Source organism: Scomber japonicus, chromosome 17, assembly GCF_027409825.1.
Source record: "Scomber japonicus isolate fScoJap1 chromosome 17, fScoJap1.pri, whole genome shotgun sequence".
NCBI lineage: Eukaryota > Metazoa > Chordata > Actinopteri > Scombriformes > Scombridae > Scomber > Scomber japonicus.
In genome coordinates, this window is record NC_070594.1 from 15,037,497 (window position 1) to 15,159,392 (window position 121,896).

Genomic DNA, 121,896 nt, shown 5'->3' on the forward strand with positions numbered 1-121,896 from the left:
TGTTGTTACTGATGCGTTACATCAACTAACAGGACAAGATACGATTCAATTCACTCAAATTTTAATCGGAGTAGACATTGTTCCTACTTTATCTGCAGTGGTCAACTTAAAATACCTCTCAATTTAACCAGATGTTTTCATACAGAAAGTCCTGTACAGAGTTACATAACTGTAATTATCATTACTGAAAAAAGGAATTCAAAAAGGTGATTTAGATCCTGATAAAAAACTTCTTAGAGAAAAAAAACAATGAATGACAGTTTATGTCAGGTCAACTGTCTCTGTCACGTTTGTATCCTGTAACTGAAGGAGTGTTAAACTAAGTCCGAATCCTGTTGACCATTCCTTGAACCTCTTCCTGACTAAATCAGAGGCCATGGACGAGGTGGACATCCTGTAAAAAAAGAAAAACATACATATACACAACATACACACAGATGTGTGGAGATGCTTTCCAGTGACCAGCTCAATTTTCTGAATTCTACACATATGTTTACCCGAAGTTGTCATTTCTCAGTTATTCTGCTGTAGCTTCCTTAACCCTTAACACACAAGTCTGAACTTTGACTTTTAGAAGGACAAGAGCTTTGTTTAGAGACCAGGAAACATCCGATATATACCGCCTTTTAACCAAGAATGAATTTAACTGAACTGCTAACAACAATGTTATTTATTTCACACTTTAAGGTTTTGTGTCCAGCAGTTTGACCCCTAGGTGAACAATACTTGTATGTTCATAGATTTAGAACGTATGTTTGAATTAGTTCTCAGTTCTCAAAACAACACCCATGACCTTTTTTTCCTTGTTCACATGAACTTAAATCAGAAGTATCAGCTACGTAACAACTGGTATGAAGATATCTCTGAGACAGAAACAATATTTTACATTCTTGTTATACAGTTTGTTAATACAACATATTGCACTATTGTGATCTGATATTTCCTGTATGGGTTGTGTTTTCCATATGACAGACATAGCAGTTAACTTTCACAGCATTGTTCTGTGAGACATTTAGAAAAAATGACAGCTTTGATTGATTTCTTCTTGATTCTTTGACAAGTCACGGCACACAGAGGACATCCTACAGTACATTCTTACAAAGCAACTTTTCATACATCAAGTGCTGTGACTGGACTGCACAGGCCAAATAAAGTCATTTTTGTGTTCTATAATAGTCTTAAACACTCTTATCTTCCAGTTATGCCAGATTTGGTTATTTCCGCCTGTATTTCACGTGTGTTGAAGTACATGTGCACGATGTGTGTGGAAGTACATGTGCACGGAGTACAGGAACCGTCTTCATCATTCACTGTTATGTAATAGTTGTCAAAATGAGGAATTCTCTGATACATTATCAAAGAACATTATGTTTTTCAGGGAGAGCCGGCACCAGACTGATGCAACTAGAGACGGCGGATCTCATATCGTCAGGCGTGGACAGGCATCACTGTTATTCTTATTGACTGTTATTGAATACAGTACAGTACACTTAGTTTCTTGTAACACTAATTATTACAATATTACGTTTTTAGTTATTTTGAGGACCGTGTGGGGCCTCCCTCCTTGTTCACACACTATTGAGCCTTGTTGTGACAAAATGGGGGCTCGTCCACACAATTTTCATATTTGGCAAGTTTTTATCATCTTATTTGTATTCTGATGCCAATTAGTTTGTACTAGTACTTTTTTGTCACTTCTCTCTTACATTAGCCTGTAATAAAATGTTTGGGGGTTTTGTTTTTAAAGGATAAATTGAATTAGTCTCAGGTTCATCTATGTATAACTTTAGTTCAGTCTGTCTTTAAGCTGCAAATCATCTAGTTTTGGGAAGTCTATTAACCAAGTTTTTTGGATTATTGTTTGTGACTGAGGCCACTTCATTAAGAACTGAGTCAGTCTGTAATTCTGTGTAAGATATTTGCACTTATTTATAATTCCTATATGAGATGTTATATTATAACTTAATTCATGTTTCACCGTTTTACATGCTAGTGATGCAAAAATATGGAATAAACTTAACCCTGAAGTTATTTTTCAATATTAATTGTTGCCATTTTCATTCATTTAATTTATTCAAATGTTTTTTCTCTGTGCAACACATTATAGTTTTTCCTGTTCTCTTGAATGAGATTTCAATTCTTGGATACAGATTCACCTCTGAATTATCATCAATTCCTGCTGCACATGTGGTGTAACTCCTTTTATTGAGACATTTATAGTCTGATATATGCACATAATTTGGTTTGTGGTCTGTTTGTTTTACAACCTAACATTTTTCCTGCAGGCAGGGTTGTTGTCCTGGGGAGCCAAAACACTCAATAAAAAACAGTGGGAACACAGACTGTACCTCTTGATAAATGAGTGTCTGTTATCTGAACTGGTCAAGTGCCAGGATGAGGAGAGGATGTGAAGAAGGAGGCGATGAATTTTGTTTGTTATACATTTTTCCTCTTTAACAGACAGACAGGATGTATTCTAAAAAAACACAAGGCTTAAATATATAAACACGCTGGTAATAAAAGCACAGCATAGACATGAATGACAGCACTTTTGAAAATGATCAAATCAATATGCCGATAAAAAAGGACCAAATTAACTTTAACTTGTTTTCCTAACCAGCTTATTCTTTGATTTTACCTTCCATATTTAGCCTCTAAATATAAAACTGTGGATTTCCTGTTTGATCCATCAATCTACAAACATCACAAATACAGATGCACAACCACAAATTATGATAGGACATAATAAATGTCAATTAACTGTGTGAATGTAATAAACAGAAAGAATAGAAACAGCACACCACTCCACTTATCCCAACATGTCTCTGCTGCCACCCAGTGGACACTCAGTTAATATAAATTCTTGTATGTTTAAAAGAGAATATATTGCTGCAGTTGTACTTTTGGAGGGACATATTGGAATTTCTTAAATGACATTGAATGTTTTTTTTTAATCATGTATTTATGGGAAAACGAATGAAGTCTGGTCATTCTGGAAACTTTTTGGTAAATTACCAAGTAAACCACCTAAAATTCTGGCAACTACCTTAAGTTTTAGCACTCTGCTATATTTCTATAAATATATGTTGCCAAGCAAAATACCAAGCTGAGGCCAAGCCATAGAGGTGGTAGTTAAGGATTGATTTTAGACACACACTTCAATGTTACGGAACACACAGACTACATTTTAAAAAGGTAATGCAAATATTGTTTCTCTTAGGGGGAAAAAACTACCTTCAGCAACAAGAAACACCTTTAAGAAATCTTTTATTCCATCCTCTGTCATCTTACTAAACAAAAGACCTTTTATTAGATTTCAGTGACTGTTCTCATGATGTTTATTTAAGATAAGTACTCACAGTCACTTAAACACTTTATTATAACAAAATACTTTTTTAAACTTTGAACCTTCAAATACATTAAGAATCACTACCTCATTCCAATGCCATGTTCAAGTTAAATGGGACAACTGGTAAGATAAAATGGACAGCAAACAATTATGCCTCAACTGAAGATCAACTTTATGTTAAAAAAAAAGAAAGTTAAATCCATTCATCAGTTCAGTAGGTTAGCTTCAACAGTGGACACACCTTATAAAAAATGTAAGAGATATTTACTTAAGACACTAAAACCCCCTAGAAAAAAAACGATAGCGAATAATTACATTAAATTATATATTACTGTATTACTAACTATTGATGCTTACCAATACTATTGAAAAATATGACAAAAATATTATAGTATTGCTATTGTTTCCAAGAGTCAAACCATTTAAACCTGACTTCATGCACATAGTCAAGGTCATCATTAAGATCATCGCAGATAACCTGAGTTGTGTAAATAAAAGAATTGAAGTGTGCGTGTATGTGAGATTGTTTTATAATCACCTTTTTATTGAGGCTTTCATTACTTGTGGGTTACAAGTCAAGAGGAAGAGATTTTATGGTTAAGCTAGTCACAGAAATTCCCCAACACTTCCTTCTTGCATCAAGGACAACAAATAGACTGAGAATGAAAATAAAAGTTTATTTATTGATTTCCTTCTTTTTATACAGTGGGAAATGATTTATGTAGCAAAAATGAGTCTACTGCTGTTCATTTTGTACTGCACATACTTTGTTAGGAAGTTAAAAATAAACCAAATAAAGACTGCAAATTAATGTTCACAGATTCATTTTCAGTACAAAAGTAGAGATAATTTTGAAACATTCTGTAGGTTAGGCAGCTTTATTGTTAGACATTAAGACATTATTATCAGGTAAAAAAAGAGAAAAGTGCTTTTTGTCTATATAGTGTAAAAATACATTAATCACAAAGTTCATTTCCTTCATATAATATATTTAGCGAACGTTGATCTGTACAGAACAGATGCTGCACTGTCTGAAAATGTGGTATTGCTTTGAATATAATTTAGCCCAGTTTACCCACAACATTCAAATAATGTAACATGTCATGTCTTGTAGCAGTTTCATTCAAAGTGCCTCAACTAGAACAGATTAAGTGCTTTACCTGGAACTAACAGATACAAACAAAGCCAAAACTACAACTCCTACTACTAAACAAAGTTGTCAGGCGAACATTGAGATGTGGTCAGATCTGCAAACACTACATGGATAGTGAATAATGTTTTGTTGGGTGGTGACAATGATGTCTGGTTTTACATCACAATTGTTTTCATGCTCTACAAACAAACGTAAAGCGTAGTGTTAACATCCTGGCAGACTGCATCCTCATCACAAATAAAGTCAATATTTTACTACAAGATGACACGAATCTCTCAAACGAACTTTAACTTCATATTAAGCACAAATAAATACAGAATAAGTTGATTCTTGCATCAACCGAAGGATATTTTGCTCAAAATTAGGGCCAAAATCTCTCTCTTGGTGCTGTAAAATAATCCTCCATAGATTACAGTGTGTGATTATATGATTAATAATCAGACAAACCAAACATTGTTGATGATAAAGCAGTGACATTCAGAGGTGTAAGTAAGTAATCCTACTTCAGAGCTAAGTGCTTTTAAGACTTCAATTTCACCATACGTGTCTTCTAAAAAACTTCATGGATAAGTACAGACAAAGAGCATTTTTTGTCATGATGTGTTAAGCGTCTTGATGAATATCATCTACTGATCCTCTGAGAGCACTAAACTCCATTTAGTCATAATATAATTCGTCTCCCATGCTGTTTCCACCCCTCTCTGTGCCTCCTCCTCCTCCCCAGATGTTTGTCTGACCAACACATTTTCCAACCTCAACTCACCCTTCATCGCCTTCACCTCCTTCTCCTCCTCACCTCCCATCAAGTCCTCTTTTCCTCTCTCTTTCTCCCAACCTTCCTCCCTGTTGGACACCACCTCTGGCAAAACTAGTTTCCTAGTTTCAGGATCCCAGTTAATACAATTAGTTCCTTCCTCCTCCTCCTGTGCTGAAGCCTGTCTCAAAATGCCATAGTCATCTGGCAAGAAATTTGATTGGTGGGTGTAGGAACAAGGAGTGGGTTTGATGTTTTGAGAGGTACAAAGAAGGGATACGTTCTCACTCCCACTTCCTTGCCCCACACCTTCATCTATTTTCCTGTCTGTTCTTCCTTCCATCCCTCCCTCCCACTTTGTTGATAGGTTAAAAGGGATTTGGAAGAGGCCAGTTTGTGGGTTTTTGTTCACATGCAAACCTGAATGCTCTCTATCCTCCCCCTCTCTGTCCACCTCTTCATTGCTTGCATGAAAAGGCCATAACAATGCCTGAGTTTGGGTCAGGATGACTGGATTTATCTGAGACCATGCATGCCCCTGCACAAGTGTGCTCATATCTGTCTGTGTGTGTGTCTGTGGGTGTGTGTGTGTGTGGGTTGACACCTGTGGGAACTTTGTCTGAGAAGCGTAAACTCCAGCAGGACGATCATCCTCAATCTTACACTGTTTCTTCTCATAAGTGTCTCTCGCTACACATTTGTGACATTCATCTCTCAGATTATTCCCATCTTTTTGTCCATCATGCCTCCAGTCTCCTCCTTCCCCTTCTCCTCCATCAGTGGTCTGAGGAGCTATGCCAACACCTCCGTATTCAATAGACAAATCATCCAAGAGTTCCTCAGGCTCTGGAGGTGTTTCAGACCTCTGGGGGGCATACATTGGTGGAAGACCTGCATTATGTAACTGCCCCTTATTGAAGTACGAAGACTTCAATAGGGAGATGTCGATGCCTGCTGGTAGCTCATATTTGATGACCTTGATGATGTTGGGATTCTCAGGGGGGAAGGTCAGAGGGGGGGAATGAAATGAAGGTGGGTCCTGGAGGGTGAAGGGAGAGGGTATGTGGTATGAAAATATTGATCATTAGCTTTTGAAACAGATTTAATAGAGTAAATGGCTGAGATAAAATGCAAAAAAAAAAAACACCCTCAATAATAATTTATTTAACACATATAATTACACAAAAAAATTAAATGAGTATGCCTTGTATCTTATGTTTTGTGTATGTGAATGTATCTGTGTTTCATTTTTATTTATATTATCATTCATCTTGATAGTAAGAGATTGTAAGCAAAACCAGACAATGGAAAGCATGAAATAAAAAAAAAAAAAAGAACAATAACTAAATAACAACCCCCTGAGTAACCATGTTGCTTTAGGATTTTACTTGTATACTGTCCTACTAATCTTTACATACATACCAGGTTCACTTTTATGAAGCTTGTCATAGTATTATCCTATTAGACTGTGCAATACTGGTGCAATATTATTATTTGGGGTTTTCTTTATTGATGTCATTGGTTTTACTTGGGTTTTGTTTGTCTTGTTTTGTATAAATTATGTAAGGTATGTATGTATGTATGTATGTATGTAAGTAAGTATGTTTGGGAAACAAATATTTTTTGATGCAGTAACCCCAGAACCCAAGAGGAATTTCCCTAAGGTGACAATAATGTTAATCTTATCTCTTTTCTTGTGTTACTGACAGTACAAAGTGCATCATATTTCCCAAGTTTTGTCAAGAGCAAAGCGAAGAGCGTCAGAGCAAATCCCGTTGTCATTCATTTTGAGGAACAAAAAATATGTTTTGCCAGTGTGTGTGTGTGTGTGTGTGTGTGTGTGTGTGTGTCTTTGCATTACCAAGGTAAATGGGCTCTTCTGTCCTTTCCCCGTCAGGTAATGAAAGAGAACGTAGCCAACCACCAAAAGCATACACATGCACACAGAAGACACAATAATACCCACAACCACCCTCTGCAGCTGGCCAATCATAGGATCTGGAGGGAGACAGGAGATGGAGTGTCACGCAGACACATACATGCAAGATGTATGTTTACAAATACACAAATACTGTATAGTGCACAAAATGATGCAGTTTTAACATATCATATTAGTGCTCCAAATCAACTTCTGAATATTGTTATGTTTTGACCTGAGGTGAAAGAACAGGTTAAATGCTTGAACCCCCTGGGCTTATGAGGCCATACCAGAAACCATTGTGTAATGTCTGCATTGCATTGTAATTAAAATACAAACAGACTAATTGTATTGATTGACCCAGTAACCTAATTCATTCACAAACAATACCTCTCTGGCACAAACACTCTCAGTAAGTAAATTCCTAAGTCTCTGTATCATGTTCAGCCACATTCTTTTCATTCTGTCACATAGGAAGAAAAACGCCAAGAAAAACAATGTGGTTGTACCTTGAGGTGTGGTTATGCAATGCCACGCAGAGGATTGGCACTGAACAGGCATGGAGAGGAACCTTGTCTTTGCAGAGAAGCAGTACTCTGTATCGTAGTCCATGAAACAATGTTTGTACAGACTGGAGAACACTGAGAAATGGTGCTGTAAACACACATGGAAACAGGGTAGACCATAATAAGTCAAACTGTCACAAGTTTATAAGGGAGCTTCAGGTGTATACCCTATCTGTGGCAGGAGGGTGGGACAAGCCATATATTTCCACTCACCATTTGGTGACGACGTGTATTGTGGATGGAGAGGTTGTAGCTCATCTGGGGGTAGAGTGTTGCCATGGAAACCTCTGGGGTTTGGTTGTTGGGCAGGTATCTCATTGGTCCCTTCAGAGTTATGATGGCGCTGTTGTCCTCAATTTCCACAGAGAAGAGCGGGGGCCCAAAACTAGCTATAGGGATAGACAAAAATGTTTTTTTGGTTGATTTTTAAAACAAATTTAAGTAAAAATGCAAATAAGTTGACAAAATGAATCATTAATCAAACCAAAAGAGTGGTGTACATCACTTAAGGACATCTCAACTGTCTGTCTTTGGTCCTGTCTTCCTGTGTGTCTCCAGCTCACATTTTTGGACAGAATGTCACTTTAACTTACTGTCTGACTTTGGATCAAATCTCCGTGTTGTAACCCATTTGGACGATATTCTTCTCCCCACAGTACGAACTCTAGCATGGTACCCCTGCTCCAGATCCCACATCTCACTGGTCAGATCACACCAGTGCCGCACTATTTCTGTACAGTGTTGCACAGCCCTCCAGTGTACCCGTCTTCCTCTGCTGCCTTCAACGCTGTCCCCATAGCTGAAAAAGACAGCGTAAACACACATAGATTAAAGGATGACACAGTGGAAGATGTAATCTCAAAAAACCTGTTGTTCAATTCCCCAAGAAACCTAAGGTTGAGGAGATGTAGTTTCAGTAGTCTTTTGTCTGTTTTGTCAGTTGTCCTATCTCATTTTTGTGCTACTTTTTAAATTCCTTTGAGACTAGTGACCTACAGTATGTAAATACATGAATTTCAACATTAACCAGGTAAAGTCTAAAGTAGCTACAATATGAAAAATGAACCAATAAGGAAATAACTTCACTTATTTGCAACTTCAAATTAATAACTTTGTCTCTGGGGACAATTCTGTTAAATTCAATATTCATTCATGTTTCATTTTAACTCTAAAATCTTTGCTTACATGGCATACTGCACAGTGAAGAGTGTGTCATCTGGTGTTCCATTTCCTGGGAACCACTGCAGCAAGTTTCTCAGATTCACCGAAGAGAAGGTGACATTGATGGGGCTGGGAGGAGATGGAGAGACTGAAAAAAAGTTGGAAAGGTTGAGCTTGTAAAAGGTAGTTGTGAAGGAATCTTCCGAGTTATTAACTAACTTAGTCATTAGCTATTCATTTCTTCACTACTTATACTTGCCATGCCTGTCATCAAGTTTCGATTTCTGGTTGTGCAATGCAAGATTACCTTTGTAGTTCAGGCAGCTAGGTGGCCGACCCTTGAACTTCCTCTAACATTCACCATAAAGTTACTTGCTAATGTCTCACATGTAAGCTGAAAGCTTTTGCTGTTGTCCACTGTTTTTCAGCCAAATCAACAATGTCAGGGATTTTAAACTATTATTATGCATTACAACTATTTTTTGTTCATAAAAAATATGTTCACTTGTGGAAAAGCCTCAAATACATCAGACAATGATTGAACTTGAACTGCTGCATGGGCTTATTGACAGGCCACTGAATTTGAACATGAAATAGAGCTCCACACATTCCTCATGTTCATGGCTCATTACAGGCCAATAAACAATTTCAGACTCATACCTTAAAAAAACTGTGACACACTGACACACATAAGCAATATCGCGAGCTAAGTAAGAAATCTAGACAATATGTTTAGTAACAATTTGGATACTGCTTCTAACACAGGTTGTAATGATGAAGCAGGTTGTATTATAAATAGAGCTACAACCATATGGACTAGCATTAGTTGATTCATTGATTTTGGTTTTGAGTCTTTTTCCCCCCAATACAATTTCTCTAATTCCATCTTCTCAAACGTGAAGTTTCTGGTGTCTTAGGTCGTCTATGGTAGTAAACGGAATATCTTTGGGTTGCAGACTGTTGTGAACAAAACCAAAGATATTTCAAGATGCCACTATGGACCAAATAACAAATAGACTTATCAAGTTAATAACGGTCAGATTAATCAATAATTCAAATAATTGTTGGTTGCAGCCCTAATTATAGGCCCACTTTATTTGGAGTCCCATCATAAAGCTAACAAGGCAAACAGAGATCCAGTGAGATTCCATATTGATTACATGAATCTGCAGCACATTGCACTTGCTATTTCTTTTTATTCCCTCTATTTCTACCACACAAATACACGAAAACACAAACAGTGTCAACAGGGCATTAAAACTAAGCCTAGTGTGTGCCTTGAAGTCACGTGAATACGCCTATAAAAAGATAAATAAAAATAAGAAAAACAGCAATTAAACTCTTAATGTTAGTTAAATGCAACCATACCTGTACAGCACAGAGCCTGAAGAATCAGAAAAATTAAAACTGCAGACATCTCTGCATGGAGGGATCATGTTTTCCCGAGAAAGACAAACATGTTCAACCTCTGACCGCTACTCAGCTCTTCCACTCCAGCCGTATGACTATCACACGACACAGCGCTGATGTGATTCCCCACACGAATAAAAAAATCACACACGAAAACACATGCTTCAAGGAGCAAATTAAAAGGTGGAGATTAAATGTATGAGTGACAGCCAGGCGGTAAACTCGCTATGATTGATAATAAAAGCAAAAGGAGCACTATGAGACAGGTTTCCGTGAAGGAGGAAGGAATGTGACCTCACCTGTTTGTGAACATTACAGGTGCCTCCACGTTTGTGTGCGTGTGTGCGTGTGTGTGTGCGTGTGTGTGCGGGGAGGGGGAACAACCATGGGAACAACACACACAAAGAGCAACAATACATAGTGTAGCCTTGTGGTAGCCTATTATTAAGCAGGGGAAGTTTTAGTAAACGTGGCGCTACTGTAGCTACCACCGTGTAGAAATACATATAGGCTACTTTACAACCTGAAAGTTTGAGCTTTACAATTGCAGCATATCTTGAAGTGTATTACATTTTATGTAGCTACGTAAAATCTTAATCTGCAACAGCTGCCTGCTAAGTGCAGTAAAAGTTCAATAATTTTGAAATAATAATAATTCTGAAATGTTAGTGGTGTGATATAGGTATAAAGTTGGAAATGCTCAAATTAAGAACAAATAAATAGAAATTTGATGGCTAGATGGTAGCCTAAATGTACCCATTTTCTCTTTTTAACGTTTTAAATTAACATAAGATTAGCTAATTTGCAATTGAGACATGAGACCTGGAGGAACATCAACGTTGCCTTGTGTTAATTTTGGGACCTGTTTCAAGAGGCAGGTGTACTGAGTTATCTGGAAAACATTGCTGAGTAAAACCTGGAACAGTGGGCTTGCATCAACAGCCCGTCTCCCACAATTGTCAGGTTCAGAGTTATACAAAGAAGTCACTTATTTACCACATCTTAATATACAAAAATACAATAGGCCTATAACACACGACAACACTAATTGGAAAACAACCCAGCGAGAACCAGTGATTCCATTACTGCCCTCCAGTGACATCTGGTGGACATTATGCTCCACTGTCATTGTGCCCAGTTCATTAGACTAACGTTACGTACTGCAGACTTTTGAATGTGATTTTAAAAAGACATGTCGATTGTAAGCAGTATTTCAGATATTTGTGAAAGTAATCAATCGTATCTTATTATATATCATATTTACAGAGACATAAGCAGGGTTGGGAATGTTGCTTTAGAAATGTAGGTTACAGATTAGGCTACCACTTTACCTATTTAAAATGTAATAAGCAATGTAACTATTTCAGTTGCTTAATCAAAATAATGCATCATATTACATTTGATTCATTTTTTATTACTTATCTAATTTTATAACGAATGTTTTCGTGTATTATTAATAAAAAAATATTGTTTTCAAAGAATTAAAAACAGCAATATGTATTCAGTAACATGTTAAATATCAACAAATGAGGTAAAAACCCTCCTAGTGAGCAAAATCTTAGAGGTCTAACGTCAGATGTAACACCCTCAGCAGCTGTAATTTAATTACATGTAACTAGTTACTCCCCAACACTAGACATATTTTACAGAGACTTAAGTGCTAAACGCTATGAGGCCAAACTGAAGCGGAACCTTTGCAGCTGTTTCCTCTGATGTGTCTCCGGACTGTTTTTGCGGTTGCGCGTCTTTCATTCCGGTGTGTGTTAGCATGTAGCTTGTTGGTAGCATCATCTTTGCTCATTGAAAGCAGTAACCCGGTGGATTAATGTGATGATTAGATGAAAACATTGGCACCTTTTGTTGCTGCAGACATGGCGCTTTCGATGGAGACGCAGCTCCAAAGCATCTTTGAGGATGTTGTGGTAACTGGCATCTTTATTTACTTGTTTTAAAGCTAGCATTAGTTAGCATTTCATACAACATTAGTTTCAGTTACGTTAATGTTTACTCAATGATGCTGCTGTGGTTTTATAAACGAGTAATTAATCAACATAACATGGAAAATGTTTGTCTCAAAATGCAGTTAACGCTATGTTATTCTGCTGCTTTAAAATATGTCAACATGTGTTTCATTAATAACGCTGCACTGTACTGTACACTGAAACTATTGACAGCAGCGCTTAGATACAAATGAGGCTGATAAGTCACTCCTGTTTTAATAGTATACGTGCACACCTGCATGGTGTCTACAAGTCCTTGAAGTTTACTAACGGGATAGTACTTAATCATACTGTTTTACTGTTTAATGTTCTGCATATTCACAAATGCTCAGTGGTTAAATCATCTTAACAGGAAGAGTTGATTTGAGCTCATTCATGATATCTTTGCAAAGTGTAAATGAAACCTTCTGAAGTATCCCAGACTCTTTAATCTCTACCTGGTGCCAATTCTCACAGAAGAAAATGCAATTGTTATTATTATTATTAGAAAAAAGGTGTTTTGCTTTTAAATAAATAACAGAAGAAATGTGAGAGGTTTGAGGATCCCCACATAACTTTTCTCAATTTATTTTCTCTCCCCTCTCATCACTTTCTCAGAAAACTGAGATGATAGAAGAGGCCTTTGCTGGGTAAGAGTTATATTGTTATATTGTTAGAAGCACATTTTACCTTGTTGAAATCAACTTAAAATGAATTTGTGATACGTCTGTAATTCATTTTCATTTCATAACAGAAAGACCAATTAAATGCCAAAATGTATAAAAACATGAAGCATTTTATTTTCTTTGCATGGCTAAAAATCAGAAAAGGTACGAGCTAAAAAATAACATCTGTGTTGTGTTTTTAGGATGTTTATGGACACTCCCGAGGATGAGAGGACAAAACTGATCAGTTGTCTTGGAGCCTTTAGACAATATTGGGGGACACTACCACAGGTACACACACACACACACACACACACACACACACACACAGTGACGAATGTTTGTCTGGACTTAATAACCTCCCCGTCTGTCTTCAGGAGTCCCATGAACAGTGTGTGCAGTGGATCGTGCGGTTCATACACAGCCAGCACAGTCCCAAAAGAATCTCCTTTCTGTACGACTGTCTTGCAATGGCTGTGGAGACCAGTCTGTTGCCGCCCAGGTACACAAACACACACACACTCGCTGTGCACAGAGAGTCACAAAAGATTTCTTGCGGTTTTGTTTTTTTGTTTTTTCCCTTAGTATCACTGCCAGCTCTTGCCAAAAGATTCGAGGCAATTAGAGTAGAGGAATAATGCTGATGGTTGTTGTATGTAAACGATTCACTCACCACGGCATCTAAGCACCAATCATTAAAATGTATCTGTAATTAAATCTGTGTCGGCTGTGACATAAAATAAGTGTTTACTGTGTGTGCATTTCTCTACTCGTTATCTGTTATCTGCCTGTTAATTGTCCTAATTATGCCTCTAATGGATCTGCCTGTGTCTAGGATGGTGTGTGTTGCTCTGATTAGCTCAGACAATTTGGAGTGGGAGAGGACTCAGTTGTGGGCCTTAACTTTCAAACTGATTCGGAAGATCATCGGAGGGGTGGACTACAAGGTCTTTGATTGCATTTTTTTTCTTTAGACTCTCTCTTTTTCTCATTAGGAATCACAAAATTTGGTAATGCGTCATTTTTGTGTGAGATGTGTGAGAGTTCCACCACCACACCTGTTTTCATCTAAAGTGTTTTCCTGTGTGTGTTTCAGGGTGTTCGAGACCTGTTGAAAGCCGTACTGGATAAAATTCAGACCATTCCTACCACTGTCAGCTCAGCTATAGTTCAACAGCTGCTGGCTGCCAGAGAGGTGTCAACCTTTTTCATCTTTGATGCTAGACACACACAATTATGCTGTTTCCATCTTAGCAAATTGAATTAGTTTTAAATTGAGTATTTTTCCCTGGTACCTTGTTTCAATTATTTTCTGTATGTTCTCCAGGTAGTAGAATATATCCTGGACAGAAATGCCTGCCTGCTGCCAGCTTATTTTGCCATCACAGAAATCAGAAAACTATATCCAGAAGGACAACTGTCACACTGGGTGAGTGTGTATTTCTTGTGGGTGTATGTTTGCAGCTATCTCAGTGTGTATCTAACATTCTGTCTCTCTTATTGTGTCTTCTATCCATCCTCTTTTTTTTGCCTTCCTCTCTCTCGCTCTCTCTTGTTTGTAGCTTTTGGGCAGTTTGATATCAGACTTTGTGGACAGCTTTAGACCCACAGCCAGAATCAACTCCATCTGTGGTAAGAGCCGTGAACACACATTGAAAGCTCACAAAACATTGACTGAAAGATATCAAGTTTTTCCTCGATCGTTTCTCTTTTCACTTTAATAAACTCTGAACATGTCTTGTGGTATTAAAAATAATCTAGTTTAAAGAGGGAGATGGACAGTTGTGATCATTCATACATACATAATGAAACTGATGTACTGTATTTGTTGCATGAATGTGTGTGTGTGTGCTCAGGCCGGTGCAGCCTTTTACCAGTTGTGAATAACAGCGGGGCCATCTGTAACTCATGGAAATTAGACCCTACTACCCTCCGCTTCCCTCTGAGAGGCATGCTGCCATTTGACAAGGTAAAGCTAATGTACTTAAACACTACACACGCTTATGTACACACACATATACACACAAATGCAATAATTATGTGTATTTTTTCGTGTCCAGGACCTGTTTGAGCCACAGACGGGTTTGCTGCGCTATGTGTTAGAACAGCCGTACTCGAGAGAGATGGTCTGCAACATGTTAGGACTCAACAAGCAGGTAAGTCAACGTCTTCTCATCCTGCTTCTTTGCTTCTTTTACAGGGCCCCCCTCCTCCCCTCACTCCTCCAATCCCTTTCACACCCCCCGTACCCCTGTTATTTCAGATTTTTTACTCCTGTTCTCCACTTATTTCTCTTCCTCATCCTTTTAATCCCCCCCCTCCCTGCTCTCAGTTCTTTCTTGTGTCTTTCCTTGTCTTCTTCCCCTACCCACTTCCTCTTCCTTTGAAAACCCTCTCCTCCCTTGTTGCCCTGATAACTAAGCCATATGAGACCATATGTAAAGCAAGCCAATGCTATGAGCTTGACCCATAATGCACCAGTAGTAGTTTGCCCTGTTGGGTTCACGCAGTTTCAACTCAGCCCAGCTCCTCGAGTGCAGCCATCAACACTGACTGTTGCTCAAAGAAAGCAATAATCTGCACTGGTCGGAGCTCTGATTTTGATTTTCTTCATATTTTGAATAAAAATAAATGTCACATTATCCAGTTTGCATGTTTGAATCGGCTGAGTTGATGCTAACTGTGCTGAACGGACAGTGAACAACCTAGCTCCTTAGTCACCACTTTCTGTTTCTGTCTGTCTCTCTTTTTTTCCCCCTCTCTCTGTTTCTTTCTCCTTCTTTCTTTGTTTCTCTTTCTTTCTTCTCTCTTTCTCTTGTCCTCTGGTTGTGTGTTGTGTTTGTCTGTCTCTCTGACATGCGCTCTCTAGACTCTGAACATTGCCCAGGTATGTCGTTGTTCCTCTTCCCGGTCCTCCTGACCTACCAACTAACCAGCCCACTGGACGCTTAGCTTTTTAGGCACGCTGATGATGATGATGATGATGATCATGCCGTCACCGTCCTAGAAAAGGGGGAAGCTGGAGTAAAAAAAAAAAAGAAAGCTTGAAATGGAGTAAAGGGAAATGCCACAGAGCTTGAGATGGTCACAGCAGGGCTTTATAGAGATACACTGAGTAGAGAGACAGATATGTTCAAATAAAGGGGATGAATGGCAGGCAGCTGCAGGAAAATCATTGGGCAGACAGGCTGTTGAGTGTAGTTGATGAAGTCATTTATCACAGATGATATTTTTCAGATACATTTGTACTCTACTTTGTTCCCCAAGGTGGGCGTAATCATCTCCCCTCGTCTCATTATGTGCAATGTAATGTACTAATTAAAGCCAATATTATCTGCTACCATCTTTGCGTTTAAGGAAATCATTTGTGTAGTTTTCAGGCCCTATCCTAACTATGAAATTGATTCTCATTATGTTTTTACAACATTGGTTTTGCTGATTATGTTATAGTTTAATCCCATCAGCTCTTTATTTACATTTATTTGCCTTGCTGTATCCCTAATGCCAAATATCCGCACATTTTTTTTATTATCTAGGATTAATTCTACCTTGTTGTACCTCACAAGTGTCAGCCAAGCCAATTAACACTGATCAAACACTTTCATTCGATTCTCAGCACTGCAGTTTTTATTATAAGAAAACGTGTTGTAGTTCCAGCTGAGTATCGGATATGAAGTATCTCGAGCTTTAAACCCTGCTGTTGACATTTCAAGTCCTGCTGCACTGCATGTGTGGATGTAGTTTGGTCCGTGCCTGTTGTTAGCGAGGTCCTCTTGTGTCTGACCTTTTTATGCTGCTGCTTTCTGTTGTGCTGACCTGGGCAAAACTATGCTATTTTATATTTATGATAAAAAGTGAAGCAGTATTCTTTATTATTAATCAGTTGCCTTTCATTTCAAGTGATTACTAGGTGTCAAAAAACTCATCAGACTGCTGTAAACAACAAAATCTTAAGTATAGTATAGTAGCAGGAAATAGTGTTGCAATGATTAGTTGATCAGCAGAAACTTAACTGTCAGTTTTTTATATATTATTCTCAGATTCTACCTTCTCAGATATGAATATTTTCTGTGAGGACATCATCTTAGGCTGTGAGAGACAGTGATCAACATTTTTCATAATTTTCTGACATTTTATAAACCAAATGATTAATCAAGAAAATGTTTGAGAGATTCATCAGTAGTGAATATATTCGTTAGTTGCAGCCTCGGCAGGAAGATGTAAATTTATCAGAGTGTTTTTAGGTAGGAACAAAATAGGCTAGTCAAGTTTCAGTTTTTTAACTCGCATTAAATATGTGTTCACTGTCACGTCTTCTACTCGAAACTAGCTTTTGATGCTTTGATGCTGCGATGCTTTAGTGACCCTGGTTCCTGTGCAACTTGTGCCCTCCACTCAATTAACTGCATTTGCACAGTTTATTATTTGCTTTGCTAACTTCACTTTGCATCTGTTTATAAATCTACTCTCCAGAGGGTACCACTTGTCCCTCCTGTTTAGAAATGGAGTGATATATTCATTGTTGCTTGACGAGCAGGATATGAATTTAAACGGCAGCTTCAGAAGTAGAAGACATGACAAAATGTTTCTCAGGCTCTTATCCCCACTTCTAATTTAAGTGTATCATCAGAGTTTTGCCCGGGTCGGCCAGTTGAGTGATTCTGATTGGCTGCCTGTTTGGATGTGTGACCTTTGACCTGTGTTGCGTTATGTTCATTGATTGATGATGTGCAATAAACAAAGGCCAAGATGTGTTTGAGGCTTTTTGTTGGTTTGTTTCAGTTTGTTCCTCAGTTTTACATTTTGGATAGATGTTATTGAGCTGCAGCTCTTAATGAACTGTGAGCTGAACCTGCTGTGACTGAAAATATGAGAGAGACTTGATTTGATTAAATACAAAAAATCTTCTTATGCTGACGATTAAGTGATTAATATGACTAGACCCTATATTGAAAACTATCCTGATGATAGAGATGACATGATTGCTAATTAAATGTGCTTAATTTCCAGTCTAATAACCACAGCTATTTCCTCAAAAAGTCTAATTTAGGCAACGATCATGGTGGACAAACAGTCATGTTGTTCTGAGCTCCCAGAATAATCGTGTTACACAACTTAGCTCGGAGAAAATGATGGCAAAAAAGCAGTTCAAGCCATGACTGACTGACATTTCTGCATACAAGTAGTATGACTCATGATAGAGCTTTTTTTTTTTTATTCTTTCAACAGCTGAGATTTGAAATTAATATAAAAAATTCAAAATATAAACATGCATTAGTTTGTGGTTGATGACTGAGTTGCTGAGTATTGCCATCTGAAAAGGCATTAGCTCTACCTTGAGTAAATATATTGATAATATATTTCTCTGTAATCAACAGTCAGTGGCAGGTAGATGACACACTAAACTGCAGTTGGTTTGGTTGTCAGTAGTCTTGTTTGTTGGTGTGTGAGTTTGGATCATGGACCAGCCACAGGGTGTGCTTTTACTGTCCGTAATACAGGGGGTTTGTGAATGTGACTCGGTAAGCAATGAGGACATTTCTTTGTAGACAGAAGATGTGCTTGTGCTTTCTCCTTTTTCTCTTTTCTTTTTCTCCGTCTTTCTCTTGCCCTCTCGCTCTCTCTGTGTGAGCATGGGTGTGCGTGTGTGTGTGTATGTGTGTGTGTGTTTGGGAGCAGGGGAAGAGAAGTTGTACCATAGACTAGTCAGCCTCACAGCTCCTCTTCTTCCTCCCAGTCACACCACTTCCCCAACCCCCCCCCTACCTTGGACCCTGTTAGCATGCATGCCTACTTGTGTTGGTCTGTTTGGTTGGGTTTGGTGTTCAGTGCTATGCTGTGCTGCTCTGCACCCATGTTGTGCTGCTCTGTGTTGTGCTGTGCTCGTTGACTCCTTGCTGTGTTGTGGCCCCGATGTGTGGAAAGGGTTCAATTAAGTGCTGCAGTGGTAGCCAATGCAGAGATCCTCGCTCCTTCTGCCCTGTCACTAGCTGGTAAAATAAAGTTTCACACCCTGGGTTATTACAAAAATATTTTCAATTTCTAATCTTACATTTTTAATGTTGAACAAATTTGAAGACTAGAGCATGAAATTATAATTATGGTGATGTGCGAATAGGTGTCAAAAGATACAATGAAAGTTTTTAATGAAACCCAAAAAGTGAGGTTTGTAGATAATGCTCCAATCCATGAACATTAAACTCTTATATTGCCTAAAGTTAGGATTCACGCTTTTAATTTGGCAGAAACTGCAGTAAACCAGTCACTGATTGGGGCTGTAAGATCCCATTAACCAGCCTCCTTTTCTCCCCCTCTTATCATTCTCCCTCTCATCCATTTTTCTTCCTTCCTTCTCTCTCTTTTTCATCAAGCCCCTTTTTTTACATATGGAGCTCTCAACCTTACAGAGTTCAGATACACCAGTCAGGTTGTAGAGTTCACACATGATGTAATTCTCCTATACATTGTTCCTGCATATAAACAGGTAATGCATGAATAAAAATACTGCTCTGCTCAGTTTCATCTCTGCATGGTAACATAGTTGAAAGTGCAGAGGGAATTAATTGCATAACTAATTATATTGTATACATTTACAATTTCATAATGTCCATGTTCACAAATTGTTTTTTCCTCCCGGTTTAATTTGAATTAATCAGCTCACATCATGTGCTTAATGCTCTTGTATGTCATAACAACAAACAAGGAAATTAACTTTTTCTTATAAATCCAGGAAAACTGTGGCATGCTTCACGCCTCCCCAGGAGATTTTTATCGCTTTTATTCTCATTGGCATTGTGGCAAAAATTTATGAAACTCTTACAAAGCTCTGAATTGGCAGATTTTCTAAGCTTTTAACTCGAGTTGAAGTTACAAACTCGATATATTACCAGAACATTAAGGGCTAAAGATCAGTGTGGGAATTGTTGACAGAGGCAGGAAGGAGACGTCCTGCATACAAGCCAAGGGAACATTTTCTATTAAGTCAATTTCAACCGATTGTTGGAAAAACTATTAACATAAAACTTTGTGTGTTCATTAATGATGATGATCCTTCTCTCCTTCTCTCCCTCCCTCTGTCTTTTCTCGTCTCCCCTCCTTTCCCTCTGTCTTTTCCTTCCCTCCTTTTCTGTCTCAATCCGTCTCTCTCTGTCGGACGACCCCGTCCACCCCCCCTTTAATTTTTTCTATTTCACTTCCTCTTTCTCCTGCCCGCTATTTTCTTCTATCCTTTAACATTTCCCTCCTCCCCTACCAGCATAAACAGCGCTGCCCCGTGCTAGAGGAGCAGCTGGTGGACCTGGTGGTGTATGCCATGGAGCGCTCTGAGACTGAGGAACACTTTGATGCAGACATTGGAGGAACTAGCCAGTTGCTGTGGCAGCACCTCTCCTCCCAGCTCATCTTCTTTGTGTTGTTTCAGTTTGCAAGCTTCCCACACATGGTGCTGTCGTTGCATCAAAAGGTAAGAGGAAAGCGATAAGAGGTTTGAGGGAGAGCTAACAATCCCACTAATGGATGTGATGGAGATCAAAAACACAAGAGAATATGTATCCACTGGCTACGCTACTTGACAAGATGATCTGTTGATGCCTTTTCCCTGCTAAAACATAAATTAAATGTAATTCAAACACAGCAACTAAAAGGAAAAACATGATCTCTGTGAAACAAACCACATGCATATCAAACAGCTAGAACAATAAATCAGGTGAAATTAGTTTATTACAGAAATATTGTACCGGTGTAAATGTCAGTTGATAACTAGAAAATAATTGCAGCACTGAAATGCCATACTAGATCTGAGGTCATTTAGAAACAGTGCAGCCATTACTTAGTTTGACAGGTTGATTTTTCAACTGTAAAAGGAGTGATAGTAACATATAGTTGGAAACTGGAGCTTAAAAGTAACTTTGGAAGATGCACATTTCATTTTACTGTTAGACTGCTGAAGTCTTACATTAGCATTTGCTGAACTTTGGAATACAGTTTTACTTTGAATTCTGTCCCTGTCACTTACTGAAAATGGAAGTTGCGTAACCCTCACATACTGTTCATATTCTGACTCACAGTTAGTCTCTACACCAATTCACATTCATCATTTTCCCATCAGTCATTAGTAAAAAAGACATTCACAATCACTATTTTATGGTCCAGGAGAATATTTTGTAGAATATGATGAACACAACAACATGATGACAAATTTAAAAGGGACAAAAATTTGCATATATAAAAAATCAGCTGCATACACACACACAAAAAAACCCCATTTTATTTCCATTTTGTATATTCGGGGGCCACATTAGGAAAAGTCAGACTAAAAGAAATGTGTGTAGGGTGTTTTTACAGCTCTCAAATGTAAAAATGTCACCCCAAACAGTATGTACGCATTAAAAGAGGTCTTCTTTTGGACCTATATATGAACAGGAAAAATAATTGCAGCATGTAAAAAGTCTGTCAAAGTATGTATGAGCATCTAAGTTGAAAAAATGAGTACCTACCTTTTTAATGTGAACTATCAGCAACAGGAAATGTTTGGAAATGTTCTCAGTACAGCTCAGATTTGGCTGCAGGAGAATAAACAGTGAAGTTGATCTCAATGAGATAACAAAAGGTAACGCTAGATTACATACAAGTATCATTCATGTGTAGGTAGGGAATTCACTTCCACTACAAGAATGTCGGATTCCACCACTAACAGTTAAAACTACCATACGGAGAGAAAATATGATGTGTGATTGAGTTTTTCTCTCTCTTTCTAGCTCGCAGGTAGAGGTCTTATTAAAGGGAGAGACCACTTGATGTGGGTCCTGCTGCAGTTCATCTCAGGGAGCATTCAGAAGAACGCCTTAGCCGACTTCCTGCCTGTCATGAAGCTCTTTGACCTGCTGTACCCAGAAAAAGAGGTACATTATTTTGTTGTACTCAAAATATTTGTTGTTTTTTTGTTTTTTTTAAATCAATGGTGGTAGTATCTCTATAGTTTCAGTTTATTTTTTATTTGTTTTATTTTATGCTGTTTTGTCTTTCATTACATTTTTCCTACACTAATTAAAATTGGGCTTCTTTCACCAGTTGCAGTATTAGTAGTTGGATTATTGGGTCGGTGGCGGTCAGTTAAATCAGATTTATCTGTGTTTTCTCTTCCACTTCAGTGCATTCCAGTTCCTGACATTAACAAGCCCCAGTCCACTCATTCCTTTGCCATGACATGCATTTGGATCCACCTGAACCGCAAAGCTCAGAACGACAACTCTAAACTACAAATACCCATACCGCACTCTCTGAAACTACACCACGAGTACGTATCTGAAATACGTATTCACTTCATTAAACTCCATAAAACAAAAATTCTGTAACTGGTTAGTAGTGGAAAAAACTCAAGCTAACCATATAACTCCTGCTTTCCTTCATTTTGTCTCTCAGGTTTCTCCAGCAGTCGTTGCGCAACAAGACCCTGGGCATGTCTGACTATAAGATCGCCCTGCTGTGTAATGCCTACAGCACCAACTCTGAGTGCTTCACACTGCCGATGGGCGTCCTGGTAGAGACCATCTACGGAAACGGATCTATGAGGATCAACCTGCCTGGCACCAACTGTATGGCATCAGGATCTGTGACCCCGCTGCCTATGAACCTGCTTGATTCTCTCACTGTACATGCGAAAATGAGGTGAGAGGAACAGATGGATAGATGGAAAATAAAAATCTGAAGGATATACAATGTATTAGACATAGAGAGGGAAACATATCATTTCTTAAATCAAGTTTCTTTGTCTTCTTTTGCTTCTTTCTGTCTGTTCAGTTTGATCCACAGCATCGCCACGCGGGTGATAAAGCTGGCACATGCTAAATCCAGCATCGCCCTGGCCCCTGCGCTGGTCGAAACATACAGCAGACTGTTGGTCTATATGGAGATCGAGTCCTTGGGCATCAAAGGATTCATCAGTGAGTCACAGAAACATTCACTGAAAATATCTGCTGTGTTGAGAAGCAGTTAGAGTCAGATGCAAAAAGAATTGAGATAATTATGTTCCTTAAGAGGATGATAGTTGAGTATCAAGCAGTGTGAGGAGGAAGAAAGCAGGGAAAAGATTTGATAGGCTAACGGACACAAAATAGATACAGAGACATTTTTAACAAGCCATCAAAGCTTCTGCAACAAAAAAGTTAAACAACAAATGGATTATTTTTGAAAAGCTTTACTAATAATCATTTTAATTGATTTAGCATCTTGTAAATGTAAATTGAATTCCCATTGTACTGTGGACATGTATTAATGTGCATATTTTAAACTTATGAATTAACTTAGAGGTCATTATTTCTGTGACATTTAAGACGCAGCAAGTTAATCGCAGCTAATTATTAATTAAAAATATTCTTAATCTTGGACATTATTACCAAAAATAAAGAAATGCCTATTATAACTCTTTCAGCATGTCCTGGCCCAATTTGTATTCAGTCACTGCTCGTCCTCTGGGTTGCATTTTGAGCAGGCGAGCTCACAACATTCGTGTTTAACATTCATTTTTCTTCTTTGGGTCAGCGGACACATGCTGAATAATGTGAACGCTCTCTCTCTCTCTCTCTGTTCAGGCCAGTTGTTGCCCAACGTGTTTAAGTCTCACGCTTGGGGAATCCTTCACACTTTACTGGAGATGTTCAGCTACAGGATGCATCACATCCAGCCGCACTACAGAGTCCAGCTCCTGAGTCATCTGCACAGTCTAGCTGCAGTGCCCCAGACCAACCAGAACCAGCTGCATCTGTGGTAAAGTGGACACATACACACTCACATATATCCCAGTCTGATCAACAGTACAAAATTCAAAATACATTGAGTTTCCTGTCATGAGAGACACATAAAAGTATCCAATCCTCACATTTGACAACTTTTGCTGGTTGCTGAAATTCCAGTAACACATTATAAACTTTTCTTCGTGTCTTTTTTTGTCCCTTTTTCAGTGTCGAGAGCACAGCTTTGCGACTGATCACAGCGTTGGGTAGTTCGGAGGTGCAGCCTCAGTTCACCCGCTTCCTCAACGACCCAAAGACAGTTCTGTCAGCCGAGTCTGAAGAGCTGAACCGAGCCCTGATCCTCACCCTGGCCAGAGCCACACATGTCACCGGTAAATTGATTTATTTCTCTTTTTTCTGATCTCTGTCTGTTCCAGTTTTCCATATTCTCTTAAATGTATTAGAAGTTGCTATGCTCACGTGTTTTGTCGGTGTGTGAAGATTTCTTCACAGGGTCTGACTCCATCCACGGAACTTGGTGTAAAGACATTCTCCAGACCATCATGGCTTTCACACCTCATAACTGGGCTTCACACACTCTGTCCTGCTTCCCTGCACCACTTCAGGTACACAAACACTCACTTTTGTATGGAAAAAAATGAAATGAATTTTATTCTTGCTCAACCCTCATTTTTCCCACCTCTCTCCCTCTGTTCCTTAGGCGTTCTTCAAACAGAACAATGTTCCTCAGGAGTCCCGTTTCAACCTGAAGAAGAACGTGGAAGAAGAGTACAGGAAGTGGAAGTCCATGGCCAATGAGAACGACATCATTACCCACTTCTCCATGCAGGGCTCACCCCCTCTCTTCCTCTGCCTGCTGTGGAAGATGCTGCTGGAGACAGACCACATCAACCAGATAGGCTTCAGGTAACTTAGAACCATCAGATACACATAATACATTTATTACACATATATAATTACAATAAATAACATTTAAAAGTAACAAGGATGTTTTGAAACAGATGAACAGAATATTCTTGTGCTGTACTGAAAAAAAATCTCCAATTGATTGAAATGAATTACAGATGTTTGTTTAATTTTTCCACATGTTGTGCTCAGTATCTCAGACACCACCGTCTCTGTTTTATGAAGCATGTGGTAATTACCACTCATATTGAGGCTTTTAAAATTACACTAATTGGCCCAGGTGGGGGTTCGGGGCATCTGCTGCTAATTGATGAACTCAGCATAGACTGATTATGCCTCCCCTCAGGGTCTTGGAACGCATCGGGGCTCGCGCGCTGGTGGCTCACGTGCGCACATTTGCCGACTTCCTCGTGTACGAGTTCTCAACTTCAGCAGGCGGACAGCAGCTCAACAAGTGCATTGAAATACTCAACGACATGGTCTGGAAATACAACATCGTCACCCTGGACAGACTTATCCTGTGTCTGGTGAGGACAGATACACATACAGAGATATATACGGTTATTTAGTTTATAACTTCTCCTGTAATTATGACTGTGTGGCATGCTGCTCCTCTCTCCGACCTCCAGGCGATGCGTAGCCATGAAGGCAATGAGGCACAGGTTTGTTACTTCATAATCCAACTGCTGCTGCTGAAGCCCAACGACTTCAGGAACCGAGTTAACGATTTTGTCAAGGAGAACGCTCCTGAGCACTGGCTGCAGAGTGACTGGCACAACAAGCACATGAGCTACCACAAGGTACATGCTTAACACAAACACACACGTGGTGTTTTGTTGTCTTCAGATGTTAAAAAGTTAAAACTTACATATTTTATTTCATCTGCATTTAGATATGTATAGCTGGTAAGAGTAGTGTCAATCTATTTATTTTTAAGGGACACACCACTGGTTTGGAGATATTAAATCTATGTTATTATGTTCAATAAAATAAGTATTTGTCATTCCCCTCCCAGAAATACCCAGAGAAGCTGTACTTTGAGGGTCTCGCAGATCAGGTCAACCCTCCCATGCAGCTCCAGCATCAGTACCTGCCCATTTACTTTGGCAATGTGTGTCTGCGCTTCCTGCCTGTCTTTGACATCGTCATCCACCGCTTCCTGGAGCTTCTTCCTGTCTCCAAGTCGCTGGAAACACTGCTGGATCATCTTGGAGGCCTTTACAAGTTCCATGGTGAGTAACATCTAAAAATGTAAGGAATACAGACAGGAATACTGCATGTTTGTAAAGAGGGGAGTAATGGCCATCTCCAGGGGAAGTGAATGCAGTTCATAAGCCATCATTTGGTATTTACTGTTGTGTTTGTGTGCAGACCGCCCAGTGACCTACCTCTACAACACCCTTCACTACTATGAGCGACACCTGAGAGACAGAACCAACCTGAAGAGAAAGTTGGTGCATGCCATCATGTCTTCATTGAAGGTAGGCAGATTGAGATGAAGGAAGAAAGGAAAAAACACAAATTATTGACCAGAACCTCACAAAATGTATGTTTTCTTTTTTTAAGTGGCAGCAGTTCGTGGTTTGAAGTGGATTTATTTTTCTTTATTTAACAGGACAACAGAACCCCTGGTTGGTGCCTCAGTGAAACATATCTGAAGTTTGGCATGAACCCCAGAGAGGACAACGTGTGGATCCCTGACGACACCTACTACTGCAAGCTGATTGGACGTCTGGTGGACAATATCCTTTTATTTATCTTTCTATCTTAGTAGATGGATCCATCACTGCTCTCTAACTGACTCTCCAAATGGCAAGTAAAGAGTCATGGACTGTGCTCCTACTACATGTCTCCCCCAGTGCCTCTTAGCTTTAAAGACCGATGTTAAATACTTAACCATCTGCAGTTAATTTAATCCCGGTTAATTTATTGCAGCCAATATATCTCCGACAGTAGAGAAGATGGAATCTGTTCTAGTGGCTCATCGATTGACAGACATACAGAATATAAGCATCTAATTAAAACGAGAATACATCCTTCATTTCCTCGTGCAGTGATACTCGTACATGCTCCTTAACTCTCTCTCACCCATGGCGGGAAAATCACCCGGCCCGTTCCCCAACTGTGATTGGAGGTTCAACGAGTTTCCCAATCCTGCAGCCCACGCCCTGCATGTCACCTGCGTGGAGCTGATGGCTTTGGCTGTGCCAGGAAAAGATGTGGGCAACGCTCTGCTCAATGTTGTGTTAAAGAGGTACGCCAGAAAAACCACAGTGTATCATCTTCATAGAGATTCATGCTCTGATTTTTTTTTTTAGGATGAGTTCCAGTGAAACTAAGCTTTTTGTAATGATACGGATTATTTTGAGCATTTCGGTCGTGGTGATGTGTGTGTGTGTGTTTTACCTCTTAGCCAACCTCTTGTTCCCAGAGAGAATATCACCGCCTGGATGAATGCCATTGGACTTGTGATCACCGCACTGCCTGTAAGAGAAATGCCACACACTCACAAAAGATCATCCCAGTCCTTCACTTTCACTTCACATCATCTTTGACTATGTGAGTTTTGCTCAGTGTGGTCAACTCCGCTCTTATCTCCCAGGAACCCTACTGGATTGTTCTCCACGACCGCATCGTGTCTGTGATCAGCTCTCCGGCGCTGACGTCAGAGACAGAGTGGGCCGGCTATCCATTCGCCTTGCTGGACTTCACAGCCTGCCACCAGAGCTACAGCGAAATGAACTGCAGTTATGTGTTAGCATTAGCGCACGCTGTCTGGCATCACTCATCCATCGGACAGCTGTCTCTGATTCCAAAGTGAGGAGGCCTCTCTCATTCTCTGTCTTTGTACTCTCTTCTTCTTCATATATGTGAATAGTCCAGCCACATTTATCAAACTGTGTGTGTGTGTGTTGTGTGTGTGTGTGTGTGTGTGTGTAGATTCCTGTCAGAGACACTGAAGCCCATCGTCCAGACAGAGTTCCAGTTGCTCTATGTGTATCACCTGGTCGGGCCGTTCCTGCAGCGCTTCCAGCAGGAGAGGACACGATGCATGTTGGAGGTATACATAAGTTTGACTTATATTATTAGATGTGATTTCAATCATATTAAAATATTTTGTCATTTTTTTCCCCGGTGGTTTTTAAATACATATTTTATTCCTGTTTGCGTGTATTTCAGATTGGCGTAGCCTTCTACGAGATGCTGCAGGCGGTGGACCAACACTGCCAACATCTTAGCTACATGGACCCAATCTGTGACTTCCTCTACCACATCAAATACATGTACACTGGAGACAGTGTGAAGGAGCAGGTGTGTGTGTGTGTGTGTGTGTGTGTGTGTGTGTGTGTGTGTGTGTGTGTGTGTGTGTGTGTGTGTGTGTTTCTAAAAAAAGATTAATCAACTTGAAAGCAAATAACCAGTTTTATTGCTTTTATAGGTTGTCATTTATAGCTTCAGCCTTAGCTAATAGTAAACAGTCATAAAGGTAATAATAGGAGACAACAACAAAAAGGCAACGCATCTGATTAAAAATGTTAAATGGAGAGACCTTCATCACCCAAACGTCACATTAGGATGCATATGTGAACTCGCTGCTCTCCAGGGGACAGTTTTTGTTTCTATTTTCCATATTTAGTTTAAATCTGTCACCTTCTGTGCAGCAGGTCGACCCACCGCCGGTGTCCAGACATGACACCAGAGTTAATTAGAGGGGATGAAACTAACTGCACTTTGTGCTCAAGGCCAAGATGAGTGTAAATTAAAAGGAATTTAATTCATTTTATGGACAAAGCTGCTACTAGCCTCAGAGAACGACACTTTACCCAAGTTGAATGTTGTGTTGTTTTTTGTGTGCTGTGATTCACAACAAGTGGTGATAAAATGAATATAATATGTGCTGAACTGGTAATTACACTGTATGCTAATTCAATTTTATGAGTCACCTCAAACAGAATAATTTAGTTTTTCCTTTTTCCAGTCTCCTCTTCCTACCTTACTGCTTTCATGATTGCCAATATATGATTCCTCTATCTAACCAATCCATCCACCTGGCTGTACATTTATTTTTCTTTCCCTTCATCTTTCTTTCTCTCTCCAGGTGGAGAAAATCATCATGACTTTGCGTCCAGCCATGAAGCTGCGTCTGCGCTTCATCACGCACAGCAGCAAGGTAGAGACTTCGTCATCTGCTGCTGCTGCTGCCGCCGCCGCCGCCTCGGCCTCTGCAGCTGCCTCCTCCAACACCCCTCAGCCCTCTTCTTCCTCCTCTTCACTCTCGTCCTCCGCTGCCGCTGCCTCACCCTCCTCCACACAGCACACACACACACCTATGTAGGTAAACGCAAACAAACAGGTGTAGTTATGACAGTGGACACATACAGCCCAGACCTACTTTGTGAAACATTTTTGTCATTAGCTTTTTTTTCTTGATTTGGATTTTGCTCGAAATATAAATGTTGAGTCTACTTTCACAAACAAGAACCCTGCAGAGCCAATTGTGTTCCCTGAGCTCGAGTATTGTTGCATATAAATGTCCTTGTTCCAGAATCTCAACACACAAAAAAAAACAAATCCAGGCTGATTTTGTTGTATTTTGATTATCAAAATGAATTTCTTCAACCTGACTCAGAGGTACAGATGTATTTGCAAAGTATCCTTACATAATGAATTAACAGGACCGGTATCTAAATCAACTATTTAAGCAGCTCTGTCAGCAGTCAGATTAACTCTTAAGAATGGTCACCATAATGTAGCTTTTTTGTTAGTATCTTGACATTTTTATTTTCTGTTTGTAGTCAATTTTTTATATTGTACATTATTATTATTACTTCATTAAAAAAAGATTTTGGTATTCTGGGTTCAGCTTTTTTTATTTATGGTTCTTTCTGCCACATGTTAGTCTGTCTTTGTGAAGTCTTTGAAGTACAAGTAAGCAACATAAAACTATAGAAAATAAGGCAGAGTCTAATGTTTAATAATTGTGTGTGTGGTTTCACAATTTGTCCCAGCACCACAGTGGCTCTGTCTGGTCAGCTAACTCACATAAATCATTATATACATTATCCTGACACCAGCAGGGGGAGTCCAACATTCATGGTTGCCTTCAGTTAGATGTATCCATTCAATTTGGTGGAAATCCCAGCGTTGAGCCCAGAACATTTGGCAGATTTGGGGTAATATTGCCCCACAGTCAGTATGCAGACTTTCTAAAACATGTTGCTCTGTTACAACTTTTCCTAATTGCTAAAACAAATTTCTTAAAAGTATGCTCCATTTCCACAAACTCTAAACACAAATGCATCACTTCACACTCATCCTCACAAACATCCAAATCGGAACCAAACTCTCCACTCAAAACCATGTAATCTCACATCTGAACCAAATTTTGCCTTCGGGCATCACAACAAAAGCCATAAACTCCACAAACAGAACAGTCATTACACACTGTGGTGAGATCAATTCAAAATACTACTGTAAAAACTCTGTTACTGCAATCAATAATGGCGCTTATGTTTTTCCCCAGTGTTTAATTCCTCAATGTGCTGTGGTAAATTAAGCTGAAATTGAATGAAAAGGTAAATGTAATATAAAAATATGCAACTGATTGAAGCATACAATACAGTAAAATAATCTCCATGTATTTAATAATATGGCACAATGGGGGGAAAAAAATCACATTTATTCTGTCTCAGGTCTTTGTGCATCCAAAACTAGTGAACTGACCCTTTTATTTTTATTAAGGTTCTGATTGGTGTGTAAACAGTTTTGACCCTCAGTGTTTCCATGTGGAGAACTGTGTGTTAATTGGGTTCCAGCTGTGATGACTTGAGTTAATGCTATTGAATGCTGGTTCTTTCTAAATGAGCACGAGTGAAAACAGGAGTATAGTGTTTTTATAGCTTTAGGAAATGAGTCTGTTTTTTGTTTTTTTTGTAGATAGCATCATATGATTTGGGATGTTTGGTTAATAGGCTCAGCTATCTAGAAAAACTGTGAGATGTCTAAGAAAACTTGAATTCGCCCCCAGTGAAAAATACTTCCGTTTTTGTTTTTTTGCTTCTTTTTCCTTCAGTTGGATGTTTCAGCTTCACTGTGCAGAAGGATTTATATGCAGAGTTTGACACTAGAGTCAGTTTTCACATTCATATGCTGAAAGTGGAAAGCTGCTCTGTGCTCATCTTAGATGTGAGTTTACAGAGAGTATGCAGCTTACCCAAATGCAATGGGAAAACTTGAAGCCTCTATTGCACATAAATTGAGAATGGACTTTACTGTAAAGTAGGAGACATCTTTTATGCAGCAGTTAAAACTTTTGAAATTAAACATAATTGCATATTCATAGATTCTGTATTTTTCAGTGAGGGAGGAGTAGTTATCAGCTGGTATAAAATGAATATCATACCCTCAGCCTCTTAATGTCAAGTAACAGCATGATAGCACAGCCAAATTTAGTTCAGCTGTTGTAACCACACCCAACACCTCTAACTCACTGCAGCAAGGTGAGAAATTCAACCACTGGAGGTCAGTAAAAATATGATTTGTGGCTGATGTTAAGTTGCTCTGTGAGTTCTTTGGACGCCAACAATCATAAACCATGTTTATGATGTTTTCTCACATGGAAAGATTGGGATTGTTGACCAGATGACTCATTTTCCTGTTCAGTTTGAGCAAATCTCTTTACTCCTCCCTTCCTTATCACACCATACCTTGTAAAATCCTTAGTGGGGCTGAAGTCTAACCTTGCAGAAGGCTGTTCTTATTCCCCTCAACATTTGAACCTTGATGAAACTCTTTGCTGACATAAAGGAAGAAAACACTAAGGTTAAGACCAGTAATCAATCATCCCTGCTTTACTCACTTTCAATTACATTACATCTTCACCAGGTCAGCTGTAACTGAATTACATGAACATTATGTAAGCGGTTACCTAATTACATGAGAGACCTCAGTATCTCTTGTGATTTAATTGTGACAACAGTGCAAATTCAGCTTTTAGTTGTCTTTGCTTGTGGCCTGAGAGGAGAGCATGTTGAGAAATAATTGATTATAGTTCTCCAGACATGACACATCGTTATTCCTCTTCATTAAAGTTTCAATTATACCAAGTCATCCATGACTTAATCACATCACAACTAGAGGGCATTCAATTGTTCTTTATGTGTGTGCGTTTGTGTGTGGTGCCTATGTTTGAGCCATCACATAACCTCCCATTGCCCGTCTGAGATGTAGGTCAGCATATGTGCTGGTGGGCATGTGACTTACTCATTAAACTCTGTGACTCTGAATTAAATGTGGCAACATGTAGCCCTGTGGATTCACAGTGAGTTTCATATCACAGCCTGGCTGAGTAAAGCTGTCGATACATATGTGTGTTTCTGTTTCAGCCCTGCTGGCGTTGTGTGGGAAGCTCCGGTTTAAATTTAGCAAGGCGGCATATATGCTTGTGAGCTGTGGATGGATCAGTATGCAGCATCACTGTGTCATCTTGGATCATTTGCAGACTCACAAATCATTTCTGCTCTACTACTGTAACTTCATTTGAGTTGTGGTTTTGATTACCGTCTCAGATGTGCTCTTTATCTTTTATTTAGAAATAACAAAACACCATTAGGAACGTATACAGCACATAACAGTCATATTAAATTCCCATCAGCCATAACTGCTTCAGTGGAGCTGCTCAGTGACTAGCAGCAGCTACAGGGTGATGATATGTGTATCTGTGTAAGTGTAGTCAGTGTTCTCAGCGAAACTTCCCTGAATAAATAACGTTTATTTACTCTTTGTTTTGGGGGAGAAACTCATTTGACGTTCCTCTCTATTGCACATTAGATTTAGTATGGTGAGGGGGAAGAATGCAGTAATTTGTCAGATTACATTGACAAAGCAGGTGCATATACACTAAGCCAAACATGCATGATTGACAGGTGTGTCACCTGTCAATCAGGAGACCTGTGTCTCCACCATTCTGGTCCAAACTGAAATATCTCAAACAGTATTGGATGGATTGTTATGATATATTACACAGACGATCATTGTCTCCTGAGGATTAATCCTAATGACTTTGGTGATGCCCTTGTCTTCATCTCTAAGACCATCATGAGGTTTACATTTGTGGTTCAGATTGAAACATCTCAACAATATTGTGTGGATCAACTACAAAATTTTCCAGATGTATTTAAGGTCACTAGAGGAAAAATATATTATAATTTCAAGACTTTTCATCAGGTACACCTGCAACACATAGGGTCTTTCCATCAGTTTCAGCTGTACTTTGTGTTTAGTGCAAAGTAGAGTTAGCATAAAGTAAAATAGTGATCCTGGTAATATAAAACTTTGCACCAAGACTGGTTGTCTAGGACAGTGGTTCAGTCTGACTCTTGGGGAGAGAGTGAAACCCATAATTAGTAATTGTCATACATCGTCATTGGGCAACATCTACTGAATAACATTGGTGTAATTAATCTATCCCCATTTTGATGGGGACATCTTGGAATCCCGTCAAAGACCCCTGGGGTTCCCCGGATCTCATTTTGAGAACCACTTATGTGGGAACACCAAAATCTGGTTCCTCAACTATGTTTAATATTCATGGTGGTCCAGTCATAATTGGTTCCATTTGTAGAAGTAGAGTTTTAAAATTGGGAGTTCAAAAGCCTTAGTTACGCACTTATTAGTCACAGTGATGAAATATTCCCTTTCCAACTCTCTCTCTCTCTCTCTCTCTCTCTCTCTCTCTCTCTCTCTCTCTCACACACACACACACACACACACACACAAATACACATGCCACACAATAAGCCACGCTGCCCTGTAAACTCAGTGCTGCAGTCACAAGTCACAAACAGTATGTACACTCAAGTCTTTCCTCCATCCTTCCTTCACATTCAGTTACTGCTGAATGGGAAGCTCTGAGCTAAACACACACTTGCGCAAACACAGACACAGAGCACTCCATTTCCTCAACCATGGTTGCCATGGTGACTGGGTGCATTTGGGGGGAAAGGGAGTACGTCCCTGGTGTTTGGCTGCTTCTCTGACTTGGAGAGTGTGTGTGTGTGTGTGTGTGTGTGTGTGTGTGATGATCTTCTAACCTTATCATTCTGAATTTCGTCTCACGATCTTATTTCTCTGACAAGCAGCAGAGAGGAGCGATGGAGGGAAGAGCAGAGGTCAGAGGAGAAAGAAAGAGGAGCAGAGAAGTGAGTGATGGATTGATAAAAGTGAAAGAAGAAGCTGTTGGGTGTTCCATGATGGAAATGCCTTTAAATCTGAGAGGAAATCAGATTGATATGTAGGGATTTATCTTTAAATCAAGCACACAAATGTGCACGTATTTGGAGGATGTAGTACAGAGTATAATGATGCCAGACAGGAAGCAATTACTGACATAATTAACATTAACCACTCAGAAACTGACTGTGGAGGACAAAGACAGAGAGAACATCAGGTTGTTAAACTAGCTTCATTCACATGAAACATGTAACAATTGATTTGGATTAATTAAATAATGAAAAATTAAAAAGGTTGATCAAGCTGAATAAAATAAAATAATTACGTTAAAAAACGAAAGAAATTGAATAATTAGATATAATCATTTAATTAAATTTATAAAATTATTTAATCAAATTAAATGATTGGATCTAATCAAATTAAATCAAGAGATAAGATCTTTTATTTGTTGGCATATAATTATTACGGCTATGTTTAATAATGTAATTTTTGAGAAGCAAATTAAATTACATGAAAGTTTTTCAGTAAAATAATGTAATTAGTTAAATTAAATAACCTAAATTAATTTCAATTAAGTGATCAAATATATTCATTTGAAATCAATCAAGTAATTTTAGTTAAATCTATTTGAATGGTTCATATAACTTCTAAGACAAATATGTGTGGATTATAAATGGAATATAAAAGTTATTTTAACATTTTGTATTCCAGGAAGAATAATGACTGTTTATCTCAAATTCAAGCAGTGAGGATTATTGTAAATAATGGCACAAGGAGACAGATGTAATCATAGAATACAGTATTTACAAGGAACATTTTTAAAGTTTTTATAACTCGGTCCAGACACATGAATACAATTAAAAATAATCTTCTAACTGGACTATTACAGATTCCATTAGACTGTTTCTCACTGCAGACACTGAATTTGCAAAGCAGTATCAGAAATCTATCATTTATGACACATGCACTTTTCAGCTGTTTTCTAGTTTAAACCATTTTTTACTCTGCAGTGTGTCTCAAGCTGATTAGAGCTGATACTGCTGATTTCTGACAACAAGGAACTGGGACCTTAATGTGCTCAAACTTGAAGCTGCTGCATAAATTATAGATAACACACAGTCACCACTGTTCTGCTCTGTATTCTGTAAGATAATCTGCACTCTGACCGTGAAGGTAGTGGACATCCTCATAAGTGATGATTAAAGTAGTGGAAAATTTCTTCTACCTAATTTGTCATCTTCTGTTGCTAGGTGAAGTGATAGGCTGATACTGCCACTGCTCAAGGACAAACTGAACATTTTGAACAGTGGAAAAAGCTCTGAAGAGATAAGGCAGAATAACCAGTGTGACATGACCAACACAAGTATGTAATGTACACAAAACTACTACACAAAATAAAACACTGTGACGTGACATATTTTCTCTGTATTGAGAGTCTCACTGTCTTTGTCTTTGAGCAGCTGTCTGGCCAAAACAAAGCTTGAACATATTTCACAGCCTGAGTGGGTTGTGTTTGTCTTTCAGAAGAAGTTTGGGGTCTGTTGGAGCATCAGTGCAGCTGTGTGTGTGTAGCAGCCTGGACTTTAGTAAACATTTCTTTGTGCATGCTTTCTGCCCATTTGTGGCTTTGGAAGTTTCTCCAACAGTATCAACAGTTAGGTAGGAGCTGATATTGGCTCCAGTAATACTTTGTGTGTCTGTGTGCTGCGTGGGTGGGAATGTTTGGGTACATTTGTAAGTGTGTGTGTCTCACTAACGAGGACAAAATCTTTGTGCAGCTTTAATCAATCCAATGGTGACTTCAGGGACTTTTTTCCCTTATTGAGGCAAAGCTGATCAAATGGTTCATGTCTGTATAAAGTAAACCAAATTGAACTTCAAACTAAAATCATTTTTGTGTCATCACTGAGAACAATGTGTGATTTTAATTTGTGGTGTTTTTGCTTCTCATCCACACATGTACTCACACAGTCTTGCACAGTCACCCACAGACACGCCTGTTCAGTAACAACACACACACCATGTTCACAGAGCAATTTGTGGGTGACATTTTCCTGCAGTTTAAATTGCAGTGGATATTCACACAGAGTCAATATAAATCAGTATTTGAGTCTGGAAGGACAAAGAAGAGGCTGTCAGATACACAATCTTAACAAACCCTAACCCTCACCGATCGTAATGTAAATATAATCCTTTCCATTATTCCTTCCATGTTATCGTGTTTTCGTGTTGCAGCTGCAGGGACTGTTTCAAAACTCAACCTAGTTTGTGGATTCAGTGCTTGTGGAAAACTCCAACACTCTACACTTGAATGTCGTCCACTGACCTACATTTTTTTCAATACTGTCAGATTCACATCACATGATTCCCCCTCACAGCGTTTGCTTGCTGTGTGCTTTATACTGCAGGTTTGATTTTCTGTCACCACAGGTCTTGAATAACTGAAATAACTTGTCAGAACTTTCCATAAGCACCAAATACACCACAAAATGTGTTTAAAACCATCATTTTGAAGTTAGGGTTAGGGTTAGCTCATTATGTGTTCACATCCACAATGAATATTTTATATATCATTATAGAGACACAATTATAGATCCAATGTGGAAGTGACTCAAGATGCAGACTCTGATTGTTAATTGCAAATGATGTTATTGGTATAATTGACATTCAGATGGCAAACCTTCCTGTCATCTAATCTAAACCTATTTTCATTCAGCTATTATAAGGAATAGTTTGATATTTTAGCACCTTTAAAGCTCATTAATGAACTTGTTTGTTTAGTCCGTACACACAAAAAAAGAAGAACAAGTTGCACTTTAGCAGGGAGTAATAAGAGTTACAAACTATTTCTTGGTCACTATGGACAGCGTGTTAGAAGAAACCTAATAACCAGCTTGTCAAAAAAGTCTGAAAATATTCCTTTTTAGGAGCATATTACAGTTTTATTGCTTACACACTATCACTGGCCCTAATTAACAACATCCCAAACCACAACGCCATCTACCAACAGATAGACCCATTTCCCAGATTTATAAGCACTATTCTCCTGTTTTCACTGATGTGCTCATTTAGAAAGCACTGGCAGGGTTATATCATTAACTTAAGATATACCAGCTGGAACTCAAATAACACTCAATTGTTCAGGTGGAAACACTTTATTAATGCACCAATCAGCACCTCAGGAAAGATAAAAGATAAAAGGGTCATGAGTCAGTTCACTTGAAACAATGGATTCACAAAGAAGAGGCAGAATAAATGTAAATTCATTCCTCATGTACAAAGTGTTTTTTTAATGGATAATACATGGCGATTGTTTTGCTGTATTCTGCATTCTTTATCTGTTGCAACTTTAACAGTAAATGAGCTTTTTCACTCAATTTCAGCTTATTTTACTACTGTACATCGAAGAATTAAAAGTTCTGATACTACTGTATAGATACTATAGAAGTATGATTACATGGTTTTGAGTGGAGAGCTTAGGTTCTGATCTGAAGTTTGTGAAAATGAGTGTGCAGTTATGCATTTGTGTTTAGAGTTTTGGGCAAATTGAGCATAATTGCAAGAAGAAGAGACTGCAAAGGATCGACTGTATGTAACTGCTTTAAAATGACAATGTCAATCTGTGCAGAACCCAAACCCTACAAAACCTTTTTTTTTTTAATTCATCCACAGGAAACAAGCATCACTGACAATTCTTGGCACACACAAAAAAAAGCAATTAACTGAAGTGGACTTTCCTCAGCCGCTCAATCAGTGTTAAACAGACGTCAGTGAGATCATCCTCACGCCCTCTGTAACAGTTTAAAACAACAGCTCAGACTAAAAGACAAACTCCCTGCCCTTCTGTCACCCTGCTCACTCCTTGATTTATTTGCTGCCCTCGGCCAGACTCTACAGTGAAGCCTGCGGCCCACTCACACAGCATGCTTCAAAAACAGTATTCTACTCCAAATTCAATTCATTAAAAATGAAGGCTGCCCCTCAATGCTTTTTCACACTTAATGTATTGTCTGTTTATTTATAAAGGACTGCTGAAGTGTATCATGTGTTGGTGTTGGTCCACTGAGTCTGTGATGGAAAATGAACTGATTACCAGGCTGCACAGAGAGCAGACCGCACCAGCTGCATCTGTGTCATCTCTAAACAATGAATTTAAATTATGATTCTGATTGAATCTCCAGGTTGCCTCCGCAGAGGAAACATCATTGATTCATGTGCAGCTCAGAATTGGGATATGTATCTACATTTACAAGCTGTTTTGTTTTAATACTCACATTATTCCACATTTCTCACCACTATTTCATTATTTTGCTTCTCTCATGACACAGTTTACATTTCTATAACTATCACTCTTTTGATGTTGCTCTCACTGCTGTTTTTGCAGTCACTGCACTCAAGCATGATTTACAGACCATGACTCAGTCCTTGTGTTTTGGACCCACCTGACAGCAGGTTTCTAATGCTGTGTTGTATGTGAGGTGACAGCTGCAGGTACCAAATTGGTATAATTGTAAAACTCTGTCAGTAGTTTATGTTTGTGAAGAGTGAGTGAAATAAGAATGTCTATGTAGTATTCAGGAAAGCAAAACTTTAAAGAAAAATACTTAAATGTATGAAAAATACATGTTAAGTATCAAAATACTTGTTATGACACATTCTGTTATATAACTGTGTATTTCATTATGCAGTAATGTACAATCAGCATTTGTATGTTGTCGCGAATCAAGTTGCAGCTAATTGTTACTAATTGGGATCATTGTGATTATAACTGCATCCTAATATTTAAAATGATCACTTGTTTTATAAATTAAAACTTAATCTGTAAAGTACAGTTAACTGTAGTGGAGTGAAAAGTAGTTTTTTTTAGGAATGTCTTAGTCTCTTTTTTTCTGCCAGGATTCTCAGTTTGCACCCTATTAGGTTTTTTGTCTTTATTTCAGTGTTCAAATGTGATCTTTTATAATCATTCCTGTTGTGAGAAACAGCTTACAACTGCCAAAATAAATGGCTACTGTAAGTGCTGTATATAAATCCCAAAATTCCAGTGTCACCCTGGCTGTAATCAATCAACTGAGTAGCAAAACACACAAGTAATGTGCGTTCCTACAGGCATTGTAAAAAAAAAAAGGCTGTAATTTTTGCTTTCTGTGTTGTATGACAGAGAGTGAGCATCATTCTTCCTAATAGAGAGATGAGGGGGGGTGGGGTGGGGGGGTGGGGGGGTCTTGTTCATATTCTAGTCATGTTTGAGTCACCTTGCAGCAGAGGCTCTTCACCACATATAATTGCTCTCTCTCCCTCCCTCTGCTTACCCTTCAATTCCTTAAAATTATTATTGTGATAATTGCCAGCTTTTAGCCCACGGCCTTAGTGAGCAGGTTTCTATTTTCTAATTTTATTATTATTATGATGCATGTGTGCAGTATTGTGTGGATTTGGCACTTACTACAGTATATGCTATATGCTGCTGTCGATTGGAATAGGAGGAAAAAGTGAGATCCATGAAGTGATGAGTATGGTGGACTACAACACACACACACACACACACACACACACACACACACACACACACACACACACACACACAGATACTTGTTTTCAGTAAGGCAGATGGTGGTATGAACTGAGACAAAAATAGAAAGACAAAAGAGGGTAAAAGGGAAAAAAAGAAGAAAAGATATTTTGTTCTTCAGAGCAAAAGCAGAGAACAACCCTTTGGGCTTTAAAGAGCACACACACACACACACACACACACACACACACACACACATGCATATACACACACACACATGGCTGTATGTGGACACTGGCCAACTTTTGGTGTTTTCTTGTTTTTGTTTTAGCTGTTTATTCTAAAAACATCCCCCCATAGCTCAGTAACAATCATGATTGTGGGTCATCTCAGTGGCTACCTACAAAATGACCAAAAACAGAAAAAAGACATAAAATACTAACTAAAATAAGTTATAAAAACTGTAAAATTTAGTGACGACTAAGAAGCATTGAATGCAAAAAAGCCCATCTCAGCCCACAGACTTTACATTGGGAACACGTCACAAACTTTAAAATCACTTTCATGATGCAAAGAATAATACTTTACCTTTATAGTTGGAGGTGTCCTGTCAGCAGTATTACCGATGTATCTGTCATAATCATGGTCTATGGGAAAAACAGACTGCAGGTGATTCTTTTCTCTGCTATACACTGGGGAAAATTGGTGCTTCTGTATCCAGCTCTCTTAACACATCCGTATTATTTTCTCAGATTGTGGTAAGTACCAGGTCTGAAAACTGAAGCCAATGTGGAAGTGACTTAAACTTGCATTTTCTTTAATTAATGGCCATCAGGTGGCAACCCCAAACAGATTTTTGAAAAAAATCACTCGATTCATTGTCTCACTAAACATTTTCCTAATGAGTTTGTGGTCTCAATCACTAGTTTGAAGTCTTCTACAATACAGCGTGATATTCATTCTATGGTCCCATTTCATTTAAATTTGACGATGAAGCAGGATAGTCACCACCACAGCAACAACATTGGCGTAACCCCAGATTCACAGAGTAGCCATAACTGTTGCGCCATTTCAGTGTATTTTCAGTTCATGAAAGTTCATTGTAATTTTGGTCACCTACCTTAAAAGTACTTTTAGGAATCAGATGTTTTTCTGTTCAGTACATTTTCTTTTAATGCTTCTAAGCCTATTTTTCCACTATTGAAAATTAGTATTAGCATTAGCATGATCAAGCTAGCTGGTTAATCCAACTTTCTCATCCAAATATGAACATTTCTAATCACTTCTGGTGCAAAATATTCAAGATGGTGATGGTCGAAATGCCGAACTCAAGGCTTTTAAAACAGGAGTCCACAAACCAATAGCTGATGTCTCGGGTGGCTACATCCATATCATTTATTTACAGTGATGGAATTACTCCTGATACTGTAGTAAACAGCAAACAGAGCTGCATGTTTAAAATTGGTTTAATACCCCTTTAATGGAGCTTGGACTTCCTCATTTGTAGATTATTTTTCCTGTCTGACTGAACAGAACAGGTTTAATGATCCCAGCGGGTAATATTGGAGTCAGTTTGTTGATGTGATAGATATATTGGAGGGGAATGATGATACACAATCATGGGAAATAGGCGTAAAGGAGAACTTGTCTGCTGTTCATACTGTCTAGAAAACAAGAATATGGTATGTTGTTCAAGCTTGAATGGACTGCCACAGGCTTTAAATATTCCAAGAAATATTTATTCTAATTTACTTGATAGAAAAGACCATTTTTGCTCTTAAGAAGAAGTATCATCCTCCTGTCACACGCCCTATAAATATTCAGTACAAGCATCATGGATGATATCCATTTATGATGAGACACAGCAGATATGAGGGTATAACAACTTACATGAGACGATCTAATTAGAGTTGTAATAGCAGCTCCCTACATCCATTAGTCTCATAATAATTAATTTAAATGAATATACTGGTGTACATTTCCAGATTAGGGGAACCAATTCAGTATCTACTGTAATAAACAGTTTTTGGCGTCAGGCTCAATTAGCTCACTAAATTAAACAAAAGTTATTGAGACATCTTTCTTCTGATGTTCAAATGCAGATATCTTCTAGTGTTCCTGTGACATAAAATCTCTTGTCATGTTTCTGCCAAGTCTTCCGTGTGACGTTAATTCAGCAGAGGAGGTGTGACTCAGGGACGGCTGAAGATGAAACTCCAAGAGGACAAGAGTATAAATGAGTCAATCATGTTGGACAGGTGATTACAAATGTGCCCTTCACCCACCCATCCATCCACCCACCCTCAGCCCTGTCTCTGCTTGGTACTGTAAGCTGTCAATGTGCAAGTACTTATGAATCACACTGAATTTGCACTGAATCACAGCACTATATCATACTGTACAGGTCAACTCATGAGTAAATCACTGAATCAGCTATGCAGTGTTACTCTATGTAATTCAACAGATTCTCACATTAGGAGGGAACCTGTGAAATAAAAGAGCTCGCAGGGTTTCACACCCTGGTGACCTCATTTCACAGTTTCTACGCTGACTTCATTTATTCAAAGGTAATGTTGATGTTGGAAAGCTCTGGTTTAAATACCAAAAAAACAGCAGAGCATCATTTCAGTCTCTCTGTTGCCATTGAGACAGGTGTGTGACTTCCTTCATTGCTTTAAACCTCCTAAATGTCAGCAGAGGGAAGAGGAAAGTCATAATTATTCATCAAATGGCTCATTATCCTGAATTGACGGAAGCTCTGTGTCATTTCTACAGTAATTTGTTTGTTGTCTGTTGCACTGTTTACATTTTTTAGATGTGAAACAGGTCTCTGATGCCAAACAGCTACTCATTGTCCACCCATCTGCCCCCTGCTGGTCGTTAGGGGTCATGACATGCTTACAGATATACACTGCACCAGAATCATTAACTCACCTCCTCTCAGAGATGATGCTTTGTGGGGCGCTTCATACCCATGACACTGTCCTGGTTTTAGACTTCCTGTGAAACCAATTACCCACAGGAAAAATACAGCTGACAAACCCTTCACATCTGGTTGTTGTCAGAGGGGACTGCATTAAAGACCCTGATTTTACCCACAGGTGCTTTTAGCTTTTTTCCGGCTGATGCAATATGGACTTCATGTGTCAGTAAGAATAAGATGTAATACCACAACAGTGACAGTCACACACATCCTGTCCTTAGATGAAGTCTAATTAGGTAAAAATGAAATCACCTGCAGGGCCTTTGTACATCCAGACCTCTGCTGTGTATGAAGTTGGGCAGAGTTACTATGTGTGAACAAAGTCCATGTACAATAAAAAAATAATAGTTTAAGATGTAATAGAAGTCCAAAAGTAGTCTGTACACACACCCACATGGTATTTAGGAGGTCTAATCAGGCACATGTGTGGGTAGGTCATCATAGCTTCGCATAGTTAACAGTTAACGAAAGACCAAAGCACCAAAGGTTCAACTCCGGCTGGCATTTCCATATAGTTTCTACATTGCAAATGCCATAAAAATAAAAATAAAACAGGAAGGTGTTCATTTGTCTCTTAACACATATTTTTAGGTGTCAAGCTCAGACATTCCTAATAAAAATGAAATTCTTTAGAAGTACACCACAAATATACTTTAAAAAAGGGATGACTATTTCCCTGTAACAACCGGACACTGTTGTTTTTAGCAAATGTTAGTCAAACAGGAGGAAGTAGTACATTTGTTGGGGGAGTATTTTCAGCCACAGATTTGGTGCTATGGTAGGTATTTAGAGCAGCACGAAGGTGTGTGTGGGATTGACTCAAATAAACTACAGTATTCATGTTCATTATAAAACAGCAACATCTGCAACACTGTAGTTACTTCTGTGTTTTTCATGGTTTTTCAACAACAATGAAGGTGTGTGGCATAGTGGAGTTAACAGGATTTTGTTAGTAGGATTGATTTATTGCTATTTTTGTTTTCAAATAAGAAAAATGTCAAACATTTTTAGAAGCAGAGGGTTTTAAATTCTTGACAAATGTGATGACATGCATTATGTAAACTACTATTACTCACACTGCTGGCATTTGAATACTGTGCATTTCAATCAAGGCTCATAGAACAGTTCTTCTTCAAATAATGAATTGAAATAATGAAATAATGAAATGAAAGTACATTTCCCCCACAAAATGGAAATTACATCTCAGACACAATCTTTTCCAAAATAATCTGCTTGGCATTTAGGTATCCCGTTTAGAAAAACACAACATAAGGCAGTGCTGTTGGACTATATGTTCAATAACATCTCTTCCTGAGCTTTATAATATTGAGTTGAATATTGTTTGCAATGTATGGCAACCTTAAAATAATGTCTTTCTTGACATAAACAGGCATACAACACACAATGAGGACATGTACATGTACACTTCCACCGAAATCAGGAGACTGAGAAGAATATTGGTTTTGAATTTCATATCCTGGTTTATTGTTCAAACATGGCAGAACAAGATATACAATACGGTACAAACAACGCACCCACGCATTCTGACATACACACGGATGAATTGAAAGACAAACAAAAAAGATAGATGTTCACACACGCACACACACAGCTCCTAATCGTCATGATTGATGAGAGAGAAGAATTTCTCTGAGGAACCACTGATCAAATATCCCACAGACACACCGTGTGAATTCATACACACACACACACACACACACTCACAGACAGATGAACAGACTAACCATACAAGCCAACAGGACAATTTGTGTATTAAAGGGGATTTTAAGGAGATTAAGGATCTGGTGACAGTAAAAGATCAAAAACGAAAATGTTCAAAGTCCACCTCTAAGACAGAATTTGTTTGTTATTGACATTTCAATGAGCCCACTGTGGCAGGACTTAAGTGGGTTTCACAGGGATGAGAGCACATTTTCCAGCTCACATCTGTTCGCACTAGAGGGAAACAAGCCTCATGTGGCTGAAAATCTGAGTTTCTCTGTGTTCATGTACACAGAAAATGGATTTAACTTATACCAGAAATAACAAAATCTGTTTTATGGTGGATGGTTTTTTAGTTTTTTTTTACATTTAAACTCAAGAATCCAACTCTGTAGCCACAGGTTTAACATTTAAGAGACTTTGGTGAATCTCACAGCACAATAAGCCATCATCACCCAATCACCCATGTTGGCTAAAACTGTCACCTTTGCATTGTCACCATGAGCACTTACAAGAAAACAAAAATCACATCAAACTACTTTAGTGACTGAAGGCCACTTTTTACAAAGGTGATTGGATTTTAACAGCTTGTATATATTTACCTGCTCTCTGAAAATTGAAACCAAAAGACAGAAATTCATAAAATAAAAACAGAAATGTATCATTTTTGTGCTTTTTTTCCACCTTCAAATGCAGAATGAATGTTCTTACTCTCATTTAAAACTAAAATATCTTTTTTTTCCCCCACAAGAAATGAATTTATCGAACAGGGAAGCCGTTCTGCTGCAACTGCAAAGCAAATAAATAGTTTAAAACAAAGGATAAAATAACATTTAATTTCAGCGTAAATCAATCACCTTCATCAGTTGTATCATCATGTTGCTGTCAGTTGAAACCCTCATCTTTTTTTAACAAATCCAGACAATCTCCCTTAATTTCAAAATGATGCCCTTGTGTTTTTGTGAATGGCTTGAACAGATGTATGAGCTATGAGGTCACACCCAGCGCACAAAAGGCCAATTTCATTTTCAAGTTTAACAAAAAAGAAAAAAGAAAGAAAGATGGAAGACACTGAAATTAAGAGCTGGAGGGTTTTCAGCCGACAGCAGCGATTGTCTGAGTTGAGCTCCCCGACATCAGCATTACCATCTGAATGACGGCGTCCATAGTCGGCTTGGCTTCAACTGCTCTTACATCTACAGTACTACTAGTCAGCATAAATACTCCAAACAAACACTTCAGTTTGTGTTGCAGACTTTAAGTCGACTGTACAGAAACCCCCAGATTTTATGAATGGATTTAAAAGAGAAAATAAATCATCTGTGCGGTCTGCTGCCGCTTTAAACTCATCTCACAGAGGAAAACTGAGAAGATATTATGCGTAAAACTAAATAATTATAAAAGTACATTTATGCATGATCAGACAGGAAGCTTAGTGATTAATGTAATGCCTGTGTCTAACAGCAAAATAGTCTGTCACACTTAAAATCTGACAGTTTTAAATGAGACATTAATGGAGCGTTTGGCATTATTGGAATAAAACTGCGTTCTTGACAACGTATAGTGTATTGTAGCAGTGTTATTACATTTTTAGTATCCCCAAATTAGTGTCTGACACTTTTTGTAAACAGACTAATTAGTGTCATTAGTGGAGATAAATACATGTGACAAAGGGATATCAAGCTTATGCACGGTCTGTATGAGCAGGTTTCACTTTGCTTTCTGTTTCAAACAGAGCTTGAAGTAAGTAAATTCAGAGCTTATCATTGAATTTATCTTAATTTGATGATTGTCTTAGTGCTGCCCCTGTAGGACACACTTACAACAGTAATATACGATACTTAAAGCGTGGCTGGGGCCAGATCACTTTCTATAAATGTAGAAAACAGGCAGAACTGCAGTTTGGCATGCAAACTTAAATAAAATGCTGGAAGTTTCCTGAAGTGGATGAACTGAAAGTGCTTTGAACCCAAACTCGCTGCAAAATACAAAGAGTATGACAAAAATGTACATAGACCAAGTCCAACACGCTGAAGTTCATACTGAAATCTGAAGAATCCAACCAGTCAAGACTCTTTTGTCTATGAAGACAAACACTGGTTTGCCCAAATAAAACGGATGCTCAAAGAGAAGTAAGAATTTTCTTCACCTTAAACAACCAAGTTTAGAAAAAAAGGACATTTTTCTTTTTTTCACAAGGACAAACCAAACCAAAAAGTAAATCAAATTATCTACCAAACATTACATATTAGTTACTCTAAAAGGGCAGTTTGTAAATGACAGGTCACAGTGAACCCTACATGTGCACATGTGTCTCTAGAGGAGTGCTTCACATATGTTTTCTGGGTCTGACGTGCAAACATAGACCCACAGCTGAGGGACGCGTCCATGGATCCTCGGACATCAGAGTTACTGAGTTAACTAGCAGGCTTATCTAGCTGGCCTGTTTGGGATGGTCATCTAGCATTGATCTCAAGCTACATTATGTATTTAACTAGCACTGTGTCAAGCTAGGTTCAGGGGCAGATAGCTAGCATGACTGGCTAGCCGTTGGCATTGGCTAGCTTGGTTAGCTAGTCAGCATACAGGGCTGACTGGTTGGCTGGTTCAGGCTTTGAGCCTAGGGCTTACTGACTTTTCTAGCCAGGCCTGGCTGATGTTTTCTGGGCGGCTGGTTTTTCAGTCTCTGTGCCTCAGACCGATGATGTCACTTCCTGTTGTCTGTGGTGGAGTTAGCTGTAGTGTCCGTCTTTGTTGCAGTTTCCTCAGTGTTTCCAGGGGGCTGCACTGCTGTGGCGTTCGGCCCGCCCCCATTTTGAAGTGTTTCCTGTTTGTATTGTTGCAAGGCGCGATTGACAGCGTCGTCGACCAATCGCCTGCTGACCCTCAGGAGCTCCGCCTCATCGGGCTGAGAGCGACGACGCCCACCTGAGTAGAAGAAGCACAACAAATATTAATACATTATAATATTAAACAAATCAATACATCTCAACATCATCACTCATTGACATAATGCGCAGAAAAATCTGGGATCATTTCTAATTTCTTATAACATTCAGCAAAGTCTTTTTTTCTTTATTGAAGAACGACACAGCCTTCTTGAATGACCTTCATCTGTTTATGAAACAAAACAACTAGAGACCCAATGGATCAGTTCTAGAGAAATTACTAGCTTAGATTTTCTCAATAACTCAGTTTATCTTCAAATAAATTCAAATAAAAAAATGTATCTTCAAATTTGCCTTAATTCCAGTTGAGGGCAAAGGAACACTGACATAATATAAAATGGTTTCATAAACAGTTACTTATTTATACCTCCAGCAAACACAAAGAAACATTAGCATTTATTTGTGTTTCTGAGGCAGGCCCATATATCTGATCTCCTTTTAGCTCCGTTTTTGGTCACCACCAACTCTCAAGGGAAATATCGGAGTCTTTTGCTGCTATATGCTCCACTATGTTCACCAGCTACTGACTAACTGTCTGCAGCTTGGTGTTGGGCAGTGTACATTTGTTTAAAAAAAAAAAAAAATTAAACAAAAGCGATGAGATTGAATGAAACAGTGAAGTTATACCAAACTAATGAGCTACAATGCTAACCTGAGGGGAACTGCAGGATTGTTGACAATTCTGAGCTTGTCATTACAAGTGACCTCTTTCACATTACACATAACCATTTGACACCATGTCCATACAGACATTAATTAGCTGCTTTAGCAGGTTTAAAGCCAATTAAGTAATATGAGCCTGGAATAGCACTCTGTGAAATGCTTCACAGTTAATATTAATATTATCAATATTAATATTTTATCTAATCTTAAGTAAATTTATTTGGGGTTTATAGTGACATTATCTTTAAAAATGAGCTGGAAATGTGTTATTTTAACTTTAAATCAAAGTACATCTTTGTTGTGTTACAGTGCACTGATGGCCTTTACACTTCCTTTCAAAAGCTTAGACATTACCATTTTGAGTCTATCTTCAAAGTAATCCACTTCCAACAATATACATCCTTTTTGAAGTTAAAACCTATTATTCAACTGATGATTTCCTACTGTGTTCATGCACAAGCTGGGTGGAGTGCTCTGCTGTATGTGGCAGGAATGACATTCAAATTCTTAACTACAGTGACCTTTAAAGACATAAACTCCAATATGGAGCCATCTGCAGCTCTAAGCCTCTTCCTGTGATGTTTGGGTGTCTTTTCATATGATATCAGGGCTGATTTCATTCTTATACTGGTGAACTGAAAATGAAAATCTGACATTGATAAATGACTGTTGACTCACTGATCACAGACTCTACCAACAATAGATTGGACGTGATGGCAATAGACAAGATGTGACAGTGGCAGAGCTGATAATAAAAGATGGGGGTAGACAACATCTCTCAGCTACCATATATATGAATTTTGAATTTAATCTACCTCCTGGAGTGACTGCAAAACAAACAAGCTCTTTACCACATGACTTTTTCTACAAATAATGTGGCAGTGAGATAGACGGGGAGTCAAACAGACATAAAGCCAGTTAGAAAAAAAAATAAGTAGGGCAGAAAGTCAATAATTCATGTAGAAAGAGAGTTCGGCGGGCAGGCAGTAAGATAGACAGCCCGCACTGAGCCATGCACAGTGAGAGTGATAGAGAATCACTCAACCATCCAGTCTGTGACACACACAAGATTACTGCAGTGGTTCAGAAAGCACACCGTATCCACCTCAACATTTGATTACCAAGGCCAAGCATAACATCCCAGAGCGAATCTTCTAGACCACAAGCATCCCGCTGGGCCCATAGGTTTGTTTACATTAAATGCAGCGTGGTGCTCTATTATTCATTATATAAAGAGAGTGAGGCAGCGAGTGAGGATGATGAAGGTTTGTTGTGGTCAGAATCAAATCCTTAGCAGGAGGAGTAATGGGTAATTTATTCTATTCAGTATTCCTCTGGGGGTTTCATAACAACCTTGTGTCTTTTTATGTTTTATTTAGTGCTTTTGTTTATCAGTTTCTTTTTTGTTTTTTTGTCACTTTTCACCTAACAGGAATAATATGTAATTTTTCCATCATTAAAAAAAAAATCCCTTTACCTTCTACCAAGGAGTATATGTGCACAAGATATAGCGTCAGCGTTGTGGTTGTCCTAAATTGACCTTCATCAAGTTTTAAGCCACATATTTACAATAAACTTTTTATTGTATATCTTTTAACCAAATTAAAGATTTTTGTCATTGGTTGTTTGTTATCACAGAAACAAGCTGAGCAAACGTTCGGGGAGCTCAGTTCGCAGCACCTCTGGACATCCTGTAACCCACCAGACAACGTTGGAGAAACACTGATTTTTAACGTGAAACTGCTTTATTTGTGTTTTAATCAGGTCCATTTGTTTTGCAGAGGAGGAAATTGCTGCGGATAATTTGGTTCCTGGTAAAAACTTCCTGAATTCGAAATTATTGTCATTACACATTGCTCAGGCGTAAATGCAACAAATGGAGGGCTGCGGCTTCACCAAAACAGTGCAAATGGTGCTTAGGGGTGGGACACACATGGCATAAAAAAGACACAATATATACACAATAAGGCAATTTGAGTGGATTGCCCTTTCCTGCTGTGCTGCCACTGTGAGACCAGTGAGCAGACAATATAGATAGAGAAATTGTCAGTGATTGGAGTGAGGAGTGTCTAATCTGTTCCGAGGTTTAGAAGTTAACCTTGAAAATAAAGTCCAAACTAAACTATACTGTGACGAGAGCCATGAGAGAAGCTGCAGAGGCTGACTGCAGAGCTAAACTGTACTGCAATGTAACAATGAATACAACAACTCCCATGAGCCCATGCTACTTCAGAACACCATCCAACTCTTCCTTTTGTTATTGACTACATTGTGTACTTTTAAAGACAATGAAAAAGAAAATACACTGTCTAATTTCTAATACTGTGTCTCTGTGTTAATTGTTCATAACATGGTTCTGTAACATGTTATAATATGTTTGATGACTCTGATACTAAAATTAGGGGCATATACTGTACACTAATTATTTTAATTACATGTGATTTGGGGCAACTAGCTAACCCCAACCTTCATATTAACCTGCCTTTGCCCGTGAGCTGATGAGTTGTAGCTAATCACTTCACCTTCCTCCTCCTCCTCCTCCTCCTCCTCTATGCAAGTTTAAGAAGTGTGGGTGGAGTCAGGAGAAGAACTCCTCAAGTCCCCCTCCATTTAAAAATGTGTGTGTGACAAAGGTCATCAGTACTGCTACAGTCCATGACAACTTAACTCTCTTTTCATCCTCAAGGTGATCTGGTGGTTTGAGATCACGTGTATGCATCACCGCAGCATTTCACCATTACTGCCAGATTGTTCAGCTGACAACAGGCATTATGTATTCATGTTATTCATGCAAAATAACCAGCCTGCTCACTGCATGCCAAACAAAAAACCAGGAGTGGTCACACCAGGTGACTCATGTGCATTCTTCATTTTATCCAGTCACGGTCACCACATGCCCACACCAGCATCACTTTCTTATCTTTTGCTAAATTGATTTAAACCAACCATGTTACACTGTTGTAGTACATGTAACTCACAGTTGATTGAGCTGTGTTTTCTAAGAAGCGCTGCTGCTGTTGCATTGAGATGCTATGTGATTACCTGTGGCTTGCTTGTCAGTCGGAGTGACTCACACCTTTGACCGCAGTTTGATAGAAGATAGTTTGAAGATATTTTTACCCTTGGGACTGCTGCTCACTGAATATGCTCTATTTCTCGGTAAACTGTGGATAGTGGATAGTACATGGTATATGGAATTCATGCTATGTTGGTGATTTCAGCGTAACTGAAACTGGCATTAATGATCAGATCATATTAAGAGCTCATTTAATGGTTTCTGTACCAGTCCTCACCTCCACAATTACACAAATGGACCCAGCATGTCTAAACATAGTGAAAAGATCTGAGGCACCCAAGAGGGAAACACCTTAAAAAAACCTTTAATACTTCATGGCTAATTCAAAGCCTTCATCAGGGCAAGTATAACATTGTTGCCTTTATATGTTGGCATCATTACTACCTGTCCATACTGATCATGTGATTACTTGTCACCATCCACAGGCAGCAGCCTAAAGGGGACCATTTTATACTTGCACTGATGAAGGCTTTAATGGCTGAAATGAGTGGGCAGATTTTTAACAATGACTAAGTAGCCATGAAATTAAAGACTTTTTAATAGCATGATCCTCTTTAGCATCTCAGATCTTTTCAATAACTCCAAACTAGTAGGATCCCCAAACTGAATAGCTCCAGAGGGATACTTTTCTATACCCAAGCAGCACTCCAGTCCATGCATAATGTTTCTGACCCTCACTTGAAGTCTGAAACATATTGTGGTCATGTTGGTGGTCATGAGTCCTGTTCTGTGTGACCATCAGCTAATTACAACTGTCCCTCACACACAAACTAAATTCTTTTGTCTTGGGAACACAATTTCGATATTCTTTTATCTGCTTATTTGAAAATTTGAATGCCCACCACAGGAAAATTGTAAAACAAACATCAAATAATCAAATAGTCTTCTTGTGCCATCTCTGGAAATGCTGTCACGATATGTGTATCCTACAAAATTTGGCTGAAACACAAGATCAAGTAATACCAGGACCATAATCACTGACATATTTTTTTACAATTAAGAGTGTCTAATATAGAGAGGAGCAGTGTGTGTGCTGCTGGCACCATTTTTGGGGTTAATGTAAGATTAACAGGCTAATTCTGAACACATTTTTCATTACCGATGGGTGACTTGCCAAACATTAGGCATAATCTTTTACTATCCTCTGTTAACTACGGTACTTAATCATGTGCAAGGTCCTACACAGGAATGTCTTAGTGGAGAATAACTGTATCTTTATTGTGTGTATTCACTGACCTCACGAGATGATAGCTGCATGCAGGCAATGGATAGCAGCCAAAGAGAAAGGAGTACAGTGTCATGTGCCTACCATGTGATCTAATGTGACTGAATACATTTTTTTTTTTTATCAATCCTTCATATTAGAAGCAAAAGTTGGTTTAGGAAGTATTGATTTAGGTACTGTAAAGAAATCTGCCACTTTTTTACTGATCTTAGAGTGGGAACTTTGGGTCTCTTTAAATTAAAGTACAGTCTAGACCTACTCTGTGTAAATTGCCTTGACATGACTTTTGTTGTGATTTGGCGCTATATAAATAAAGATTGATTGATTGATGGAGTGCAGATATCAGCACATGTGAAGGGCAAATATTAGATTTCTTATAAAAAATTAAAATGATACTTCATTGATTCCTCTAAGTACATTCTTATATTTGTGCCACACAAGAAGGCAGAAAACAGGCTCAGTTACTGATCTCCCTTAAATCCTGCATGGCTCAAGAAAAAACGCAACACTGTGGGGATGCTTGCTCATGCTGTACAAGACCATAAAGGCCATCTACTCACTCATTTCCTGCCTGGCTGGCTGTCCTAAACCAGAAACCTTTCATTGGATCATTTTGGTTAATTAGATTTAAACTGATGGGGGGATGAAAATGATCAGAGAGGAGAACTACAGCCTCAAATGAAAGGAAACACTGGTTAAGACACTGATTGTTGTATCAAATCAGTTGTGATGGAATCAAATAAAAAACAACATGATAATCACTTGTAATTTTAGGAAAAAATATTTCTGTAATTATATTATGCTCTATGTGAGAAACAACTCCGATATGTCTCGAAGAAAAATGCATTCAGATGATGTGATCTTTCAGTAAAATCTAATTAGTAAAAGTGATTCAAAAGTTACAAAAAAATAATTATGTCATTAATCAGAATGGATTTGATTGTTCTGGGTGATCAGAATGTGATTTTAGCCTGTAATCAGACATAGATTGGGTTTAATTAACCTTTCCGAGTCTGATTGTTGACATGTGATATAATGAGGAAACATACTTGAGCGGCGTTTGGCGTTATGGAGTGGAGTCAAAGCTGCAACACAAGCACAAATAAATGTTAAACAAGAACACACACACACACACAAAAGGAATATTTTGATGCCTCGTGGATTTCATACTCTCATGAAGATGCAAAGTCATATGAGCCTTTTTCTGTCTCTTAATACAAAGGAGATACTTTTGGCCAAAGACAGCAGTGATTTTTATGATTAGGTTTGGACCCCTGGGCTACACGACTAAAATACACGCACGGAAAATTATGAGGAAATTTTTGTTATGTGGAGCGGCTGACTGTCATACTGCCAGAAGCTGCAGGTACGTACTTCTTTGGGGGGGGGGGGGGGGGGTTATGTGCAAAGCAAGGACCGCCAAACATCAGAGCACAATTAATTACAAAAGCCTTCACATTGTAAAAAATATCTTAAATAAGAAATGAAATGCACTGGGAGGAAAAAACACCAAACGAGTGGTGAAAATGCAAACAGAGACAATTTTCTGAGTGTGTTTCAGATGAGGCAGCACTTAAGAAAATGAATTCTTATATGCCTCTAAGGTAGAAAGATTAGTCACAAGAGTTCCTGCTGTCATGGGCATTTATACAGCCAATATGAAAACTCAAAAATAATGGACTTCTGCTTGCTTGTCAAAGGTCTCTTTTGGTCTCTTTTACAAAAAAAGTGTATATCTACCTATTCAATCTTGACCTGACCAAATGAAAACCTTTATGGTGGTTGTAAAGCTGCCCTCTGTACACACACACACACACACACATACACACATACATACACATACATACACACACACACACACACACACACACACACACACACACACACACACACACACACACACACACACACACACACACACACACACACACACACAGTCTCTCACACAGATGCAGATAAGCCTTTCACACAGTGGATAGAAGGATTTCACAACAACAAGGCTGACAGACACAAGAATATCTCTTTCTCAACCTATCTCTGTCTCTCACACACACATTCAACAGTATCTCACACACTATTTCTCTCACAGTGAACACACTGACTTGAAGCCTGCTGCACATCCTCCTCTATCTTCTACTCTGTCCCTTAATCTTTAAACCCCCTCTATCTTTCTGTCTTTACTTTTCCAAACATCTCTCTCTCTTTATCTAAAGCACCCCCCCCCACCACCACCACCACTACCACTCTGACATTTTTTTTTGCTGGCAGTTGTTGTCATGGTGATGGGATGAGAACCAGACAGGCACTTCAACTTTTAACAACACAGGAGGTTGTACTGACTTCCATCTCTTTTTTTGGCAGGTTTCATTCGCTCTTGTCTTTAAGTGGCCTCTTCTCACACATCAATTTGACTTTTTTCTTCTCCCTACACCTTTTAGTCTCTCTCTCTCTCTCTGAATCTGTCATGTCGTCTCCTTTGTTTCCCTTTCAATCTTACCTGTCCCTCATTTGTTTGAGTAATCTGAGGAACTACATTAGCATAGGCAGGTGAACATTTTTGGTGAATTTCTCTGTCTCTGTTGCCTTAATTCATATCCAGTCAGACTAACCCTCTAAGCCAATATAGCACAAGCCAAGCCAAGTAGTTAATTCTGGTTAAACCTATAGTGGAAATGAGCTTAGTCCAGGATATGCTGTTTTGTGTCTAACAGCTATAGCATGCCAGGGTTTCTTTCTTTGCTCTGTTTGTGCCTCCCCGTCTTCATCAAAACATTTCAACTAAAGCTGCTACTAGCCCTTATTTTCCTTTCTGACTCATCGAAATTATTTTTCTCATTATATCGATTGGCTTCGGTCTATAAAACATCAGAAAGTATATAAAAAAACCTCACAGATTTCCAGATTTACTGTGATATAAAACAGACTCCTAACCCTATCAAAGTAAATCCTAATAGCTAAAAAAAATATTTTCTGTTAATTAAAGGTTAGCAACCTAATATACAAAACTACGACTACCTTTATCATCAGCTAATCATCACCATGTTAGCATTGTCAAGGCACCAGACCTTCTATTGTGGCACTTCTGGTCTTTTTATTTTCTCCTTTCACTTCGTTCTTCCTTAACACCTCTTCTTCCTCTGTCTCCAATCTGTCCTGGTTTTATAGTCACTCAAACGGGTTGAAAGGTTGTTGGTGGACAGATGCTGTGTTAAACACTATGACTGAACACTGTCAGCGAGCTGCCAGTCTGTACAATGTCAAGTGGCAACTACTGTGTCTCTGCTTTAGCTTGACTTCATTCCCCCGCGTCACTGCTCCCCTCCACTTGGCTCGACTGTCTTCTTCTGACCACTGCTCTCCTCTGATTTATTTGGTGCTGTGTAGGAAACCTTTTAACACTATTACCCCCAAACTCCCTTACACCACTTATTTATCTTGTTCTAAAGCCTAAAGACTCCTTCCTCCAGAGAACTAATGCAGTCCCACTTCCTGGTTGGATCTGAGCTGACATTCTGCTGAAGTCTGCCAAAAATGTTTCAGCCAGCCTCTTTAAATACTTGTACTTTCCATGATGGAAGTTGGAAGGAGCTGTCTGACAGTAGCTACTCTGAGTATGCGGCCTGAACACAAGCACTTCACATCCACGTGCGGTATCAAAAAAGGGTTCCATAATAATCTCTTAAGAATCTAAATCAAATTCACTGGATACAGCTGCCTAACTGATTATGTTTGCATACAGTCTAATAATCTGTTGCAATGACTAATTTGCTTTTTGCTCCGAATGAACTGATTTCCTGGAAGCTCTTTTAGGGGTTTAGGCAGAAAATTAATGCGGCCATCTCTGGTAAAGAGGATAGAGCATAAGAAAAAGCAATAGACAGATGAAGAGGAGGAGAAGCAGGAGCAGAGGGGGGATTAAGAGGAGGAGGAAGACTACAGTAGAGTACGTGATGTGAGGAAGAGAAGGGCGAGCACATATATTTGTGCAACACGAGGACTTCCGAAATGGAGGTTCGAGGAAGAAAAACGAGAAGGCAAAGCTAAAAAAAAAAGGGAGCGGGTGCGTTTAAGGACAGAGAGGGAGGCTCGAAAAAGAAGCACTAGACAAGGAAGGTGGGGGGACGCAGGGGCTGTGGGGTAGGTGGGGGCATATAGCTCTGATGGTGGGGCGGTTTCCTGAGGAAATACCAGAGACTCTCAGACACAAGATACTGACTGCAGTCCAACTCAACACATTTATGTTCATACTGTATCACAATGGCTTATATTCAGGTAACAGACATCCTATGAGCCATCCGCATGCAGATAAGGAAAACCAATGTGTACATTTACATAAGTGAACACCTTTTGGATTCATTAAAGTCGACAAATAAGCTTACGTGCTGCTTCAATGCAACCACAAACACACTGTCCATAAACACGCTGAATAAAATCAGAACACCACGCACTCAATGGAGTTTAATCCAGTTAATTAAACATTAGACTAGAGGTGGAAAGTCAAATCAATAACTTTGGAGCTGTGATCGTTTAAATGGAAGATGACTGACAGAGCTGCGCTGCCCACTTTCCTCCTCAAACGGTCTTTGAGCAAGGCATCAGACCCTTAACTCTACCAACTGATCTGTGTTTAATGTGTGGGAGTAAAATGCTATCAAGAGCTAAAGTTCTGCCGCTCTGTAAAGTACTCACTTTGCAACAAAATGTCCTAAAATACAGCCTGCATTTTTTTTTTTTTCAAATTCTAGAAAGATGAAAATGATATTTTTTTGACAGGGTGTTAGAGCCTCCTTTCTAACAGTGCACTGATCAACAATTTCACTGCCAATTAATTCCTCCATAGAGACAGTGGAGGGCATAAAAACCATCAAAGCTCTATTTCACACTTACGCCTTTTAAGTGATTTGATGAGGATGATGAAGATTTAAAGTGGTAGTGGGGGTGTCGGGCGGGGTGGACTGAGGCAGGATGTGAAACTGCAAACACAAGCGATAGTTTGTCTTCATATGATACTGACAGAGGAAATAATCTGATTTGACAATAATGAAATTTGCTGGTAGAAACATTTTGTCCATGATGACAAACATCAAACACCCACCATGCTGGGAAGATCAACCAGTTATCCAGGAAAAGAGTGCATATTAGCGCACTTCATTTATTCCTTAAATGATGAAAGAAGCACACTATATTATTGCAACTTGTTTCTGTGTATTACAAAAAGAATACTCTCAATTCGGGCACAGGACCTCTCTCTTAGTCATCTGAGAGCGGATGCAGACTTTAAAGCCGTGAAGTGGGACAGGTGTGTCGTCTGTGAGCTGTGCTTGACTGTACATCAAACGGAAAGCCCGGGCCTTTCTAGTGTGAACAAACAGGCTAAAAACCATACCACGCTTTGATTTGACATATTTTGCTCCTCCAGCCTGGTGTCACAGCATAAAGGATCATAGCCTACAGTGGTCTGTTAGCTAATTTACAATAACTTAACAAGCCGTGACCCGGCTCTATCAGCTCTGCACAGCCCCACTGTGACTAACTGTGACAAAATGTTATTTTCATCTCTTAATCACTTCAGCGACAAAATACTTCTCCCTCTTGGCTTCTCTCTCGTGTCCCCCCCTCCTCGTATTTGACATCTATGAGTGACTTTTATCACTTAAAATACATAAATGTTTTCCGACTGCAGCTTTAGTGTGTAGCACGGCCTTCGCTCACACAGTGTCCAGCCAGGTTTCAGTGATGTTTAAAGACTCTGGCTCTCATCCACACAGACATCGGCACAATCAAACACTGGGGACACAAAGCATACGAGAAGTGAACACCTCTTATTGATTGTAGACAATGAACAGTTTCAATTTGTCTTCGCACAACTAAACCGAGGTCCCTTTACTCCCCTGCTAGGTGAACTTTAGGGCATGTGTGGAATAATTTAAGCCCAGGTGTGCCTCCCTGCTTTGTGTCAGGACCTGACTCGGGGTTGAAGCAGCCAGGCAGTAATCAGGGGGGTAGCTTTTTTCAGCTCAGTGACCCGCCTCGCCGAGCTGTCGTCAGCTGTCAGGCTCACACTTACAGACTCAGATGTAAGACGGGGATTGTAGAGCGTGAACAAGAACATTTTTTAAAATGTTTTTACATTTGTTTAGACAGAAACAACATGGTGATGCAATCAAGAAGAGTTGCAGAGCTGCAGCAGAATGGAAACTTGGCAGAGAGAGCTGAATAGGAGAAAGAAAGAAAGAATGAAAGAAAAAGAAAAAACAGGACAAATTAAGCAGTCTCGAATGCATCTCTACCCCTCTTCTCTGCCCCCTCCTCATCTCTGCCTTGCTTTCTTCACCAGCTCTCTCCCATGGTGCATCACTCCCTCCCTTCTCTGTGTGTTTTTGTCAGTTTTCTCACATAAACATGAGAGAATTTTGTAACACGATTATTTAACAGTACCACAGTTGTGCAAATCTTGACAGCTCAAAGGAAAACATTGTTCCTGTCTGATTAAGGTCATTTCTGCTCTTTTGTTAGATTAATGCAGGTGAGCAGCTGCAACTACAGCCGAGAACTGCCTTCATTTGCTTGTTCTGAGGAAGCTGTGTCACTCTGAGAAGGGTAAAAAGCTGCCTCTATCTCACTGTTGTCAGAGGAGGAGAATTAAAAAAGATAGACAGTGTAAACAAAGGTTAAACCATTACTATACCAGTGTGGTTGTATATTAATTTAAGAAGATGAGAGCAGCGTTAAATATTTGAAATGTGTTCCATTAACAGTGTAGCTACTCAGTGAGGAAATATGGGGAGCTCTTAACAAGAAGAGAGGGGGTGGAAATAAACAATCAAGATCTCTAAATGAGCAGCAGTGATGCAGTGAGAAGAGAAATGCTCACTGCAGCACAATTTATTTGACCTTATGACAGAACAGAATAACTAGAATGTTACATTTGTCTGTTTGTCCCATACTAGGAAACCTTAAAAACTGCTCTTACATATCTCAATGAAATTTGGTGGAAAGGAAGGAAAGCAGCATTAATTTTTTAATACAGATCGCATCACCATCGCCATGTGAGCATTTAGAAAGCACTTCAAGTTTTCACACATAACGCTTCAAGTGTGAAGACGATAGAGCTAAAAGAAGCCCTCTGGACTAAAAGATTGATCTAAAAATAATGAATAGGTTAAACGATACTGAGAACAATGGTCAGTTGTAGCTTCAGGCTGCAATGACTTTACACTGATCCTACAGATGCTATCCAATCTGATTTGGTGAGTGCCTTGCTAGCCCAGTGGTTACAGCACATGCCACATAATGACAGGGACCCTGGTTCGATTCTGGCCAGGGATCCTATTCTGCAGGTCATTCCTCTCTCTCTCTTCCTGTTTCCTGTCAGCCTCTCTGCCACCTACTAGATAAAATAAAGGCAAAATGGCCAACATTTGTTGTAATGATGACAGTTAATTCAGCATAACCTGCGGTCATTCCTGCCCACACTGCCACCAAATGTAAATGACATACATATATCTGAGTGAAAGTTTTACGGCATTTCGCCAAATAAGTGGTGCAACAGCAGCTTGATAAATGTAAATGGATGTAAGCCAGAGGTCATACGTTGCATTCACTTGAAAGTTTGCACAATTCATCCCTGCATAACACCAGAACATTCCCTTGGTTCAAATATTTTACTGCGGATCAAAAACTCAGATGCTAATTTAAAAGATTTTCAATTTGTGACCAATGTGGTTGATTAATGCAGGCTTGACGGTTGCAAATGGCTGGAGAAAATAACTATCATAATAAGATGATAAGATGTCCTCGCTGAAGATTGTCTCTCACACTTCTTGTCTTTAGGATGGACAATAATCGCTGATTGCTGATAAGAATATTTTCACTGAAATATCAGTTTATGCTTTTCATACGAAGACATTCACTCAACTGCGGGCATCTATGTGTGTACGTGTGTTTTTCACCTGCAGTGACCGCTCACACCTCCTCTGTGACACCTTGTCATGTCGTTCATGGTTGAATTCACACACAGACACACAGCTTGCACGCTTACACAGACACAAACGCTCGCGCTTTGCTGCGCTCACGAGGGTGACTGTCACGAGGGTGACATCACGGGGTAGCATCTGACCAACACACACTCTCCCTCTTTGTCCGCCTCCCTCTGCTCGCCTCTGCCTTTGTCTCCATATCACCGTTTCTCTTTAAGCCCATTCCCTACTTTCCCCCTCATTAGTCTTCAGTCCCTGCATCACTCTTTCCCCTTCTCCCTCCATCTCTCCCTCCGCTCAGAAGTAGGGCACAGTGGCTCGACTGTTCATAGTGATGCAGCTGCAAGCGGTGAGAGGAGAGAGAGAGGGACAAATAGGGGAAAACACAGAAGGGATGAAGAGAAGCAGGAAGAGGAGAGGGCCCAGAGTAATGTGTGTGTGTGTGTGCAGACAGACATATATCGGTTTTAACCAGTGCAACACTACAAAAAAAACCACATGACCCACACTGACACCCACACCCACACCCACACAGACATACACAAACACACTGTAAAGGCCATAAAAATGATCAGATCATTTTTATTACTCAGCATCACTGTTGAATCATTAATCTAACCTCTTTGGTGTAAATATCTGCAATAAATGTGATCTAATTCAGTTTCTTGCACTAGAATGAAAAACTGGGACAAACAAGTGACTAATCCAATTAACTCCCCCAAAACACAACAGGGAGAAGTCTGAGTTCTGCCTCTATTGTAGCCTGAAGCCTTCCCTTCACTGCAGCTAATCCATATCACACTCTTAAAATACGCGCATGTTTGAGCTCAGTTAAACACATCAGGATCAACATACCAGTCTGATACAGTTACACTATTAAAAATGTTATATTGCCACCAAATATCAAACATGTGAAGAAGAGATTGTGGGTGTTTTTTCTTGTAATAACACAGTAGTATTATTAATTCTACTCCAGTGTGTACAGTAGTAGCACCAAAATAGAGCTATACGTTCACCCAAAATCTAACTGAACCCACTACAGCTACTACAGAACAATGAGAGACAAACAGTCGCTTAAAGCTGTAATCAAACCACAATCTGCATTGGTAATTATCCGCCACATCTTTTAATTTTATATGAGCTGAAGCAGAGCAGCCAGTTTCCACTCCATATCACTGTCATCTTGTGGAAAATTTGGGCCTTTGTTTTCAGTCTTAAATTGATCTATTTTAATGTTCCTTTCACTGACCACTGATGTTGTGTAACGACACGTGTTAGATAACATCAGTGCTCGAAAACACTCATCCAGAAACAGTTGTTGTGGAGATATGAAGATACCAGGCTAATCTGTGCCACATGGTCGTGGCCCTGGAGGAGCCATATATTAGTCATGTTTAGTGTCGTGGCTTTAAGAGAGGCAAAGTCGCTCTGTCAGTCGGCCACCTCTTTGGTCCCGACTTCCGCAGACAGAGATGCATGGTCCCCAGAGGATGAATCCAAATGACTTGAATGATCCTCTGACCTTTTGTCCAGTGGCATCGGCAGGTTGACACTTTTGGTTTTTAGTAACATTCTTTGACAAGTATCATCTGGACTGCCATGAAATTTGGGACCACCATTCATGGTGCTCAGAGGATGAATCCCAAAGACTGTAGTGATCCCCAACATCACCATCAGGTCAATCTTTATTTGGCCATTACTTTGGTTTGATGACCAGACAAATACTTTTTTAACTCAATGCTAGCATGCTAACACGTTAACCTAAGATGGTGAAAACAAGGTAAAACTACCTGATAGACATCAGCATGTGTGTCACTGTGAACATCTTGGAATGCTGATGTTAGCTTTTAGCACTAATAAGTGTTTTGCTTAAATACAGCCTCACATCACCCTGTTTAACTTTCAGGCCATTCAATTTAAATGCTGAGGCAACACAGTAAGAACTAGTGACGGACGCTTCAAGTGGTTCTCCAAACAGACTGGAAATGAAGAAATCACTTCTTTATCAAACCGTCCATCTGTTCTGTTAATCATTTTTGTTTAAGACCACAATTATATGGCGTCACCCTTTATTGTCTGGAGATATCAATCAAACGTATTTAATACAAGGGAAGAACATAACTTTAAGTTTAGTACTCAGACTTGGTATTCATGTATAAGCTCACAGATCATAAGTTAAGCAGAATCACTAAGCAATGAGAGCTGAATTACACCCCGACTGATACTCTACAAATGTGTCCACATTTACAATACTGGGCTGCACACAGAGAGAACTGAACCACACTATCTGCCACACATACAAAACACTCACTGTCCATCTGTAGGACACACAGTCATAGATGTAACTGCACACACACACGTATGATCAAACACTACATGCATACAGACCCTCCCGACAGACAGCACCACTGAGTACATCAATCTGATTGGTTTCTCCAACGACACACACCCACGCATGGAGACACTTACTGATTTTCTCCTCGGCTTGGGAGAAAGGAAAGCAGCACAGTTGACCCATGGCGCCTCCTTCCCTTTCCTCCTGTTCCCCTCTCTCCCTGCTGTTATCCCCCTTTTTTCCCCCCTTGTTCTATGACAGACAGATGGAGAGAAAGAGTCCTGCTTCTGTCTCTCCCACTCCTTCTCTCTCCTTCTCCCTGTCTCTGTCACTCTTTCTCCTCCCTAGGAGGAAAAACGGACCGGTGAGGATGGAGGCAACAAGAAGAAAAAAGAAAAAAAAAGAAAACACCCTCCCTTTCCCTGCATGCAGCCCCGAAGAAGCCGGAGTAAGGCAGCAGACGATGAAAAAAAATGAACGAGTGGCTCCTTGCTCTCGCTCTACTTTGCACTAACAGGGAGGACGGGAGGAGGGGTGTGTGTGTGCGCTGGTGTGTATCAGAGAGAGGGAGAGATAGAGAGAGAGGGAGAGAGAGAGAGGGAGAGAGAGAGGGAGAGAGAGAGAGAGAGAGGAGAACAGGAGAACTGGACGGTGTGTGTGCGTGTGTCTGTGTGTGTGTGTGTGTGCAGGAGACAAAAAGACAAAGAGAGTGTAATTTATAATATCAATACAAATTAAGAGTGTGAAGAGAGGAATGCAAAGGAGGGGCGTGTATTTGTATAAGACAGAAAGTGCGTGTGTTAATGTGACTGAGAGGGGACAGAGGAGGAAGGGTGTACTGTGCCAGCAAGCTTGAGTAAGTGTGTTTTTTACGAAAGAGACACAGAGAATGAGCTCTCTCAACAGTGTGGAAAGTGTGTGGAAGAGGAAAAGGGAGCGGTATATTGAAGGAGACAGTACTGTGTGTTTGTGTATGCATGTGTGTGTGCATGTGTGTGTGTGTGTGTGTGTGGAGGGGGAGGGGGGGGGCAACAAGCTCCACCTCCCCTCGTCACAGTAGCTTGAATAATGGTTGTTGAATAGCCGGGAGCTGCTGCCTGCTACTGTATGTATCTTGTATGGTATGTTATTGTGTTATTAAATATTCCCTAATGAAGAGACAAAAATCTATTAAATTAATCCTTACATATAGGTTAATTTCAAGGTTAAGCATGGATTATGGTTGAGGCGGTGGTCAGGTGTGAAGATCGACATCTCAAGGTGAGTGTCAGGGGAATATATAGACATAAGTAGATTATAAGCAGTTTATATTCAATGTATTTCATATTATCTTCAATGTTGCAGTGATTCATGAAAATGCAGCAGGCGTAATGAATAGCAGATACTCCAGTGTGGAGTTTGGCCTGACTAATACTCTCCTAACTATGTGACTGTGGTTTTTAACTTCATGGTTTCTCATCAAAGCTTGAAAATAAAAAGTTATTATGACTAAAAATGTATGTGATGAAGTTATTTTTTATGCCGTAATGACTCATTGGTTATCTGATCATGTAAACGGAAAAATTGAATTACCAAAATGCCAAATAAAAAAGGTCCCTGTTTTTATATCTTAAACTACAGTTCATATATATTTTTGTTACAATCTTTTGACAGACAAAACATATAATTGAGAACATCACCGTGCCAATTTTTTAACAGATTTTATTTTATTTTACTTTATTTTACAGGACCAATATGTAATATATCTACTGTACTAACTCTGTTCAAACTCATAAAACAACTATGATATGTTATCAGAAATTAAGGATACAATGTTAAGTTGAAATACTGGCTTCTCCGACTATAATACAACAGCTATTATGTTCTCCTTTGAAATTTCGGTTTTTGTTTTAGCCTGTGTGATTCTGCCCACTGCCCATATAACCTGATTGTGGTGCTGGCACATTCATTCCAACACATTGTGTGCCGCCACCACCACTTAATGCGGTGTTAAGAGGTGGAGGTCCTTTCACATATTTTTGTGAGATCAAGTTGACGCCCCTTTTCAACACCCCAGGTTGCCAGATCTAAAATATTGGCACACAAACACGGCGTGCGACAACCATGGAAGCAAACAAAAGGGATCAACTGAGACAGATTCAACCCAACCTAAAAAACCCACGTGAGCTTTGAGTCTGGGGAGCAAGGCCTGGGGGAGAAAACTCTCTCCAATAGTTTGAATTTGGACTTGAGTACGCATTTTTAAACGCTCACTGTCACTGTTACACATTTCTCCTTTAATGGTTACTAGTTAATGAAAATAATTAATGGTTGGGACAAAATGTACTCATGAAATTATTAATTTCATAGTTGTATTATTGGTATCGGTATAGCTCATCCTTTACTAAATGTAGTCTTGCCTGTGATAAAGGATTCCCAAGTAGAACAGCAGGATCAGACTGCGGGGCTGATACTTGGCATTCATTTGTTCATCCTTATTTGGTCACGCTCCATTATATGACAAAACAGGCCTCATAACACATTGTTAAAACACTAGAACAGCACAGTGTTACAAGTGAGTAAACATCTACATAAGCCCATAGCTGACCAGACTGGTTTCCTGATTGGGGGTTTCTCAGTCTCATTATTGTTGTCTCTCGGTCTCAATTGATGCGCTCAGATGTGATGACCTGAATCGAGCACTCACAGCGGGGGTTCGGTATTGTTTGGCTGCACGAGTTCCGAGAGATGATTGTACATTCTGACAGATGAAATGGCAAAACAAGAAAGACTGCCTTGCGGTAGTATGCCTCTAACCAACCAGTCATGTTAATTACACCCATGTCTGTCCACACTTGTAGTGAAGACTTTGAAGGAATTTAATAAAAGGTATCAAATGTGTTTTCCTTGTATGTGTTGACAGGCTTGGCCAATAAAGCTAATTCTTACAGAACATAAGGTTATAACCATGACAGCACATGATGCTTCAGATATGGAGGTTGCTGCAAAGAAGCTACAAATTCAGTTTATCCCTGAGTCCAAGTAGATGTTTGTGCCAAATCTGAAGAAATTCCCATAAAGCGTTCCGGAGATATCACATTCATGAGAATCAGATGGATGGCCAGACACTCTAAAAAAATACTGCCTTTGGCCACAGCTGTCGTTGGCCTGGAGGCTTAAAAAAAGTTTAGTTTTTTTCCATCTCCTGCTGTTGTACTGATTGTATTGGTGAAGGGGAGTCAAAGTATGATGACAGCAATGTCTCAACAGAGAACCTAAACAAACCATAAGACTACTAAACAAAAGTAGTGTAGCTGAATGTAAAGGGACAGAAAGGAGTGGATTTTCTCCTCTTGGAAAACGAATTTGAGTAAGAGTGAAAAGGATGCTGAACTAAAACTACTTAGAAGTACCAATTATTTTAAAAAAAGTTACTTAAGCACATCCCTCAACCTGTGCTCAGCAACTGCCGGCAACCTAGCTAGCATTTCCAAGGTGGTCACCAAAAGGGCCAGATCGTCAACGTCGTCAACTTTGTTAAACATACAAGCACTATTAGTCAAAAATGAAGAAGTCTGATTCGGCCATATTCAAGGCATGAAAAATCTGTCTGTATATCAAAAAAAAAAAAATCTTAAAATAATTATTTACAACTCACTTGTTTACAGTATTTTGTTGATTTTGTTGCTATGTGTTTTTAAAAAACCTTTTTATTTAACCTATTTATTCAGCAGAGTTTCTCTGAGAGTAATGCTTTCTATTTCAGGACCGCCCTGATCACATTCACACACTAACACATTCATACCTGGAAGCTTTCCAGTACAACCACAGTGTGACCTGCTGGCCTCTGAGCAGCTCCACAGCTCCACTGGATTAAAGGTCTTGCTCAAAGGCAGTAGGACTAATGAAGGAGGTGCATATGCTGCTTTTTCACTTTCTTCACCCAGATTTATAATGCTGGTGTGAGTGATTGGCCACAAGCTTGCTTCTTTAACCTTGCCATTGCTATATGTGTGTCTGTGTAACGCTACATGAAATGATGAGGATCGGGTAAGAAGGTGATTAGAGGCACTGCTTTTCAACCAGAGGGCTTTGACTCAAGTCCCCTCCTCAGCTCCCTTCAGCAGCTCTACTGATGAGCCCTTGAGTAAAACAATGAGTCTTCACCAGCACCAAGGATGCTTTTTGGTAGCTGTATGTGCACAATCCTTCAGAGAGGAGGCCTAGTTAAAAACACATCTCTCTACTCTACTCTGCAGGATTAATAGAGGATTACTAACAAGGGGTAAAGGGATGCGAGTGTGAAGAGTGCGGGAGATTTAAAAGCCAACAACTAAACCACATACATTGTGCTGCATTATGCCTTGAGCACAGCTGCATAAGTACACAGTGGCGTGACCGGCGTCCTGTCTCCAACAGCAGCATTCAGCTCACAGCTGCCTCTTTACACGCAAACACTTTGCTCCTTCACACATGGACATGCAGCTGTGATCACTGCTATTTGAAGGGCTCAAGTATTATCATTGATGAGGCCCCATTGCTATTGAGCATCAGTTATACTCTATAAAACCCATACATGCACATGAGCACACACATTATCTTTGCATTTGTGCATTTTTATTGTAAACAGAAAGCAGGTTATCATCACACTAATTTCTGGATGTTAAATGATCTTGTATATTGCTTTTGTACAGCTTAAACTGTAAAACATCTGTAATTTTATAGACTATTCAACACATAATGAATATATATATACTTACATGTTACGCAAGTTTATGAGTGCCTGCTTAAGACCACATTAAGTACATGTTCATTTAAGCATCATAATGCAGAGAGAGAGAACAAGAGCGAGAAAGAGAGTGAGAGAGCTACAGACAACACTAGCAGTGTTGACTCTGTTCAGCTGAAGGTCAACTCATGGTGCCTCAGTACTTAGTCACAAGACAGGTTATGCACACAAAGGAATAAGATGACTGCATGGTGCAGATAACAGCGACTATAGTCTACTTTAGCGATATGGCTTACTGTTTATCACAGTAGTTTCATGAATAATTAACTGTAGACATGCTAACATAAGCATAATGCACACACTATCATGTGAAAGGACAAGAAGCGCATACATTAATTATGTTAAACCTATGGCATATAAACCAGTTCTGCAATAAATAATAATGATGGTTTATTTGTCCATCATCACTGTACACACTGAGTCATTTAACTGCTAATATGACAGACCACTCCCAAGCAAGACAACAGTACAGGTGTTCATTGTTTTAGAGGCCTTGCTTTCAACTTCTACCAATGTCATTCAAAGCTGCTGATGGCTCCCCTGTTCTTCCTTTATCTCTTTTTTCTTCACCAAGAAAAACACTCAGTTTTCTGTGATTGACAAATGTTTGTAACAGTGGTACAAATTTTCCACATAGATTATTGATCTTCTCTGGCTGTTGACTGAAAAGAAAATAAGCCTGCCATTTGGCTGGATTCTCATTATACAAATCCAAGCACACTTAATCCAAGTGACAAAGACAAAGATGATTTATATTCATGAAACATTTCGGCCAAGATTCACTGCAAAGCTAACTATTAAGATGTGTAGTACACAGTGAGGTGGTTACATTGTTGCAGTTTTGTGGAGCAGGTGAGCATCAATAAGTGTTGTTGCTCCAGCTTCATCTTTCAAAAACCTGTCGTCTTACACACACACACACACACACACACACACACACACACACACACACACACACACACACACACACACACACACACACACACACACACACACACACACACACACACACACACACACACACACACACACACACGGTATTGGTTTATAGTACAGAATCAATGTGTCGAGCCTAATGTAAAGCTGCATTTTTCACATGTATTCATCAAATCAATGCCCCGTCAGTGATCACTCACACTCCAGTGAACAAAGTGACATTCAGTAAGTTACTGTAATGGGTGGAACGTGGCGGCACTGTGGGATTTGTATGTGCTTATCCAGGCAGTTCAAGTTGTTAAAGCTTCTCTGGCTCAATTTATGACTGCAGTGATCTTTTATATTCTGTGGAATTGTAATACTCAGATATTTAGAGGTTAAAGGTAATTTTTTTAGTTACTTTTGAATTGTAACTACTTTGCATGTAACATAACATAAAGACTTAGAGTTTAAACAGTGGTATTAGTGTCCTGATACCACTGGTTGCTATTCAATGTTTAATTGTTACTTTGTTAACAACAAAAAAACACAAGTAGCTGAACATTTCCTACCTAATTATTTTCTGTTAAAATGTTTGACAGAACTAATCTAAATAAATGTGCAAAGTGTTCAACAATGGAATAAAAGCAGAGCCAGAACAAGAAACAGATGGAAACAGATGGATTTTTTAGGGGGTGGGTGGGCGGGGTTTGGGTTGATTCTCATCTCATCTGACACAGAAAACCAGAGGGACAATTCTCTGTTTCTAAACCTCTATTCCAATCTTCATCTGGCTGCTGCTGTATTTTACTATTATTCCCTCTCCTTTTCTTTCCATCTAGCCCGTTTGACTCCTTCATTGCATGATCCTTGTCGGCCTCTTTAGTCCTCCCTTTAATAACAAATTTCAATTCTCTTTTGTGTTTAATGTCACCTTCCCTCAGACTCTCAATTTTCTTTCAGTCTGTCTGGCCACCCTATCTGCTCTTCTCATCCTCCCTATCTCCTCTATTTAATTCAAGTGTCTCTGTTAGCCTGTTCTCCGTTCCTTTCTCCCTCTCCTTCCTTTCTTTCTCTATCCATGCGCATTCATCATTCTTGTTTAATCTCACTCATTCCTTGTTTTATCCCATTCAATCTCTGCCTCACTTATCCTTCCATCCTCCTATCTGCTCAGTCACTGTTGCTTTTAGTTCTCCTCTCCTCCTCACTCTTGTCTCTATCCCACCCTTCTGTCCTTTCTTCTCTCATCTGCTTAATCTCACTCCGGCCTTTGTTCTATCCTCTTAACATTCACTACTGCAAGCACTAAGTTCTCAAGTGCTTATTGTTTGCTGCGCTCATTGCAGCTTTAGATACCAACATGAGATAACGTACTAACTCAGTTGTATATGTGCTATACATTACTATGCTTCAGTGTACCCCAGCAGGGTCTTCTTGCTACTGGAACATCTTCAGGTCCCTACAGATGCTGTTGGCAACTGGTCCACAAAATCCTACACAATGCCTCAATTAAGTAGTCTCGTAAAGAGTATAATTCCAGGATCAGATTACATCATATTTTGATCCTTTGAAAAATAGTCAAGATTCAGCATTCGTTGAGTGAAAAATGATTGCTGTAACTGTTGTAAGACCTGAGTGAGGTTTGCAAGTGATAATCAAGTGAGTAGCTCTGGGTATCAAAAGTGAAGCCAATGCAGAGTCTTTCTAATAGTCAGCAGGCGGGCAACTCTAATGGCTCCAAAAAGAAGTCAGTTTGTATAGAAGTATGGGAAAATGACCCTACTTCTCCCTTCATCTATTTCCTCTGTAAACACTTTCCTAGTCTTCTTTAACACATCTTGATGTTCATTTTGTAAATTATGATCCTATTTCGATTAAAATAGATGAAAAAGCAGGGTATGCTTTAGGGCATGGCTACCTCGTGATTGCCAAGTTGATACAACGGCGGTGCTTGAGGTGATATAGTTGGACCCTGGGGAGCTCCTCTTCAGCTCAACCCTCTCGTCCAAATACTCTCAGTTCTGGCTTTAAAAAAAAACAAGATGGCAATGGTCAAAATGCCAATCTTAAGGCTTTGAAACGGGAGTCCACAAACCAGTTGGTGTTGTCACAGTGGCTAGTCCATTATTTGTATTCAGTTTATGGTGATTACGAAGGAGGTGCACCTACATCATTCTCTTCCTTCAACCTGTTTTACAGTTGGGTGCAGAAGAACATTCTGTACTCCTATTTTTCAACGTCACAGAACACATCGTACTGTAGAAGTTGTCAAAGCAGGCAAGAGAAGGCAAACAAACTGTCTTCCAACATGACTCACTACGTCAGATAAAATGAAAAACTCTCATGCAATGTGCTAATTTTTGTTCTCAATGCTACACATCTGTCAGGTCATTATGGTGCTTATATCATGTAAGTCTGACAATGTGAAATAACGTGCTTGAAGTCAGCCGAAGTCTCAAAAACTTTCATTTAAAGGGAACTGAAGACGGCAAGACACCTGACAACAGGTCCATCAATGCTAATGGTGAGCGTTCTTGTTGCAGTTCACTTTTAAGTCAAGGCTTTTACTTTTTTTTAAGAACAGCTACCTTTGCTGTTGGATTGCCAATAATATTTCTTTCCAATAAAGAGCACTTTATTCAAAGGTGTAATTATGCTCTGCGCTGCCTTTCAGGCTATGAAATTACTTACACCTCAAGTGTGTTTAAAAGCAATGCTGCTATTACAAACTCTGACAATGCTTCCATGGTATGAGACGCATATCTGCAACACTGCAACAAAGGCTTTATTCAGATACTTGCTACAGATACTTTGTCATGAATCAGAAATTTAGATGATTAGAGTGAAGAGACAGGGAGAGTGAAAGAGAGAGGGAGCGGCAGAGGATGGTGGAATGTCAGAGTCTATTCAATACAATTAATTATTAGAAACAAAGCCTGTAGTGATGATCCAATCGTTTTATGTCAGATGCCTTAAAGCCATAGCAGATAGCGCCTTCACAATACTTGAGGCTAATTGGTTTTGATTTTTACTGTTTTCATGTCAAGTTGTTGCGTTTCCTGCTGCAGGAAGACACGGATCAGTACTGTTAATAATAAAAGAGGTCCTTGTGTAACAATGACAGCTCAGAAAATACTTCTGGTTATTTAGTGTGAAGAAACAAATGTGAAGAAAATGAGTTGCTGAGTCAAAAAAACCCAAAAAAACAAGATGCTTGCGCTGCATATGAAATAAGTTTTACTCCTAGATAACCGTTTGCCTTGTTACTCTTAGCATAGTAAGCAAACCAATTATTATTTTTACTAGCATTAGTCCAAATAGAGTAGATTTATCTTTAGTTTTTTTGTACTACAGTAGGTATCCAAGCAACAAATCAGGTTCATAATTTCAATAAGTGTAAGTAGGTACTCGTATATATATTTTATGCCAACAGAACTTGAGTGTCTGAAAGAATTTATTTTCATTATTAACAATGTCTTGATGAATTTAACTGTCATATTAATCACATTAGATCTTGTGTAAGCATATAGTGTGTTAATAAGGAGTCCTTAGAACAAGGGTTCATTGAGTTCAGAAAAGCTATGAAGTAGAAGTCCTGGAGTAGGTAAGTTAATCGAGTTTGTTCATATAAAGACAATAATTACATATTAACATACATTTAAGGAAAGGCTTCCTGAAGGAACACAGACTGTTTAGGAAATGTTTTATAGACAAAGTTGATGACTAAAATCACTGAAACTTAAAACTAATGAACTGTTGCCAAACGTGAGATCATTGAATAGACTATAATGCACATGCAGTGACATATATGTAGTGGAGAACTGCTGTGGACTCTTTGCAAATACTGTATATACAGTAAATCCTACTTTGTTCTCTTCCAGCATCCCAAAGAATAAAACCTAACAGTACCCACCGGTTTTTTACACAATATCTTACATTCACGCATAAATAAACCCTGTGTATGTCAGCGTTACCAGATTCAATATGTCTCCACTGAGAAATTAGCCCACTTACATGCAAATTAGCAAATCGCATCATCTGGCACTCTTGGCTGCTGACTGGATAATGAGCACTGCCAAAGACTCAATATATATGGGGGGAAAAAGCACAACGGCACAGTCCGTACAAAAGTGAGCAACCTTATGAGCAACCTTATCTCAATGAAATGCCAAAAGGTCATAGAGCAAGAAACCTTCATGGGTCCATGTGTGCAGACTGTTTGAGTGCTGTGCTTTTTTTGTTGGTGTGTGTTTGTATCTGTAGGGCTGCTGTGTGCACATTTTTATTGCCTGGATGTGATTCTGTACTGTAAGTCAATCTGTGGGTGTAAATACCAATAGTGCATGGCAGGAGCTGTACTGTACCCACCAGTTTACTGAGAGAGTATTATCGCCACTTTAGAGGTCAACTGGAAATGTCACACTGACAATTGCTTTTTTATGTAAGAACACAAACATGTAGGGATGTGTTTCTAAAGCCATGACATTTTGGAATCTCTACTCTCAACTCTTCTGGCCTGTCAACTACCCACTTGCTGTAAATTCTCTCTTGACTGGAAAACATAATTTCAGGCTAACTAAAAGGAATACAGTATAAATTTCATTCTTCACTATTTCCCCCAACAAGTACCTTCTGAGGCAAGGCATGGACCTATTATCTTTCAAACACACACACACACACACACACACACACACATACATATACACACACTTCTATAATTATCTCTTCCAATACAGCAGCCTGTGAAGAGAGAATGAGAAGAGGCTTGATGAATGTGTTTATCAGCGACCTACTTCTTTTGCGACCAGTCCAAACAGAAGTGGACAGTGGGGGTTACACAATATTTTTTGCCTTTCATCTTTAGTATTTAGCATAAAAAGGACAGAAAAAAAAGATGTGGAAGCAGGATGGAGAATGATGTGGTAGAATAATCCTAATTTACAACTAGAGCTCAAACAATTTGTCGGTTTAAGCCCCACTGCACTAAAAAATGGGTTTTTGCTTGATGTCAGTTCTCTTGGATGTTTGAGCTTCACTGTGCAGAATAATGTACTGTTAGTGCAGAGTTTGACAGCAGAGGGCATATTCATATTCATCAAATCAATTCAAGTGTGTGCTGACAAGTAAACAGTAGAGTAAATCAGGTTTTGGATAGTTGATTAGAAAAAACATAAATCCTGATCTTAGGGTTTAAGAAATTGTGATTTGTTTCACTATTGTTTGACAATTCATAAACTAATCGAAAATAATCCTATTCATATTGGTTCTGTATATTCGGGCTACCTCCCCCCTTCCCCACATATATAAACTCTATTGGTTTGTATTTCACAGGGTCTGTCATGGATTATGTTGTACTGTGGATTATGGGATTAACATACACACGCAGACACACGCGCACACACACACACACACACACACGCACACATACAATCAGAAACTGACCTCAGTGCACCGACAGGAAAAGTACAATGGCAACCTGTGAGCAACAGGGATGCAGAGCGAGACAAAACCTGAAATACATCAGTTTCAACAGCTTGATAGGATGATATGATGTAAAGCAGCAGTATCAAACTCAGTGGTACTCAGGTGGAAAAGATGTCGAAGATACAAAAAAATACCAACCAAACACTTACTAAAAAAAAGAACAGAATGGAATAGAGTTGATCATTTTAATTATTCATGTTAGTAGCAATCTATGTGAGCAATAAGGCTTCTCTGTGCTGAGTTTCCGATGGAGAGCGTTTTTAGATTGATGAATGTGTTTTCGTAACTTCAGTGCTGCTTTTCCCGATCATGTTGACATCCTGCAAAAATTGACTCAAATAGACTTGATGTTTTCTTCTCAGCACAGCATTTTTCCTCTCATTTTTGACTCTCGAGACAACTTCCGTCAGCCTCCTACTGCTTTAGAAATAAACAGGCTCTTTACAAGAATCTTCTCAAAAGTTTGTTTGGGAGTGAGAATGAAACTAAACACAGGAACTAGAAACTTAAAAAATCTCAAAATGTTTCCCTCAAATTTCCTGCTTTCCCCATTTGTCTATTTTTTAGGGTATCCTACCTTCTTCTTGTGTAGTTTGTGTGTTGAATGTTTAGATGCTGGTACATTCCTTACTCTTTAATAGCACTGCTAACAACAGTGTCTGTCATTGGCATGCAAGCTACATCACAAGACTGTTCACTTTGCCTCTCGATCCCCTGCTGCAGCTCGGGCCTGCCAGCCACTGTCAATCAAACACAGACAGACACCCAAATTGCTGAGATGAAAAGGCGCATTCCTGACATTTCATCAAAGACCTGTTTTTCTTTGTTTTGATGATAAAAGAACTATAGAAACTACGCTCCAAAATACACTGATTAGAAAAAGATTGACGAATTGTGATTTCAGCTGGACTTTAAGGCTCAACGAGAAGCATATTAAACTGAGACTATGTAACTGAATAGCGGCTCCAAGAGACACTTACTGTACAGGATAATGGCAGATTGAATTTCCTTTCATTTCCCAAGATGAATTTGATTCAGTTGCTTTAAAACCATCAACACTGGGTAACCTTGTTTTAGAACAGGTCAAAGGGGATCACAAGTGAGATTGTCTCCCAGTGATGGACAGTGTGTTTACTTCTTTAATTTTGTGATAATACCATTAAATGTTTATGTGGAAACTGTTCAAATGTAGTGTAACAGTAGCACAGTAAAGAGGTAAGGCAGCAAACCAGCCCATTAAATATTAGCCACTAAAAACTACAGCTCATATCAGAGTGCACTGATTTGAAGGGTATGTTTTCATTGCCTCTGAATTTTCCTTTTTCATTTGTGAGTAGAAGAAGGTGTTTTTTTTCTTCCTTTAAAATTGACACAGTCTGGTTTTTAATGCTTGTAATATTATATAACGTCTAAGCTTGAAGAGTGATTACTTCTTAATCCTCACTCGCAGACAGCAAGCATTAGAACTTTGTATTCAAACCTTCCACACCTCAACACTCTGGTGTAGACATTGCACTATAATAATCAGATCAGAGTGTTTGGGCTTCACCGTTCTTGCATTTTAAAATAAGTATTGTTGTTTGACGAAAACACAAGCTTTTTGATGATGAGAAAGTGTGAGGTAAACATCCCCTTGCTCTGTCTCTCACTCCCACACACACACTGTCGCTCACAGACAGCCCAGTGATCCACAAAACATTGTGACAGCCTAGTTCCACTCACGCTGACAGCCCACAGCGCACACACACACACACACACACACACACACACACACACACAGAGCAATTAGTGCAACTACTTGACAGTGGGACTACGGGAGTCCCCTTCTATCTATGTCACTCTATATATATATATTCATATGGGTGCATTTCTATGTGCTTTTGTGTACTTGGATGTATACACTAACTCTGCTGGCTCCATGGTAACAGTGATCATTAGTGAGGGGCTATCCTCATTTTGTATGATGAATTCTCTTATTTTCCTAAGTAAATTACAGTTTAATATACATGACCCCCCCCAGCTCAAACTGTTCCTGCTGTACAAAGAAAGATGGTGTGTTGATGCTTGGTACAAACCTAAATTAAGAACATATTATCTGATGAAAAAAACAACTACAATGTGGAGCCTTATGTGAAGCAGAAGATATCTGTGTGCTCAGTCACGTTCAGTTACATAACCGTTAGCTATAGAAACAGGCTGCTTTACTACTGTGCAATGTGATTTAGATAAGACTGAAGACAAAGTCCATTTGGTGCTTTATTGTTCAATACTCAATGATTAAAGGACTGCACTGTGATGTAAAATGTCCTTAATATCTGATGAATTTCTCTGGATTAATGATTATGAGAAACTTGAGCTGGGTTTCAGGAAGGGAAACTTTTGTGTAGCTGAATTTATATGTAGAGCTTGGTACTTATTTGTAATGTAATGGAAGTTTTGTTCTTGTATTTGTAGTGTGTTGTCTATTTGTATTTGAATGACACAATAACTAACTAACTAGTCATTCAACATGCGGCTATTGGTGAGACAAGTTTGCATACATCAGTTTTCGTGGATAAGACATTGAAAGGGCTCATAAAGTACACACATGAAAGAAGACTGGGCCAATATTAAGCCAATATGGGTCAAACAGTTGCAGTTAACAGTGATTAAAGACTGTTGTTGGCATACAGGGTTGTGATCAACAGAGGGCTGGTTTGAATGTAACCACAGACCACACTAGTGATTAGTTCAAAGATGTTACACTTGATTTGATATAGATGCTACAGTTCCTGGTTTTTAATGGATTTTAGAAAATCTCCTACGTAACAGACCCTGCAAAAGCTACTACTACTGCCTTTAATGGGTCTGATTATACTTAAAGGAGATCTATTATGCTTTTCCTTATTTTCAATCACACTGTCTGAAACATCTCACTGTGGCTGATTCTGCTTAGGCATTTAAAAACTTTTGATAAGAAGCAGTAAAGCAGGAAATGTTGGGTTTGCATCAAAGGTAATTTAACATGACTCTGATACAGTTGCCCCTCAGCAGGCTTCTGGAAAGTTAGTCAATCGGAACAGAGTGGGGTGGGGGGTGGGGGGTTTAAAGAGACAGCTAGAAAGAGAGCTAAAACTGCCTTAATAACCAGAAGCCAGTAGGATATAAATTAAATTAGTATTTTAAATCAGTGAATAATGCAAAGCTACTGCAGTGGAGTCCCACAATAAAACTATAGAGCTGGAAATGAGCAAAGGTCAACTTTAAACACCCTGTAAAATCAGCAACGCATCCCTCTTACTTCCAAAATTCCACCTAGGTACTTTTCTCTCTGCATGCCTCCTAAAATGTAGCCGTTTCAATCATTCAATTGTACTGCAAACATAGATTTTTCAATCTCACTCAGACACCTGTCATTAGGAAACAGGAGGCAACACTGCATTTGCTATTATGGCTGCCAATCGATATTGGCTCATGACAGTCAGAAAGCCTCAGCACTTGTTGCATCTAAAGTCCCTGTGTGCTCAGCTGTTTTTACAACAACACTGGATTAAAAGCTGTGGGACAATTCATTCTGACAAACGGCTTTATCTGTGGACATATAAAAGTGACACATTTCAGGAAATGATCCTCCATAAAGCTGTTTTCTTTTAGATTATTTATTGACCTTTGCAGGTGTCTGGTAATTGCACAGATACTGCTTATCTGACTGCTTCCCAAGTGAAATCCCCACTGCCTGATAATTGATCTAGTTCTGCAACATACACATCTGCCACATTTTGTTTCACAATAGAGACTGAATTTATATATATATATATATATATATGTTCCTCACCAATCTTTAAAAAGACGTGATCTGTTTTCTCCATCCTCCACTACTACACATCAGTTAGTTCTTGGTCCCACTGCTTCTCTGCATCTCAACAGTTAGAGCTGATATTTTACTATGGTGACAAGTTTTGAATGGACCGGCAGAGTGACGATAATGTTGTAACTGGGCAGTAATGTAAAGAATGGAAAGTAAGTTTAATTGTTTTCCATAGACCTGCTCAAAAAATGTCCTACAAGTCTCAACACCAGCACACCAGCACTCACATCTTTGTTAATTGGTATGAAAAATACCAATTAAACCCATCCTTGCCCTATGTATATCCTTATGACCACTCAAAGCACTTGCATTCACACAAACACACTTCATACACCGATGGCAGAGGCTGTCAATAAAGGTGCAGACCCTCATCAGGAGGAGTTTCTAATGCTCATTCACACACACACTGACAGCACAGCTTTCGAAAGCAATTTGGGGTTCAGTATCCCAAGGACACTTGGACATGCAGACTGGAGGAGCCAGGGATCAAATCGCACGTACCACACAGCTGTGCCATGTTCCCCAGAGATGAAAAATAAAGCAAATAAATAGAAACTGTAGCAATTGATTACCCACTAAAATGAGCCACAGCCAGCAAATGTTGCCCAAATTATACACCTGTGGACAGCACCTAGCTGGAGAAACTCATTTCACTGTGTGTGGGCAGACAGCTCCCTCCAGTGGCTCAATGACAGCCTGACAGTCGGATTACACAGGCAGTACACACACAGTATGTCTCTGTTTGTGTGTGTGTGTGCGTACTAACCAAGCTGTAGTGAAGTCTCTGTATGGTAATATCCGTCTTGTTGCTTCTTTTTCAACATGGAACAAAGATCCACCCGCTCCACTGTTTGGTCTCCGAAAAATCTTAACCAAAAAAAAAAAGACATTGTGTAATTGACATATGCATACATTTCACTCTAAAAACTACAAAAATAGAGCCATTACAAAACGTAGCATTACTGTACAAATTGTGTATTGAACAATTTCGAGGCACAGCTGAGTCAGATAATGTCAAGTCTTTGCCGAGAGACAGATTTAGATTTTCTAGCTCAGGGAAATTAAGTCAAATCATATCTAGTTCTTCATATCTTTCTTACTGGCACAAAGCCTTGATTACATTTTTGTAAGTGAAAATGGGTTAGAACCCACCTGTTTGTATAGCTGGAGTAAAGGGCTGGGTCCACGCGCTTTATACCCTGAGAGACAAAGCACAAATACTGTTTATATCAAGATTAGTCCACTTTTTAGTACATGCACATTCATTCTTTACAAGCATAAAAAGAAATATAAACATGTGCAGAGTGGGGGAAGACAAAGAGTGCCGTCCAGCAGGCGCCAGACAGTATAAGATGTCATCAGGTGTCAAAGGAAAACAAGGTGTTGTCCTTCCTGTCTCTGTCTGTCCTTCTGACCACTGCTCGTCTGTCCTTATCTTTTTCTCCTTCCGCCTCCTCCTAACTCTTCTTTCTTTATCAATTTCAGACGCAATCCATCCCTCTACCAGTCTCCTTTCTTCCTGTCTCCTTCCCTCTCCCCCAATCCATCACAATATAACTACTGCCTCTTTACCTGATTTTATAAACATTGAATTTATATTTAACTGTATAGTTTATAAATCTCACTATTGGAAGACACATTAAGCAGCCACTGAGAGGAAAGTGAGGGGAATGAAAAGGACGAATGGAAACAGAAGTAAATCACTGGGGCTAAAAACTGTCTTGGCAAAAGGATGAAAATGTTTTGACCTTGGCCATTAAAACTGAAATGTTGTGCCAGTGCAGTCTGAAATTAAATCACTGAAATACTGTGGGTAAGAAATATATTGAAAATACAAATAAGTATGCAAACATATTGTGCATCTCTACACAATACATATGGTTCTATTTTTTTCTTTTTTTTGATCACCTAATTCTATCGTTCGTGTGTGTGTGTGTGTGTGTGTGTGTGTGTGTGTGTGTACCTGAGATCTTAGTTTTGATGCTCTGGATAACTTCATAATGGTGAGGTGGGGTTCAAACCCACGATTGTCTCCTTGCATTAGACCCTGCTCCTCAAAGCGGCTGCGCAACAACTCTGCAAAACACACACACACACACACACAAAGTTTTAGTTTCATTTTACCTGGTGTGACCACATGAGCCAACCACACAGGTACCAGAACACCATCAAAATACATATAAATATTATAAACTGCAAAGCAAAACTCCTGAAAGTATTCTGTATATTTTTTCCAACTGAATCATCTCAACTCCTGTTCACAGATTTCTGTAGAAAAAAAAAACAAAAAACATACCCACAACATAACAAAGGAGATAAATAGTGCAGACACAGATGGCTGTGGATGCGAATGTATGTCAGGGAACGGAAAAAACCTTTTTAGCCCATGAATCATTTGACCACTCAGATAAAGACAGATTCATGCACAAGGGCACAAACACATAGGCAACCTGCAAGGGCAGACACACACAGACACAGACGCACACACACGCATCATCTGACAAGGTTTAGAGGGAAACCACAGAGGTATTTTTAGAGGAGGAGCTCATCGGGGAGAGAAAGGTTAGTATATAATCAATAAAAGTGGTGGAGAGAGCACACAAGAGGACAGGAGAGTCTGACTTCCTGTTATGTGCTATTGTGCTCTTCCAGAAATAACCACAATATGGACACTTCTTCTGTAACCTTTTCTTGACGTCATTTCATTTTTCATGTCAGAAACTTTCAAATTGAGACTCGGCACATACCATTTGAATGCTCTTTGTAAAAACGACAAAACTTCTTTAAATGGTCCGCCTCCTGGTCCTGCAACAACAGCTGTTCCATCCCAGGATTTCAAGGAAATCAAGTCTACATCTACATACACAGTGTATTATTGTCCTGATACTAGCATTTCTGTTGTGGAACTAACATAAAAGTATGAATTTTTATTGGGAAATGGCAATATATTGATATTATATCAATAGCGTGACATGAGACTATATTGTGTCATATTTTGGATATTGTAATATGGTATAAGTGTTCCTGGTTTTAAAGGCTTTTATACACAAAGCTATTATTGTTCCTTACTATAAAACATTTCCTGTCAAAAAAACAATACTTTAGTGCATATGGCAATCTTAAAATAAAATCACATTTACATAAATTGAAGCAATGGTTTTGAAGTTTTATCTACAGTAATGTTTTAATTTTTTTTTTGGGGGGGGGGGGGGGGGGGGTTCCAAGTGGTGCATTTATCACAGCAAGCCATCTAAATGTATTTAAGAGATGCATTACCTGGCACAATGATATTAAGAAATGATGTCATTATCCAGGTATAGATAATAATGAAGAAGAGTCCCAGTGTTGTCTTCATACACATATATGAAACAGTGAATGGCCCTGTAAGGCCTCTGGTATGATGCTGTTTTATAACACTTTTTTCAATCATATATGTACAAGTGTGTTTCATTTATTTCATGGATATAACAAGAACCTGACTAACACACAATAACCTTCCAGGGTGTTTGACACTTTGCTCAGTAGCCTTTCCTTAACCACTCAGTCAGAAACATTGTCAAACTATATAGAAATTCTGCTGTTTGATTGATTTGTTTCATTTTATTTTTGTCATTTAAAGCCTAACTACTGTCAGGGATTACTGTCAAGATTAAATTAGTTCTAGAAAAAAAACCCATATAGATCAACAGAAACCGTTTATTCAATCTTTTTAGGGAAAGTTTAAGCTTGGCCATCATTCATTTGCCAAATGCGGCATTTATTGAGCTATATCTAAAACATGCTGCTTCCTACATCATATATTTTGACAATTGAATATGTATTTATGAACATCAGCACCTCTCCCAGAGCTAGAAACCAAACAAAACACACAAAAAAGCCTCTAATTTCCTGTTGTGTCCTGTGTGTGAACACAAACCCCATCGCTGCATGTTTTAGATTTAGCTGATATTTTAGAGTGAAAATGGACAGCATTAAGCAAATGTGAGTTCATTTATTCTGTGTGTTGCAAGTGCAATGGAGCGAGAATCCTCTTAGAAATGTTGGCTTAATGTTGTTGCCAAAGGCGCAACACAAAAACATACACGCAAATGCTTCTGCTACACCCCCATACATGTACACAGATGCAAAGGGACCACATCTGAGAAAATTAATATAGAAATATCACACATGCATCTTAATACACAGATGCATACGCACTCATGCTCCAGTGACTGGAACAGAAATGAAAGAAAGAACATGAAAGGGGCACAAATACCATATGATTTAACCAAATCCACTTATGCTTGTTAAATAAATGGGATGTGGTTCCACTGAATGCCAGATAAAGCAGGTGGTGGACTGTTCAACAAATACAGCTTACATACATTTGCACACTTAACATGCTTACAGTGTATTATTTTCAATTAAAGTCTCAACCTGGGCCCAAGCTGAGTTCAGCCAAAATTTTCACCACTAAGTGTTTATGTTTAAAACCTCCCTAGTCTAACCTGTTCCTTAGGTCACTCCAGGACAAAATACTGGATTACATGACCTATGAACTTTGAATGTGCCTGAGAGTTAATTTTCCAATAACAACCCCCCAAGAATATACTCAGCAATCACCTAAAGCTTCCTAATCTGTGACTTCTTACAGCAAAGCCACCAAGACAACAAGCATCCCCCCAGTTAAAAGTGATCTAAAGACAGCAAATCCTCCAACCAGCTAAAAGTCTCCTAAGCTGACCCCCAAGTTCAGACCTCCCTCCTCACAGAGACAGAAAGACAAGTACTGTGTATTATTAACATCCTCTAATATCATTTATCTTTTAATAATGTCATGAAAGTACTTATAAAACTACATTTATAATTCAATCCATACAGTGACAGATGAACAATAGAAGAAAACAATATGATGAGGAGTGGGGGAAAGCTAAATGGTGTTACTGACCTGCCACGCTGTCCAGTGTGTGTCTATGTTGTCCAGGGACCAGGCCAACAAACACGACCTCCTTCCTGAAATGACTGATCCCTGAGAAGGGCAGCACCAGATCCTGCCCCCCCAGCAGCTTAGCCAATGATGGCTCGACCTGGGCCAGCATGGCCGCTGCCCTAAAAGGGAATATACACATGAATATGCACAACACACACTGACAAACACACACAAGCGCGCCAATTCACAACTTAATCCTCTCTCTGCCTCCCTCTCATATTACATAACGACAGAATATAGTGATTACCATGACACAATCTTCTACTTGGTGTAGATTAAGCATTAGTGTCATAGCATAAAATGGCTCGCACTTCCAGAGCTCTACGTCTTATTGAGCTGCGTCAGTGAAATATGAAAAGTCACTTTCTGATGAAATGGAGGAGCAATTATGACATGTAATTTTTCTGCACTACAAGTTAGCACTTAATGTTGTTCATATTTCTTACAGTTTAGCTAAAGAATGAACAAGTTTATACTGACTGACCTATCGAAATCATTTTTATTCTCATTCTGATTATTTGGGAAATAATAAGATGAGGAGAAATGCACTACTAAAACAAATCCAGCCTCCCTAATAAAACAGTGTCTAAGACTTATTACTGGAACCAAAATCTGAGAAATGTATAGACCTATCTTCCAGTTTTCCTGGAAGTGCTGAGAGGAAGAGATAAGACAGAAGCTGTATATAAAGTGACATGCTGGTAATTAGTCACAGCAGAGCACTGCATCCCTGTCTTCAAGCACTAACTTTAGCCTTTATTCACTACTGCAACAAACACAAGCAACAAGACTTTGATTAGTTGTATAACTGGTCAAACTGTCACAATGCAAAGCATGATGGAAAATGAAGGAGGTAACATGAGAAAAATGTTATGGTGGCTTAAACAAAGTTGAATGATGCTCCGTTTGATTTAAGCGCAGTATTTAAGATGTCACCTTTGTGTTATATTCTGGGAGAGAAATACGGAAAACTGAGAAATCAGGAGAAAGGAAGAACATTATTCGATTGTATCCCATAAAACAGATTACACACCAGACACTGAAGAAAAATGAAGTACACTGCATCCACACAATGATGACTTTACTTTAAAAAGTGGGATCTAATCAATATTGCAATATATATATAATATAAACTGTATATATATATATATATATATATATATATATATATATATATATACATACATATATACATATACACATACACACACCTGCAGCACGGGTGTAAATCAAGAAATGAATGAGCCAGTTTCAGGGTCCAGGTATTGTGCATGGCAGAGTCACCATTAATGTTACTAATAACACATGTGTTTTTTCTGCTATGATATTTCAAAATGTCTTCTGTGGAAAAGGGCCTATTGTTTGGCATTAATCTACAGGATCATATCTTGTAACACTGAACATTTCTCTACTTTGTCCCAAAAATGTTAAAGACACAATCTCTGACTGCAGTGATTTTTACCTTTCGTGTTATTAATTTCAGTGTGGTGAATTTCTACTGCAGCTTGTGTTTAATTGACCAGAGGAGGCAGATTTCATGTTGAACATTACAGCTCACTGACATGTGCATCAATACACTGTATACAGGCTGCGGTCGTTTGTATGTTTGTGTATATGTGAACACGTGCATCCACTCACAGGTCAACTTGCTCCTGATTGGCGAGATGAGTGACTAATAGCGTGATGTGGAGAGTTGGGACAGGGATCATGGCTTTGGCCAATTGGGGTTCCTGCTGAAGCATCGCCTCTTGGACCTCAGTCACAGCTGAGCTGATCTGTCATTGGACACAATCATCATCAGCAGCGGTGAGTTACTACAGTGAGGGAGATGCTGTCAGGTGCAGTAAATGCTCGTTCAGTCTCATCTTTCAAGAACTAGCTCAGTATGGATGAGAGGAGGAAAGGAGGTGAGGGGGAGAGATCAAAAGGAGACGGTTGGGGTAGCTTCTGCACTTTGACAGATAAAGCATCAATAGATGATAACCATAGCAAATCAATGTCCACTCAGAGGAGCTATTTGGTCAATAAGCATTAACATTTCAGAGTCATTAGCTGCCTGGTAATTGAATCTGTAACAAAATTTCCTTAAGAGACTTCTAGTAAAGATTGTGCTACACTGACCATGTCCTAGTGTCAGACACTGAACTCATCAACAGTCTGGAGAGAATATATTCAAGTCCCAATGTGTGCCTTCATCTTCTCTATTATTGTAAACCCTAGAGGAGACAACAAGGTCGACACCCATCTGTTTCTACTTCACACAACAATAGAAAGTGGTGGCACCATAAAAAAACCCAAAGATTTTTTTTATTAGCATCAAAAAAAAGTATTCCCTTTATAGTAAATGGCATGATCAGAAATGATCCTCTCCTTGTGTTTAAATATGTCATATCTTGGTTTCTGTATAGCTTAGCCAGTTTACTACAAATAATAATCCACTTAATAATAATAATAATGTACTTTGCAGCAACTTTCCATGCAGCCATTGATTTCCTTTTCATTTACCACAGTATAAAGTGAATGTGTAGTCAGCTTTATGTATTTTTTCCCCAAAATTGCATAATTGCAAAGTAATAAAGTACAACTGAAACTCCTGATTCTGTTACATTTTGAGACCTCTGAGATTACTTCTGAAGAGCGCTGCGTTTACAAGCCTTATTGTTGGAATATCAAACAATTAGCTTACATGAATGTCATGAAAATAAATGTGATTGTGAATTTGGTGGTAACTAATGATCAGAATGCTGCTGACAAAAGTGTGAGCTTGACGATTATAAAAAAATCTGAAATCTGAAATCAGTGGTGTGACTTGGTTAATGATGAGCAATGAAATCATCTGTAATTTGTAGTATGGAGTTAAATGTGGAAAAGAATAAACTGCAGCATGTGCCCATAAGTACACTATTAATGAATAGAACAATAATTCCTTACCTGTGTGTTAGTGATAGGGATGGAGACAAAGTAGTTGGGACGTTTGCTCTCTTTCATTTTTTTCTTCTTGTCTGCACTTTCCTCACTGTCCACTTGCGCTCCACTGTCTCCTCTCTTCCTCTTTCTCTTCTTCTGGGTTGATTCTTGGCTGGAAACTGGAGAGAAAAAGGGCATATTAAATATGAAATAATAATAAAATATTAAATTAACAATAATATTAAATGAATGACAAAGCCAGCTAAAACAGAACTGACATGAATTGACCTTGACACTACAAGTGATTAATGGCTATGGCTGTTTTATTATGAAAAAAAAAACATTGTTCTGTTTTCCCCGTCTCTCTGAAAATACATTTTTAGCATCAAGCTGCTCAACAGGACAGATTTACTGCACACTCCTTGAGCATATGACAGTAAATATTACAGGCAGCTGGCCAATCTATCAGCTACTAGGTTGACACACAACTTTGTCAGTCAGTAAATCAGAACCTTCAAATGTGTAATTCAAAGTTTCACGACAGAGGAGTAGAAAGAAGGACATACATCCAAGTTCCTTCCATGCAGTAGGGCTGGTCAGAGCAAATGGAAGCTCTGACATTAAACAGTTTTTCTTCATCAGCTTTCTCTTCTCCCTCCTCTTCTTCATCATTGTCTTTTTTTCACTTGATCCTGTGGGTTTTGAACATACCACTTCAAAATAACAATTCAATAAACACACATGAACACAAATACAAGCACTTATACGTGTGAGATGGACATTATTCAGTACCACAGTAAACCTAAAACAGTGTCTCCTTCCACCTGTTTCAAAGTGGTTCTGTCTTAGTTGCATTATACAAGTGTACCCGTTTTGATAAACCCAGTTATTATCTCAGACAATGAGTCCAACTCACCTGACAGTGTGGAGGCTCCAGTGTCAGTTACCTCTTGTTGGACCTCCATGCTGGCAGCACCCACCAGGTCTGGAGTCACCATCATCATCTTCCGTAACTCCTCAACGTCTACACCCCTCTCCTGTCCTACCGCATCTCCATGACCACCACCGCCCTCATCATCATCATCATCATTTGTTGAAACAGCAGTAGTCTCTTTGCCATAGGAGATACTGGCAGGCTGCATGTCACACACGGTTACTTGATGCAGACAGGACAGTGCTACAGCCTAAACAAGACAAGAATGATACAACCAGAACAAAACCATCACCATATTATATTTTTGTAAAATATGTTGAGGATAGCATGAGGGTTTCTTGTTTTTCCATTACAAGACTTTTCGGTTATTACCTTGAGACTGCTCCGGTGTGCAGATGGATTAAGCGCGTTTATGTTATTATGACAGTAACTAAAATAAATATGATTGTGATTCAGCCTGCGAACTGATCGGTCATTACCGGCAAATATCTTCTGGAAACAAACACTTCTTGAACACGTCGACCTGAGGCTCAGCAGGACGCGGCCGAGGAGCATGACACAAGTGTGACCAAAGTTTTACTGACGTATGGTTGACGTTAAAAGCTAGCTAACGTCACTTAAAAGGACACTACGGCTAACTATAGCTCATGTAGCAAGAACATATGAGCCTACAACTACTTTCAGAACAGTTATACAGAACGAATGTAAAACCTGAAGACTTTGCTACCTTGTCGTTGACACCTGTTGAAATGAATCAATCAGCCATGCTGCCCAACATCTGCTCCGTTAAGTTAGCTAACTGTTAGCAAACTGGCTGCTAATTTCCTAAACTAACGTAGATTTAAATGTTGATAACTTGCCATTGTCTAATGGTTGATAAAGCTAATCGGTGGCATTCTTTTTCAATAACAATGTACAAAGAAAAAGCGGAAAACAACAATTATTTTCACGCTCATCTTTGGATTACTGCCCGACCGGAAGTAGCTTCTGTTTGTAAACAATGTCGCACTTCCGGTTGAGGTTTTCAGCGCAAAGCTTTCTCTTTTCAAAATAGTACATGGCACTTGACCGTACATATTTAAACATTTTGATAATTATACATGTAATAATACATAAAATATGTTAGAGCTCCCGACTATACAGATTTACATGCATACAGTTAAAATATATAATATTGTTTGTATGTCAAAAGACTCTTTTATATACTGTCATTTAGAACCAGGTTGTTTAAGAATGATTGGTGTGCTAAAATACTGGACTACAAAAGTGCATTTGCACATTGTGTGTGGTGAAGTTCTCTTGATTTGTTTATGTATGTATGTAGATACATGAATATGGTTCATGTCTTTTGGTTGTATACAGTATGTGATGCAATTCTGTTAAAAAAATGATATAAAAGACTAAACAAACACAGACACCATGATTACACTCATGCATTAAGTTTACTGAAAGCATTGCTTTTATTCATTATCACATCTTATACTGTACACATTTGAAGACATTCATTTAAAATCTAAGCAGCTAAGGCTAGAATGCTCATAAATGCTTCAGAGCAACAAAAAAACAAAAAACCTAATGTATTAGTCATCCTTATTTAATTACTGGTCATTGATCAAGACAAAAGGTAAGGTAAATATCAGCTACTTTATGGCTGTTTTCTTAAAGAAAATCTTCTCCACTCTGTCCAGTAAAAGTTTTATATGGTGCTGACTGGTTGCATGTAGAAAGGCCTAGACTCATAAAACTATATGAGTTAACATTAAAAAATCAACATCAGAAAATGTGTGGAGATCTACCTGTTTAGGAAATTAACTATAAAAACAAAGTTTACTTGCCTTGCCTATGAATCAAACAGTTTTGTTGCTTTACATAATATTTTTAAATTCTTGCTATTTACAGATCATAGATTATTTTACTTGTGATAACTGTTATGATAACACCATTACCACAAGCAGCGTTGCGGATTCTACTTATTTCCAGTTAAATGGCATTTTGAATCCCCACCCATTGTCAGATGGGTGGGGATTGTTGCCAACACCACCACGAGTTGAAGGATCCTTCCTACCACCACCATGCATTGTAGAAGCAGTCACACCAGCGTCACCTCCAACAGCCAAAGCATTTCCACTGATGTCCACCCTTTCCTGAATTCTGTACTCAAATAATTTGTTTTGTATCATTAAGGCAGCCTCATTGTTCTGATGACAATTCAGTAATCCAGGGGTGGTATCATGGAAGAAAGTGTGGACAGCCAGCTTAATTTTGGGGTATTCAGACCATGTTCTCATAGGAACTGTGTTCTTAGCCTCACGTGTGTGGTGCATCAACACCAGAATGACAGGTTCATCACCTATGAACACCAAAAGAGAAGAAGAAATATAACATAGAGTTCAGTTACCTTAAATTGTAAGATTCAGTGTGAAATGCAATTCTCTGAACTGTTGTTGAGACTCTGACCGCAAAATATGATCAAAAGATGTACAAATGTTTATAATTAAAGTATCATCTCTTTTGCTGATACATTAACACGTTGATAAAACTGATTTAGAAAGTCAGGTAAAATCTTGTAAGCACACAAAATGAAAACAAATATAAGCAATTTCCACTCCAAAACTGGCTCAAAAAAACGTTCCCTTACCTTTAATGTCAGACATGACTGCTTCCACGTCTGTTCCAATACGTGAAGAGATTGTACAGAAGACAATTATGACCTTGCAGTCTTCATTGTTTTCAATAAGAAGAAACTGATCTTCATCCTTCACTTTGTGCAGCAACTGTGTGTGGGCATCAAAGGTTCTACCACTGATGACCGTCCGGTACATCACTTTGGACACAGTAGTATAAGCTGTTGTGCAAATGACACAGAGTTACACCTGACAGTAAAGTCATATGAATTTACAAAAATGATTTTTGCTATGCAGTTTCTAAAAAACAAGAAAAAAATAAATAATAAGCTTTTTTTATGTTTTAAAAGACATTTAATTGAAGTTAAAATGCAATCTAAAACTGAGTACTGCTCACTGCATATTATCAGAGCAGATTTAGTCACTAAAAGAAGGATATTAATGGGGCTTCTGTTGGAAGTATTAAATATACATGAGCAAAGTTCATATTTCATTACGAAAAAGAAAAATAGATTTACCTTGTAGTCCTTGTGGATTAGTTTGGCCGTAATAGGACTTTTGACTATGTCCTTGTGAGTTAGGTGTGCCTGTAAAATATCCAATCACATAAAAAGACATGAATAAACACTGCAAATGTGACCTGGGATTTGAGTAATTATACACTCTTAAATCAAGATTTAAAGAATGCAAGACTTACTTTGGGCTCCTTGTTGATTAGTTTGGTCAGTATGACAAACCCCTTGTGAGGTATGTGTGCCTGCAAAATGCCCTGTCAAATAAAATGACATGATGCAATTGCTGTTTACTTATAGTATTAAAATGCAAATGAGACCTGGAATTTGAGTAAATATCATCTTAAAGCAGATTTGAAGAATGAAATGCCTACCTTGGGCTTCTTGTGGATGGCCCTCAGTTTGGCGCATCGCAGTACCACTCCTACCTGGGGTCTTGGTGTCTGCCAGGGAGCCTGTCACATAAGATACAATAATATAATAACTTATTCCATATCTTTAAAACCAGATAAAAACTATATGAAGGACATTCATAAACACTTCAAATCAGCTTTGATCAATATGATTTAGTACTGCTAACCCTAAAGTTGTCTGACTGAGTTGCCATTTTGCCTGTGATAATAATGAGGATTTCTAAGCATTAAAGTTACTATGATATTAAAATAAAACAGAAAGGGCATTTTAACCATTGTGTGGTTCCTCCAGTAAACTGATATGAGCATCAAGGAAGGTCTGGACAGTATTCATTTGGGTCTTCATCTCCTTCAGGATATGGAGGTAATCAACCAGGATCCCATTGTTAGTAAGAGCAGCTGGAGGGAGAGTATCAGGTTGACTGTGAATTTGGACAACTGAATAAAGTACAATTGATTCAATATGATCCAACACATAAAAACAAATAGCCTGTACATACCCCTGAAAGAGTCATCAGGGATGAAATCTTTCATTTCTCTTAGGAGCACATTGATGTCCTTCTAAAATAAAACATTTATGGAATAACCTTGTTAAATTTTTACATGATACTGTTCATAATGACTTTTTAAACCAGTTTTTTCATGTTAATCACAATAGTATTACAACAATAACTGGCAAATAAGTTCTGACTCTTTTTATGTCATGATTTCTTGATACATTCTTGATCTTTCAGTCTACATTTCACTCTAATACGATTTACACATCAACTGGTTTCTGCAGCTCACCTGTTGGTGTATTATTTCATAGATTTTCTTCCTCAGTTTGAGTTTTTCAATTCGAGGAAACAGCTCATGCAAGTCTTCTCGTGTCAGGGACCGGAGCTCAAAGTCAGTACGGAAACCTGCTTCTGCAAGTACGGCACAGGTGTGGTGTGAAAGCAAGAACCCAGAACATCCTGGCTTATTATAATACAGCAAAAAGCCTTGTGGACATCCAATAAACTTCAAACAGGTGCTGGACCAAAGACACAACGTATAAAAAGAAAGAAGAAGGTCTGCACACTGTAGCTCCCTTGTTATTTAATAAGACATACACCATTCCATCATTCAATTAGACTGGATTGGTGGATGTCTCATTAAATTGCATCTGAGACAGCCAAAGTGTGCAGAACTTCATCGTTACATACTGTAGGCTATGGTGATGATACAGAAGAAAACATCTAATTCAGTTAATCACATGAACATTTTCTAGCAGTGAGACAGGTTGTGTCCAGAAAAGACCCTCACTGTCTGTGCTGTAAAATCAACCTACAGAAGGGGTGTTCCTGTGTTATACTATGAGTCAATCATACTTACTCTCCAGTGTTGAGGCTGCTACTGCGTCAAAGCGCCTTATTTCCCTCAGTAAAACTGACATGATTCACCTGAAGAAAAACACACACAAATAGAAAAAAGCATTAGGATCGCATGGATTTCTATATTTTTCTCTTTTACTCATTTAATACAGTTTTAATACTGTAGCCTACTCATAAAATCCTGATACGATTTCCTTGTGTAAACAAGCTTGCCCGAAAGAAGAGAAGGTGAGATGAAGGAGAAGTAGCCTACAGACCTTTAAACCTTTCGACCTGATTATTGACGATGATCAATCGTTACAACAGGTTAATTTCTGGACTCAGCTGTTACTCAAACAGGTAAAATATACCAGTAGATACGAGTATACGACAATTTACGAGTAGATTATACATCCGCAAATGTAAAACAACTCACCATTTGCAGTGAAGAGAAAGTGAAAGTTTAGGAAAAGGGTTGTTTCCTTACGTTGTGACGCAATGACGTTTCAAACGGAGGGTGGCGCACACAATAACATGGAAAGATATAACCATAATTTGAATAAAGGAGAAGGTGATTCACTTTATCAATCCCTATGCTAAAAGAAAAAGAAAGCTATGGATTGTAAAGTGTGTTATTGTAAACTTTATTTTATTCAGGAAATCTTATTTTAATCTAATTTTGCATGAGAGACATGTCAACACAGTCAGGATCACAAATGAAAAGGACCATGCACATCACAATCACAAAACAATTAACATACACACTCACAGATACACAACTTAACTGTGACATTATGAAATTGAGAGTTTGCAGCTTTTGGGCATATACTTGTGTATTTAAGTTCATTATAGATGGACTAATTGGATATAAGAAGATGTGTTTGTGGGTTTTTGGTTTTCTGTTTGCCTTGTGTTTTGTTCTTGTCTCCCCAGCCTGCGTCACACCTACCCTACATCAGTCTTGTTATGTTAGCCCTGCACTGCTACCCATGTCTTCCCCAGACTATCAGCTCCTTTTCTGCTCTCCTGTTCCGCATTTAGGTCCTGGTTTTCAGTTTAGTGTTGTTAGATCCTTTGTTCTGTATTGTTCTGTTAGCTCTGCTTTCTGCTCTGCCTGTAATGTCGTGCATTTGGATGCATCTGCTCCGCTCCACCTAACAATCACAAACAATCTAAAGAATAGCAATTAGAAAAACTTTAAAGTCCCTCAAAGAAACAAGTGTCTCTGACTTTAAATTGTGTTGCAGTTCATTCCAGTTGTAAGATGCATTGTACCTGAAACCAGTCTTCCACAGTTCAAACTTTGTATAATGAACTTTATAGCCAACCTCCTCTGTGGCCTGTTGTCATGGTTATTAGCTCTGAGCTCAACTAAGGATGTTAAATAACTCATCAACTACTGACATAAAATATATTTGTCAGTGTATGTTACATGTGTTAGCTGCATAAATGTTAGATTAACGTCCAAATGATTCACATTAAGTTCCAGTATGTAATGCTTATCATCTAAGTGAAATTGAATTTATCTCAGAAAAAGGGCAGACTGCATACTTGACATTCACATTTAGGAGCTACATGCAGCTTTAGTTGAGTCAAATCAAGTCCATTTATTATATTATATACCAAAGTGCTTTATAGACAGAATTACAATTTTAAAAACACACACACACACACACACACACAGAGAGAGAGAGAGAGAGACACACACACACACATAACAAAAATTAAGATCATAAAAACACAGCACCAGTAATAAAAACAGTCCAGTCCTGTGTTCATGATCACCCCTGGATTTGACCTTGGAGCCTTGAATGACGTAGACTAAATGCCTTGCTGAATCACAAAAGGAATGTAGCTTTTTCTCATGTCAGACTGAGCAAAAATGTTCCGACTTAGTTCAGTCCAGTCCCTCTGACCTCCAGGCTGCTGCTAATGAAAGCAGTGCTTTGTTACTGCTGTGGTGCTTTGTCATTAAAGTGGCATCATGCTCCATTAAGAACCAGAGCAATGAGAGCACAGCATGGGGAAAGCATGTCTGTGCATACAGTGAAGCCAACAGGGGGCAGCACTGTACAGCTTACCACATTGCAGTATCTCAACCTGCTCAATACATTAATCAGTGGCACATCCACAGCAATTGTTGGCATTGGCAAGATAGCTACAAATTGCTCTGTTCTGTTTGTATTGGAAGCAATAGAGCACATCAGTACACAGCTCTAAAAACTAAACCACCATCTAAAATAATTAGAAACACGCTCACATAGTATTTCTGCCCCCAAAAAATGCTTGGAGTATTTGGAAAATATTAAATTGGAGTGTTTTATATAAATGTTCTTTTGCCTGTCAGAGAGGGACAGTTTCCTCTGCGGTCAGCCTGAATTCCCGACTCATTAAACTTTCCTTTGCTACTTTTTAAATAAGGAAGAGGATATGATTGGGTACCATTGACACTCGCTACAACTACAACTAATATTATGCGCATTATATCATTATTATTCAGCAGGAAATTCAGACATTTCAAAAACAAAGCAAAAACTTTCTCGGCCATCAGATTACATTACTGAAGAAGAAAGGCACACATATTTACTCGTTTAATCAACTTCTTTATTCAAACAGCATTGTGCTGAATTAAAGCCTTACATTTCAGGGTCCAAACAGGAACACTGGGTTGAAAACCACTTTTGATACATTTCCAAATATCACAAGGCATCCTATAGGATAATCACACCATTTCCCTATACTATGTGCCTTGTGACATTTTGGAAATGTATAGTAAGTGGTTTTCACATGGATGTAGAAAGAAAACTGGACTAGATACAGTGTTAGAGGTGTTGGCCCATTTATTGCTATGAAAGTTGCTCAGTGGCACATGGAGTCAGAAAAGGCAGTTCCTGTAAACATACTGCACACACTCTATGGACCCAATACTAATGTGATTGAACTGAATGGATACAATTCTGATAGTGAAATAAGTCATTTCACAGGGGTTGTGATGCTCAAAAAATGTATCTGTTGATTTACAGACACCTCTGTCACAATGTAAAATGCTATAGTACACAACAGCATCATGTGATGGACGAGGAAATGGTAATTACACAGTTTGGCCACTATATCACATTGGCTTTTCAACCCAATATTCCTGTTTGGCCCATGATGAAGGGGAAAGTCTAAATGTTGGGCTTTGGTTTAGCACAATGCCGTTTAAATAAAGAAGAAATTGATGTGTGGTCCTCTTTCTTCAACTAGTTATGAGTTTTTTTTTTACTTAGCTCTTCCTCACTTGTTGTTTGTCTGCAGGTTTGGATAGCTACAGCCCTACCATGAGTTTTGACACTAAAAAGATAGTTTACTCTGTCTTTAGAGAAAGTCCTTTTCTTTACAGAGGAGGTTCCACCTTTTAAACTCAACTTTGTAGGCTCAGTGCAGTCAGCAGGAAAAAAATAGAGACACCTTGAAACAAGAGCTGCTGTGAGTTTGTCTGTTGTGTCCAATGTCATTCATCAGTGTGTCTACAGGTTGCTGGAAGCTGAGCCTTTTCTCCTTTTGGCAGACACAGCCAGAAGGTGTTTTTCTCTCCTGTGTCAGGCTGCCTTTTCACAGGGGGCGAGACAGCTCCTGGTGGCTCCGCTCAGGCGTCTTCATGTATGATGGTGGAATAAAAGACAGTTTTGTGTGGATCAGACTACGCAACATGGCGCTCTCTATGTAATGACATGCAAAGACTGTTTGAAATAGTGGAAAATACTCCTTCAGCAGCTTACCAGTGTGCCTGGGATGGCTTTGATAGTAGATTCAGCCTTTGAAGCCTCTTCAGTAGCATCTTTGAACAGAACACAAACATTAATTATGTCAAGAGAAAGATTAAAGCTTTAGTTGCAATGAGCACAACTGAAGTGTTTTGATATTTTCAGTGTTTTCAGCTCATCTGCTGTTGTCCAAAAAAATACATCGGAAATGAATGAAGAAATAAGCATATGGATAAACAAATTAAGAAATACATGAAGAAGAGATACTAAACCATGGATATGCTGAGCTTTGTTTAGTGATTTTCATTATTTTTACAAGCAGTGGCAAACTTTGGCCAGAAGATGGTAATCTGGCATCATAAGTCTGAATCTGTTTGATTCAGCAAATGCAGGCATCTTAATAGAGAGAGTTTAAGGGCTGATTTGGCCTCCGGCCTAACTTTTTTATCATGCCAAGTCTGCACTGCATCAGCAAGTTTTAGGTTGGAGCCAACGGTTAACACAAACAGATGTCTCTCTCGCTGATCTTACTCTGACTCATTTGCAGTTATCAAGATCATATCAAATGTCCATTTTAAGTAAATAAGAAAACTTGAGCGTCTAGCACACAATACCAAACAGGCAGGATTGTAACAAAACAAACAGAAGAGCATAACATTAGTGTACAACATGAGTGCAGCAATAGAGTTAAATCTTAATTTTTTAAAATGTCAATTCAATGTCAATTGATGATGATGGTGTTATGGTTCTGTTCCCGTCTGGCTCTATGTTTCTTAGCTGCCTTCTTCCAGCAGTTAATTCTGGTTTCACTTATATGTTTGAATTATATATATGTTATATATATGTTGGTTTGACATATTTAAGACAAATTAGTTTGTGGATTTTTGCTTCCCTCTGGGTTTTATCTCCTGTGTCTCCAGCTTGCATTTAACTTCACACCTTCCCTCCTCAACTGCTCTACATTAGCATCCGTATACCAGATGGAATAGTGACAGTTTATTATAATAATTGTTATTTATGGAGCATTATAGAGCATTTTTCAAAACCAGTGTTACAAATTGTTTCATTAAAGGCAGCAAATTACAATCATCAAATTCCGATTTTCCTTTTATTACACCTGAAAAAAACTATTAATTTTAAAATAAGAAGACACAAAAAGGTAACTAAGGTAAAATAAAATGTGAGAAACTCAAGTAAAGTCAGGATAAGCTATCCAATAAAAGTATCTTTACAGAAGAGATTTAAAAGCTATACTGACTCAGCCAGCCTGATTTCCTCAGGCAGGTTGTTCCAGAGCCTCGGGGTCCCGACTGCAAAGGCCCTCTCCCCTCTAGTCTTAAGCTGGGCCTCTGGAACAGATAAAAGGCCTCTGCCCGAGGATCTCAAACTAGTTGTATTGTTCTAAAAGGTCAGACACATAACAAGGAGCCAGGCTTTGAAGCCTTAAAAGAAATTAATAAGATCCTCAAATAAATTCTTATACATACTGCCAACGAGTGTAAGGAGGCTAAAACATGTGGGATGTGGTCACGTCTCTTAGTTTTTTATTAAAAGCAGGACAGTCTGTAGTCGATTTTTGAGACCACTTAAATCAACAGCAATAATACAGAGCAATAATCAAGAACTGAGTAGGTTAAAGTGTTTAAAAATAGTCTCTGTGTCTTTAAAGGTTACAATAGATTGAAATGTTTAAATACAGAACATAAATGAACAAGCTGTGTGACAAACTGCTCAAAACTGAGTATTGAACAAAACACCTAGACAAATGTACAGCATATATACAAATTCCTTTCATGTAAACCAAGCTGTGGGAACATCCAGCAGACACCAACCAGAGAATCTTTATGTTACTAAATGAGCACAAGAATTCAGAAATGTACCCAGGAGCTTCCCTGTAGTGCCTGAATAAAAATGTCAAGACTCAAACTGGGTCAAATCTTGTAAGACTCCTGTGAGGTGATATAAACAGAGGCTTTACTCTGACAGCACAGATCTGTTGCCTTTCTTTTAGATCACAGTTTATTTGTTGCTCAGCTGATACTCTATACCTGTTTTATTGGAAGGTTGATTTTGGATCGCAAAGGTGAACGCAAAGCAAATTGACTAAAGCGGAGACGTTTGCTGACGTGCTCAGAATTTGACAGTATGCTGTAGCTAAGTCACGATAACAGGATTATATGCATTGTGAAACCTGATTGTATCTGTGCACTTATTTTACTTAACTTATCAGCAGCAGTGAAGGGAAAACCACTGTAGTGTCTTGGCAAATAATGTAAAAGGTGTGCATGTTTTGTTTTCTGTGACAGGAAATACTTCCAACACTGACTGTAACAAAGTGGAGCAGACAAAAAGCAGACAACTACCTTTTAAAATTCCTCTTGGGAGGTGGAATTGAATTGCAAGATGGTAAAAACAACAGCAGCTAAAATAAGTGAAGATAAAACGGACCAGCTGCTACACTGTTGGAATACATAATGGGAGTTTAAATACTTTATCAATTGCATAAAATCCGTATCATCTTGAAAATGAATTGAAGAAATCATTGTAATTCCACTGTAACAGTCAATGAAATCAAAAAGATAATCCAAAGTTATGTTATGAATAATAATTGTTGCCATTCTCTGTAGTTCTGAAAATTGGAGATTAGTTTGCTATTTCTCAGACTAATGTCTCTTGTGCATATTGAAAAGAGCAGATGTTGACTTTTGGATGTTGTATGCAAAGAACTGAAAACGGGAAAGGCAATGTCAAGTGGAGAGAAGGATTCTTATGCATTTATTTGATGCGAAAGGCAACAAGATAAGAAGAGATGAGACGCTGCTGTAAAAAAAAAAAAAAAATAGAAGAAGAAAAAAAAAGGAAGCGCACCAATGATGCAATTCATGCTCCGTCACACCAGCAGTCTGATCTTTCCCTCTTAACGCGCTCAATTATCGAAAAATGTGATTTTCTCTCATCTAGGCGTAGGCAACATGTTAGATTAAAAGTCAAGGCTTTGTAGACACAAATCCAGACACACACACAGACTGGCACACACACACACTTTCTCACAGTCACAGACATTGCCCTCAGTTATTATGCATTCATAAATCAAAAGGTTGTGACGGGAATTAATCTAAAACGATGGTAAGTGTAAGTCACCGGATGCAAATATGACAGCTTTATTAGAAAACTAGATTGCTTGAATTTGTCTGAATTAATGTGACACTTTTTTTTGATTAAATAGCCCCCCCCCTCCCTTTCCTCATCCCTGCCTTACTAAGGGCTGAAGGAAGGGGGAGGTAAATTAGGCAACAGCAGGAAAAACAGAGGTGGCTTTTTCTCACTCTGTTTTTTCCTGTTGTTATCCCTTTAGTCTAGCCTCCCTTTAGTCTAGCCCACAGTACAGCAATTCTCATTAATTATGAATGAACACGGATTTAATTTAAATAAACCATTGGTTGTCCATGATCCAAATGAATAGAAAAATGGTTGAGACTGTATAGGTTTTTATATTCCACTCTAACATAGTCATTTGACGAATCTACTTCTACACTGTTCAACCTCCATAGAAGGACAGCAAATGGATGTGAATACTGATTCAACAGCTTATGATTAACAGAAAATGAATTTTATCTTTGAGTATTTTTAGACAACAGTTAAGGACCTGACTACTTCCTTTACCACTAACAGGATTTTTTTTTCTTTTTTGCCAAAGCTAATTCTTAAAGATGTAGCCTACAACTTGTGAAATCAGAGACTGACTTGAAGCTTATGAACTCATCAGAATAAAGAGACACACACAGTAGCACAGAGATGATACTTGATATATCCAAAATGTTCAATTTGACATAACTACACATTGATATCAATCAAACACTGAATATGTTGTCCCAGCTGCTTTACTCAATCAATGTTTTTATACAGTTGAGCTGCATGGTTTCTAAATAGTAGCATATGCTGACAGCAGTCCTAATGTGATTTATTTCTGTCTACTAACTACAGTACTTTAACATCCTTTTTAGGCTTTAGTGATATGTCCTATCCATTCATATGTCACCTTGATGTGGCTGCCTGGCATTCATCACATATGAGAGGATTAAAAATTATATTCAGTTGCTGTAATGTGTGCATCATACTTAAGAGCTGAATAACTAGTGTTATTTGCCTCAGCTGAGTTGATCTCAGTGCAGCATTAAGAGCACAACTCAAGTCACAGATGTTTACTGTTTCTTTGATCCTGCTGCTCCATTCTGGATCAGCATGCTCTGTTCTTTTTAATCTTCTGTTCTTACCAGAAATCTTATATACCAGAGTTTTTTATATTTTTTCATTTCTGTTGCTTTCTGTTAGAGGCCTTATAATAATAACAATAATAATTATGCATTTTATTTAAAGGCGCCTTTCAAAGCACTCAAGGACACCTTACAAGGCACATAACACAACATCAGGTAACATTTAGTGCAAAGATAAAGAATAAATATGAATGTGACTACAAAGTGCATTAGAACAATAAATAAACAAGAATGTGATTGCATAGTCAGATCGAGATAGAGTATACCACTCTGAATAGGTGCGTTTTCAGGCGGGATTTAAAGGTGCACAGAGTCAGAAGTGTTATGACTATGACAATACAATTTCTTGTATTTTTTCCTTTCTCGCCTTGTTGTCTGTATGCTTTTCTTCTCTGTGTGGCATTTCTTGGGTTTTTTCTTCTCGTTACCTGAGCCATGGCTTGGCCTTGCATGACCTCTCAGTTTCCTTATATCAGGCTCTATCTTCTCTGAACCAGTCAGAGATGGGTGGACGAAACTTTGTGAAGCTACTCTTTCCCTGTGTGCACAGATGTAGGAAGAAAGCCTTGGTTTCCCGATTGATCACTATTGCTGATGAAAATTGCTTGTGTGTCTTTCTCTGGGGTATTCAAAATTTCTGTTTCATACTTGTGGAAAAATGGCATCACATCACCACATTACAGTGAGGCTTACAATATTTTAGATTTAACTTAACTAACCTACAGCTATACATTGCAGTGTGAACTAACCAAAATGCAGGACTTTAGTGATGAGACACCAGATGTGGATGTGAGACGGGGCATGAAGCAAAAGAGACAATAGAACAATTAGTTGAAATTTGCTATGTAGTGAATCCCCAAAGCATATTTTCTGATATATTTATACTAACAAAGATATATACTTTAGTGTAATGATATAAGCATATTGTCATTTGTACAATCTATTACTTCCAAAATGTTATAATTGTTTTAATCCTCATTCTTTAATAATTCTTCAATCATTCATTTTAAGCACTTTAGACCACATGTTTTCTGTTTACCAGAATATTACTTGTCCATCTTATTTCTCCCCCTCTCCCATGAGGAAATCACACTGGAGAAAAAAGTTATGGCCATTTATCTTGTTAGTGGATTATTTTTCATTTCCATGCTGTTTGAATCAAGCATTTTATTACCTATTCTAAAGAGGATCTCATTCTTAAAATGTGGCCTAGTAATTGCACAAGTTAATATGAAAGGAATGTTAATAAATCACATTAAATGACAGAATATTGTAAGCTTTGCTGCTTCTTCTCTAATTGATAAACTGGAAATATTATTTTTATAGCAAATACCTATGAGAATAAGAATTTAATCTCTTAATCTTGTAGACTATGTGGTATGTGCATGATTGAATTCCTGTTTTTGTGTGTCTGTATATTTATGACCTCACTGCTTCCCCAACACAGCTATACAGATAGCTAAACCAGCTCCCCACTAAAGAAACACAAAAGTCTGGCTTTCTTCAATGGCGAAGTGAAAACTGAAAGACATAATACATGTAATTATTAACATTGAGTCAAATATTTCCATTAATGATACAGTCTGATAAGATAAATGTCACATCTTAGGAGATGTTGAATTTGATGTCTCCATAAATCTCTTGACGAGACACGTCTCAATTCGACCAGATTAGAGCACAAAATGAAACTTCCCAGATGAGTAAATGGACTGCAGCACTTTGTCTGAATGTGAAGTACAAATCCAGTGCCAATGGCAGCAGTCATCAAGAAATATTTGACCATTGAACATCCAATTTAATGGACTACTTTGCAGCATTCTGAAGAGCCCAATAATGGGGCACAGTAACTAAGCAGATATGCTGTTGTGACAGTTTGCCTCAGCTTATTTCAGTCTGGATGAAGGATCGTCACCTTCTGCTCAATCTGTCAAAAACTGAGCTTTCAGTATATTGTGCCCTGGCCATCTGACACAATATTAGCACTGAAATTGCCTCAACATCATTAACTCCAACTAAAGTTGCACAGACCCTGGGTATAATAATTGAAGAATTCTTTCTATGAGCTATTTTGAAGCAGTTTCTATTCACCACAAATCAACTGAATTTTGTCAGACACTGCTCCATCGACCAAAAAGCCATTATGTTCTGCCACTTTATAGCCTAGAGTACTCCACATGTAAAGCATTGCATTGATTTGAGGTGAAAATATAATTCCTTTAATAATAAAAATGCTTTTTATTACTAATTCCACAACCAAAAGAATAAAACTCTATGACTCCATGATGTTTCTGCTTATGCTTGACAGCTCCAGACCTGATTTCAATACAGCTGGACAATAAACTTCATAATAAACTATAGAAATCATGTGTTTAGCAAATGTTGGATATCTAAAAAATAAGTTGAAATACTGTCTCCTTTTAATGTTAGGGGCGTTTAATTAAAATTACATACAATCACTTATCGCCCTTTGATGAATAGAGTTTTGACTTACTGATTGATTGATTGATTGATGACTGACATTTAGTTATTATTAATAGTAACATTGTTTGTCCTTATAATAGTGGATCATGACATCTCATCTTGCTTGCTATGAGTAAGCATGCCTCTATCATGAAGGTAAAACTACTAGCAACATATCTTTGTTTACATCTGTTCATAGATGCCTCTCCTGCCTGTCAGGTAGTTGTGCTTTTAGACCTTGATTCCCAAGGATTTCTTCAGGCACTTTGGGATAATATCGCTGAGTTGCCAAAGGAATTTGAACTCTGTAGAGTCAATGGACAGCGAATTCCTATACCATCCGAGGAGCAGTGCCCGAGGGACATTCATTCTCGAAATGTCTTAATGCCTCTGTGCCGAATCTTGACAAAGTTTGTGACAGGACTGCTATCTTAGAAATAGATGTGGAGGACACAGAAGGACTCACATACACACACTCACGTGCACTAACATGCACGCGTGGCCAGTGCAGCTACCAAAAGGAAGAAGAGAGAAGCTCGGATAACAACACAGTCAGAGGGAGTGTGACTTCATTCTCTGCTCCAGTCACCATTACTCCACTATAACGTTACATAGCTGACATTCAGTGAAGCTCACTGTCATTTATTGCACCTTTGAAAAAACTAGGAAAAAGAGAAATGAAGACTATACAGTAACATTGCACCACAATTTTGCTATGATGGACATACCTTACAGTTGTAAAATATGCTTGAATATTTCTTTAGGTAATAAAGTAAGTTATTATGTAGAAAATGATATTTAATAAAACAAATAAGGTTCTATGAAATGTAAACTTTAACCCAAGTCGCTGTTAATAATAATTTAGGCATTTATTTCTTTTACATTTCAGCAGCCAATCACTCTGATGAGCCAAAACTCCAGCAGCCTGAGGTAATAAGGTAAGTGATGTTTATTGTCGTACTTAAGACGCTCAAGTCTAGCATGGGAATGTACACCTAGGAGCTGTATCACAGGGAATTTCTGTTGTTGGTAGGATGAATATTTTTATAAACAGATGAATCGTTATTGTGCAGTCGCAGTCCTACTGGAATGGCAAAGCCAGAAGCAGACGTACAAGTACTCCAGCAGTCTGAGGTGGTGAGGCAAGTGGTGTTTATTCATAACTCTCAACTCTGAACTTAGAATTCACATTTAATAAAAACTGTTCCTGTTGGATGAGAGTTTTAATAATCTGATTCTGTAAATATTGTATACAAAGCCTTAAACACACTGTCATCACCCTTTTGGGAAGCCAGCGTCACATGGATTTGGTCAAATTTATACCTTACATCAAGTTAAATGTATTATTTGTATACATTTTCCAAGGGGAAAGTCATAGAGCTCCACATCACGAGTTGCTCTGTAATTACCAAGTTTGGTTCAAATTCTCTGGATTGCTTTATTGGAAATCCTTTCTCATACTGTTTCAGAATTTCAAAATCCAGCTTTTATAAACTATATGTATATATATATGCGTGTGTGTGTGTGTGTGCTCTCTCCTTTTCGTTCAAGATTGCAATGCCGGCGCGCAGGTGGTCGAGTGGTTAGAGCGCATGCCATATACGCAGCCGACCCCGGTTCGAATCCCGATCGGAGGTCCTTTGCTGCATGTCACCCCCCCTCTCTCTCCCATGTTTCCTGTCGATCTACTGATTAATAAAGGCATCTATGCCAACAAAATCTTTAAAAAAAAAAAAAAAAAAAAAAAAAAGATTGCAATGCCATCCCTGCACATTACATTGCACTGATACATTCATTAAAACACCTGCTGTTCACTCCCATTTAATACTTGTGAGTACAGAAATACAGTGAATGCATTGTGAGTTCATGTATTAAGTAGTTTGAAAATCTTTTGAAATTTTCTTGCAGATTATTAATGTTAGAAGTAAAAAGCTCCCTCAGAATTAGCTCCCTATTTCCGTAATTACTTAAAAACAGCAGTCCCTTACTCAACATATCACCACACAGCTAGAAAGCTGATAGTCTGCTCCATTATGTATAATGGTCCATTATACATAATGGAGCAGGCCCCCGCTGCATCAATGCAGAACTTTTTAAGATGATGTGCAGTGAGAGGCCAGACATCTCATCTCTTATCATCAATTAATGTGAACCTCTTCATGGAGGAATCACTTAAGAACAATATGGACAAGGTAACATAATGAGGGTAATTTAATGATGGCTCCTCTAATTTAAAAGGACAAACATATCATGGCGATGGATAGTGCCTGGTTGAAGTTTGAGTGGAAGGATGTAGATAGTGATAGTATCGTATTTTATTATAAAGACACAGAAAGTTCAAGAAAATACCAAAGCCCTCTGGAATTATAACTGTGTGTACAGTTTTTCATATGTTTTTTTTCTCACAAACTGTTTTGCTACTTCATCTAAAAATGTGTGATGTGCAGCACACAAGAGGAAATGGCCAGCTTTAAAACAACAAATGGGGACTGGATAGATGGCTGTCAGCCACACGGAAAGCCCAGAATTAAGGAAACAACTGTGTTTTTTTTACTAAGAAATGAAGATGGAAATCTCTATGAGGTACAACACCTCAGCAGTTAGCTGACTTATTATGTGGACATTTGTTCTGTCAGTGTTTTTACTTCCAGTTTTTAGGGGAAATTCAATTTGACTTATCAGTAAAAGAGAATGTGGTTCACGTCAAAGTAAGACATTTTCATGAACGCCTATACATCAAAAAAGTTATTAAAAAATAAAATAGGTAAGATACAATGGGAATAATAGATACATATATTAGATCTATGTGCATGTGCAGTGTTCATGTGTATGTACTGGATGTATGAGCCCAACAAGCTATCTGGTTCTAGGTACTTACAGATTTGTTATCTAATTTGTAAACCTCATTTCTGAAGCACAGCACACTAATGCACAGAATCAGTGTTAATGTGAGTCCCTGTGGCAGTCCCTGATGCCTGTTACTGGGTGGCAGAGACTGTCAGACTTGGTCTGGCCTAATGGAAAAACACCATAGATATACATAGTACATACACTCATACAGTATTTGTTTGTATGCACATGTGAAATATCAGTGGTGGTGACAATTTAACAGTGAGTGGTGTATTGTTTTGAGTCTCAGTCATTGGAGGTAGGAGGTACTGGTGCTGTGGTGTTGTGAAGTCTGATGGCACAATATGAAGCCCCCTGAGGTGTCAGTAGGTACATTAGAGGTGCTAGAGGGAGGTTAGACCTGTGTTGAAAACTGGATTAACTCGTTAGGACCTTTCTTTGTCCCTTTTACTGCTCCTACCGACCTTTTCCTGCTAGTAATGCTCCTCGCTTTCCCCCACATACCTCGGGTTGTTCTGCTGCAGCTTCCCCTCAATCTTGCTCTTGTAACAACCTTTAACCGTCCTCAGCTCCTTCTAGATCTCTTTCTTGGCATCTTCACTATCCGCTGCCATGAAAGCCCTCTTCCTACTGTTCAACAGGGCTGTTATGTCCCTGTTGATCCAAGGCTTGTTGTTGTGAAAGCAGTGGACCTTCTCAGTGGGGACAACACTCTCCTCCCAGAACCAGATATATAGTCAGTTACACACTGTGTGAAACCCTCCGTGTCATCCCTGTGGTCTTCCTGAAAAAGCTCCCAGATAGTTATCCTGTAACACTGCAAGCAAAAACAACTACATACACCAGTAGAAAACAGACATAGCTACATTTACTTCCTGTTCTTTCCAGCCAACTCTTTCATGTAAAGCACAAAATGCAAGGCAATCACTCTTATATAATTATACATATCTCAGTTCTTTCTCTCTCGCCACACAATCACACAACTGATTAGTTGCTGGTGTGTTTTGCAATCACAACAGCAAATATAATTATTATAAAGAAATGAGGATACAGCAATTCTACAATTGCAAATTACCTTCAGGGATATTAATTTCATCTGAAGGATAAGTCTGAATTTTGGATGAAAGCCTTTAGCTCACTATTAGAAAGAAAGAACTCACATACATAAACCTTCTTTGGAATCACTAACCTCTTTCTGTATTTGTATTTAAAAGCAAAATCCTAACATGTACTGTGCCTTGCAAATGAATTCAACCCCCCTGAAAGTCATCACCATTTTCTTGTTTTCAAAAGATCAGTCTTTTCTTTGTATATTTCTAAAGGCAAAATGAGTCATGAGTCTCACTTAAGCATTTGAATCACCTCATCTCTGCAGTCTTCCTTCTCTCTGTTTTTTCACGACCTGTCTAATGACCCTTAGACTGAGTGATTTTTATATCCGGAAGGAGATCTCTACTTTAACCACTCACAGGTGCATGATTTAGCTTACACGAGTAGTATACGTTTGGCTTTTAATTAATTTGTTTTAATGTTATTTTGCCTTTAGAAATGTGCTAAAGTATAAATGTTCCCAATAAAAATACTGATTGAGAAAACATATAACTAAGAAAATGGCGATGATGGTGGTGGTTTTTATTTCATGACATTATTTTTCCATATAAGTCAAGATCTCCTTGTCTGTCACAATGCTAAATGGCTGGTGCCAGGTCTGCTAAATGAGTAAATATGAACGTTTAATAAACACCATAGTAATTTTGGGCCACAGCAAAGTTGATACTTGGGCGGTACCAAAAACTCTCAAAACACCTCCCTCAATTGGCCTCATCAGCTGCATCCTTGTAAATAGAGTGGAGATATCATTATGAAACATTTGATTTGGAGGACTTTCATCCTGCAGTGCAGACACATTTTTGATGATTGCACACAGTGTCTGATGATGGATGATGTTAGGATGCAGGAGACATCAGGCATAGAAACTGATGAATGTCTATTTAGGCTCAAGCTCAGGTTGAGCTAAACTGAACCGAACAGAGCAAAACTACACACTGCAGAGCAGAACAAACAGAGCAGACTGAACAAACTGAACAAATGAAACAAGGAACAGGTGGCAAGACACGGGCAAGCTGTGGGCTGATTGGCTGGGGAAGACACAGGGAGCAGGGCTTGGCTAACGAGACTGAATGCAGGGAAGAGCAGGCTGTGGAAAACAAGAAAAAACACAAAAGGCAATAGCTGCTCTGGCCTGGGGATGAATCAAAAGCAGAATTTTATCCATGAGCCAAATAAAAGTACACAACATAATCATGGCACAATCCTCTTGATATATAAACCGTTATATACTGAACTGTCCACAAATATAAGAGCCCAAGTCACACTGAGCAAACACAGCAAATAAACTTCATCATACATTGCCAACTTAGGAAACTTTTCCAAAAAAGACTAGAAACATACATTTCTGTTGCCAAAAAGAACCAATAAAGCTGTCAAGTGTGTAACATAAATTGGACTAAATGACAACTGTTGCTCTGAGTTTCAGTTCATTTTTTGCAGTGACTAGTAGTAAGTAAAAATATCTCAAGTGGTCCTTAAGCGCAATCTGCAACCCCTCTTATCTGTCCTACTCCCACTCAGTCCAGTCTTAAACTGGCAGAAAAGCCTGAGGGCATCTGGTAGACTGATGGAGGGCCAGACTGGGACAGAACCACAATAGTTACAGATGCAACAATAACTACACATAATGCTATCTGCATGACACACATTTGAAGGCTACAGAACATGCAAATAAAGAGTGGTCCTTATTATTGAGTCTGCTGACTTTGTAGTGACTGATGTTTTATATTCACAGCTAAAAGTATGCTGGCTCTAATATGCACATGTTTCTGGAGGATAGTGAGAGAGGAATGCTGAAGGAAACTCACTATTTCTGGCTTGACAGTAAGTTGGGTGTCATTCCCTCTGCCCTCCTCCCAACTTTTTAGATGCAAAGCATGTCTGAGCTATAGGTAAAAGTCACTCACTCACAGGATCATGGTAAGCCATAGATGCACTCAACTTGGACGGGATCATCCCTATGTTCCCCGGGTCCTATGTTCCCCGGGTCCGCTTTGTATGTGACCGGGGAACATAGGGATGATCCTGTCTACAGTTAGCTGTGTTAGCCGCCGAGCTAGCCGCCGAATTAGCAGCCGAATTAGCCGCCGAGCTAACAGCGGAGTTAGCCGCTGAGCTAGCAACCGAGTTAGCCGCGAACGGGGGAACATAGGACCCGGGGAACATAGGTACGCTCCCACTTGGACGTGCCCGTTTGCTTCTTCTTGTGTTGCAGCAAGGACTGAGAGTAAGGTTTGTGAGTGGTTTCTGGCTTTATAAAATAGTTTTGTTTTAAGAAAATAAGTGTTTCAATTTCACATTTCTCTTGCAGTGGGTTTTAAATTCCTTGCTGTTGTGGCACATCACTGCATGAATACCGAGGAGACACTGCTACTAGAAAATTAAACATTAAAAAAATCTGGACCTACATTTTACACATGAGCACTTCTGTTCTTTTATCATCCAGTGTGATGAACTGGAACCCATTTTCAGAGGAGTATAGAAGGGCCTACACAACTCTGTATCGAATCTCCTGTTGCATTCAGTGCAATTCTCTCCACAACTAACAGTGAAGGCTATAGTGGATGTGGACAGAGAGGAAAACTGCAAGGACTCTATTGTGAAAATTACCTTGCAGAATACTGCATCACTGACAGTTTTTATGTAGCTGAAGGCACTCTCTGAGTAACCTCTTCATCTCTACCTCACCAAAGCAAGCTCCTGAGGAATTATTTCTGGGGAATAATTTGTTTTCTTTTTATAAGCCGTATCTGGGTGTAGTTTCCAAGAAAAGAACTAACAACTGTTACAATTTCATTCATTTGAGAGAGACAGGAGATCTGATACTGACCAGGCTGAACCCAACTGAAAGTGAAATGGAAACCGTGTTTTGCTGTTCTTCTTTTCCTGCATCTGTAAACATGGCATCTGTCATGACTTGCAGGAAATGATTATCTTGTCTATTGTATTTTAATGTGTAAAATAGGCTAGAATACCCTTTATTAGGTCAAGGATACTAAAACAAATTGTAGTATCTTTATTTATTTTTAGACATTACATGTTTTTTTATAATCTATCTATTGGCTTATTACTCTTTCACCTCTTTTTATTGTCTGCTGTTTGTTATTACTTTTTATGCTTACATTGAGCTGCTCAAAACCCGAATTTCACCAATCTATGTTCACCCATAAACTTTAGCAATAATTCTTCCAAGTCAAAACAATGGATCCCTGCAATTTTGTGTTGGAAGACATGTTAACTATTAACATCTTTAACCACAGAATTTTGTCATAATGGCTCCATTTCTCCCCACATGACTTATCTGAGCCTTATTTGGGGGATTGTGTCATGCAGCTGTAAATATTTGACAAATGTCAGTAATCAGTTCCAACTTTTTTTGGATGACTGGCTTATTGGACACAAAACACACACAGTCACAATAATTTCTGTCATTTCTGTTTTTCTGCCTACGCTGCTTTTGTCAAACATGCTAATTGTTTTGACTTGAGAGAAAAATATACTTGGAAGTTGATGGCCCTTCATGATGGTAGAGAGCAAGAGCAAGATTGGCATTGCACAGTTAATAATATGACACCATTACAATGTAATGTGTGTAAAGAAATTGGAATGAATCACATATACTGTATCTAAATTTCAATAAACAAATTTCATTCTTGTCTGAAGATATTTGGTTACATTTGCCTCATTGACAGTCATTTGCATATACTCTGGCTAATTACCCTCATCTGCATAATGTTGACAACATAGCAGGAAGAGAATGATTGTCATACATTTCAAATATAGTCAGCACTGGCATTACAATACAAATGCAAATTCTGTTTTAAATGCTCATTGAACATGATATCCTATTCCTCAAAGTACATTTTTCCTTCAAAGTTTTTTCTTCTTCATTATAGCTAATTAAAATAGATTTAAACAGACAAATGACAACAAGAACCCCATAATGAGAAAGAGACAAAGGCCAGAAGGCTGTCAGAGGGTCATATACATATAAGAAAGAAGGGGGCTTGACTTGCAGTGGTCTATCATCCCGTGCTGTTCCGAGTTTCTTGTGTCCCGAATTTCAGAGTAGTCTGCAGTCAAATTTTAGCTGGTAACGCTAGCAAGCAAGTTAGCAAGGATTTCAGAAAGTCCACATTATCTATCTATGATACTGTCTGACAACTTTACACCAATCAGAAGTCAGACAAGAACACAAGTATTCTTCAAAAGAAAGAAAAAGAAGAAGAAAAAAAATCCTTTATGGTAAAAAATAAAATAATATAATCCAAAAACCTGTCAAGTCTAAAGCTACCTGCAGTAAAGTAGTACTAGACTGACAGTGACACAGTCACAATTTGACAGCGTGTCATGACCTGATAAACATGAGACAGATTTAAATTTTAACTGAAATGTAATTGCCTAAAGATGACTGAAGAAGCAAAGCATATTTTTACATATTTGAATTCATAAAAAAAGTTGATGTTTAAATGATTTAATGCACCATGTATTTGATGTTTTATTTGAAAGTACTACAAAATAATCTGCAAGTTAGTGATTTTTTCTTTACAAAGCTGCTACTTTAGTAACAGTACAGTGCAGTGATTTCTGTTGTTTAGGCCAAATACACAGCACTATACTAAATATGCAATGCAATTCAATGTGCAGATACACAGTAAATTACTGTGGATGTCACAGACGTGTTTTAGGTGTGTGTCCTAGAGGTTTGAGCAACAGAGTTTTGTATTCAATACAAACAGCCTTGTGGAGCCAGCGGAGTGACTGCAGGATGTGTGTGTGTGTCTGTTCAGGGAAGGATTCTGGATGTAAGGGCTAAAGAGTGCTTTGGGAGTCGAGCCAGGAGGGATGTTGCTGCAGCCCAGGCAGGATGACTAAAGCATGAAAGGAGGGTTGGGTAGAGTCCCCTGTGAGGGAGGGTGGTAGGGGGCTGATATGGTGAATAGTGTAAACTGCAAACCTGCTGCAGCACATTTTTACAATATACTGTGGGTAAGTACATTTTTAGATAGAAATTTGTGTGGTTTTTCGGTGTAGGTAGAAATCATCCATGAAACAAGAACTGAGATACAATCACCTTCTATATTTTGTTCATATTTTCTATGGTTTAACTGCTGCCTTCAGATCACTCAAATGCCTCTCTGGTGAATAAAATCCTTCTGCCTATAAAAACCCAGCAATTGTAGAAATACTGCATTTTTCAGAGTGTGCACATTTTGAAACTATATGGAGCCGCAGCATGAGCCCCTTCTTTGTTTGTTTCAAATAAAATAAATTGAAAGCTGCATTAGACTTACAGTACAAGTCCTCATGTAAATGTGGGATGGTTCGAAAAAAAACATCTGAAATGTTTAAAAAATATGATAATTTTTCTCTCTCTGCAGTCTCAAATGGCGTGGGAACTTCCACTGATCATTTACTCTCTTGTTGGATTCTGTTGTGCAGCTGCTTTGAGTATTGGTGTGTGTGTGTGTGTGTGTGTCCACTCTCCCACTGCTGTCTTTCCAGCACGAGCCAAGCTTCTTAAAGAAAACACAACATCAAGCGGCAGTGAGATTTTCTTTGTGTGTGTGAATGTAAGTCGCAGTGCTCATGTGCTCTAAGTCCATGTGAACGTGCAGGTACAATATGGGTGTTTGAGTGCAGTGTGCACCTCTGCATGAATGTAGACGTGCACATACATGTTGGGGTGTACCCATGTGGTTCACTGTGTCTCTGCATGTGTATGTGTGGGTTGTTGTGTGTGATAGTCATGGGACTGTGACTCCTTTGATCACGACAGCAGCATGGAGAAACAGATTACCTTCCACTGCCGCGGTGACAGAAAAGTGCTTTCTGGTTGACAAACCTCACCAGCAAATTTAATATCCTTCTCATTTCACCGACAAACAGCGGGTTACAAGAAGTTGTATATGGAGTCGAATTGAATTTGTTTGTGATGTAATGCTAAATAATGTGACAATATCTGTCTTATTATTCCATTTCGGGAGCACAGAGAAGACAGAGCTGAGCTGTGCCAGAATGTGCTGTGCTTTTAAACAGATTGCAGCACTATGCCAAAGTCAGCTGTGAGAAGATTAAAATTATCCTCAAAATTATTGATATAGCACAAGGATGTTGGCTGGGAAATTCTAATTTATCACAAAGACGCTTGTTATATGATGCCACCAAGGCATTGCCAATCCTCTCAAATTAAAATAACATAGTAAACCACAGGAAAGATTTTCCTCCTCCACTCAGAAATGTGTTTTTCTTCTTGTTTCTACAGATGAATGTTTGAGCCTTACTGTGCAGAATGATGTATGTACAGACTTTGACACTAGATAATCTCTATAAACAGGTTCTGCATACGAATGCAGAATCTGTAGGCAATGAGACAAGATTTTGGTTCCGAAAGCCTTCTGGTTTCCATATGTAGTCTGTTTGTAGTCCAAGTAGTATTGACCAATCATGCTTCATTAGGCTGTGAGGTGCAAAAAAGGTGGAACACATACAGTATAGGCCAACATGCAACCCATCTGCTATCATCTGTCAATAATATAGCTTTTAGTTAACTTTTTAAAAATGGTCTACATTTATATGCATATATCTGTTTAGATATTGGCTAAAATGTTGTTTGAACCATCTCAATTTGCTGATCGGACTGCAAACAACTACTATCAACTGCCCGGATATCAACAACACTGAAAGAACCCAAATATTGGCTCTTGTGCACAGAGGCTAAATCATTGTCAGATAGCAGATGGGCTCTATGGTTTTCACATTTATTCAGCGGAAAGTTTCTCTGTGCTCTTTGAAAATCCATTTCTAAGGGGCAGGAGCATGATTTGTCACATCACAATTAGTTTGGAAGCCAATCCTGGTATTAGTGTGATGTTAAAACTTGAAGTCCAACTGTATCAATGACCTCTTTGAGACATTTTGAGGGAATGACATCAAGGCTGGGCTTCATGTGGGCTATGATTTCAGTTAAAAATGTTAGAGATATGGGTTTAAAATGACTAAAATGACTCTACTGGAATGTAAAACATGGGCGCGGTAAACAACCAGTTTTGAAAAGCCCCCAAATTCCTGTTGAGACAGTAATAAGAGTCGCAGCAGTATGCCGCTGTAATACTGGCCTGTGTGCAAATTTCTGCAAACTGAAAATCTAGTGAAATTGCTTTTGTGTTTTTGTGTTTGTGTTTGGTTTCTGTGTGATATTACTACATAAAGAGTTATTAATGCTGGGAATGTGAAGTCACATGCATGGTAAACAGCTTATTGTGAATAAGAACTCAGCATGGGCCACTATCCAGAGTGCTGTAAACACCGTCTGTAAACACACTGGACTTTTGGCAGCATGAAACCCATCATGGGGTGAGTGTGATCAAGGGTTTGTGGCACTGCTGGTCCTGAAATCTGTTTTGAATTTATCAGATGCTCAGGATAAGAAGTGTCTGACCGTAATGAGGCTGCTTTGAAACATACCTACAGTTAGAAAGAGCAAGTGTTAAGATGTGTGCTTTCAGTGTCTAGAGAGTAGCAATTACTCTGCCACACACACATTTTCACATGGATTATGACCACCCCATTGGAAGTTGGCAACTTGCACCAAACATTACACTATCGTTCAGCTTGTACCCTGGCAACCCAACCAGCCCTCAACAGCTGCTGATGTTTGATCTTGTCAGCATGGGGTAAGGGTTAAGAACTGAATCTGGCAACCCAAAAGAAGAGGGACTAAAGGAAGGACATTGCTTCTGCTGCTCTTTGGATCATCTGTAAAGCTTCCATAATTTTTTTTAAATTTTTTATCCTCAAATGCCAAGTAAAACCCTGTCAAACTAATCTGACTGAGAATTAAATCATATTAGGCTATTTTTTAAATGTTCAGTGTTTTAATAATTGCAATTTCTTAGTTATTAAAACATAAAGAGACTACATTAAGTCAAAGATGCATTCTGACACAAACACAAGGCCAATGTGCAGCTTAAACTCTGCATTTCTTGGAAAAGTCCAACATGGTACACAAGTAGCAATTTGCATGTACTGCATGCTATGTAACTGTTATGTTGTCACATATGTCCTCTAACGGCCATCTCATCTGCTTGTGTGATTTTGTGATCAGAAGGTTGCTGGTTGTAATCCTCAGATGTCTTAGATAATTGAAAATTAGGAACTTTGTTGCCCTTTAAATCTCAAATTGACTTGTGAATGTGTAATCCTCCATATTTAAATATGCAGCTACGAAATTTCAGAAACGAATTTTTACATCACCAATGATGCAAAATCATGTTATATCGCGCATGAACACTAGCTTCTGTAAAATGTACTTTTTGGAGATAAATGATTTTGATGGGACACTGGCAAACTTATGATGACATCTGTTATGAATGGACCTTTATTTCATTTTTCATGTTTTATTGTGAATGTACTGACACAGACAAATTGTCTCTGAGGTGCAATTTGCATACAAAAATACATGTCATACCTGGTGCAGATTTGTGCAAACTCACATGCACTTTTTCACACGTGAGTGTGTGTGCATGTACCCCTCCCAGTGTAGTTCAATTCTATGTAATGCACCAAGCCTGAGGGCTGAGGTTGCCAGGTTGTGTAAATAAATTAAAGCAACAAATTATGTTTAAAAGCTTCTCCCTCGGGCTAGGGAAAACTAAGATCCATTATTCATGGCTTTTACTGCTGGAAATCTAACGGCAGGTAAGTGTGTGTGTGTGTGTGTGTGTGTGTGTGTGTGTGTGTGTGTGTGTGTGTGTTGGTATAGCTGGTATAGACGGACCTTTGACCTGAATACGTACCGACATTATGAGGACATTTGGGATTAGGCGGACCATGCCAATGTCCTCATAAAACAAAAACAAAAAAAGAGTGAATTTACATTTGTTAGTGTCTAAATAACAGATATTCTCATTTTCTTTGAAAGTCCTTCTTTACCACTTGACCTGACTTTCAGTGTATCCCAGTGTATAACACAGTGACCCCATCGGTTGTGCCTGAATTGCAGTTTGATACACATTTTTGATACACCGGATTCAGATTTGGCGGGCTTCTTCGTGATTGGCTGGTTACAAGTTTGGGCGGACCCTTCCCTACTCTGAGCTCCAAGCCCCGCCCACACCTCGGCTCTTTAATTTTTACATGTGTTTAATGGAGGACGCTGCTGCTGGGCCCCGCTGGAGGAACGAACGGACAGGTAAGCTGATATATTTTATTAATAACTTAGTGTGTCTGATTTAATTAAGGTAAAGTCAAGCTAGTTTTATCTGGTTATGTAAACGGGCCATTTTACACTGATTTAGATGCTTTATAGTCATTTGATTTTTATTTTTTTTATTACGGCTAGAGAGCTAGTTGCAGTTGGCTTCGCTCCGGAAAGACGTTTGTCTGTCAGAAAAGGTAATATTTGTGAGATATTACGGCGTGTTTTGTGTACTTTCTGCTACAGTTGCACGTCTGCTTGTTCTTTCGGGTTGCACCGAGGCACCGCGCCCTCGTTAAGCCTTAATTAGAGGCACCTGTTGCGCCATGTTGACTTGTGCTTGACTCATGCTCACAGTGGAGGAGTGTTAGTTACTCAGGTTCATATACAGTGAAGAAATAGGCGTTGCATGGACTGGACATTTAACCGTGTACCGTGATTAAATGGCAAAATCGGCTGCACCATTCCTCGACCTAGATCTCCCAGTTAAGGTGTGAAGCTGCATCAGAGATCCCAGGTTGAAGGAGAAAAAAAGTGAGAAAGAAAGAAATCTCAGTGAGATATTTTGGTGTATTTTTGTGTCCTTTCAGCCACAGTAATGGCGTGTATATGTATACAAACAAAGGGTTAAAGGTACTTTTTTCCAGGCCATGTCTTTGCTTCTTTTTAATGATTAACAAAGACAATGAAGCATCCAGAAGGTTCATTTTAGCTGGATTAGTTGCAGAAACTTCTATCTTGTTGTCAAAACAACTTGTATCATTGAGGCACTGGGATACAGGATGAAGTTCATTCTGAATGTAGTTCAGCTCAGCAATACATAAGTAAATGTAATCCTTATACTGTTAATATGTTGTGCATATGCAGACTCCTGTTATATTCTGTGGTGAAAAGGTGTGAGATTTGCACATCAAATTAACCTTTGAATATGATAACAAATTGTATTAAGTGTTTAGTTTTAGCAGTGTTACAGTGGTGAGTACAGCATCTGGCTTCTGTCCACATGATTCAAGAAGATTACCATGGTTATTCCTCAAATGAGCATCATAATCATGACTGTCTTTTCTTTAATACAGGTTTTTTGATTTTTCAAGAAACATGAATAGAAGAAGACGTATCAATCCAAAGGATGATGCCAGATATTATGTCAGCACTGGAAAGGACAAACCAGGATTTGATGTAAAACACATACGTGTTTTCAAAGGTTAGTGAGTGTAAAGCTCTGAATATTTAATCATGATTAAAGTGGAAATAAAGCAGCCAATCACATAAGAGTAATTCACTTAATGGAATTCCACTGCACCTAACAATTTGGAGTATGACAAATGTAAACATGTGTAAAGCAGAAGTTTGGTTATATGTTTTGTCACAGGGCTGCCATCTTGCATAATGATAAACTGTGATGTCACTGGGTTGGTTTGCTCCCTTGGTAGAAACGGTGAAAGATAGCAAAAGATGGAGATGAAAAAACATAGTGAAAGATACAGACATGAAGGATAGAGTCTGTGAATTATTGAGACAGTGACACACAAATGTGAAAAATAGTGAAAGAGAATAACATTGAAAAGACAAATGTGAGAAAATGGAGGCTACCTTTTCATGATTGTACCAAGGCAGCAAACCAACCCTGTGATATCACAGGTTATCATACTGCAAGATGGTGGTGCCTTCATGACAAAACATAAAACTGAACTTCTTTCAACTAAATCTTCTTTCTTTTATATACTTATATTGGGCATTTTAATGTACTTATTTACTGTGGATATCCACCAAGTGAATTATGTTAAAACCTTTTAAACTTTAAACATGGCATCTTACTTACACGTTACACATATTTGTGAATTAGGTCGTGGGATCTTCACTACTGCCCCATTCGAAAAAGGGGACTTCCTACTAAAGTACCAAGGTCAACTCATTACCCATCAGGAATGTGAGAGGAGGCAGAGGATCTACCATGACAGCCTTAAGGACTTCATGTTCAAGTTCCGTTTTGATGGAAAACTCTGGTGGTGGGTATTGTCGAATCAGAATTAAATGACACATTGATTATGGTTTGCTGAACATATATTAACGGAAGGTGTTTAAGTCAGACTAAATCACATTGCAAAACTATAAATGATTTTCAATTACAGTGTTGATGCGGCTAAAGAGGACGGGACCTTGGGCAGAGTGGCCAACGATGACCATGTAAACCCGAATGCAAAGATGAAGTACATTATGGTTGAAGGAAAGCCCCATCTGTGCTTGTTTGCAAAACATAGTATAAGCCCTGGAGAGGAGATCACATATGATTATGGTGATTCAGACTGGCCATGGAGATATAAGGTAGCTGAAGTTTTCCTTTTGTGATATTAATGTCTCAAACTCCTGTGTTGCTAAATCATAGCAATACAATTCTATGAGAGCGTGAAGACACACTGGAAAAGCTAACAATTTGTCCCATGACTGGTCAGAGGTCATGTTTTTCCCACCTTTCTTATGGTATTACATAGGAAACATCTTATAACTTTTTTTTTCTGTAGGATGATGCTGCAGGGACCCATGGCAGTGAAATGGTGGACAAGCCCCATGACACTAAGATGGCAGCAGGGACCCATGACACTGAGAGGGTGGACAAGCCCCATGACACTAAGATGGCAGCAGGGACCCATGACACTGAGAGGGTGGACAAGCCCCATGACACTAAGATGGCAGCAGGGACCCATGACACTGAGATGGTGAACAAGCCCCATGACACTGAGATGGCTGCAGGGTCATGTCCAGATCCAAGGAATCCCAGCAGGGTTGGAAAGGTAAATGAAATCCTATGTTCTGCTTTATGATTTGTGTGGTAAAATATAAAGTAACCCAATATTGTCAATTGGTGTAGTGTGTGTGTGACCTGAACATATGGTTTATGTGGACATTGGTTTACAGAGACCTTCTTGTCAAGTGCTTCTCTTAGTGTAAGTCAGTATCTGATCAGTGTGTGTGACCAGAACATATAATTTACGTGGACAGTGGTTTACAGAGACCTTCTTGTCAAGTGTTTCTCTAGTGTAAGTCAGTATCAGATCAGTGTGTGTGACCTGAACATATGGTTTATGTGGACAGTGGTTTACAGAGACCTTCTTGTCAAGTGCTTCTCTAGTGTAAGTCAGTATCAGATCAGTGTGTGTGACCTGAACATATGGTTTATGTGGACAGTGGTTTACAGAGACCTTCTTGTCAAGTGCTTCTCTAGTGTAAGTCAGTATCAGATCAGTTTGTGTAACCTGAACATATGGTTTATGTGGACAATGGTTTACAGAGACCTTCTTGTCAAGTGCTTCTCTTAGTGTAAGTCGGTATCAGATCTCTGTGTGTGACCTGAACATGATTGATATAATTTATATGGGCAGTGGTATATATGACCAATAACTCATGTCAACTTCTTGCCCACAGTGTAAAAATCATCACCTTGTGCTCACAACAGTAGCCACCCTGGATAAGTGCATTCAGTGTGTGGGACCTGTATCATCGTTGAAGTGGTTAGGCTATGAATGCAAAGGTGAGACAAGTGAATTAAGTGTATAACTATTAGAAGTAGATGTGTATACAGATTTTAAAAGGGGCACATAGCTAAAATTAAAGCAGCCCCATTTAAATATAAAAAATGTACATGTATAAAAGAGTCTTTCTCAATAGAAATAAGAAAACACGATTATGTCCTAAGTATGTTGAGCTTGTTTCATAGTACAGGCTGCTGGACTGACACTTCCTGACTCCAGTTAGCTTCTGTCATGTCTTCACTCCGAGGCATTTTCCTTACTTGAAGCCCTGGTATTCTACTATTTGGTGCAGGCATATGATCATTTTAGATGTTGTGTGTATATAGTGCTGTTAATCTTTGTTTTTATACTGATGGTTGGATATGTATATTTGTTTACCACATTTATATTTAAAGTACTACAGTGATGATTGTACAGTTGAACATTTTTGGAACCATTGAACAAACACAAAACATTATGACCTTTTAGAGAGAAGGGATTGCATTGCTTTGAGTGAAATGTACGTGTGCATTGGTTTTATGTGTAATGTATGTGTTGTATTCCAGTGTATGATTAACTCTTCTTCAAAGTAACACCTATGAAACATTATTTTTTTATTTAATTTGTGCTATTTGTGACTTTTACTAACACCATTTCCTAGATGAAATCGCAGTAAGTGACACTGAGGCCAAGGACAGTGAGAGTGATTCTGATGCCACTGGCACAGCATTCCCAGAGTGTGAAACTAGTAAGGCTGTGGGCGCTGCAACAGGCTCTACAGCCACGGAGCAGGTCCATGATGCTGCAGATTTTGCTAAGTTATTTCCCTTTACAGTTGTTTGTTTGTTGATAGAATGTATTTTTCCATTAAAAAAATCTTTTGGCAAATTATGTGTTTTGCAGAAGCAGTGTCATCAGTGACCTCCACCGTGAATGAGACTGTCCCTCTCTCTGAAGGTAAGTTTGATTGTAACGCATCTTTACACTTAAAATGATGCAGTTACAGTATATTGTATGATGTGAATATATAGGGGTGCCCCAGCAGTTAGTTACAGTTTTTCAAAATTGCTTAGACACATTTCTTGAATCCTTCCACCCTTTTCTCAAAACTGTAAACACAAAACCTAATTTTCAAACTACATTCATTAAACCTCTGATCCTTCTTGCAAAATCAAACAATGTCTCAAAACACTACTGAGCATTCATTAAACATCAGAAAATGGAAAACAGTGTTCAGGACATGTAACTCCAGAAAAAAATGGTTATTGTTTATAATACATTAAATACATTTTGTGTTTTCCAAAAAAATATTCACAACTCAGTAACACAGTTTAGATATTGCATACTGTAAGTACTGCAAGAATTACAGTATTGACTGTCTGCTGATTCAGTACTTGCATACCGTAAAAATCCAGTACTGCAAAAGGCCAAAGTACAAACACAAAATCTAATTGAAAAGCACATTATATTATGCTGTAAATGTAACTGCAAAATCAAAGTCAACAAGTGATTCATTCAGCCTCAGCATCACGTCTTTGTGCTGGGTCAGGACATTGCCTACATCACAGGTAACGGAGGAAAAACCCTCTGGTGTGTCTGATCCAGCCTTGGCAAGACTCTACACCTGTCACCACCGGCCAATCCCATGGCCTGCAGGAGATTCTCCCTTTTTATAGGGTTTCAGTGATATACCTTCCACCGCCATGCAGAGAAAAACTCTTCTGTTGGGGTGAGGAAAGGGGAGTACAGTATGATGGAAAGCAAACATTCATGAACCACTCTGGTATCACCCTTCAACTCACCCATGCCTCCTGTGCACTCTGAACTGATTTATATTTATATTATTTATTTATATATATTTATCACATCATGAGCAACAAGTGTGTAAGCTATGATATCTGTGCTGTAATTGTGTTTACAGTTTTTCTGTATTGCTAAAACACTAAACTCCATTCTCTGAACCAAATGCAATTATTGAATCAATCACTCTTTTGGCAAAACCATGAAACATTTTCACCTGGTTAGACACAATCTGCAGATCTTATTTACTGTTTTTCTAAACACATTCTCACTCACTAAAACACATGTTGCACTTGTGATGCATAATGGTAGCCACAGGTGGCAGAAGTTAAACACAGTTACAGCACAGATATCATAGCTTACACACAAAGACTCAAAACTCTTCACACTTGTTGCTCATGATGTGATGAAACCAATATAAGCCAGTTCAGAGTGCACAGACAGCATGGGTGAGTTGAAGGGTGATACAAGAGTGGTTCAACATCAACCAGCAATTCATAAATGTTTGCCTTCCACCATACTCCCCTTTCCTCAGCCCAATAGAATAAAGTTTTTCTCTGCATGGCTGGAAGGTATATGACCAAACACCCTATAGAAGGGAGAATCTCCTTTCCATGGCTGGATTAGACACACCAGAGGGTTTTTCCCTGCTGTCTGTGATGTAGATGAAGTCCTCTGTCCTGACCCAGCACAAAGACGTGATGCTTAGGCCGAATTAATCACTTGTTGACTTTGATTTTGCAGTTACATTTACAGTGTAATGTGCTTTTCATTTAGATGCTTGTCTTTGTTCTTTGGCCTTATGCAAGTGCTGAATGCACAGACCGTCAATACTGTAATTCTTGCAGTACTTACATTATGCATTATCTAAATTTAAATATCTTAACTGTGTTACTGAGTTATGAATATTTTTTTTGGAAAACACAAAATGCATCTACTGCATGATGAACAAAACATTCTGGAGCTACATGTCCTGAACACTGTTTTCCATTTTCTGATACAGTGTTTAATGAATCCTCAATAGTGTTGTAATTTTGACTGGTGTGTGTATCATCTGAAAACATTGTTTGTTTGATTTTGAACACAGATAAAACTGTTTATGGTTTACCAAAAGAGTGATCAATTCAATAAGTGGGTTCAGATTACTGAGCATTTGGTTCACAGTAATACATACACCACATAACCAGTACATCCTTTATGGCATGTCACAACTGTCTCTCCGTTTCCTGTCTCTCTGCACCTTCATTGAGTTAGGGTTAGATTTAGATTTAATATGATAATTATTAGCAAACTGCACCACTTCTCTACAAAAAATGATCGGTGCAAAACATTTTGGCACTTCAGATGTTTAGATTCTTATTCATCACTCACTACCATCAGAAGTGTCTGATTCCCAAATGTACTCTGTTGCAAGATAAACAGCCAGAGTTAAAGCATCATTCAGTCAGTCTGGGATTCTACTAACAGACAGAAGACACCGAGACAGCCTAAACCTGTGGTAACTTCTCCAACCTACCTGCCAAATGCCTGGAAAGCTGTGTGCAGCTGTACCAACCTGTGTTGACTGTTCCTTGTGTTGGGTCAAGAAAACAATGACAAACTATTGATGCATTACTTTTAAGAACATTCTCGCTGTACTTTCAATGCCTCTTGACTCCTTCAGACCATCTGCAGCAAATATTAAATTTCATCAAAGTTGGACAAATTTAGTTGGTTGAAATCAAATCAGGTGAACAGTCAACTGAAAATTGAGTATTCAAGAATGTTCATTACAGGAATCTGTTCATTAGTTGAACTCAAGTTTTGATTGAGCCAACCGGCCAACACATTGTGTTGTATGTGTGATATTTTTTCTTTTACTCTATCTTCATATCTTCTAGGACAAGATGCTGGTCAAGAACATGAGTCCAGAAGAGTGCCAAAGAAAGTGTGGTCTAAGGCTGAGGTTGCTG

At 38.7% G+C, this 121,896-nt stretch overlaps 4 protein-coding genes across 4 annotated transcripts in view; 1 reads left to right on the forward strand and 3 right to left on the reverse strand.

Moving 5' to 3' along the window:
* The window catches only part of il20ra (interleukin 20 receptor, alpha), a 12,128-nt gene extending 1,606 nt beyond the window's left edge, over window positions 1-10,522 (reverse strand). Inside the window, exons 1-8 of the mRNA XM_053336676.1 lie at window positions 10,270-10,522; window positions 8,926-9,049; window positions 8,334-8,539; window positions 7,954-8,129; window positions 7,684-7,828; window positions 7,118-7,254; window positions 5,920-6,295; window positions 5,338-5,460 (exon numbers count right to left, since the gene is read on the reverse strand). Of these exons, the coding sequence (XP_053192651.1) occupies window positions 5,338-5,460; window positions 5,920-6,295; window positions 7,118-7,254; window positions 7,684-7,828; window positions 7,954-8,129; window positions 8,334-8,539; window positions 8,926-9,049; window positions 10,270-10,318 (1,336 nt within the window). The 5' untranslated portion in view covers window positions 10,319-10,522. The remainder of the gene's footprint in view (window positions 1-5,337; window positions 5,461-5,919; window positions 6,296-7,117; window positions 7,255-7,683; window positions 7,829-7,953; window positions 8,130-8,333; window positions 8,540-8,925; window positions 9,050-10,269) is intronic.
* A 1,562-nt stretch (window positions 10,523-12,084) lies between these two features.
* On the forward strand, window positions 12,085-29,458 carry med23 (mediator complex subunit 23). The gene is made up of 30 exons (XM_053337490.1): window positions 12,085-12,233; window positions 12,909-12,940; window positions 13,159-13,246; window positions 13,333-13,457; window positions 13,791-13,902; window positions 14,052-14,150; window positions 14,283-14,384; window positions 14,518-14,587; window positions 14,812-14,924; window positions 15,016-15,111; window positions 20,211-20,417; window positions 21,712-21,855; window positions 22,105-22,250; window positions 22,376-22,621; window positions 22,754-22,896; window positions 23,545-23,719; window positions 23,914-24,077; window positions 24,187-24,311; window positions 24,407-24,612; window positions 24,959-25,139; window positions 25,242-25,412; window positions 25,628-25,844; window positions 25,984-26,093; window positions 26,228-26,354; window positions 26,701-26,866; window positions 27,026-27,098; window positions 27,215-27,429; window positions 27,553-27,673; window positions 27,793-27,924; window positions 28,712-29,458. Exons 1-30 carry the CDS (start codon window positions 12,150-12,152, stop codon window positions 28,946-28,948), a joined length of 4,227 nt encoding a protein of 1,408 aa, XP_053193465.1. The 5' UTR covers window positions 12,085-12,149; the 3' UTR covers window positions 28,949-29,458.
* Window positions 29,459-46,323: 16,865 nt separating this feature from the next.
* On the reverse strand, window positions 46,324-87,074 carry LOC128376823 (A-kinase anchor protein 7-like). The gene is made up of 10 exons (XM_053336677.1): window positions 86,486-87,074; window positions 86,096-86,363; window positions 85,746-85,871; window positions 85,204-85,358; window positions 83,911-84,047; window positions 82,231-82,391; window positions 79,267-79,379; window positions 78,456-78,502; window positions 78,070-78,170; window positions 46,324-46,988 (listed from the first exon to the last, which is right to left on the reverse strand). Exons 1-10 carry the CDS (start codon window positions 86,666-86,668, stop codon window positions 46,768-46,770), a joined length of 1,512 nt encoding a protein of 503 aa, XP_053192652.1. The 5' UTR covers window positions 86,669-87,074; the 3' UTR covers window positions 46,324-46,767.
* Window positions 87,075-87,604: 530 nt separating this feature from the next.
* si:ch211-245h14.1 (uncharacterized protein LOC563420 homolog) lies at window positions 87,605-121,377 on the reverse strand. Its single transcript, XM_053337533.1, has 5 exons — window positions 121,374-121,377; window positions 89,435-89,463; window positions 89,256-89,324; window positions 88,752-88,958; window positions 87,605-88,463 (listed from the first exon to the last, which is right to left on the reverse strand). Exons 4-5 carry the CDS (start codon window positions 88,933-88,935, stop codon window positions 88,084-88,086), a joined length of 564 nt encoding a protein of 187 aa, XP_053193508.1. The 5' UTR covers window positions 88,936-88,958; window positions 89,256-89,324; window positions 89,435-89,463; window positions 121,374-121,377; the 3' UTR covers window positions 87,605-88,083.
* Window positions 121,378-121,896: the final 519 nt, after the last annotated feature.

Excerpts from the sequence above, each read along its gene's own strand:
- med23 (XM_053337490.1), top strand. The coding sequence starts at position 12,150 with ATGAAAACATTGGCACCTTTTGTTGCTGCAGACATGGCGCTTTCGATG. Across the intron at positions 14,588-14,811 it reads CAGAATCAACTCCATCTGTG|GCCGGTGCAGCCTTTTACCA; the intron begins GTAAGAGCCGTG and ends GTGTGTGCTCAG. Across the intron at positions 20,418-21,711 it reads TGCTGTCGTTGCATCAAAAG|CTCGCAGGTAGAGGTCTTAT; the intron begins GTAAGAGGAAAG and ends CTCTCTTTCTAG.
- LOC128376823 (XM_053336677.1), bottom strand. The coding sequence starts at position 86,668 with ATGCTCCTCGGCCGCGTCCTGCTGAGCCTCAGGTCGACGTGTTCAAGA. Across the intron at positions 85,872-86,095 it reads TGGAGCCTCCACACTGTCAG|GATCAAGTGAAAAAAAGACA; the intron begins GTGAGTTGGACT and ends CAAAACCCACAG. Across the intron at positions 78,503-79,266 it reads CATCAAAACTAAGATCTCAG|GGTATAAAGCGCGTGGACCC; the intron begins GTACACACACAC and ends TTTGTCTCTCAG.
- si:ch211-245h14.1 (XM_053337533.1), bottom strand. The coding sequence starts at position 88,935 with ATGTACCGGACGGTCATCAGTGGTAGAACCTTTGATGCCCACACACAG. Across the intron at positions 88,464-88,751 it reads AGTCATGTCTGACATTAAAG|GTGATGAACCTGTCATTCTG; the intron begins GTAAGGGAACGT and ends TGGTGTTCATAG.